At 47.6% G+C, this 121,896-nt stretch overlaps 5 protein-coding genes across 5 annotated transcripts; 2 read left to right on the top strand and 3 right to left on the bottom strand.

The window, feature by feature from the left end:
* The first annotated feature begins 11,103 nt into the window (after window positions 1-11,103).
* Window positions 11,104-17,279, top strand: DERL3 (derlin 3). The gene is made up of 7 exons (XM_006277002.4): window positions 11,104-11,237; window positions 11,342-11,407; window positions 11,559-11,632; window positions 12,063-12,156; window positions 14,879-15,074; window positions 15,624-15,714; window positions 16,585-17,279. The coding sequence occupies exons 1-7, from the start codon at window positions 11,145-11,147 to the stop codon at window positions 16,697-16,699; spliced, it is 729 nt and encodes a 242-aa protein (XP_006277064.2). The 5' UTR covers window positions 11,104-11,144; the 3' UTR covers window positions 16,700-17,279.
* A 1,957-nt stretch (window positions 17,280-19,236) lies between these two features.
* Window positions 19,237-35,213, bottom strand: SMARCB1 (SWI/SNF related, matrix associated, actin dependent regulator of chromatin, subfamily b, member 1). The gene is made up of 10 exons (XM_014593693.3): window positions 35,040-35,213; window positions 33,790-33,901; window positions 33,189-33,218; window positions 31,232-31,361; window positions 28,377-28,514; window positions 27,775-27,902; window positions 26,697-26,863; window positions 26,012-26,202; window positions 20,448-20,579; window positions 19,237-19,614 (listed from the first exon to the last, which is right to left on the bottom strand). The coding sequence occupies exons 1-10, from the start codon at window positions 35,130-35,132 to the stop codon at window positions 19,575-19,577; spliced, it is 1,161 nt and encodes a 386-aa protein (XP_014449179.1). The 5' UTR covers window positions 35,133-35,213; the 3' UTR covers window positions 19,237-19,574.
* Window positions 35,214-36,322: 1,109 nt separating this feature from the next.
* On the bottom strand, window positions 36,323-61,006 carry MMP11 (matrix metallopeptidase 11). The gene is made up of 8 exons (XM_006277009.4): window positions 60,786-61,006; window positions 47,965-48,215; window positions 46,618-46,761; window positions 45,613-45,746; window positions 42,442-42,695; window positions 41,479-41,692; window positions 39,049-39,306; window positions 36,323-37,934 (listed from the first exon to the last, which is right to left on the bottom strand). Exons 1-8 carry the CDS (start codon window positions 60,912-60,914, stop codon window positions 37,801-37,803), a joined length of 1,518 nt encoding a protein of 505 aa, XP_006277071.3. The 5' UTR covers window positions 60,915-61,006; the 3' UTR covers window positions 36,323-37,800.
* A 22,290-nt stretch (window positions 61,007-83,296) lies between these two features.
* CHCHD10 (coiled-coil-helix-coiled-coil-helix domain containing 10) lies at window positions 83,297-86,609 on the top strand. The gene is made up of 4 exons (XM_014593695.3): window positions 83,297-83,409; window positions 83,604-83,817; window positions 85,617-85,764; window positions 86,384-86,609. Exons 1-4 carry the CDS (start codon window positions 83,360-83,362, stop codon window positions 86,401-86,403), a joined length of 432 nt encoding a protein of 143 aa, XP_014449181.1. The 5' UTR covers window positions 83,297-83,359; the 3' UTR covers window positions 86,404-86,609.
* Window positions 86,610-90,561: 3,952 nt separating this feature from the next.
* On the bottom strand, window positions 90,562-96,251 carry C10H22orf15 (chromosome 10 C22orf15 homolog). Its single transcript, XM_006270846.4, has 5 exons — window positions 96,001-96,251; window positions 94,129-94,215; window positions 93,258-93,383; window positions 91,926-92,000; window positions 90,562-91,344 (listed from the first exon to the last, which is right to left on the bottom strand). The coding sequence occupies exons 1-5, from the start codon at window positions 96,023-96,025 to the stop codon at window positions 91,175-91,177; spliced, it is 483 nt and encodes a 160-aa protein (XP_006270908.1). The 5' UTR covers window positions 96,026-96,251; the 3' UTR covers window positions 90,562-91,174.
* Between the last annotated feature and the right edge of the window lie 25,645 nt (window positions 96,252-121,896).

Below are 121,896 nucleotides of genomic sequence, written 5' to 3'. Positions count from 1 at the left end.
TCCTGTCATCATCAAGGTGAAATACGATGCCATTAGCATGGAAGAGTAGTTATTTGGAGAATGAAATAGCAGCTTCTGTGCTTGTAATTATCTAACTGCAGGAGTAAGTAGTAATTCTGCCATTAGGAACATACCTCACTGCAGCAAGAGGCTCTTTGATCCACTGTGCACTGCCACCACTCCTACCTTTTAGAACATTTCTACAAGGAGACAGGATTCCACTGATGAAGTGTAGCTATGTTTCTGGGGGAGGAAGGGTCAGACCACTTTCTATGTTGACCCTACAATGCCTAGCTATTTTGAGTGGCCCAGGTGAAAGATAGTAGAGCAGCAGCAGTTGGCATTAGGCCTGCACGAAGCGGCAAGTATTCGCTTTGGATTCGGCCAATTCAGAGGGACAATGATTTGATTCGGTGATTTGAATCACTGTCTCAATTCGATTCGGTCGATTCGGATACAAAGATTCAGAGATTTGGCCGTAGACTAAATAGGTAGAAGTCCTCAACACGCTGAACACAGCTGCCTCCAGCTGGTAAGTCTGTTGTGGGCAGAGGGGGGAGGGAAGGGGTGTGCGCAGGGGGAGCAAATCAACAACCCACAGTGAGGGAGGGGCTGGGGCAGGGGCTGGGACAGCTGGGGCTAGCCTCCTGGAGCACAGCCCGGCCCAGCCCGCCCAGCGCAGATCCGGGGGCACACGGCTGCTCACATGCCCTCCCAGATTGGCAGCATACAGTGGCGGGACCCCCCCTCCCTGAGTCCCCTGCCCCCCTCGCCCTGGCTGTGCAGCTTGTCCCAGCTGCAGTCCCAATCCCTCCCTCTCTGTGGGGGCATTGATCTGCTTCCCCCCCCATACCCCTTCCATCCCCCCTCTGTCCACCACAACAGACTTGCCAGCTGGAGGCAGCTGTGCCCAGCGTTGTGAGGACTGCTGCCTGTTTAGTCTATGGTTGAATCTCTGAATTGGCGCCGAATCTTTTCTGAGTTGATTCGGAGGCTTCTGATTCGATTTGGACCTTTTAATTGGTCTCCTGATTCAATTCAGATTCAGAGATTCGGCCACCAAATCGAGCCAAATCTCCACCGAATCGAACCGGCTATTGTAGCTTTGCACAGCTCTAGTTGGCATATACTCTGGAGAAACACAACAGTGAATGATTTCATGGGGATATTAAGAACTTTTGATTTTCATTTCTCCTTTTTCTCCAGAGAAAATCTTTGAAAGCTGTTGAAAGGGAAACAGTAACTGGTAAATATGGATTTCTGTTGCAACAATGGCTGGCCAAGTGTCCTATAGGAATGTGACATGCTGTAGCCTTCTCTTCTAACTCTTTATGACATCCACATTAAAAAGAATTGCTTATAAATTAATTGTATTGTACAGGCTGCTGCTCAGTGGATTTTGTTCTGTATGCCTAATCTGCATGTCACTACTGTAGAGACACATGTCTTTGGTACTGAACAAGGCAAATGGCAAAATGTTATTACTGCTATTTGTTCTGCTCTCCTTGTTCCTTGGGCAGAATGAACTTAAATGAGTTCACCATTCCATATACGGTGCGCAGATTCCCTGTTCAATGCAACAGACCTATCTATTCTAGTCTTGATTTTACCAGATGCTGGAGAATCCTTTTTTCCTTTCCCTGAATGATTATCGATCACTTTCTTGAGATTCCTAGGTGTCATTTCAACATTTTTAGTCTTGCAATTGGATTACATATTTCTGAACTGTAAGCACCTGCTAAAAAAAAGCCGAAACTATTTTACTCCTAGCTGAAACAGACCAAACCGAGAGTAAATCAAAATGACAACTATCCTTAATCCTTCTTTAGTTGTATAGACACCAGCCTGACTTAAAATCCTTGCTCTGTATATGAAAGTGAATCTAAAATATTGAATGTGTCACTAACATGGCCCATGGAGCAAATACAATACCAGGCTAATCCTTCATGTTACTTCATTGAAACCAGGAGAGTTATGCCTTAGATTCACTCTGCCTGTTCTATCATGAATGACCATTAAAGAGTTCATTCAGGCTGTAGGAATGGATATATCAGGAGAATTACAAATAAGCAGATCTTATGAATTAACCAGCAGAGGTTTTTGATAGTTTAGGCATTCTTTTGTAGTACTTGGTCATTAAATGGGATTTTCTTTAGAGAAAATGAATCCCCTACTGCTTTACTATTATTCTGGATCCCCACTGCTCCATAATGGGCAGTCAAAGTAAATTTAGTAATCTGTGCTGGTTACATGCCTGCTAGACTTGGTAATAAGACCTAGGTGTGCATCAGATGGCCTTTGCTGGAAAGATTTTTCAAGGCAAGGGCTCACATAATAAAGGAGCTTCTCCTGCAGTACACAGGTAAGTAGCTGGGGCCATAATGCACAGGGTACCAACCTATTTAACAACTAAGTTCACCAAAGACATGAGGCCTAACATGATGGAGTCTGGATCTTTTTGCCAGTGGCAACAAGGCTTCTTCTTCGTCCAACTAACGTTTCTTTGGAACTATTGGAAGAGTGGCCTGACGTTACCTACTGGAGCAAGCAGAAGCGAGCACAGCTGGAAGGAAATGCCTTTAGTTTTCATTTACATCTTAAAAGCAAGGTGTTTTTTCATGGAAATCTAGAAAGACTGTAATACTTCAAGCAATCTGAAGCCTCAAGCCACACACAGTCAGGCTACAGTAAATGCAGCTGCTGAGAAGCTGCCTTGCTTACTTTAACCCCTTATGTGCCGTAGTGCTGCTGTAGTGGTTTAATTTAATCTAGGTATCCTGGAGGAGATGTCAATGGTCCTTTTCTAGCTGAGCCTAGAAGGGGCTGGGGAAGAACTGATCATTTCATACTCCTTGTTACTTCCCCAGACTACTTTGTTCTTGAATACAAGGGGAAGCATATGGACTGCACCAAATTTCAGTCAAGATATAGCATGCCTACAAGACAGGCAGGAAAGTCTGTGGTGTCAGAGTCTAACTATGAGGTCTACCAGCAGCTGCTGTAGGTAACTGTAAACCATATATTGGGATGAACTAACTCTTTTGGAATTTTTGGCACAAAATATTCCATATATTCCTGAGACTGCTGGGACACTACCTCTTCTTAAATATGACTAGTGTGGTACAAGATAGCTGCTTACTTGCTCTCACTTTCAGAGCCCTTAGCAGCTGGCAAATGCCCCTTCACTAACTGTACCACCCGATATGTTGGCAAAGATAGAACCCTTGTATTAGGTAGACTTCTTGCTTAGTTTTCTGTCCTCCTCATGCTTCATCCATGACTGCTGTAAAACACATGCTGCAAAAAAAGGGCTCTATTCATGCATTGTTGATGTTGATAGACATTGACAGTTGGCATCCATAGAAGCTGGACTGTATTATAAAGATTTTATAAGAGAATGGAAATTCTTTAAGAGTGAGGGATTGATTACTGAGGGTGGTGGGGTGCAAGGGGGGATAGATCTCTTGGTGTCTTCAAATCCAAACCAGTGTCTTTCTGGAAAAGATGCTTTATCTAAACCTATTACATTCCATAGAGGGGTAACTGGGTGGAGTGCTGTGGCCTGATTTGTAGGACTTCAGAGAGGATGATCTAATGGTTCCAACTGGACTTTGAACTTTATGAATCTATAAAATAAGGTAAGAAGCTAATTTCCATCTACAGCTAACAGTGAACAAACCATATGGGATTGAATCCAGAGTTTTATTTTTTTCTTTTGCATTAAAAATTGCCTAACCTGCACGATTTATTTTCCTTTGATATTTAGCCATGAAGCTGTTTAGTTAATTATGTATATGAGTTTACAAAACTATTCTCTTTTAATGAAGAGGAAAGAATTTCTGCGTGGCCATTAGACATCTAAAAATAAAAGTGTTAAATGAGGAAGGTGTTTATGATTATAGGGCTTTTCTTTGTAAAGAAGTTATTGATTGCATTAACAACAGTGGGTCACACACTCTGCAGATGTTGACCATAAAATAGGTGGGCAATCTTATCCATCATGGCTCTATGTAATCCATCCCATGCTGACCAAAGCCATGAAGAACATGAAACCACAACTCTGTATAACATTACCCAGACTGCTGTTACCTTGCTAATAATGAGTGGAGGAAGGGTGTGACTCTTTAAGAACATCTATTAAGTGCACAACAGTACTTCCTTGAGTGGTGACCTCTCTCACTCCCAGGTGTGATGGTGGCTGTTGGGGTCTTGTACCATGGGTCAGCCAGTTCTCACTGAAAAACCTGAACTGGGGCACTTGATGTTTTTCATTTGAAGAGGGGGAATGAAAGTAGCTGTACACCCATCTACTAGAGCGGAAGGAACAGCTAGGTTTCAACTTAATTTTTCAACTTAATCTTAAAATGCAGGGGCCATCTGCTGGTACCTGGGACCCACCCTGAACATGGTATGGAAACCAGGAGGTTGGTGCCTCTTATAGACAAAGACACTAGATTGGGGGTACCAAGTACTAAGTATGGTAAATGCTGAGTCAGCTCATTGCTCCATCCTCCAGTCTCTTTCATCACTGATATTTTCACCCTGTGACCCATCAGCATGCTGTGCTGGGCAAGGTGGGAGCTGCTTGCTTTAAACAAATCATCTGTTTATTCTTGAAACAATTAGTGAGGGTAGTTGTATCTTGAAATAGTTACAGAACACACAACAGTTACAATAAAAATAAGTTCCAGATGGGACTTGAGAAGGGTTTGTTTTTGGTAACAAATTAAAATGGATTCCATGTCTTAAAATTCCACTGGCATCTAATGAACAGGAAACATGAATTCCAAGTAATAATTTTCTACAAACAAAAGAGATGAACTCTGAGACAGGCCCATTTGTCTTTGCTCAAGTGCCTCCTTGAGGTTTGCATGTTGTTTATGTCATGCTGAGAGCTAATGGCTTTCTTCTTCCCCCATCTTTGCATTTTCAAACTTTTAGCTATTTTGGTTCTAGCAGAAACTGAGAGAGGAAGCTGATGAACTCCTGCCAAAAGGGTTCACGTACCTGTGACCTCAGTCAGATGCATAGATGTTCCTTAGAATCCACAGCAGAGAGAACATGAAAAATAGCTGCAAGGTGGAAAGGTTTAGGAGCAGGCTGAGGGAAGTAAAGAGCTGGACCTCAACACTGCTGTCCATTTAGAAAAAAATACTATCTCAGACTTTAGGTCTAAATTTAGCCCTAGGGATACATCCCTGGAGATTGACTTCAGTGGACTTGCACTAAGAATTCTTTTGGTTCTTAATTTCTTGGGGCATTTTCTAGCTGGATTTTTTGACTGCAAGAGTTAAAAGTTGTTAAGACCATGGTGTGGCACTGATACCAATGATAAAGTTGTTTCCTACAGAGGTTTGGTTTTAGTTACATGTACAAATGTGGCAAATGAAGGGTGGAGAGGATAAATGTTTGTAGTTAACTTGTCCATCAGCTCCAAGAGACTTAGACATGTCTTTTTCAAGGTCTTCTTAATAATGGATGTGACCTGGTTCTGGCCAGGTTTTGATGGAAACCTGGGTGTTGCTGACCTCTGAGATAAGTGAAATTAGACAGTACACAATGATTCGGCTTCAACAATTGCATCATCCTTGCCTGAAGAGGATGGGCACTCAGTGAATGGAAGGGAAAACTAATTTAAATTACAGCTGATGGGCCACTATTAACTTTTGCCTGAAATCCTCATAGCATTGGTAAGAAAAAGTCACAAGGAGAAAGAGATGAAATTAGCTAAGAAACCCAGAACAGTGTTTCTGTTCCTGTGAGTCTGGTAAACAGTATTTTCTATTTTGATTTTGAAGAAATATTTTTTAATCTCTTTAGCTTTTAAATGGATTTTACAGTTTATAAAAAGAGAGAGAGAGATAAGTGATTGGAAAAGTAGACTTGAGGATCTCCATTGTGCAACTGTATTCATGGGCATGAATGGAAGGGATCACTCCTGACTCCCATATGGGTTAGAGCTGATGGTGATAATAAAAAAGATTAATACTGCATCTGGGTCCCATGCCCCCAAAACACGCAGCCTTCTGCAAATTCAGAAGCAGTCACGCAGTTTAGTAATTGAAAACTGCCTATGAATTCTCCTAGCTCCAAGTTTCAATTCACTTCTCCAGCGCTAGGTGGCAACCTCCTCAGTGTATTTTAGGATGTTTCATGAGAGGTAAAAGAAAAAACCTGTCCTTAACAGAAGACCAGACACTTTTGTCTGCATATAGTGGAAAAAATAAGGTGTGCAAAGAAATCATGTAAGTTAACGTGTCTGTTAAGAGACAATCCTCCGCAAAAATTGGAACTTTGGGTTCATGATGGGCACTAATCATTTTTTAGATATTTACTCTGTTTTGTAGAGTTCTGTGCCCTTTAATTCTTACATCTGGATTATTGATACCAATCACCATGTGAGCAGGCCAAGCTTCTGACTAGGGATATGACAGGGGTTGCCTTATGACCCTCCTACAGCCATTTTGTATCAGTACAGTCTATAGTGGCCTTAGAGTGATCAAAATTTGATCCATTATATTTCAGGGTATCTTCTTGGGCGCTTTAAACAAGATGTCTGGGGCCAGGTGGGCTTTGCCACTTCACTCCAGTATCAGCAAGATGCTGGAATAATAGCAGTGAATAGGGCCTAAGATTGACCTCACTGGAGTCAGTGAGAATTTAATTATAAACTTCACTAAGAACAAGGTCTGGTGGGAAGTGCTCTAGGAGCTGAGATCCTCTTTCTCCACACTCTAGCCCTTAACAGGGACATAACAGCACTTCCCATGAGTTTGGCTTTTCTCACCTGCCAGAGGTCTCATGTCCATCTAAGCTCCCACCAAGAGGGTTGTCTTAACAAAGCAAGTTTAATAAGTGCAGCTGCAATTCAGGGTCCCGAACCACCCTTCCCCCACTCCATTCCTAGGATTCAGTCAACCCCTAGCCACCCTCCAGAGTTAAGACACCCAGACTCCTCACCTCTGTGAGCTGTCAGGCCAGACTGCTCTCAGCACGTCAGCGCCAGGGGCGGTTTGGAACCACAGTGTTTCTGTCTCGCATGTGCCCACTTGTCTTGTCTTTGCTTCCTCCCCCGACATGTTTCTTTAACCTCATGATCCCCTCATCTTCCAGCTGGGTTTTGTTCTTTATCAAAAAGTAATCAGGGATGAGGGGGTGGAAAGGAGACTTCCTCCCCCGCTGATGATTTCATTTGCCATTAACCAAGGATCTAAAAAGAAATCCCAGGGCTCATTAAGAATCTGATGACAGTTCAACCTTCTTATGCAGAAACCTAACACCGAACCCATCATCCCCTCTGTCTGAATCCAGGAGGGTTTCAGTGTTAGCTCTGACTATTGAACCAGGTGGAGAGCTATGGAAAGCATAATCATGCTGATGAGTAAATAGACATCAAGAGGTTTTACTTAGACATTTATCAGATCTTCATTTCAAAGGATGTTTCAAAATATAGTAAATACAGTTTTGCAGGGAGCAGTCTCTCTCTGCTACTGCATCAAGAAATGGGTGCTATCTGTTCCCATCACCTGGGAACAGGGCTGAAGCATATCTTAGAAGTGCCCCATAAACATGAGGCAGACAAGGTTCTTTGGGTAAACACAATATTTTTTATTAGAACAACTTAAGTAGTTGGAAAAATTCTTCTTTGCAAGCTTTTGGGTATAAATACCCTTTGTCAGCCTGAGGAAGCATCTGCAGTTGCTGTGTGCTCCTCCTGGATGGAATGAACAGTAAAGAAGCCAGAGGCTGCTACGCATGCAAGGGAGGCAGTCAGTGAAGATGTAAAACATGAAACAGGATTGTCTCATGTCTGTAGGGCTGTTCTGATTCTTGCAATTCCAATGAATTCTCTCTTTCCCATTTACGCTGACTGCTTTTTTTCCTCCCAGCTTGGTGAAGCTCCTTCTTTCTCTAGGCAAAAGGAGGGGGACTTCAGTAGGACCCAATTAAAAAAATCCCTGTAGTGCTCTATCAAAAGCAAAATCATGTTGTGTCATCCAGTCTTTTATTGCTAACAACATATGTGACCACCTCTGAACAAACGGTTTAGGTGCATTCATCACAAATGTGCTGAAATTCAATATATATCACCTCCCTTCTGTGGCCCAATATTCACTAGAATGCATCACTGTCTAGGAACAAACTGATGTTCTCATGTTGCAGGAGTGACTGCGAGAAACCCCCTAGCTCCTGCACTGCAGGTCCACCTTTATTAATTATGGTGTGTTCACTCCCTCAGGGCTTTTCACGTTTAGTGCAGTGTCCATCTGTAACTGAGCATCCTGTTCAGGAAACTGAAAATGCCTTTCATCTCCTCCATTAATCACCTGGTTGCCTTGTCTTTTCCTCTTATGGGCCTTTCACAGGCCATTACCTGGATACAGGGGGTGAAGTTGTTTGGGTCAGTTCTGCCCTCTCTGCCAAGATGACAAAAATAATGTTAAGAACCAGATATTACACAGCACTTTTCAGTAGAGCCAGCCTCAAAGGTGCTGTGCTACTGCTCTTATATTCAGGGGTAGGGGAAGTCAAAGTTGCTTGATAATTTTACCCATCTTTATAGATTTAAGACTAAGACAATCAACATGTTGGATGACTGAAAATTAGGTGAAGTCTGAAGTTTTACACATCAGCTCTCATCCAAAGAATCTTTGAAAGGGCACGAATCTCTGCAGACAGATCACTCCTGTAAAAAAATAATAAAAGCAAAAAACAGGAAGAAGGTTTAAAACCCAGACAAGCAAAAAACAACTTTACAGTATGGCCCAGAACTATTCTAGTCAGAGATAAAAAGCCTGAAACTTGTAGCTAGGAAAAAATAGATTGCCTAAAAATGAGTAAAATGTAGCCAGAATGACTTGATTCAAACACGTTAGCTAGGCAGGTGGAGATCTGTGACTGCTCATTTTGACTGGTTAAAAACGTTGCATTTCCCATGTATGTTTGTAACCCTGCCTCTCCAAACTCACCTGGATCTCTGGTTTGTCTTATTATGTGTTGTCTTTTACAGTGTAAACTCCTTGATGCAGGACCCAACCTAGTTGTTGCCATTATTTGCTACCACAATATAAAAACTGGTCACTATGATGCCACTTTGGGGGGGCGGGGAGGGGCAGGTTTTTAGGAAAAAAACCTCTCAGAAATTTCAGGAAGCAAAACTTTGAGACGGCCTATAGAAATAGAGCTGCTGGCATTTTATAGATTCCTGAAATGCCAATATGACGGCCAGTTTGGATGTCAGTCACTTCCATAGATCACACAGATGCTACAATTTTGTCCTGCACTGGGGTACTACATAATAGGAATTGTATCTGAGTTCATTTTTAAAGATAAACGTGCTTTAAATTTCTCCTGTGCAGTTCTGTATGCTGTTCAGAGCTAGCTGTCATGTGATGCATTATATTTTGAACTTATTTACGTTGTTGTTTCCAGAAGGGCTTCAGGGTGACGTTTTGCTGGCAGGGGCTGGATCTCCTAGGTGCAACCTGAGCCCTCGGAATAAGGTTGAAGTGCATAGACGTGGGGTTGGCTTTTTGTCTGTGGCACGTCACCCTGAAAGAAGCAGAAATTGCACATGCTTTAACTTGCTGTTTTTGTTCTTGGCTCTCTAAAATACCCAGAGATTTAATAGATGATTAGCCGAGTCCTGTTTTGGAGGATTCTGAGGGTCTTGTGTGTGTCTCAGACCCTCGTGCTTCAGAGACACATGCTCTGCTTCTTTCTCTCCTCTGCATGAAGCCTGTGGTTCTCACCCTTTTTGTACCTGAGGCAGCCCTCAGAAAATGCCAACTCTTAGGTTTTACTTGTTACTTGACTGCAGAAAATTACTAGAGCAATGTTTCTATTGCAAACAACTCAGCAAGACCGTAGCAGGTCAGTATGTTTTTAACCCTAGGAGTTTGTACTTGAAATCTCTGGGCTTATCTTGTGAATCATGTTTGCTTGCCTAGCAGTGCTAAGATTGCACGGCACCCTTGAAAGGGTCTCAGGGCGCCCCAGGCCGCAGTCCCCTGGCTGAGACTCCCCAGTGCACGCGGTCTCTGCATCGCTGCTGCCCAGTTTGTTACCCAAGCATCTCTTGAGGCTGCTTGGGTTAGACGGCGCACCCGGAGGTCTTCCAGAGCCCTTTAAAAAGACCTGTTCATCGAATCCAGCCGCACGGCTGAGCCCCTGTCCCTGCAGCCAGACATCCTATCCCCGCTTGCTCTCCCGCTCCCCCGGCTGCTGCGTCGGGTGCTCTGGGACGACGGCGGGGAGACGCAGGGGTTCCTGTACTAATAACCTCCCTGGAAGGCAATCCCCAGGGATCCCAGTTTTCTCTGATTTAAAAAAAATTCCCAATTTTCGAGTTAAAAAAAGTAACTCCAAATCCACATTTTCCCATGATTTAAATGAAAGGCCACTTGTATAGAGAGATATACATAGAGGTGTTTCATTTTAATCATGGAAAAAGGTGGATTTGGGGTTACTTTTTTTACCTGAAAATTGGGGATTTTTTTAAATCAGAGAAAACCAAGATCGCTGGCGACCAGCAGGCCACAGGGCACACAGGGCTGAGCTGATGACGCCTGCGGCCCAGCGGCGAGGCGCGGGCGGTGGGCGATTGAAGGGGCTTTGACATTCAGGCCTGGAGGGTGCTGCTATACACGGGGCATTACGGTAATTGACAGGTGCGCGGGGGCGTGGCCGGGCGGGCACAAGACACCCGCCCCCTCCCCACCGGGCACTATGCGTGCCACACACCCCGCCCCTGCAGCGCGTGTGCTCCTCCCATTGGGCCGCGCCCTGCTCGCCGATTGGCCGTCTGTTAGAGACACGCGGCTCCCTCTGCGCCCACCACCGCCACAATAATAACCCAATGAAGGCAGCGGAAGCCCCGCACTTCCATTGGCCCGAAGCCTCGTCGCTCTCCGCCTTGCCCCGCCCACGAGTCGCTGAGCTGTCCGCGGTGACTCCTCGCTTGTCCCCGAGAGGCCCTTCCGGGTTGGGGGGCGGGACGCCGCTGCTGATTGGCTGAGCGGTGCGTCCGTCACGGCCAGCTGGCCCGGCAATTGGCGAGTCGCGGCTGGCGCTGTCACGGGCCCGATATGTTAAAGGGGCCGCGGCGGCCCGCCCCCCCACCCTGCAGCCGGTGCGGCGGCGCCATGGCCTACCAGGGCTTCGCGCAGGAGTACATGGGCATCCCGGCCGTGACGCGCGCCTACACCACGGCCTGCGTGCTCACCACCGCCGCCGTGGTAAGGGGGCGCGCGCGGGCGGGCGGGCGCGAGGGGAGGGGAGGGGAGCGGGCTGAGCCGACCCGACCCGACCCGACCCGACCCGACCCATGTGCCTTTTGCAGCAGCTGGAGCTGATCACGCCCTTCCAGCTCTACTTCAACCCCGAGCTCATCTTCCGCCGCTTCCAGGTGAGCGCCACACCCGCCCCTGGTCCGGGTCCGGGTCCGGGTCCCGGTCCCGGTCCGGCCCTGCCCCGCCTGTGCTGGGCGCCCGGCGGGGCGAGGCGGGGCGGGAGGGGCCCAGCTCCAGCTCCAGCTGCCTCTGCCTCTTCTCTTGCAGGTCTGGAGGCTCATCACCAACTTCCTCTTTTTTGGGCCCCTGGGATTCAGTTTCTTTTTCAACATGATTTTTCTGTATCCTTTTGTCTCCGGAGCCGCCCTCCTCCTGCCTCACCTGCCCCGCGGCCAGGCTCCCCCCGCCGGGGAAGGCCCCTCCCCAGGACCCGCTTGCAAGCGGGGCTCACCTGTCCCCGGCGCGGGGGGCTGGGCCGATGACCTGCGAGGTCCGGCCCAGCCCTGGCAGCTGTGACGCTCCTCCAGAGCGGCGGGTGCGGTGGTGAGGGGGGCCATAAGGCCGTGTCGACCAGGTCGCTTGCCGTCTCCCTGCGGACTGGTCATTCGAGGCAAAAGATGGACGGCGGCGCCTGGCTCTGGGGGTGGGCATCTGGCTGGCAGCTCCCTTGGTGAAACTGCTTCCGCGGTGGGCTCGCCGACGGCCGGGCGCGCAGGGCACCCAGCTGTTAATTTCCTATACTGCAACCCCTCCCTTGTCCCCCGCTCCCAGGTACAGGTACTGCCGCATGCTAGAGGAAGGCTCTTTCCGGGGAAGGACGGCAGACTTTGTCTTCATGTTTCTCTTCGGGGGATTTCTCATGACAGTATCCTTTGAGCTGGTGGAGGCCCTCTGGTCCCGGCTCCTCTGAGACTGTATAAATAGGCCACTTGCCCACTTGTTTCTTTCACTCCAAACTCTCCTGAGCTCTCTGGTAGCCTGAGCCCCTGCCCGGAGCCCGGCTTCCCAGAGAGAACAGGGGCCAAAACTCTGACTGCAGACCTTGTGGTCTGAGGCCTGGTGCTACTTCCATCTGACACATGCCCGGCGTGCCTGGGAGGGCTCTTCTGTACTGAGGCTGCAGGCTGTCAGGCTGCCACCAGCAGACAGGCAGCCCTGGTGGCTAACTTCTTTGGCCGTACTGTGCCCCCGAAGGGGCTTGTCTGCGTATCAAGCAAAGGATAAAGGGGGAAACTAATTCCTTGAACCGACCGCAGGAGTGCTGATGTATGTGGCTGGGGATAAAAATGATGCGTGACCCTGGGGGGAGGAAACAAGCAGTTCAGTAGGCTTAGCTTGAAAGAGAGCCATCCCGAGATCATCATTAGGTGAAATCAGTGAGTTCTTGAGCTTCCATCTCAGGGGGGCAGATACTGCACGATAATAGCATGTTAGTCTCTCCAGGCAATTGGCACGTGGGGACTTAGCAGCACTCAAAACAGAGAACACTTAGTATTGAACTCTGAGTGAGTGGCAAAAATGAGGTGCTGTGTGTATGCATGGAGCTGAAAGCAGGTCCTGGCCCTGAATCTAGCAGACTGTGAGAGAAGCTTCTGCAGTACGTGCTTATAACTGCTGTGTGATGGGATACCTGTTATACACAGTCTCTTTCAGCTTTGGAGCCATCTTAAGCACAAGAAATCTGCCTTGAGAAGGGTGGGGACTCTGTTGTCTGGGGCTTGGTGCACCCACCATCGGGAAAGAGATTTCCCACATGATGCCAATTTCCCATAGAGCCGTGCTTATCTTCACAGGCAAATGCTGCCTGAGCAGACACCTCCGCTCTGCTACAGAGGTGTTAAGTGCTTAGTCACTTGCCAACCCTCCTACAAGCTGCAGGGTCTGGCCCATACTTTGAAACAGTTTAAGCTTGGGTTTAAGTCTCAAGTGCAGAAGGGGGATGAGACTGTGTAAAACCTTACTTCTGTAGACCTTTGCTTTAGGGTCACTGGGGAGTCTGAGGTTTGTGGGGACCGGGGGAAGGGCTCCAAGCAGCAGGAGCTTTTGTTTATCCTCTACAAAACCTACTGCAAAAGTGTTGGCTGCTCCTTGGGATCTTGGAGGACTGTTCAGGAAGGTGCAGGCCTGGCTGGCTCCTGGCCATTGCAGTGAGGTACAGAATCTCTCTCTGCCACAGCTGCAATTCAAAGCTGGGGTGCTAGTGGCTAGAGTGAGAGAGCTGTCATCTCACTTCAGGTCCTAGCAGCCAGGAGCCCGTTATATTTTTGGCATGCTTGGCTCAGAGCAAGGACTGGTTTGGTAGGGGAACCAACTCTCTTCCTCCAGCAGCTTGGGAAGGCGGAGGGGGCAGAGTAGAGGGAGGTGGGGGGACACTATTATTTTTGGATTAAACACTGACTGACTCATTGTGAGCCAATGCAGTTAGCTGCTCCTTGCCAGTTTCCCCACAGGTAAAAAGGGAGCAGCTGAATTTAACCATCCCTACAGACTGCTTTGAGATCACTAGATGTGCCAAGTGTCAGCGGTGCTAGAGCTGCTTTGTCAAGGGCAGTGGGTTAGGGCATCAGTGAACAGCTGGCTGCTGTCCCCTTAGGTTGGAGGATGTTGGTCCTCAGGCCGTCTTGCCAGCACAAAGTTTGCATAATCTTGTACTGCAGGAGAGAAAGAGGGCTGTGGCGAGCCACATGGGGCAAGGCTGGATGCATGCTGTGCTGGCTGTGAGGGAATAAACATCACTGTGGGCAGTGGTCTGGACAGGCCAGATGGCTTCTGCAGGGAATAGCAGCTGTGGACACTGCCTGCCAAGAGCAGCAAGGGCCATTCCAGGCAGAGCAGGCACTGAATGATTGCTGGAAAACCTCACTGCCCTCTGCCAGTCTTACAGGAGGCTGGTCAGGGATGAGGGAGGGCTCCATGGCTGTCCCTGTTGCCTGGGTGAGAGGTGCAGGGTGTGGCTAGTAACGTGGGTAGCAGAGTGATCAAGTCACTGGCAGCTAAGACAGACCCTCTTGAGAGATTTGCACACCATCAGGTGCCCAGGCTCCATTGTCTGGAGTCTTCTGCAGCCCTAACCTGACCAATCCCCCCTAATATGTACAGTTGAAGCCCCATAAAGGTGCCTGGGGCAATAAGCCTTCCAGGCTAGGGAAAGCCCTGGCTTTTTTGTAAAGTGCCCAGTACAAGAATACAGCTGCTGCCTCTGCAAAGAGGCTGGTGTCCTCAGCGACCAAAGTGGTTGTGCTGCCAAGGAGAGATGCCTCCCTGCAGTGCTCTCGAGGTACCTGTGGCAGCTGCTCATGGAGTGGCTGAAACGTAAATGGTGCTGTGGGTGTACACTGCTCACCTTCCTGTCCTAGGATGATGGACTGGTGTGAGGATGGCAAGGGGGCCTGATGTGCCTCCAGTTGCCTGGGAAGGGTTTGGAGTTGTGGGCACTGTATTGTACTGAGCTGTCTAGTATCTTCTGGGCCTATTTGTCTCAAAGCTTCCTGCATGTGATGGGCCTTGTGAGTCTGTCCAGTTATCCTGTAGCTCTGGTACATACCATGTGCTGAACCTGCTTTTCTCCTTGACTCCATAGCTCTCAGCTCTTTGGCCTTTTTGCCAGCCTCTTCTTCCTGGGTCAGGCTTTCACCATCATGCTGGTGTACGTGTGGAGCCGCAGGAACCCCTACATCCGCATGAACTTCTTTGGGCTGCTTAACTTCCAGGCCCCCTTCCTGCCCTGGGTTCTGATGGGCTTCTCACTGCTGCTGGGCAATTCCATTATCATTGACCTGCTGGGTAAGAGAAGGGCCCTTCCTGTGTGCATACCGCTGTCTGATGGATCACGCTGAAGCCTTAGTGGGTTGTCTTAGCTGACACAGTGGCCCTGTAATGAGGACCATTGGCTAGCTTGGCTTGTGAATAAGTTGTCACTGGTAAGAGCACCTCTGTGTTGTGCTGATCAACACTGGCAGAGCCTCCAGCTGTCTGCAATTGGCAGCGGTGCCAGCTGGCAGTCCACTTCTGGCTCATAGCTGGTGGGGCCAAGAGAGAAAACAGGCTGCTGCTCCTATCCCGTTCCTGCAGTTCTGCCAGCAGTGCAGTATTCCACTAGTATTGCCCCAACCCCAGTAATGTGTTACCTGCCTGAGACCTCCAGGGAGCAGGCTTTTGGCTTATAAACTGCATGCATATGGCAGTAGGTGACATGGGCTTCTGCCATGGGGTGCACATAGTATCATGGCTGGTGGGAGGAGTGTTTACACGCCGATTCCTCAGATCACAATGAAATTTCTCTCACTGAAGAGGCACACCTGAGGGTCACCCCATGCCTTCCTTTCTCTACAGGAATTGCAGTGGGCCACATTTATTACTTCCTTGAGGACGTCTTTCCCAACCAGCCAGGAGGGAAGAAACTGCTCCTAACACCAGGCTTCCTGTAAGCAGCACTCAAGGTTTTTCCTCCTTTTTGAGCCCTAGTGTGACACCCACCCGCCCATGTCATCTGCAGAGCAGGAGCCAGCTAGTCTGCCTTTTACCTCAGGGGCTGTTCCTGCCACCTGCTCCTGGCAAGACCCAGTATCTGAATGCATGCCTGTGGTCTCAATCCAGGGTGTCGCAGTTGTGGAAAGCGCCATATCTGTGCACCTTGCTGCCTTTGTGCCTGGCTCGTTCCTTTTGTTAGTAGGGGTCAAGCTTTTTTATTTCCTGCAGTGGCCCTTGGCATCCTCTCACGTGCACGTTTTAAGCCAGGGAAGCATTCCTGAGTTCAGTTCTAAGGAAGGTTCCTGGAGCTTGTGAACAGTAAGATGCTTTTGGATGCTGGGGGAGTAGCTAGTGATTTGATTATTTCACTGAGCTAGGGAAGCCCAGGAAGAGAGGGGGTCACAAGCCTCTGTGCTAAGTTGCTGTTTATCTAAGACAGCAAGGGTTGAGCCTGGCCTGGGCAGGTTCCCAGGAGGCTGGGGAGGTTTCTTCCCTGTCAGGCCTTGGTCCAGATGGAAGGAACAGAGCGATCTTGCTAGCTGAGGATAGAGATATAATTTGTTAGGAGCCAACCAGTAACATCCCTGTGATTCTGTAGTCATGCAAATATAGCAAAACCACTACAGGATTAACCCTACTTCTGCCAGGGTAAAGGCAGAACCTGTGGTACAGCTAACCTGTGTTCTCATAGAATTGTTTAGACTTATAAGAGCTGATCCATGCTCTCAAGTGGCAGCCTCCCCCTCCCCTTTGAAGTGCTTACAAGGGATGTATGCCCATGCCCTTGCTCAGCTTGCTCTTCTGGTGGGCCTGTTCTTGCCAGGAGGATGGTATTTGACACCCCTGAAGAGGATCCCAACTACAACCCACTCCCTGAGGACCAGCCAGAAACCCAGCCAGCGGCACAGCAAGAAGAGGACCAGCAGCATCCGCAATAGTGGGGGAAGAAATCCCATGCAACCAGACTTTGCCTCCCCACTGGAGTAATGCTGCACCCTGCGGACAGATCCTGTCTGAAGAATGGCTCCGGCCACCATTGTATTCTGTAACATTTTGCTCTCCATATGGGTAGCCCGTGCTCTCTGTTCTGCGTTGTTTGCTGGATCATGGTGTTTGAACAGATGGAAGAGCATGAACTTGTTTAGGCAGGTGGTGTGAGAGAAGTGGGAGCTGTAGATACGGACAAAAAAGCCACAATAACTCACTCAACCCTGAGTAGGTACCAGCTGGCCTCAGAAGCCCCTTGCTGCTCCTCTAGCTGTTACAGACTTCTTTTTTGACAAGACACCCCCTTCTGTCCAAGGACTTATCTGCCCTCCTTCCCAGGGATGCTGATCCTTCCTCATTTGCTTTCCATCAACATGCTACATTGTGTTACTCATTTCTGGCAAGATATAAGCACTGCCAAGACTGGAGAATCCTAAACATCTCATTCCTTCTGATCTTTCTCCTCCTTCCCTAGCCTTAGACATTTTTTTTGTTCCCAAAGATTCTTTACATTAAAATCTATATTTTTCAGCAGAATGTCTGTTGCTGCCAGGAGACAGCTGTGCCTCAGGTACAGAGACGAATGGGTTTTGATTTATGTCTTTGCACCTTGATTCTTCAGTCTGTGTGTCATACGAAGCATTGGGAATGAATGGGGGAGGGCTTGAGTGCAGCACAAAGAGGAAATTAAGCTAGGGGCCCTGCAGATTGGCTGTAGAGATTACAGGCTTGTTCTGGCCCCATAACTAGGTCTGTCCATCTCCTACTCACTCTCCTCTGGCACTTATTGAATGACAAGGCTGGCCTTGGTTCAGTACAGCAATCAAACTAAGCCTTTATCTACATACAGCAGTTGCCTGTGGGGAGAGAAGACAAGACAGACACATGCAGTTAATTGCATTCCTGGAAGGCACCTGGATATTCTGGCAGTGAGTCTAGAACAGGAATGTGTCCGTAAGTGGAAGGTCTCGCTGTTGTCCCTACCGCAGAGCTGGTGCAGGCTCTCACTGAACCAGAGTGAATTCCCCACTGCAGTCCTGCCTCGAGGCACCTGCCTGAGACTGCTCTGGTTTCAAGTAGGAAGGTGGGGTCTAATTGTCAAACCCAGTAGCTGTCCTGTGTGAAGGGCCTTTCCTGTGGTTTTGCTTGTTGCACTTCCAAACTGCACAAAGGTTCTCAGCGTGGAAGAGCCTTTCCAAGGTGTTCCTCATTTAAACAAGCCCTACAAAATTCAGCAGGAATAAGACCTGGATGGACCTCACTTCCATCCTCAGAGCAGGTCTCTGTTCTTACTTCCTGGAAAGAAGCCTGGGCCAAGGCTACGGCTTATCTCTGGCAATGGAGCAGTTAGGGATTTGCCAAACTGGACTAACGCTGTCAGCTTCCTACAGCTTTAAATATCTGGTGTCATTGGAGCTGTAAGTAACCTTACACACCTCAGCAGTTCAAACAAGTGCTACAGTTACAGGTTTTAAGGCTACAGCAGTTTCACATGCACTTGTCCCCTCAGCTGCAGTTTCACATACTGCTGGCTTGTCCTCCGGTGCTGTGGCTATGAGGGCACCAGCTTTAGGCCTAGTGCCCCAACAGGACTTAGCATTTGCATCTCCCTTCTCCCCATCAAGGATTTTCTGGGCTTTGCCCTTTCACTTCTTGACCTAATTCCACACAAACCCAGTTTTTGGCTGTGGGCAAATGAATCAGGTTCTTTTTTGAATGAAGATTTTATGCCTTAAGAGCAGATGAATAATTTGACTCTTGGGGATGAGTCAGCCTCTACTGGCTGCCCAGCAGCATAGAATCTTAACATGAAAGTATTAAGGGAACTGGAGAACACACACTCTTATGTGCCTTGGGTTAGTTATCAGGCTTAATTTATTTACTACCAGCAAGGACCTGATTGCTCTGGAACCAATCTGATCAGTGAGCAGGGGCAAAGCTTCTTGCTGAAGGAAAAACATAGTTTTAACAACTGACATGCAAATTCCCTTTGTGTCCTTCATGCTCGTTTGTGGGGCTGGGGTTGCCATACTCTCCATAACCTGGGATTCCAGCCATTTAGTCTGAGAAGATCCCACTTCAGAGCTGACCTTGCTCAGAGAGAATTTTACATCTTAAACAGGAGCTGTGACTTGTACCATGGTAACCCAGCAGGCCAGCCAAGTACCCCTCCCTGAAGGTTCAATTTAGCCAGGGCCGGTTTAGACTACTAATGCTCCAGTCTTTCACAATGAAGACTACACTGTCAGGCTTCATTACTTTCATGCTTTACAAGCCTCACTAGTCTCAGCCCAGTCTTACAATACAGGACTAGAATCTATTAGAGCCCTGACAAAAGGGGCCAGTAGAGGAGAGGACTCCACCAGAGCAGCTCTTCAGCATTGCATCCAGTAGCACTAGAGGTACGCCAGGAGCTTACTTAATAACCATGACACCAAGGAACGTGCTTTGGACTCCCATGCACCCACAATACTGAGCTCACACCAGGTGTTACGCATTCCTTTTATTTAAAAAGTTATCCTAACAGTGCATACTGCACCTATACAAAAGATCCTTACACAGTCCACACAGGTACAGGAGGGCTCTGACAGCTGCCACAGGTCTCAGCTGGCTAACGTGCTACCGCAACCTTCTTGGCACATGGCATGAAAGCAAACAGGTGGGGGTAGAAGCCAGCAGTACAATGGACTACTCGGCAAGTGGAATGTGAGTCCCCGCTCCGAGACAAAAAGATGCGAGACGAACCCTTGCCAGTCCCAGTTCCTTCCGGGGAGAGGAGGAGGGATAGAACCTGTAGGATGAGCACCATAGTCATGCTGGGGGAGGTTACCAGGCTGGAGCAGTGTTGGCCAAACGTCTCATACGCCTGTAAGGAGAGAGAGAGGAAAGGGCACAGTAAGTGATGGGGAAAAAATGAGGCTGCAGAAGAAGTGTACCCATCCAGCTCACATAAATACTGAAGGGCAAGATCCTCCATATGCTTATGGGATGTTAGACTCTCTGCTTGCTAATCAGCATCCTAGACTGATGGAGTAATTGGTGTGTACAAAGAGATCCTTTTCCCCACAGCCCCAGGAGGGCTTGGTGTATTTGCCACTGGCAGAATCAAAAGAGGTACTAAGGATGCTACTAGGAGATGCCTTAGCAGACGCACTGTCCAGGGTCCTGTTAGTCTTCTGTCATCTGTATTGCTAACACTTCAGATTTCCCCTCATCTGACTACCCTTAGATTGCTGCTTTGTAGCTCCTTCCCTAAATGGGGCAGAACTGCTCTTGCAACCCACAGTGCTCCCATCTGTGCCAACAAAGAAACAGGCTAATCAGGCTGGAGCCTGCAACATGTCCACTCCTCCTTCAAGCAGCATAAGGGAGGTGTTGGATTCTCTCTCGCTGGCATCACAGCATGGCAAGCTTGGCTATTTTTAAATTCATGCTTTCCTGCAGGAGCAGATCCCAGTGCATGAGGGGGCAGCACTAGGAAAAGCTCACTTCAAGCAGGAGAGGGTTAAATTAACATGTGAAGGCACTTGTGGGTGATGTGATAACAGTTTAATATCCTGAAGTGCGAGAGACCCAACCGCTTCTTCTGGCGCAGGAGTTTGAACTCCTGCCAGTTGGCAGGAAAAGTGAAACATCAAAGCTCTTAAGCTCCAGCCCAGAGCGGGGCCAGAATGAAGCTGCTCGAGCAGGCAGTGGCACCTTGTATTTCTGTCCTGGTCCCTGATCTTCTTCTCCATCTCTGCATCCGTCAGGGTCTCAAGCAGGGGGCACCACTGATCAGCGTCGCCGGTGTTGCGAATGGCGATCTCCACGGTTGGCAGTGGGTTCTCGCTGAAACAGAGAAAGAGATCAGCAAAGCCCACTCTGCACCTCGCTACAGAACCATAAGCCCTTCCACTGTTTGGCCCTGACCCAGACACTGGAGAGAGGCATAAAAGCAGGGAGTGGTATTTTATGGCTCTCAGCCCTGTCTGGGCACTAGCTCCTCAGCCTGCTTGATTCAATCTAGTTCCTGACAGCGCCCCATTGGCAGGCTTCACATGGCGCCTGCAATTCCCTGGAATCCAGCTACTTCAAAGCAAACATCTCCTTTCAGCACTGGCAAGAGGGGATTCTTCAAAGCAGATGGAACAATTCCCTCTCGCTTCACGAAGGGCTGGGGTGGGGGGAGGAGAAATGACTAATGCCAACAATCATCAGACAAGGGCTGCAGCAACAGCCTGGTTTAGTCTCCCTCTGGCCAAGCAACTGACCAGCTCCAACCCTTCCCTTCCCGTCAACGGCTCGTCCTGCAACTGGCTGGTGGAAAGGCTGAGGAAGGGTCACAGCAGCTCTGGGACTTCAGAGCTCTGGGACTTTCAGCAAGTGCTTACGAACAGGGATCACCCAGCTCCTCAGCTGCCAGTGGCAATGCTGAGTGGCCTGGCACACCAAGAGGATCCTGTCCCTTGGCAGCCCCTGCTACCTCCTTCAGTTCAAATGACTGAGCCATGACGACAGCGCGGCCTGCTCACTCTGGCCCACTGTATAGCCACTAGTCATGCTGCCATTTTGTGAGGCTGTGGCCTCAGGCCCGTTTAAACTGGGCACTGTCTGAGCAGTCCCTGCCCCCACCCTGGGCACAAGCAGCGGCACCCAGGCAAGGTCCTGCCGTGTGCTCTCTATTCCTGCGCCTTGCCAGGGGCTTCCTGAACAAAGGCAGCTGGGCTGGAAACACGACAAGGCTCACAGCGCAAACACCTGCCCCAAGTTCCAGCAGCAAGTGCTGCCGCAGGACACGTGCGGGCAAGGCAGCTCTCCTGCAGGTGCAGCTGGCTGCTGGGAGCACATTCCTGTGCCGGGTCAGGCCCACACACTTGGCCAGTCTCAGCCCATGGAGCCACAGGAAGGAGCCAAACTGCTGAATGCTAGGGAAACAGGGCCTGGACACCACTGAAGGCCTCTTGTACCCACTCCCAATGGGTCACAGGTACTTTCACAGTCCCTCTGCCATCTACTCAAGCCATTCACATGAACAGCCCTCTCTCAACTCAGAGCGGGCTGTAGTCCAGAGCCAACTGCTGCCTCCTAGCTGGTGAAGCAGTCTACCCCAGCCCTGTGGTGCCCAGAAGACACTGGTGGAGTTATGAGGTGGGACCAAAGGATTTATGGTTCCAGCACCAATCTTGTGTTGGCTCCTATGTTTTCATGGACTAGCTGAGGCAGAGGGGAGGGGTCTGTAACAACACCCTGGCCTTCCACATGCTTCACTCCAGGGCCAGGGCTGCCAACACGCCAGAGGAAGGACCATGTAGTGCACCAGCTACCACAGGCACTCAGTGGAGTGAGCCACAAAGCTCTGTCCTCTCTCTGCCTGGGTAGCATCGATGCAGACAGCCAGGGAGAGGCCCGAGTGTCTGGGGGCAGACAGAACCAGCTCCCCCAGCACAACAAGGAAGGGCAGAGAACATATTTTAAGGCAGTAGGGGTGGGGACGGGGGTCGGGCACCAGAGAAGTTCCTGGGTCCCATTCCAACCTCACCTCTCTAGCTGCCTGAAAACACAGGCTGGAACAGCTCTGCCTGAGGGCTCCTAGGTCTGTCCTGTTACACTGAGCTTCCAGGCTCTGCTCTTGTTTTGCACAAACAGAGCTGACCAGCAAAAACGGAATCCCACTGGAGGTCACGCAACAAGACAGCTTCACCTCTCCCCCTGATGACTAAGACCCGCGTGATTCCCCCAACTCCGTCTCTGGAGATAAAGGCTGTTGCTTTGATACTGCTGAGGTAGCCCCTTTCCCTACATCCGTGGAATGTCTCTCCTGCAGACACCAACAATGTGGTTTAGGAAATCAGGAACAAATTGACCACAGAACCCAAACAACATTAATCACAGAATCTCAGAAAAACAGGGCTGCGAGGTTTCAAAGCTACTTGAGGAGAAGCGGAAGGAAAGGATGCGGCAACAAAGGAAAACCAGGTTTTAATTAGGGATTTTCCAACAAGGGCTAAGAGTTCAGACACTGATGATTCTTCTGTTCATGGGGCTGCCCATCTCCCTGTTTGCTGTATGGGTTGTCTTCTCTTTGAAGAACGTGCCGTCTACAAACTGGACTCACGATCTATCTGCAAACCCTCTGTAATAGGTCAGGCCAGGCAAGTGTTCTGGGTAGAACAGGCTGACGGTAAACTATTGCCCCTGACTGCCTGAACATGGGCAAGTAGAACCATGCTTGAAATAGGCTAGGATGACTGTAAAGGAGTGATGGTTTTGTACTGGTCAAGCTGCCAATCAACCTGCAAGTGGTTGGCATTCAAACCAGAGCTGCTGGCAGAGCTGGGGGAGAGCAGCTTTCTGTGCCTACTCTAGTACAGCCTGAGCCAAGTGCCAAGAAATGCGGTGCTCCACAGGTATGGGATCTGCTGTTACAGGGAATCGTAGAGCAGCTAAACTGAGCAGAATGGTTCCTTGCCAGTGCAGAAGAGTCCCTGCCCAGTGTGCTGATCGGGCAGTGTGGTCTACCTTACTGTAAGCACTGTCACAAACATGAACTAGGAGGGGAAGCCAGAGAAGGAAGCTTGAGCCCCCAGGTGTGCTCACCCACAGCCACTGGGTTGTTCTCCATCAGTGCTGCAGAAGGGTTTGCTTCCCAGTGAGGCTAGGATTCCCACCTCTTCTACCACAGACAAGGCCAGAAGTACCATTTGCACCAGTGGTTCTCAATCTTTTTGGGCTTGAGGTACTCCTCGCTGGGCTTGAGGCATCCCCCCTATAACTTCTGTGAATTGAGTGGTACCCAATTTCAAAGGCAAAATTACATATTACAGTGCTCACCTCCTTACGCAGGGGCTGGGCAGTAGTGGGGATGGGGGAGGAGGTTCAACCTAGGTTATCTGCTCATCTTCACACCTTGTGGCACCCTTCAAAAGGATCTGGTGGTACCCAAAGTGCCCTGGTTGAGAATTAGTGATCTGCACTGATTCAGTCCCCAACTGCATCAGCAGACATGAGTCAGCCTTCACCAGCTGCAGGTGTGGTAACAAAAGACAAGACATCTGTGGGACAGGCATACAGCCAAGAAATGAGGTTTACTCTTGCTTAAACCCAGAACTCCTCTCAGGAGAGACTATTCTTCAAACTTCAGGTATACCCAGTCCTCTTGCAGCTGATCTTGATAAACATGGAGACTCCTTCCATTTTCTAATACTATATATTGCTTTGGAGAGGACTGCACAATTCCACTGTGAAGTGGAGATGGAGGCTCTGATATAATCTTGAGGGAAACTGAAGTGCCAAGAGGGACACAGGGAGCACTCAGGTGCCTATTTTCCAATGCAGCTGTGGCAACCTGGGACTACAGAACAGCCCACAAGGACTGGGAGGAGCAAAGGACAATGGTACATTGATCAAGACCAGTTCTGTGAAAAGCCTGTGTTGGCTGGCTGGCGCTCTTCAAAACCAGTAAGCTGACCAAAAACCTTTTAGTCCAGAGCAGATGGCAGTAATCACTCACTGAGTCTATCATCGGGTGTAGCACAGAACCAGCAACCGCTCAGAAAGTACCAGGACCTAGTTGTTGTCGTTTGCTCCATTATGAAGCATCTTTCTATGGAGAAGCCTCTTGTGCCAGCAGCAAACCCAGAGGAATGCCTCTTCTCTATTTCTGCACACTCCTGTTTCCCAATGAAGTCCATGTTGGGCCCCCCTCCCTTATAGAAGGGCTGGATGTGGTTCTTTTCCAAGCACTGGGGGATGCTATTCTGACAGCTTGACTTGGCCACACGGAATTATCAAAAAACAAAAGAAAGCACTTCCTTTCCCCCAGCCTCTGCAGAGCCAAGGTGCTGAACTCCGATCTTTCAGTTAATATAATATAATGCGCCAAGATCAAACACCAGACCAAGCCAGAGACCACCTCATAAATACATGTTCAGAACCTGCACACTCAGCAATATAACTCACCACAGGGCCCTTCGTAATACAACTGGAAACTATTATCACCAGAGATGAGTTAGGAATCCTGACAATAAATCAATGTTGAACTTGCTGTATCCCAGCCATGAAAAAGGTTTGGATTCATGACAGCTTCAAGTCTGGCCAGTGAACAGAACTGCAGTTGCTATTTTAGTCTGAGCTTTGTGTCTGAAGAAGATTGTAAGATATCTCAGTTCGTGAGTCAGTCATGGCAGAGGCAACACAAATGTGTGGGAAGCCGAAAGAAACAGCCAGCAGTACCCATTGTAAAAAGAAAGCGTGACTGACAGGTTCGCATCACCTCTAATCACCAAGATGAAACAGAAACCGTTACTGCTTGGGTAACCCAGAATTTGGTCGAATGTCAGCAACACAGCACTTGTATTAGGGGGTATCTGTAGACTGGATGTGGCACGCATATAGGCCAAAACGAGGCTCTCAACCCAAATGGTGCTTTGTGCATTGGCTGGTGTTTAAGGCAACACATTTGCTATTTTTGATAATGCAAAACAGATTCCAGAGCTGATAACAGTCCTGGATTCTGCATGGGCCTGGGGTGCAGCATTCAAAGTCAGGTTTTCCCCAAGTGCTGCCCTGATACAGCTGAGTTGTGCCATGCCAAGCTGGGTCTGCACGTTTCATACAAGTCAGGGTATGCTTGACTTCTCCAAACCGGGCACCACATCTGACATGAATTACATCAGTGAGGACTGCACGGAAACAGCATCTCTCCAAAGCAAGCTTGGCATTTTGGTTCTGCAGAACAAGGTGTCTGCTTCCCAGCCATGCTGTGGCAGCAGCCATTTTAAGCCAGTGAACCATACAAGACAGTGAAGAAAAGAGATGTATCTGTAGGATTTGCAGTGAGGCATTCTAGGAAGCTGCCAACACTGCCTAGGATATGGCCAATGCATAACACTGGCTTTACTGAATGTGCAAGAGCAGATTTGTGTGAAAGAGGTCTTTACTACTTGGGCATGTATCTCCCTCCTGCTTATCCCTCAGCTGATCAGCATCCCTATAGGGACCAGATGTCTCATGAACAGAGGGTTTCACATGCTGAAAAAGAACCCAGGAGTATAAATCAATATCCTGTTACCAAGCAAAAATTACTTGGAGGAACAGAACAGGAGTCAGGGCACAATACATCTGAATAACCTCCACAGCTGATTCCCTATAAAAGATGCTCTCTATTTAACACATTCAACAAGGGTTGCAGAAACGAAGAAAAAGGAGACTTCAGAGCCCCAGACACCTCACCTCCCCAACAGCTCTGTAGAGGCCATATGCCTGATAAGGTTGTTCTGTACCTGAAGGCATAAGTCTTCTGATGCCAGCTCAGCTGTCCTCGAATGCTGTAGGCGATGGTGGTGACAAACTCCCCGCCCAGCCCGAGCTCTGAACACAGCTTCAGTGCAAACTTCTCTGGTGAATTCTCCTTCTCCGACATGTCCCATTCAAACTGGTCTACCAGGGAGATATTCCCTACATGGATATTTAGCTGGACACAATACCAGAGACTAAGTCAGACTCTGCTTCTTAAACCCCCCTTCTTCCCCCACTTTTTTTTTAAATTTATCTCATCAAGGTCACACTCATTTAGAGTGGAAGTAAAGATAACCAAAAGGAAAAGCAATGGGCAAAAAAGATGGTTGTCTGTGCCTCAAACTCCTGTCTTTGGGCTCTTTCCTGCCACAATGTGAGGAGTCCCAGCTCCCCCCTGCACAAGATGCAGCTGTGTTCCTTCCTTTGGGACTGCAGCATTCTGTATATTAAAGGAAACTGAGCTCTTTGTTATCAGTTCCTGGCACGGACCAGCAGCATTCACCAATCTGCCACCAGGGCCCTGACACAAAAGGCTAGAGATAGAATCTAGACACAGGAGTGGGAGGCAGCAACTCCCTGGCTCTCTAAGCCCACATGCTTTTCCTTCCAGCACACCAGACTGCTGCTACAAAGTAATCCAGCTCTGGTCAAGCCTCCCTCCCTTCTTACCTTAATAATAACTCGTTGATCTGACTGGTCCTCTAGGATACTGTCAGTTGGGTAGGACTCAATCTGCTGTCGGATTGCAGAGGCAATGGCAGGGACAAAGGTCAGTGGGTTCAAATCCAGGTCATCACAGAGGATCTCTGAGAACATTTCTGGAGTCATGAGCTTTTCTGAGGGCAATGGAGAAAGAAAACACACATATTCACTTACTTCACTGCAAGCAGTCACCAGTTAGGTGTTTTCCATTTGTTCATTGATTCTAAATCATGACGCCTGTTCTGTACAGAAGGATATTTAACCAGGTTCTCACCTCTCTCTCGTGAAGGGCATTTAGACTGCCATGTTAAACAATGAATGTACTTAAGCAACCATCAACTTCTTGTAGTTGTTCAATGGGAATACTAGCTGCAATCAAGTAAAAAACACCTAGGAATGAGAATAGAGCAGGGGTTTTCAACCTTTTTTAAGGAGTGTACCCCTTCTGGTGGCAGCAGCCAGATGTGGAGCAGGGCAGGGGTGGTGGCTGGATGCAGAGTGGGAGGGAGCTTGCATGCGGCAGTGGCACGGAGTGGTGGATGGTGGCAGTGGCAACTGCGTGCAAGCTCTCCCGGCACCTGCTCCTAGGAGGCATGGGGTGGTGGGTGGCAGCTCAGTCCTGCCCGCCTGCGCAAACCCCCTAGCACCTTTCCAAGTATCCCCAGGGGTACTTGTACCCCTGGTTGGCAACCCCTGGACTAGAGGAATCTATTGTCATGCTTTTGTATGTAGGCCTCTGAAGGCTGGAGGACACTGTCACATCAAGGTGGGCAGTCACTGTGCATGACTCAGGGCAGGGAAAACAGACCCGTTACAAAAGATAGTGTTAGGTTACAAGCATGTTCCCAGTGATAACTACAATCAGCTGCAATGACACGTGGACCGGAAGGGATGTGACGAGAAAATGAGACCCCAATAAAACATGATGCCTTTAAAGCTGTGCCTATGTGCTGCAAGAGTGCACTTTGTGTCTCAAAAGCAACTTTAGAATGGATACTGCCCGCTCCCTTCAAGTGCCTTAGATAAAGCTCAGCCTCCTACTTACCATTCATGTTCCACGTAAATGCATCTCTGAGCTTCTGCCCATCGATCTCCATGTCCAGCCGGATTGGAACTAGAACCTCTGGCTGCGACGCATTCTCATGGATCACTGCTGGGTCATGGTCATCAAAGCTGAACACAAAAGATAACGACACAGAGCATCTGAAACATTGAACTGGCATCCATGGGAAAGGAAAGAATTTAGAGGAGCATTCCCACCCCCCCCACCTTACAATCAGTCTTTATGCAAACTCTGCAACTATGGCTTACAGGCATAGGGCGATAGCAGATGCCTTTGCTTTATGGTTAATAGATGCGTCAATGTGACAATGAATAAATTGAGGAAGTCCTTCCTGGGTTAGTAGGTTTGCCTCCCTCAATGCTTGGGTCAAGCTTTCTCTGAGATAAAACAATCACAACACATTTGCCAGCCACAGAGAAAGTAGGTATGATGTTACTAGAACACATGCACCAAGGCAGGAGGTAGAGTGGGACCACAATTCAGCTTGTTCTAGCATCTGAGGTAACCGACATTGATGCAAGTGTAATTGTTTCAGAGAATACACAGCTCTTCCCTAATGGGGCGTCATGCAGCAAGCGGCTTACCAGAGTGGGAAGGTCCGTTTCTTGTCCCTGCCCATGCGGTTTCTGTTAATGGTGGTTGAGCACGGCACAGCATCGAGGTGATGAGAGCTGTTGGGCAGGGTGGGCACCCACTGGTTATTCCTCTTGGCCTTCTGCTCTCTGAGGAAGGAGACAATAAGTTAAAGTGGCAAACGCTCAAGCACGGAACACCACTATTTATAGCATGCACGTCTACGCAGCTCTACGCCAGTGTGGGGGCTCCCACAGTGGGACTGGGGAAGCTAAATGGTGCATGGTTCCTTTCAGAAATCTCCCTTTGGTAAGGAAGAGAACACTTATCCAGTTAGGGGAGTGATGGTCTAGTGTTCTTGAAAATTAATCTGAGCCAGCTGTAACAGGCATTGCTATACCATCTCAGAAGTTTACTTAGCATATACCTTAGTTCCATTTCACCAGCCAGTTCTTCCTTCTCCCCTTCACCTCTTCATTTCCTCTTGTTTTACTTTGTTTCAGGCACTCACCTATCCCTACCGGTCCCTGCCAGGAATGAACGATCCAAATGACAACTAATGCCACTTGGTCATTCTGTACTGCCTCTTCCCCAAAGTTCTCAAAATTCTTCATAAACTACCCATGACAGACTTAGTCCAATCATGCATGACCCTCCATTTGCAGACAGGAAAACCCAAGCAAAGAAATTTTAAGAGAACTGAGGTCAGGTAGAATTAAGACTAGAAGCTGAAGTCCCACGTCTGTCTCCCACTCTATCTAGGAGAAAATCTCTCTCTTCATCACACCAGGATCATTGCCTACTTCGTCTTCCCTACCGGAAGAGAGATACAGCCATACAACCGATTTTAAATACCAGATTAACATTTGGGTTCTGTTCCTGTATGTGGCAAAAGGACCACTGAGAATATGAAAACAACTTCAGAGTATGGCCAAACGGCACAGAATACATATATTTTGCATATGCCACACATTAGAATTGAGTGAGAATAACCAATGTCACCAAGTATCAGGGTTTTCCAGCTGACCAGATCTGTTCACACAAGCAGACAAATCCTTGCCTATCAACAGATCTCCATGTAATGAAACGTATTACCATTAGCTATGTTGAGCAATGCAAAGCTGCAACAACCCATGCCCGCTACAGGGCCGGGAAGTCCGGGTGAGGGTGATCCCCTGCCCTCCATTAATGCTGACTTCGTGAAGGAACATCTTGAGAAGCTGGATACCTTCAAGTCAGCCGGCCCTGACAATCTTCACCCCAGGGTACTCAAGGAGCTGGCGAGCATCATAGCCCAGCCTCTAGCGCAGATCTTTGAAAACTCTTGGCGCTCTGGTGTAGTGCCCGAAGATTGGAAGAAGGCCAATGTGGTGCCTATCTTCAAGGAAGGGAGGAAAGTGGATCCGGCTAACTATAGGCCCATCAGCCTGACTTCTATCCCGGGGAAGATCTTAGAAAAGTTTATTAAGGAGGCCATCCTTAATGGACTGGCCGACGCCAACATCTTAAGGGATAGCCAGCATGGGTTTGTTGCGGGTAGGTCTTGCTTGACCAATCTCATTTCCTTCTACGACCAGGTGACCTATCACCTGGACAAGGGAGATGAGATTGATGTCATATATCTTGACTTCAAAAAAGCCTTCGATCTGGTGTCCCATGATCGTCTCTTGGAGAAACTGGCCAATTGTCGCCTTGGGTCCCCCACGATCCACTGGCTGGAAAATTGGCTCCGGGGTCGGACCCAGAGGGTAGTAATTGATGGAAGTCACTCATCGTGGTGTCCGGTGACCAGTGGGGTCCCCCAGGGCTCTGTCCTTGGACCCATACTGTTCAACATCTTCATTAATGATGTGGACACTGGAGTCAGAAGCGGACTGGCCAAGTTCGCAGATGACACCAAGTTTTGGGGCAAAGCATCCACACCAGAAGACAGGCGGATGATCCAGGCTGACCTGGACAGGCTCAGCAAGTGGGCGGACGAGAATTTGATGGTGTTCAACGCCGATAAATGCAAGGTTCTCCACCTTGGGAAAAAAAACCTGCAGCATCCTTATAGGCTCGGCAGTGCTATGTTGGCTAGCACTATGGAAGAAAGAGACTTGGGGGTCATCATTGACAAGATCAACATGAGCCTGCAGTGCGATGCTGCGGCTAGTAAAGCGACCAAAATGCTGGCTTGCATCCATAGATGCTTCTCAAGCAAATCCCGGGATGTCATTCTCCCCCTGTACTCGGCCTTAGTGAGGCCGCAGCTGGAGTACTGCGTCCAGTTTTGGGCTCCACAATTCAAAAAGGATGTGGAGAAGCTTGAGAGAGTCCAGAGAAGAGCCACGCGCATGATCAGAGGTCAGGGAAGCAGACCCTACGATGACAGGCTGAGAGCCCTGGGGCTCTTTAGCCTGGAAAAGCGCAGGCTCAGGGGTGATCTGATGGCCACCTACAAGTTTATCAGGGGTGACCACCAGTATCTGGGGGAACGTTTGTTCACCAGAGCGCCCCAAGGGATGACGAGGTCGAATGGTCACAAACTACTACAAGATCGTTTCAGGCTGGACATAAGGAAGAATTTCTTTACTGTCCGAGCTCCCAAGGTCTGGAACAGCCTGCCACCGGAGGTGGTTCAAGCGCCTTCATTGAACACCTTCAAGATGAAACTGGATGCTTATCTTGCTGGGATCCTATGACCCCAGCTGACTTCCTGCCCTTTGGGCGGGGGGCTGGACTCGATGATCTTCCGAGGTCCCTTCCAGCCCTAATGTCTATGAAATCTATGAAAATAACATCTTGGCTTGATGTTAGCTCCAACAGGGTAGGTCAGCTCTTCAGAAGTACTCCCAATGATCTTACCCTCAGCAACAGTCATTACCTGAGGTAGGTGGGAGGCTCTGTGCTGATAGACACTGCCTTATATTTTTCATCATTTCCATCCAAGATCTCTTCCACTTCAGATGCTTTCAAGAGTGTCACACTAGTGGCTAACGTTGTATAACCGTGATCTGTAACCAGAAAGCATGGGAATGGTTAACATGAGAAACACTGTCAAGCAGAAGAGTTGTTCTAATGGGCTTCTCTTGCATTCTGGGGTACTCAACCTTCACTCCTACTGGAAACCTATTTCAGACTCTAGACAGCTGCTGGTAGCTTGGATTCCTCATCTCATCCCTTTAAGAACAGCTCCATTTTAAAGCAGATTTTTGATCCATCACTTGTGTACGCAGTGTATCCCCTTCCTCTCCCTTTCAGCCACTGTGCAACATGGGATACTGGGCAAGATGACCTATAGTCTGCCCCAGTAAATGACAATTCTTATGTTCTTATGCAGGGCACACATGAAACATTCATACTACAGTAATTCCAAATCACTCCAGCTCAACTGTCCTATGCCCTACCCAAGTCCAAGGGACTGCCTCTACTCTAAGAACTTTCATTCTAATTCTGGTGTCAAGTGAGGCAAAACTGTTTCTTTAGTGGGTTATATTATGGCACCCTAACTCAATACCTTGAAGCGACAGGGAGGAGTAGGATGTAGACCCCATGCAAAAACTCTGAATGCTGGTGATTGAACAAAATTTGCGAATGGCAGCAGAACATCTACTCTTTACTTGACTGGGTTTTGCTATGCTAGAACCTGCCTGACAAAAATACTGCTATTTTGCTGCTGGGTAGGGATGAGGATAGATTCCCTCATCTGTCCTTACAAATGTACTTAATTGACCTTATGCTGTAACCTTGCTGTACAGCACTAGGCCTATTGCAAAAGACAGTGGAGACCTCTGCTGTGATATCAGTATATCAAATAAGAGTTCAGAGTGCCAGAATGAAGCTTTTCCACAGCTCAGCTATGAACCCAGTGCTTCTAGAGCAGAAGGCTAAGGCCTATTATTAGAGAATCAAGCACCACTTTTTGTAAGGACAAAAGGAATATCTTGAGCTATTTAATAACAAACCTTAATATTCCTGCAAGAAAATGACTGGAAATGTCCAAGTCCTCATTAAATATTAAATCTAACGTGCATCAGATGAAAATGTCTTTTATCCTGGAGTTCCCACTGTAGATATATAAAAAAAATCTTCTTAATCTGCTTACCTGGGACCACACCTCAGCAACAAGTTAAAGACCACTCTCTTTGTTCCTTCTTTTGAACATAAAATGACTACAGACAGGAAAATGAGCTGACACCTAGCTTTACTCCTGTACCATAAATCCACAAGTGCCATCATGGACTTAAGACCTGATGCTCATGTAGCATCCTTTAATGAGGTGCTTGATTGCTCCCACTGCAGGACAGAGACATCCTAGAAACTAATGAGGCCTGGAGGGCGGGCTAGAAAGGAGACAGAAAGCTAAATGCAGAACAGAGTTCAGAACAATCCCATGCACCAGCATAGGCTGGGGGCTGACTGCCTGGGCAGCAGCTCTGCAGAAAAGGACCTGGGGGTTACAGTGGACAATAAGCTGAATACGAGTCAGCAGTGTGCCCTTGTTGCACACACTAATCAAAAGCATTAGTCAAAGCTAGACTCCACTGCAGACAGGACAAGTGCCTGTAAAAACCAGGTAAAAACGAGAACTGGGAGACTGGTTGGCAGCCCCCCTCATATCTGGAGACAGCCCACAAAACCCACACATAAGTTTGTGAACAAACACAGTCGGTACAACCACTAAGAAAAATACATCCTTCTTCAAGGCAGCAAGAGCCAAAGTAGAGGGCAAACGAGTCCAATGACCCAGAAGAGGCGAATATGCTTGTACAGCAGTAAGGGTCAGAACAGGGATTCGTTGTCCAGCAAAGCTAAGAATAACATAGGCTGATAAGACTTACATCTTCTGGGACTGTGAGACCGCTGTGACTCTATTGGAAAAAAAACAGAAAGCGACAAGTCAGCAGGAAACTCAGAGGAAGGAGACAGAAGCCTGTTATGCTCCAGGCCTGTTGTTTCTATAAGGTTATGTTTCTTTTTTCCAAAAAACCCAAAAAACTCAAGTAGCTTGTTCTCCTTCATGAGAGAAACAAGGAAACAAACTCCTGAGACAACAAAATTTTGACTTTGCTTTGTTCCTATTGGTGCAGTTCTCGCATTACAACAGCTCTAGAAGCTGCGACCATTCACACTGATCTTCCCATCTCACATGGAGAGATCCCAGAGAGGAGACAAATCAGAGGGATATTTTTTTTTTTTTTTCGAACAAGCACCATGACCCTCCTGCCCTGTTATCACAGGAGCAGCGAGCAAGCAGACTAGATTAGATGCTTGCTACAGCAAATGAAATTCACCTGAGAAAAGTCAGAAAAGCCTTAGTCTCCTGGCATTCAACGAGAGCTCCCTCAGGGGTGGGGGGTGATTAGATGGTTTTTGCCCGGTCCCATTCCCAGACACTCCTTTTGTGCATGAGGTGTTAGGACGAGATGCTCGGGGCCTTACCGTGAGAAGATGCGACGATTTTCTTCCTCTCTTCCACAGTGGCCAGCCGCCTCCACAGCGAGGGGTACCGCTTGTACAGGGAGCCCCGGAACATGCGCAGGTAGTTCCCCACCTAGAGCCCAGAGCGTGGAGGTTCGGTCTGGGGGGCACCGCGAGCCAAACGAGGCCCTTCCCCCCCCCCCAAATGGTGGTGGTTGGTGTGGGGGGGGGAGGGGCAGCTCTTTCACCCCCATCCAGCCTTGTTCATCAGGCCCTGAGCCCCGTGGGGCTGGCGGCCTGTCTGCCAGGCCCAGCAGGGGCTGCTGATGGCTCGGAGTGCCCGGAGACCAGGCGCTGTCATGGGGAGTCTCCCCCCTCATCTATCCTCACTCAGGGGTTGGTCGGTCAGGGGCCAAAGTGTTTGTGTACAAGAGAGTGTGTGTGAGCAACATGACCCCTGCCCCAAACGGGGGGTGCGTGTGTGCACCCATCGTGACCCCCTGCCCCAATCAGGGTGTGTGTGTGTGTGTGTGTGTGTGTGCCCATCGTGACCCCCTGCCCCAATCAGTGTGTGTGTGCCCATCGTGACCCCCTGCCCCAATTGAGGGGTGTGCGTGTGTGTGTGCACGCGCGCGCCCATCGTGATCCCCTGCCCCAATCAGGGTGTGTGTGTGTGTGCGCCCATCGTGACCCCCTGCCCCAATCGAGGGGTGTGTGTGTGTGTGTGCACATGCGTGCGCCCATCGTGACCCCCTGCCCCAATCAGGGTGTGTGTGTGTCTGTGCCCATCGTGACCCCCTGCCCCAATCGAGGGGGGTGTGTGTGTGTGCGCATGCGCACGCCCATCGTGATCCCCTGCCCCAATCAGGGGGTGTGTGTGTGTGTGTGTGTGCGTGCCCATCGTGACCCCCTGCCCCAATTGAGGGGTGTGTGTGTGTGTGCACGCGCGCACCCATTGTGATCCCCTGCCCCAAACGGGGGGCGTGTGTGTGTGTACCCATCATCGTGACTCCCTACCCCAATCAGTGTGTGTGCACGCATGTGTGTGCCCCCACCGTGATCCCTTGCCCCAAACTGGGGTGTGTGTGTGTGTGTGTGTGCGCGCGCCCATTGTGACCCCCTGCCCCACTCAGTGTGTGTGTGCGCGCGCCCATCATGACCTCCTGCCCCAATCGGGGGTGTCCAGGCGGTGCCGGGGCGCTCACAGCCCGTCTCCCCCCCACCGCAGGGCGCTTCCCGGCGCGGCCCAGCCCGGCCCGGCGCGGCGGTACCTCGGAGCCGATCATGTAGAACTCGCCGTCCTCCTCCAGCTGGAACTTGACGGGCTTCTGCCCAAACGTCTTGCTGAGCGCCATCATCATCATCGTGGCGGCGGGGACGGGACGGGACGCGGCAGCGGCTCGAGCTGGGCTGGGTAGACTGCGGCCTGCTCCGCGCTCTCAGTGCGCACGCGCCGCCCCGCCCCCTCGGGCCCGCCGGGTGGGCGGGGCGGGGCGGGGCGGGGCGCGCTGTGCGCTTGGCAGCACTCGTCCCCCCAGGCTGGTGCCGTCGGTCCCCGCCGGCTTTCCCAGGCCGAGTCCCGCTGCACGCGGCGTTTGCCTGGCTCGTCTGGCGCCAGCCGGCAGCGGGGGCTGCAGCAGCGCCGAGGGGTCGCTTGGTTGGTGCCGCAGACACCGGGGGCTGGAGGGAGCTCGGGCCGCATCGAGTGCAGCCCCTGCCCGGAGCAGGGCCGTCCCCAGCGGCATCGCCCCAGCCAAAGCTTTGCCGAGCAGGTCCTTAAAAGCCTCCCAGGCTGGAGATCCCACCCGTCTCCGGGCAGCCTGTCCCAGGGCTTCGCCCCCCTCCTCGGCAGGAGTGTTTCCTAATATCCAACCTCAGCTTGCTGCGACTAGAGACCCTTGCTCCTTGTCCTGTCACCTGCCACCGCTGAGGACAGTCTGGCCCCGTCCTCGTGGCAGCCCCCCTGCAGGTGGTTGAAGGCTGCCCTCAAACTTGCTCCGTCTTCTCTTCCGTGACTAAATGAGCCCAGTTCCCTCGGCCTCCTGGTGTGTCGTGTCCCCAGCCCCTCAGCCATTGCCTCTGCCTTCTGCTGGACTCTCCAATTTGTCCACATCCCTTTGGGGGGCTGCAAAACTGGACACAGTCCTCCAGATGTGGCCTCCCCGTGCTGAGTAGAGGGGAATAATTATCTCCCTGGATCTGCTGGCAACGAGCAATTACTAGCAGCTCTGCAGGGGCTCCTCAGGCTTTGCCTGTCCTCAGTGTTTGCTATAGTTTTCCTTCACTTTTTTCTTCAGCACAAGGCCATAGTTTCCTGCCTACATCCTGATCAAAGGCCTCTAAACACTACTGCAGTGATATATATTATTAGGTGAGGATAATTGGTAGCCACAACTGCTGCATTTGATGAAACTGGGTCAACTGAGCATGTTGAGACCTGGTTACAAAAATACCACTTGCGTTTCCAGCTCCGTCACTGCCTAAGACGAGGTCTCGAGTTGGGACCGGTTTTAAAGCTGTTGTTGATGTTGAGAGACTCAGACCAGGCAGAGCATAGAAAAGAGATCACGTTCATTGATACAGCACAGCATATAAATATATACACAGTATATATAAAAAGGGTTTATACACATTTTACAAACATTTACATACAGAAGAAGAACGGCTGTAGAAATGGGTACTGAGAAGACAAAAACCTTGACCTGAAAAATGAATGAGGTAAATTTGTAGTGCTTAGGCAGACCATGCAGGCTAGGGGTGGTACAGGCCATGTAGCCACATCCCTTATTTGCTGTGGGTAGGTTTAAATCCCACTTGTCTCTGCTGACTAGCTCTGAAGGAAAGCTGATACATGGAAAGGATAACTGAGTAGGTCTCAACCCCCTCTGGACTACCCTTCCCAGGACAGTTGGGAAGAGCAGTAATGGGATGTCGTCATGCTACCTGGGACTGTAACAACCAGCAAAAGTTTGTTTTGTTGATTTCTTTTTTAGATCCGTACCAAGCATCAGAAATGATGAGATTGGGAAGCAGATGCAACTGGAATGAACTGGAGAGATGGGGCGAGGGCTAGGAATGGCATGGATGAGAGAGGTAGAAAGGGGGAGGAACAAAAAAGAACAAAATAATCATCGTTTGCACAATGATTTGCAGTGATAGGGAGAGAACAAAGAGCTGAACCGAGACCTGGACATTGGCCAAGTGCAGTTCTGAAATTGGTGGTGAAGTTTCAGACCCTCCGCAGGTCGTGTGGTGATCTAGTGTCCTACTGAGACTCCCAGAGTTAGTAACAATACATGGAGATACAAGGCAGCGTCCAGCACTGAAACCTAGCATCTTTTTTTTTTTCTTAAAAAAGTATGTAGTATTTTCACAAATCCATATAAAATGAAAATACATACTTAAAATGCAATACAAAAACAGAAGTATCACTAGACGTGGAACAAGATGCTGAAATTCAGGAGCCCACCCCGTCCTGTTGAAGTAACCCTGGCAACATGGGCACATATCTGAATTTCTCAACACATAGTCAACTGACTGTTAAAACTCCCAGCCAAGGCTAAGGAAAGGATTATTGATGGAATCTGTTCTCACCAATGCAAACATCAGTAAGCGAAGCCCCGCTGTACACAATGTAAACAAAAGAAATACCAGTGGAATCCCTTTTCTAAGTGGATGGTGTCCAGATAATTATGGAAGCAGACCCCATTCCAAGTTGGCTTCTTGTCTTTAGGATGTCAGTGCCAAAAAACTGTTAGAGCAGCCACTCGACCCTTAATGCAGGCAGCTGGTAGTCATCAAGGCTGCAGTCATCTTTAATGTCTATACCAAGCTGTGAGTACAAACTCCTGGAATCTAAGGTTTCCACCTTAGACTAACAGCTGCCTCAAGCCACTTGTGCCACCTATGGTGTTAAGTGATGAGCACGACAGGAGTGGGGTTTCTTTGTCAGAGTGTGGGACATCTCTTGAGGTGACTGGTGGTGATGTGTGAAGGCAGGAGAAGAATCTGGGGCCATTAGCACCCCTTTCTTCATCGGAAGGAGTTGGAGGAAGGTGTACAGCTGAAGAAGTCCTGGCTGATCTGGCGTGGGTAACCCTCTAGCACTTTCACCTGAACTGGGTCGAACTTCCAGTAATGTCGGCCTCTCAGGAAATAGGCAAAACCTGTGGAAATAGAGTGGTGAAGTGTCAAAGGAGACAGAATATATACTACTGACAAGACCCTTCGTTTTTTTCAGAGGATGAAGAGCCACACCAAAGGCCAGAACACTAAACAGCAAAGGAGGGTGAGCAGAAAGCTGTGCATGTCAGTCGTGTCACCCAGAAATGTTCTTCCCATTGTTTTGCTTCACTAGGTTAGCAAATCAGGCTGCCTTTTTTAAGTGTGGTACCAATAGGGGAGGGAGGTGAGGAGAGAAATACAGCCTGAGTGGGAGATAAGGGCTCAGAATTAGACCTTTACTCGATATGCAAGTAGGTGTAGGATGGTGGTGATGGGAATCTGTTACCACTGAGAGATGCCCTTCCCTTGAGATTCAAGCCACTACTGAGAGTTCAGGCATAATGCTGATTATGAAGGACTCCCTTGGAAGGAAAAGATGTTAGGGTTAATGCATCTCTTGTCAAGTGCTCCCAACATATTTCTGGATAAAGGGTGTGGCATTGCTCTGCCATTTTTTAGCAAAGAACCCCAGTGTGGGGAACCAGATGATAATGACAGTACTTCTCTGCTATTCTGAGCATCCTCCAAAGCAAAGGAAGTGCTGTTCATAATGCTGGTATGCATTTTTTCTTTGTGGAGTGTGTACAGTGTGGAAGTTTTCCTTGTGTTAGTCTGTAACCTCGTTAGATTACTGATTAATACAAGCATTGATCAGTGCATATACAGCTTATATAAACTAAGTCATATAAACTCACGTGACTAAGAGAATGGAGGGCAGTATTGATTTAGAGTCTCTCTAACCAACAAAATATGTCTACATGGTTCTCCTTGCATTTTCTCCCAAAGGATGCTAATATCCAGGAGGCTACAGATGCTTAATTACTTGGTCGTCTGCAAAGTTTATTACAAATGCATCAGTCACATACACACTGGACACTGATTTCACGCTCAGTATACATAGTGTTCATATGTGTGCATTCATGTGTTTCTTTTATGAATGCTAATTTACACATGATCCTTACACTCCAAATCCTGCTGATTCCCTTCCCACTGAAGAGGCAGGACTAGGTGAGAACACACATGCAGGGATATGTGTCTCCTCCTTTCTGTACTCACCAGTCTCATCCTGGAAAGCAGCATCAATCTCCTGAGGGATGCCACGCCAGTCAGCCATTGTGCGGGGGTAGACGTTGTCCACCTGGCGGGCGCTAGGGTTGAAGCGCCAATAATTGCCTCCCTTGAAGAAGTAAATCTTGTTCTTTTCAGTCCCCCACATCAAGGCTGCCTGGACGGGAGAAGTAGAAAGGCCTAGCTCCGTAATAGGTGCAGGGCCAGAGACACGTCTCTCACCATCATAAATCCAGTACTGAGGGCCTGATGAGGAGAAAAAGGAAGAACATGTAAGGGCAGGCATGATTGAAGGGAATGTCCTGTCTAATGTCTGTGCAGTGGGATGTGCCAGCATGTCAGCCCAGTTGAGGGAAAGCTGTCCATGGCAGGGAAACCACTGCCACCACCACCACAGGCCCCTTTGCTGATAGTGATTGGGATGCTGGGCATCAAAGGGACAGGGATAAGAAACACTCATCTCACCCCTACAAAAGGCTGTGGTTGTGTCAAGGGGTGATGTGGAGAGAACTTGCCTACCTGCTGCCTTTCCTTTGCCTCTTTTGAGAATTAAGGGACTACTTCAGTCTCCAGTACTTTCTGTCCACACTGTCACATGGTGCCAACCCCAATGGGGTCAGAGTCCCAAGTGATGAATCTGTGTAACATGAAAATAAGCTTCTCTCTCCCCTTCCAGTTGGTGAAGACTTGGCTGCTGGTTATTGTTCTAAAGTGGCTATTGTGGGCAGGCTGCTCAAAGGAGCATGGTTAGGATTTTGCTCTGTGTGTGCTGAGAGGCATTTAGTACCCACTGCATTATCCCAGCTAGTGTGATGATATAGAGAAGTGGGGAATCAATGACGTATTGTTGCCAGGAATAAACCCCAACTCATCCACACCTTGGTATATTTTATTCTCTCTGCCTATGAACCTGAGGCTGCCAGGTGTGGGGAGAGAAGGAAAATGAACTAAACTGTGACTGATGTGGAAGAGAGAATTCAGAGAGGAGGTGGGTTCCTCATGCCTTCAAGTCTGGCTCTGAAGTCTAAGCCTCAAGCTTGAAGCAAAATGTACATGCACCTGCATATGCAAAAAATGCATAGTGAAGGAAAGAAGAACTATACTGTTGGGCATGTGGTTTTCATTGACATTCTACGGGAGCTAACAAGCAGTAGCCCAAATGAAACAGTGGGAGAATATTTTGAGTCTAGATTACACACGTAATCTCCACAATGACTCGTAGGCATGTAACACCTTCTCAAGTTCTCATTTTAGCAACACTCCACAGCACTGCTGTAGGTAAGAGTCGTCTGCCGGTTGTAGCATAAACCCTTGTCTGCAGGTCAGGTTACAAGTAATATCCACGTACAGAAAGGCTGGCTGCTGAGCCACTTGATGCACTGAGACTCGGTCTGATGAAGCAGAGACCAGGCACATAAAAACGGGCACCGATATAACAATTGCTTTCAGTCTTGTCTCTTAGAAAGGGCATTAAGGCAGTGCCTGCTCTGCCAGATGAAACAGAAAATGATCATTCTTAGTTTCAGGATCATCATGAGCAAACAGTGCATACACCATTGTTTTTGAAAGTCATGGCACCCACTGCAGAATACAGTAGGTCTTGCTCTAGGCAGTGGTGGCAGGAATGACAGCATCTTGTTTGATCTTGAGTTTTCTTCTGGCTGTTGCACTCCAGCCCCCCCCTGGGAATAGGGAAGAAGGATGCAAGCACCCCACCACACTTTCAGTGTTGCCAGGGGTGTGAAGGCTGTGACTCCCTTTGAGAGATCACCCACCATGAGCCCCCATGCACAAACACTCCCGTGATGGCTGGTGCAGAAGTGGGTAGGGCCATGGCCTGACTATTGTTAGGAATTCTAGTAAATCAGGAGCAACTCCATGGAAGCCAGTGGAGTTACATCTGTCAAGATGTAGAGTCAGTGAGAATGCAGAAATGGATAAATAGCTACAAACACTGGGACATAAATGAGCTTGCTAGAACTCTTTTGGTCAATCAGTGAAACTCTTCTGATTTGGAGTAACTGAAACAAGGATATTTGTCAGCTTGTCAGTGCCACTTTATAAAAAGCTGCCTGGTCCACTTCACCAATTTTCATCTAAAAGATGATAGAAAGGAAGAGCTGCCTTCACCCCTCACAGCTCTACTGTACATGATTTCAGGCCTGTTAGGCAGAGCCTTTTACCCAATAACTGCTTGTGTTCTAGAGGAGGAAAATATGGTATCTTGGTGTTATCTAATGTAAAAGCACCCCTTCCCCACAGCTAATGAGAGGGAGATAAAGGGACCATCCTATTAGGACCTTTTCTCAAAGCTGCCAAGAATGTCTGGATCCCCCGAAACCTGTTGAGTCTTGCATTTCCCCATTCTACAGACTCTCATCCTTTCTACTGCTCCAAACTTGCTCTTATCTCGCTTACCTTGGAAGAACCAGATACTTCCTAGAGGATCCTCGAAGGCTGCGTCGACAGAGCTTGGGATCCCCTGCCAGTGGCGGGAAGCCAGGGCGGGGTAGCCAGCTTGCAGCTTTCCCCCCCGGAGCCGCCACACGTAGCGAGACTTGAAAAAGAACAGCTCCCCCCTGATGGTAGAAACGGCGTCGAAATCTGTGTCGCAGGCATCTGGCTGCACAGACTGAGAACACCGCAGGTCGGTCAGGTGTTGGGCATAGTGGGTGTGCCACACCCTGCCTGGTGTCTCAGCAGGGAAGGTTGGAGATACTCTATCATATGCAGTGACTTTCCCCAGCATTATTTAAATCTATCCTGTTCTCCACTGATGAAGTGCTTGGATAAGCATCTTGGGAGTGAGCAGGCAGGAGGAGCTCTTAACAGCAGGAGCTCTTCCTATTTGTGGTGTGACTTACTGCGTTGTCTGTTGAAGGACCTGGATTCCGTGTCTATAAAAGCTGGTTTATTAAAGCAACCAGTCAATAGCCCCGGCTACAGCCAGGTGCTATGTAAGCTTACCCACACAGATCTGCCACTGTGCCCCAACTTGGATCACTGCTGCGCTCCTCAGCTGCCTACTCAGCTCTGTTAATACCTTCCTGCCCTGACCTCTATTGCTCCTGCAGGGAAGGTCTTTGAGATCTCTCCATCAACTTGTTCCAAGCTTGGGTGGTGGCAGGGGACCAACTGCATCCCTCAGACATGCTTTACTTGTCATTTAACCTCAGGCTGCCTGTATAAGAGGAAGCCTCATATAACCAGGCCCCAATGAAGTGAGAATCCTTAATGGGTCCCCTGCTCCCCAGCTCCTCTACCACTGTTGTGGCTGCCCCAGCGCCTTACTAGGGGAGGATTCAGCAGGATGCAGAGAAAGAAACTGATGCTGACTCTGTATTCTCTGGGGTTTTGGTACATGCATTGCTATTCACTCACCTCCTCATTGGTGATCTCATTTGTTTCAATGTCTGGCTGGGGTGGCTCTGCTGTTGGGGTTGGGGTTGGGGCTGGTTCTGGCTCAAGCTTTGGTTTCCCATAGAGGTACTGAATGCCTTGTTTGTCATCCTCGCTCAGGCTCAGTGGGTAGCGGAAGATGTAGAAGGGGGACATCAGTGACTTGGAGACAGCTGTGTGCTGGAGGCCCAGGACATGGCCAAATTCATGAGCAGCCACTTGAAGAAGGTCAGTCCCTGCAAAGGGAGGAGGAGGAGGGTGTTCTTCAGTGTCCAGGAAGGGGGTGAAGCACCCAAGATGGGCAGAGGCCTCTGCTTATGCACTCTGGTGGGCCTGGGAACAGGCAGGCAGAGGGGGAACCTGTTTCTCAGGAAGGTTTCTGTTTCTTTCTTAGATTTCTCAATAGGGTAACAGTTGTCCACAGGAGTCTACTGATGTGCTTCATGGCTTATAGATGGCAAGCATCTCCACAGAGGATTGAATTCAGTAGATCCTGAAACCTCTCTTTAAAAAGGCAGTTCTAGCAAGCCTACAAAGGTTGTTGGTGAAAGGGGTGGGCTGGGTTTTCCTTCCTGAATGTTGTAGCTGCGTGAGGGAGTCAGTGAACGTGCAGCCCGTTTTCTTATACATGTGTGTGTTCACCTGAACATATCAGCTTTTTTCAGTTCTGCCTTCAGTGGGTTGCACATGGCCAGCTACAGGGACGAATGGTCCCAGCTCCCAGGAGAATCTCACACCTGCCGGTGGATGGAGGGTTCTGCTTTTGACACACATGTGGGAGTTTGTCTGGTAGGAAGCAGGTAGAAAGATGCTAATATTGTCTCCAGGTAGATTTAACTTTGCAAGGGAGGCCTCTTTCCTTGATGGTTAAATGCAACATGACAGGTCACATTTAGATCACATCTGCTGTGACAGCTGCAGGGAAGCAGAACTGCAACCTCAGCTGCTATGAAGAAATAGCTCTGAGAATAGCTTGTGCTCAGGATGGCAGCTGCACAGACAGTAGGGGGAGCTTATACATTGCTTTTCAGTAGACTGTAACAAGAACATGACATTAAAGATAAATAAAGGCTCATCTGCTCCTTCCTCACTACACTCAGAGAACTCAGGGAGTAACCTTCAGGTAGGCATAAGGGAATAACTTTCAAGTAAGCATAAACTACTTGAAAGCATCTTTAAAGGGAGAATAAAAATGGGATCCAGGAGACCTCAGGTAGCTCCCAGCTGACCAGTTTCAGGTTCTAAAATTCTAGGAGAGAAGCAAACTAAGTTACAAGGCTTATTTGTTTCTGACCACAGGCATGCACCTGGTTTCAGTCAGAAAGCCTCCACGTTGCAATCTGAGAGGAAAAAGGAGAGTCGGGGTCAGAGTCAACCACAAGAGCTGCTATATTTAGTTCATCCACTACTGCCTATAGGGGAGAGGGTCAGCTCCCAAGGGGTGTGGCCATGTGGTGGAATATTCCATGTAGTAGGAACACCTGCATAGGTCTGGGAGACATGCAGCGTTGGCTTTATCTTTCCATTAGCAGTACAAAGACATGAATACAATTTGCTCAGCGGTGACACCATGAACCTAACCACATTGACGTTAGCTGAGGCTGCAGGATTTCTACGCCAATGGTTTATTAAAAACTTTCAAACAATGCTTTTTAGCTTGGCAGACTCCTCGTACTCTGCTTTCCAGGACTGGCAGACCTGCTGTGCTGTGGTCGGATTTTATGGCAAGCTAAACATCGGCATATCTGAAAAAATCTGTGCTGGGGAAGTGCCATCACATTCATCACAGAGGCAGCAGGGAACCAGCAACCCCCAAGGTCAAATCCTGTTGTTGACCATGACTTGCTCTGAGACACTTGGGCAAATCATTGAAACCTCTCTATGATTCTGTGTCCTTGTTTGCAAAAATGAAGGATGAGATTTCTCTACCTCCCAAAGGGCTTGCAAGGATTAATGAGGGGCTGGCAAGCTCTTTTAGGCTATTAAATGGCGAGGGCATACAAAATGTTCCTGCTAACTATTTCTGAAGCCACATGAGAAAAGGTGGTAAGAACTGGGCTCTGTTACGAGGATGGATACTTTGATTGGCTTCAGTGAGACTAGCATGCAAGGCAATTCTTCATATAGCACACTGAAACCTGGAAAGTGTGGTGACAATTCTGGGTGTTTCCTAGACTGTCCCACTGCAGTTGGCAGGAAGTATCTTGGTAATGTTGCAAAAGGTACTGGGGTGAGTTAGTTGGTACTCTGAGCTGTAGTGAAACTAGAGCTATACACAACAAAAATCAGGACAGTCTCTGCTCCAGGGGGTGTACAAATGAAGGCCTAATCCTGCTTTCAGAGTCAATGGGGAAACTGCCCTGGAGTTCAGTGAGCACAGGACTGGATTTGTGAATGCTAAAACCCTGGCAGAAACGAGACGAGATGGATGCTGAGGCCCAGAAAGAGGTGTTAATTTAGTATTTTTAAAAATCCTTTCTTCATTTCCTTCTCCCTGACTATCATGGAGGGCTGGGGGAGGGGGACAGTGTCTGATGCAGGTTATTTTCTGTAGATCTTGCTGGAGAAGCCAGGCTTTAGGAAATAATGCTGCTGGATCCCAAGATCCTGTAACCTATCTTGTGAGATAGGACATGAAGACATTGGCCTTGCTTTATTATTAGCCCCATGGTTTTTACTTGATCTGGAACTGAGGTCACCCCCTCCCCCATGCCAGCAGGGAGATGTTGTTTATGGCCAGACTATTCCCAGGCCAAATGGCAGATTTGCAGTTGTTCTGTATTGTTTCCCTTTATGGACTGTTTCAAGAAGAGAAGTTTGGGAACGGACTGAGAGAAATGCTCAGGGGACCTGGGACTGATCCCAGCCTACTACATGGGACTGTGACAAAGGAGCTCTTCACCTGGCATCTGTGCCTTAGTTTCCCTTCATTTCTCCTGTTTTATTTCTAGCTGTGGGTGTTCAGGTGACCTGGTGTTAGAACTGGACTTCACTGCAGCTGCAACGTGACAAGAGCCTGTAAGGTACAAGGTTGCAGGGGGCAGGATATGATCCACGTGCTCTGCTGTGCGTGGGGAGCCTGCTGTCACTGCTCCTCTCGGCTCCTTATCAGGAGTCATTGCCCCTCCCAAGTCATCTGCATCAGCAACGTACCCAAGCTGTTCCCAATGGTCCAGGTCTCGTCATAGTCGAAATGGACATCTCCCTCACGATGGGTCTTGGGGAAGAACGCGTGGGCCAGGATCCCTCCTGGCCCATCAAAAGGCAGGTTATCACCATGCCAGTACCTGGAAAGGATGCACATATCCAGGTCAGTTAAGCAGCACTTAAATAAAGCTACAGACCTGAGAAAAGCTGAGGACTAACCACTGAACCCTCAGAATTAAGGCGAAGACTCGTCAAACCATGAGTTAAGTCAGCCTAGGTGAACTGAGGGTAAACAGAGTGGCAGACCACTGGGCACCTGGGCTAAATCCTCAAGGCCTCACCCAGGCCCAGCTCCTGTCGACTGGGGAAGCCCAAGGGAGATGTGAACACTTCGGCAAAGCACAAACATACTGACTGCAACCCGCGTCATCCCTTGAACAGTCTCCACAATCCCTTGCATTAGCTCTGTGCAAACATTCACTGGAGTGAAGATTTGCTCTCATAAATACATTGTAGAAAGTGAATCTCAAGGCCTGGAGCCGAGATTCATTTAACCAAGAAACTATATTTGTTTTGGGGCAAAAGGTTAGGTAGTCTCTCAAGGGGCAGAGATTAAGTAGCTGAAGACAGACAAGGCAAATGCTTTGTGAAAGACCCAACAGCTGAACAAGTGTTGGCATAAATTAATGGGCAAAATGGTTTTCAGTGGCACACGAACTGATAAAATAAAACATCATGACTATTTGTGAGGCAGTGATGTAGAGGGCTCTCAGCCAGGAATCCAGGCCCCATTGTGTGAGGTGCTACACAAGCATGGGACAAAATAATGGCTTGTCCTTGAACAGCCAAGGAGAATGCTTGGGAACAGAAAGCGGGTCTAAATTCAGTGAATAAGTGACAGTTTGCTCAGCTTTCGTGAAGACTTTGAACTCTGGCCCTGTCCTGCTAGGCCCGCTGGAAGAAGGCGACCACCCCCTTCTGGACTAGAGCTTCTTTTCCTTCCATGCTCACCTTGTGAAATCAATGACTATGTCGGCTCGGCCCTCCTGCACTTCAGTGAAGGTCAGCGGCGTCACATCACTCCATACTTTCAAGGCTTCTGCAACTGTGCGTCTCACTTTACTTTTCACCAGTTGCCAAGGGAATCTGATTATCCTAAAAAGCAGCAAGAGTCACCCAATGTCCTGCAGCCATTGCTGAGGTACCAGCACTTCAGGTAGGATCAGTGCGTTCAAGGCAGCAGCTGCAGCAGCTCATGTCATTAGCATTGTGGAAAGAGCTGCTGCTCCTCTGTTAACGTCAAAACATTGTGGGATCAACATCTCATGGCAACCCCCATCCCAGTCAGGAAATGATACCAGATCTCCCCTGTAAATAACTTATCACCACTAGCATCCTTTTCACTGCATTAACTGTCAATGTAGCCACCATTAATGCAAGTGCCACAGTATCCAGTATCATCACAATCACCATTACCCTCCACACTCACTTCATCTAGGAGTCTTTTCTGTATCAGTTTTCTGTCACTTTTCTACAGCCTATAAATCATCTCTTCTCTAGGTCACATTGATCATTCCCCTCAGAAAAAAGTCACCATCCGCTTTCCATTATTACAGGTGATCTATCAAACAACATTGCTTGGCTTGCTGTTGTCCAAACCCAGTAACAGGCCTAATTAACGTACCAGGAAGAGGACTTGAGTCTGGGTCCAGATTGAGTGCTTCGGGCATTGAGTACACTGGGTAGTCTGCATACTGTGTAGAGCACTTACTGACACCTAGCACACAGGGTGCAGTATAACTCTGAGGTGGCCCACGAAATCTCATGCAAGTCGTCTATGAAAGCCTTTGCAGAAGCTTGAGATCCTTTCAAGGGTGCCTTGTGTGCCACACCACCTTAGCACTGCTAGGTGCAAACACGATTCACAGGATAAACCCAGAGATTTCAAATAGGAATCCACAGTATTAAAACCATTCTGACCTGTTTTGGTCTTGCTGAGTTCTTTGCTACAGAAGAATCGCTCTAGTACGTCTCTGTAGTCAAAACGAGTTGAAACTAAGAGTTGGCATTTTCCAAGGGGTGCCTTGAGGCTAAGAAGATTGAGAACTGGTATAGAGGGATAGACACGTTGTGAGTGTGAGTGGGGAAATACACCCTGGTTACACCAGTAAACTGCAACTTTGTCTCTGGGATTAGTGCACCCTGCTTCTTGCATAAGCCCCCCAGCCTTTACAGGCCCATGCTGGTAGAGGCCCAGCCCAGCTCAGCCTCTGTTGCTCAGGAGAGCAGTGAATGGAGAGGTCCCGTAAGAGGGAAGAAGCCACCGAGAACTCTCTTCCTGCTCCAGACCCGTCTTACTTGTAGGTGAGGTCCGTCTTGTCCCAGCGCCCTCCAGACAAGACGAACCGCTTTTGTCGGTTCCGCCCGTTCTGGCCATCTGGTAGGATGGGCACATCGGGCACGCCGCAGCGGGGTGGGTTCCAGTGCGCCGCCTGTCCCTCGGTGTCCTGGGAGAAGCCCTTGGAGGGGACTCCTGACTCCAAGGTGTTAACTGAGGGGGAAACCCAGGGGTTCTGTTCCTTCCAGGTGTGTTGTTTTCGAGCCCCATCCTAGGCAAAAGAGGAGCAGGGCTGTTACGGAAGCACACAGCAAGAGAAATCAAGCCACACGGTGAGACAACTCTTCCTCTCACCTGCACCACAGTGGTCTCTCAGCTATGCCTCCCCACTAGGCCATATGTCCTATCCTGAGCCAACAGCACCTCCCCTGGGAAGCTTGTCCTCCATCCTGTCCAGCCAACACTTGTGTCTGTAGTATGATCCATCTGCTGGGCTCCACTGCTCTCCAGCATAGGAGGGCTGTGGTGCCATGTGAACTACAGCAGCGTCTTGGCCCTGGGATATTATGGTCTACTTTTCCCAGGCAGCTGGTCGGCAGGAAATAGTTTTGCAACTATGGGCGAGAGCCAGACCCTCAAAGCCAGACACAAAAATCTCTGGGCAGTGAATTGCCTCCCGTTTGCTGTTTTTTTGTTTTTTTTTCCAGTTGGCTGCTTGTTGTCATTAACCCCCAGTGCACAGTGCTTGGGGAGTAGTTTAATCAGGCATTTCATTCTCCCTAATGCTGGACATAGACACGTCACAGGCCAAATGCTGTGCTGGGACAGGGAAACGTCTGCACAGCTAAGGGAATTTATGTGCCTGGGGAGCAGGACGTGGGTATGGAGGAAGAGCTGGGGGCCCACAGAGGCTAATTTCCACCCCTTCTTCCTTCATATTATCATCTTCTCTGCAAAACACACCTCATTGCAACTCCTGCTTGGTGCATGGGGAATTAGCGCACTGCCCTGGTGATCTTAATGAAGTGCTCCTAGCTTTGCTCTGGGTTCTCAGCCTAGGGGGCACAACTTTCAGGGAGGGTCACACCAAGTACCTAGGGGTATCAAGAACACTATCACAACCGATGCGGCTAAGCCAGAGAGGGTTCCTTCCCACAGAGCTATTATTACTACATAGGCCAAACCTCTCCCCCAAAACAGCTCAATCAGGATTATGAGTTCCTGCCTTACAGCTGCTACACAGAGAGCTAAAAAGGCAATGTTTCCAACCTGGGGGGAGGAGAGGAACACATTCAGATCCTCATAAGTTTGTGGGCACACTTCAAGGAACTGTTTCCCCCATGGGAGCTCTTCTTTACCAGCACATCCTCATAGTGGCAGAGCCTTTCCAACCCCCTGGTAACAAAGCAACACCCAGCAGACTCCTTTGGAGGGAAGTATCTAAAGTGCCTGTAAGAGCTAAGGGCTGTGCTCGTGTGTGAGAGATGCTTCTAGCCATGTCCCCTGGCCAGGAAGGACAAACAGGGCAAGATGTGGAGTCAGTGAAGCTGCCCATGTGCTGAATGAATAGAGGCCAGTTGAGTGCCCCCTCCCACCTGGGTTCCAGGTTTGGTCCCACATGCTCATTATGTCTCATTCTGTAGCTTGTGGTGACTTGGGGGTTAAAGGAGACCCCTATCCCTCCCCCCACCCAAAGGCTGGCACATTCCAGTCTCCGAGGTGCACTCGCACTCGGACAGAACATCCTCCCAGCATCATACCACCAGGGGCCTTAAGGTCAATTTGGCACAGTGCCAGTTAGTTTCCTATGGGCAGAGCTGCTGTTTAATCCTGACTTGCCATCTCTCTGTTCCAGGACAATAGTTCCATTCATGTGGGCTGTAATGAAGTGTGAAGCCCTTGGCATTAATTCCGCTATCACGGCTAACATCTATGTATCAGCCCTGTGCCTTTGAGCGAGGCTGCAGGGACCAACTCAGGGGTTGGGAGGTCATGCAAGGCACAGGGTAATCACCCACTCTCGCTGCTGTCATTACTCCACTCACTTGTCCTACCCTTTCCCAGCTGGACAGTCCTCAGGCTCAGCAGCCATCACCCACTGCCACCCATGCCTGAGAATCCTTGCAGTGAACTAACCCACCTGCATCCCAGGGCCCTCTGAAAGTTGTAGGAACCTGCGGGAGACCTGGCACCTGCTGAGAACTGCACAGCAATGCTGGATGGATACAGCACCAAGTCTAGACCCTCAAGAGCCACTGATGCTTCCATCTGGGTGGTAACAAAGAGAAGGTGAGGAGCTGTGGGTCTTTCCTTTGTGAGAAGGGGTTGGTATTAAGCCATCCTTTGCTGCTGCTTTTGGGAATACAGGTCTGCAGTGAGAGGTACCCTGACTTCTGTGGGACGGGTCTCCCGACTGTGGCTGTGCTGTTGCTTGGGCTGGGAGCTGCTGATGGCTCCAAGGCACTTGTGAAGAGAGCAGTAGATAAGCCTGGCATCCTGGCTGTCCCCCACCCCCATCCCCCCTGTCTTGGCAAACAGGCTCTAGCATTCAATCAAACCCTTTGCTGAGCACAGAACCGCTGCTGTTTACCCACACTTGTCACCTGAGACAGTCCCAGACTGAAGGGGGCTCGTCTGCACAGGCTGAAAGGCACTCACCTGTGACTCAGGGCAGGACCTGGTACTCCACTGAAACAGGCGGTGATAAATGTGTCTGCATTCCACCTGTTTCAGGGACAGCCCCATGGCAACAGCCAGCATGGGTGAAAGGCGGGGGGAAGGTGGATGGATCCTACATAAGAGCCCTCCCATGGGCACAGGAACCCTCCTTACTGCAGGGCAGTTGGCAGTGCAGTGTGCACCTTCCCAATTCAGGGGCTGTTCCGAGTCACTTCTGCTCCCCTTGCATTGGGTCACTGCAAGCACCCAGAGCCTGTGGCACTTCATGCAATGCTAGTTATACCCTGCCCCTGATGTGTCCCTATACTGCCATGAAGGCTCAGATCAAGGCTCAGGACAAGCATAGTGGCTTCTTAACCTGGCAGGGGAAATACCATGTACCCATGTCCATGAAGGCAGTTTTCCTGAACTGCACCACAGGAGAACTGCTCTTCTGGCGTGGTTCAGTACCCGCTGAGGTGTGGCAGCTTTAAGCCCAGTTTATGGAAATGCTTGTTCTGAGGGCCTTATGGCTAAGGGCAAGCAAAACTCAGGAGCATCCAAACTGCAAGCCCCCAGGCTTGGGCCTGCGAGTAGGATGCCCACCAAAGGATTTAGAAACATCTGAAGCCCCAGGTGTGGGTGGAGGATGTTTGCCAGTAGTAGGGCCACTTATGGTTCTGGACTCTTGGACTGGGAATTAGTTTTGGCTAATTTGGCCTTGGATACAAATTTATTAAAAACAAACCAACCAACCTACCAACCAACCAAACCAAACCAACAACTTCCAGGGAAGGGCATTGCACCTGACTCCAGGTCACCTAGGTGCAAGCTGGTGGAAAATACCTGTACTGCAATGAGCCTCCCACCCCCATTGCTGCAGGTGGGGCTACCTGGGCACAACAGGAAACTCCATAACAATTGCTGGTGTGGACACAGCCAGATGTGCAAAGCTGGAGAGAGAGAAAATCTGACAGACTGGTACCACTCACCAAGGAATTCTCTAGAGACTCTTCTGTCCAGAGACTTGTACCAACTGAACAGGCCTCTGAGTAACTGTACACTCAGCTCCCCCAGAGGCACTCCTGTCTTGGCGAGACAGGCAGCTCCAGTAACATGCCCTCTTTACCAGTGTCAGATCCAAACCCCTGCTGCAACGAGTGGCAGGCAATGTGGGGTAAAAAAGGCTTGCTTTGCCCACCAGAGCTGAGACACAGTGGAAGCCCAAGCTGTTTGCAAGTCTTTTGCAAGCTATAAGGCCAGAATGCTACTGCTTGAGACCTTCCCTCGGCAGATTTGTTTTGGTAAGAAAAGCATTAACCACTTAACAAGGCCAGGCTTCCCTGCCCATCCCCTCCTCTGATCTGGAGGAAGATAAAATTCCAGGGGGCCAAAAGCCTTGCAGCTGGGGAGCAAGAGTTTGTTACTCTGAGAGGCTGGGAACAGAACTGAGCCAGTGACAAGGGAGTGCAGAGCCTCCCCCCTCCACCTCCCTGCCCCCTGGTGCCAAGGGGATATGGGAATTGGCACAGTCTTGGGAAAAGAATGCTTTACATCACTCTCAAGCAATCCTCTCCAGCCAACAGAGCAGGGAGATGAGAACAGACCAGTGCAGCATTGGCTTTTCATAGGGGGAAAAACAAGCAGGGTTCCAGAGAACACCCCTTCTTCCTGCAAACACAGTAGGTGAGGGGCGAGCTCCTCCCAGCCTCGCTCATCCCAGGCATCACCTTACTCCCTGGACACTGCTCAAAGAGGCAGGGACTGCGAGACCCTGACTCATGCCTGCAGGAACATCTTCCTCTGCAATAAACCCCAGTGACCTTGCATGAGAAGGCTGCTACTAGCTGGGAGGAAGGGCAACTCAAAGTCTATCCCACTCAAGGTGGGGAGGAAGGAGTGGCTTTTGAAGGACTCCCACACTAGTGAATGGAAATGAGCAATGGGGGTGAGAGGAACAGTCACCATTTTGGGGTTGACGTCTCTCGGCTAAGGAAAGAAGCAAATAAATTTCCAGTGTGAGGACTTGGAGATTCAAAGGTACATGAGTGAAAGCCCCCAGGGAGAGCTCTGGTGACAGTTTTGGGGACAGGCTGCGATAGTCTGCAAGCAGGATTAGGCAGCACATTTGGCAGGGTCTCCTGTGAGGAAAGAGTGGCTTCCCAGCATATGGCTGTGAAAGTCCAGGCAGGAATGAAAGAAGGAAAAGGTCAGGTCTCAGGGGAGACAAAAACCATAGCAGACATGCAGAGACTGCCTGCTATGTTCTTCCAGGCGCTGCAGGGCTTTGTCGTCACTCGAGCTTTGGTACATCTCAGAGCAGAACAGACTCCACTTTCCAGCCTGCAGAGGCCACCTGAGAAGCAGCCAAGCTCCTCAAGACCCTGCCCTAAGCAGTGGCAGGAGGTTGGGGCATTTCTAGTCTCACAGATTAGAGGCCCAGGGAACTGGTCTCTGGGTGGGTTCCTGTTGGGCAGGGCCCCTCTCTGAAGAGCTGCCTGCGTTCTGGAGCCAGAGCCCGGACAGAGATGGGGGTAGGAGGTGGCAGGCAGAGCAGAAGAGAGCCACAGGCAGAAAGAAGCATCAACCAGCCAGGACACTTTTTGGGTACATAGAACGTGACAAGAGCTGGGCATAGTCTCTTGGTGCTCCCCTGTTTGTCCATTGCCACTTTTCTCAAACTTAAAGGATACTCTTTGGGCCAGGTACCATCATCTTTATGTTCTGTGTTTCTACCCACCTGACACATGGTTTGTGACTGGTGCTCCCAGGAGCTGCCACATGCAATAAATAAATAGTACCCATGACACAACACAGATACCTGTTCCCAGTCAGCCAGTGGCCAGCTACTTGCCTCAGCTCAGGCTAAGGATGGAGGCCTCCCATATTGGTGAGGCTTTGTCCTGCCCTGGAAGGCAGGGACTCAGTAGCATTGTCCCCAGCACCCTGCTACCTATGCTTGTGACTCTGTATTCAAGGTGCAACTCCACGATCCAGCCTTCCACTAGGGACTTGAGAGGTCTCCTGCAGCCTGACTTCCTTGACAGCCCTAGATCCACTTCCAGACATGGGCAGCCCACAAAGGATGCCTAGCCTCTTGGCTCTAGCTTTATTCCTCTGTGCAGAGCTGTCCTTACAGAACTGTAAGGAAGCAACAACTGAGCATGCCCTTAGGTGTATCCAGCCCTTCTGTCATTTCACTCCTCCTAAGCTGGGCTTTGAGGAATAAAGGTTGTTCACTATCAGGGCTACAAGATCTTTGCAGCTTCTTGATCCACTTCCACAAGTCCAGATCGCCTGCTCTCCTGAAACAGAGTCAGTTGGGGATGTGGGAGGTGGAACTATAGCTGCCCTTGGACAGGACAAGGGAAAGCAGAGTGTCCCCAGTGCCAGGGTGAGGAGGAAATCAACAGGAACAGGGAAAGGGAGGGCCTTGCACCAGTCTCAGGCCAACTCCCCTGGTTAACCTAACAGGGAGACTGTAGAAAAAAGGGCTGCTTCAACACAGGTACACATAGAGGGAAACAGGTTCTCAGAGAACACCAGCTCTGACAGGTCTTCTTCATCAGAGGAAGCCACATCCTCACTGATGCAGTGAGACAGTTGAGGCACCAGGCCATGTGGAAGAGATGTGGTCCCAGACAGCATTCAGAGGGGATAATAATACTGACACTTCTCAGCTGGAAGGACTCATGGCTCTGCAAACCAGTCTGACCCCTGCTTGTGTGAACAGGACTCCACTATCTCACTCTGTCCAGTGGGACCTGTCAACAGCTAATGAAAAATGCTGTGTAAAGGAAGCCATGCGAGCCTCCGAAACCTCAGAGCCATTCTTGAGCACCACCTACTGTCTCTCTCTATCTACAGACACCAAGCTTTCCTGTAACAGGACTAGTCCATGTCCTCCTGTGTGCTGGGCTCAAGTGGAAGCTATGAAAAGTCTGAAGTCAGGAGGGTTGAGGTAGGGGAAGATGAGGGAGGCAGGATTGGCTTCTTGTAAGCATTGGCCTGGGTCCCTTTTCTGCTATTCCACATTCTCCCTCGCAATCATCCAGTGCAAGCTCCCTGTGACCAGACTTTGTTTCCGGATTATTTGGTGGCAGTTGTTGTTGCTGGCAACAGAGAAAGAAAATGTTTATTTTTCCTAAGCAACGTGGAACATGAAACACTGAGAAAGGCAAATGTTTATGAGCAGGAATGGAGCAAGACGACACAGGCTGCTGAAAGAGGGAGGGCAAATGAATAAACATCACTGGGTTATTTTCTTTCGCAGACAATTTAATTATGTGACAGTTCAAGGCTTCACACTGTCAGCGGCACCACCCCAGAGCTGTCAGTGCAGGGGAAGCGGCAGCTGACCAGAGGCCAGCGTACTTGCAAGGCGCGAGGCAAATAAACCCTGGGAGGCCTGGCAGTGTTAGATCTCAAGAGCCCCTAGTCTGATGACCTTGGAGTCCCCTTGAGACCAAGGGACCCTCTCTGGGATTCAGCATGTTCCAGCCATAGAAGGGATTTCATATTCCCTTGTGTATTTAAAATGAGTTGGCTATCAGCAAACACCCACCTGGGCAAGGACCATGATCCCTATGCTCTAGGAGGCCTATTCCCCTCAGGATGTGGACTGGGACCTCAAAGGATACAAGCCCACCCAGTACACTGGGATGGGGATAGCCCAACTGTACAAAGACATACAGCCTGCTATAGCCTGGGACTGGGGACCCTGACCTAGGGGAGTATGGTCCTACCTGGGGAAGGGACCAAGATTCCCTGACACGCCCTTCCCAACCCTTTGGTAAGCACCCAAATCTGGAGATCCTCACTCAATGATTTTAAGAGGTTCTTCCGGAAAGACTCAGGTCTCTGTCCCTTTTGTTATGGAAACTCCATGGAGTGCAGCAAGTGTGTCGTACAACCAAGTGAATTAACGCTATGTCTGGTCACATGCACATGTACAAGCATGGAGTGTGGGAGTGTAGGCTGACATGCAGAGACATAAAAGCCCAGCAGCCTTCACATGCAGTGACAGACTGTCAACCCCATGGGCTCTACACAAGCCTGACTATTCCCTCATTTAGTTTGGGCAGAGCAAAGCCCTTTGATGGGTTCTCCAGGGAATCCACCATTTGCCATCTCACGACACCACCTGTCCCATCTGCTCTTCAGTAACCAAAGCAGCGAGGCATGGCTGCAGCATTCAGAATGCGATTGGAATGCTTTGGCTTCAAATCTTCCCTTTAAACTTGAACTGAACCCAAACCAAAGCCTGCAAATGCTCAGCTGATTTTCATGCACTCTTTCATTTCCATGTACTCCTGCTTCCTTGTTTCAGCCAGGCTTGCAGCACAGACAGGCAGGTATCGCAAGAACACAACCCATGGCAATTGCTTTGGCCAGAACCACAATGAGCAGAATCTGAAGAGAGAGCTTGTTCTTGTGAAATTTCCAGTCCCGTCTCTAGAACAATGGGGTATTGCTAAGCCCATAGGATTCAGCTACAATTCTTTGTTGTTCACCATCCTCCCAGGCACATTCCTTAGGCCTATACTGCAGACAGGGGATGATGAGGCATTTCTTTGGACGCTGGCCAATAAAGCCTCCATGGCCAGAAACATGAGGCTGGATGGCCTTATTATTTTTAACCTTCTTAGTACATCTGCAGAGCTATTTCTTATCCACATAAGAATGTAACAGTTAAATCTGTACCTGATTTCCTATGTGCTCTTTGATGCCCTGCAGCAGTGAGTTTCACAAATTAACTACACATTGGTTAAAGACAGTACCACCCTGTATTTTTGTAATTGTGTATTGTCATTTCATGCATTACAGTTGTTCTTCCCTTATAGGACAAGGCAACTAAGAACACTTTATTTCCCTATCCAGGTCTGCCCTGGCCTGGTGACAGATGTGGGCAGCTAAAGGTCAACTTTTTACTTTCTGGCATAGGGCTATAAAGGAAAAAAAAAAAAAAAATCAAGGGAAAAAACCCTCTCATTTCACATGTAGAGATGCACATATTCTGAGTGCTCCTTGTTAAATATAACTAGACTAGTGATTCTCAACTTGTTGGACTCCAGGCACCCCTCAGAAAGTGCCAGTTTTTGGCTTTCACTTGTTTTTTTTTGACTACGGGAGAATATTAGAGCAATTCTGATGCAAAAGAACACAGAAAGCCCACAATAGGTCAGAATGGTTTTGCCACTGTGGATTCCTGTTTGAAATCTCTGGGTTTATCTTGTGAATTACATGGAGGTGTTTGCGCAACTGTGCTAATTTTGAGCAGGAGCCAAACCAGAGTGCCTTGTAACAGAGAATCACTGATCTAGACAGTGGCCTTGGAAAGCTGAGTATAATGGCTGAAGGTAGGGCATTGGGGCCCAGGCGTGAGTGACCTAGAGTGTGGGACACAGCCTCTGAACACACCAGCTTGCTCTCTGATCCCTGCTGTCTCTCGCCCCCACTGTGTCCACTTTGCCAGAGCCCAGGTGCTAACATTAAGCCTTCAGTAACAACAGCTTGTGGCTAGTGCGTGTGTATGAGGAGGAAGGATGGACATTACCAAAACCAAGAGAGAGTAAATGTTTACATGGGCTCTTGATCTGCTGCTGAAGCAGAGGATAAACAGTCTAAAATTACCCTGGACACCCAATTCAATATTTAAAGAATGAAAACAAACAACATAGATCAAATCCTCCATGTAAACGCCGTGTGTGGTGGGGGGCAGAGCCAGAAGAGCCTGACTACTCCCTCTGCTCCTCTCCCTGAGAGCAGTTCATTCCAGGTAGGACCTGCTGGCTTTGGAGAGGAGCAGAGTTTTAGGCAAGGACATACATCAGCCAGCTGAGCATGAGGGCACCCATCCCCCTATGGTCAGTGTCTCAGTAAGGTGCATTGACTTCCATTTCCCCTAGAAGCCTAAACCAGGCCATCTCCAGGAACAACATTTGTGTGTGCAAGGCCCAGAGGATTAAAGAGCTTTGTTCAGGGTGTTTGTGGGAGACACTGGAGACAGCAAAAGCCAAGCTTGACTTTTTGCTTTCTGCAGCTGTTAACAGAGATGAAGCATCCGTTGATCACAGCTCTGAGAACTCCACGGTAACAAACTCCAGCCTTAGAGCACCCTTTACTCCTAATAAACTAATGCTACTTCTATTATCATTATTGTTATGTGCATTACCAAGGTCATGAGCCAAGGCCCGATTGTGCTAGGTGCTGTACAAACACAAAACAAAATGACAAGCCCTGCCCAACATCTTGAATTGGTGCAAAGCTCTGGTGATCAAGGGTTATCAATCCTCAAGCTTCTGATCACCAGCTGGGGTCAGGAGAAAATCCATCAGCCCTCCCTTGCCCCATCATGGTATGGTACTGTATGCAAGCAAAGAACATTTAGGTCATTGCTAACTGCAGAGCCCTTGGGTCCTAGATCAGAGTGCTCACAGGCAGCATCCAACAGTTGATGGCTCAAGTGGTGGCTTTTACCATGGAACTGGGAACTCCAGCCAGGGGGCTCTTCCCTGACCCTCAGCCCCTTTCTCACCCATCCACAGTGAGCAAAAGGTCCAGAGAAAGGACAATGACAACGATTAGTAAGCATGGGGAGAGGCTCCAAACATTCAAGAGATTAGTTTCCACGAGGGAGAAGTATACAGTTGGCTGCATCTGCTTTTTCCCCCCAGACCTGAAGAATGGCACTCTGCATCCAGATCAACTATACAGTTGGTCCAATAAAGTTGTTATCATAGACCCTTGCCTGTCAAATGGTGTAGAGACACTCAGTCCCTAAAGTCTGTGCAGTCCTGTCCTAACGCAAGAAAAAGCACTCACACACATTTCAGTTAAATGGCAACTAAAGTAGAGGAGGGATGTCACCAACCTGCAAATCGTATTTCTCTGAAGGACTAGGTCCATTTACAAGCCTACAATGACAGAAGAGTGGCTAGTGGGGAAAAGTAGCATCTGTCATTTCAGTTTATTTATTTGAGGCATTTGAGAGCAACTTCCGCATGGTCCGTTTCATTACTTGTACTGAATAGATATTTTCTCTGTTGTAGAGAAGATCCTTGTAAACAGTGACAGATCAGGAAAACTCATGGCAGGAAGGGCACGCTATCAGTTACCGAGAGTCAAGAGAAAAGGATTTTGACCAAATGAACTAACCTAAAGAAAAAAATAAATGAAGCCAATGATGTCCCTGTAGAAACTGACTGCTCCCCCTCCCTTACCATGACCAGCAGAATTCCCCGCCTCAAGGAACTCATGAACAAAACGCTCATTAGGATGTAGAAAAAGGATTAGACATTTGTTAGGAATAATACTGACATAATCCAGAGGTATTCTAGCAAGGATAAAAACATATCAGGCGTGTTAGCACTCATGATTCAGAATGCAAGCCAAGAGCTAACTGCTTGGTGTTAAAGAGGAATTTTCCTCCTGGGTGGGTGGCTGTACAGATAACTCCAATGGTAGTGGGGTGCCCTCCTCTAAAGCATCTGATCTGGGCCAATGGCAGAGATAGGTGTCTGGACTGGAGAGTTTGAGTGGTATGGGAATCCCTGTGTCCACCAGGCACTGTCCCACAAAACCTTTTTTAACTCTCCCTATTCTGCTCCAAGGGTGCTGGCCAGCTTGTAAAATCCTCAGTAACCTTTTTCACTTGGCACCTGTGAGGTATCATGGCCAGCAGGGGTCCTAGTCGCAGCCAGGCAAGGAGCTATACAGGGATCTTACTTTGTAGTGTTTGCACACAAATCCAGGGCTGGCACAATCTTCCAACCTAGTGTCCAGCACAGGCTGCCATGGATGACTAGATGCACTGCTGAGCTGTTCAAAAATGGCAACCACTGTGTTCCTGGATGTAGCGAGGTTCGGGGTGACTGGGAACCTCTCTCTCCTCACCCCCACTCGAGTTCATGTCTCTTCAGGAATGCACCATGCTCCATGTTTATAAATTGCTAATTCTGGCTGGGCGGAATAGGGATCAGCCAGGCGCTAAATTTAGCTCCGAGTGAAAAGCTGAGGCTATGCCATGGCTGGGGTGTGTGAAGAAATGCATCCCCATTCAGCAGAGCACTGGGCTGCCCCACCACGGGGGCACAGCTGTGCTGAGGTCAACGACATATTGCTTGGGATAATGAAAGCACTTTGGAGGCCAAGAACGTTTTCACCAAGTTCCAGCCCACGGCAGATTTAACAGCCGAGTTATAAACTTCTCAGATGACAGCATGATAAAAACATCGGCAGAACCCAGCTAATCCCCGCCAGCGCTACCGGGCACAGTTGTGTCGCTATGGTGTGGCGTGCCAGAGAAGCACATGCATATAATAACCCAATTACACACAGGCTCATCCACCGCATAGAGACCTCTCTGTCCTCTCCAATCCCCTGACTTCTCACAGGCCACTGATCCTCTCTGGCATCAGCACCTCCTGCTGCTCCCAGCCCCATCCCAGGTGCGAGGATTTGGCAGGCATGCCTGCAGAGAAAGCCCTGCTGCTTCCCTCCTGCCTGCATGTTTTATTCATCTATTTACTTTTGTATCCCCTTAACACTTGCTTTCATCTGGGAAGTGCCAGCTCAGCATGAGGGTCACATTACCTTTAAAGAGAAGGGAGGAGGGGGGAAACCCCTTGTCATCTTGGAAACAGTAATTACAGTCATCTCTCCCCCCCCCCCCTTTCCTTTTCACCAGCGCTGTTGCTGTTTCGCTCTCCACAAAAGCGCATGGTTTTTAAATGCATCCCCACATGCAAAAAGCCAGCCTGCAGATTCCCCTGCCCAACAAGCCGGGAGGCAGCTGACATCACAGAAAACACCAGCCCTAAAACAAACAGGTCTGCTGGGGGGGGGAACAGGAGCTTCCCCGGCAGAAACCAGAGGGATTTGTAGTTCCCCCCCAGGATGGACAGAAAAAGTTTCCAGAGCTCGTTTCTGGACCAGGGAGGGGCTTTGCTCTAAGGACATGGGAAGTAAGCGCGCAAAAGGCGAGTCCCTCTGGGGGTGGGAAGGAGAAGGGGCCGACAGGAGCAGAGCCCGGGGAACGGGACACCGGTCCCGGGCAGAGGGGCCCGGTGCCTTGTGCCGGGGGAGGGCAGCGAGCTGGGAGCATCCCTCCGAGCGGAGCGGGAGAGGACAGTGTCCGGGAAGGCGAAGGTGGGAGAGAGCAGGGCCCAGCCCTCGTACTCACCAGCGCCTTGTGCCGGCCGGGGCGCGGGGGCGCGGGGGCGCCGAGCAGGCAGGGCAGGGGCAGGAGCAGGGGCAGGAGCAGGGCGGCGAGGAGCGGCGCCGGAGCCATGGTCCCGCCGGGCTCGGGCATGGGGCAGGGGCGTCCCGCGGCCTCTTTTATACTCTCGCTCCTGCCTTTTGTTCTCCCTCCTCGAGCTCCGGTTTATGGGCTGCGGTGACAGCTCCGGCAGCATCACGTGCGGGCGGGCGGGGCGGGGCGGGGGCAGCTCGTGCGGCCCCGCGGCCGCCCGGACACGGCGGCCTTAACCATTTCGGAGCAGGTGCGGGCCCGGCCGGGGGAGCGCGGGGCCGGGGCCGGGGCCGCTCGGCAGGGCCAGGTGTGCACCCACGTGGCCGCCAGCAGCTGCGGGGGTGGCCCCGGGCCCCGCCGGGCATGTTGCTGGTGACTTCAGCGGGGCCCGGGGCACTGCGGTGTCCTGCGGCCCCGGGCTGCCCCTCAGCCCCTCGCCCGCGGAGGGGCAGATAGATGCCTGAAGGCAGGATCGGGGCCGCGGCTGTCAGAGGCGGGAGCTGCTCGTTTGATGGCTTTCCTCAAGCCCTTGCCGCGCTGGCCGCCCCTCGGTCTCACGGCTCCCCAGGCAAGGAGGCTTCTGGCGCGGCCCCTGGGAGCGCATCCCCTCATTGCCATGGTCCCGCTGGGCGAGGCGCCAGCGAGCAGGGCTCTTATCCACCCTGCACTTACCTTGCTGAAGGCCACCCCTTGCTCCTGACTTTATTCCCCCTTTGTGCCACCCATAGTCACCCCCCTCCCCTCTTCCTGTAGGTGTAAGCCGTGGTGTTTCACATCAGGGCAGAGGGGCGGCGTGGGTGAAAGCACCTGGGCCCGTGGAGCAGCCTGCAGGATCGGGGCCTGAGGCACTGCTGAGCCAGGCTGTGCACGTTTGGCCCCCTCACCTCCCACCCATGTGGTCTAGGGCTTCCCGGTGAGGAGGGTCCCCCAGAGGTGAACGTGATATGCCAGGTGCAGTTGCAGTAGAGCTGGACGGAGAAGCAACCAGCCCCTTATCTCCACAATGCATGACTGTGTTTGCTGCCACACCGCGCTGCAAAGTCCTTTCTGTTCAGCTTCTCCCAAACTATGTTTATCCTTGAGTTTCATTAGCTGCCTGTTTATTCCTCCTTCCTGCCACTAAGGAGGATGTTAGTTAGAACTAGACAAGAGCATCGTATCTTATTGGACCTCTTCCCCACTCTGGGTTAATGTGTTGCCTTCTGCTTGGAGTACATTGAATGTGTTGCTGAGTGTGCTGGTGGTGCCCCTTGATGGGCACACTGCATAACTTCAGCAAATCCAGGGAATTAGCTTGGGCTTCTGGCTTTTGTGCTAAGTTTCAGTCCACGTCACGGACAGCTAGAGCTACTCTGCAGGGTAGGGTTTTGTGACAGAACCTATCAAACGCTTTACTAAAATCTTAGCACGCCATAGCCTGCTCACTTTCTGGTGATATTAGATTGAGCCAGGATTGTTCCAGAGCAGGATTAGACACAGCAGCAAAGCCACATAGTCCTGTCTATGCTATAGCTCACCGTGATGCTCCTGCTGCCATCCAGGTCCTCACTTGGTCACTAGCAATGCAGACTCAGTGGGTGAGAGTGGAGGCGTTAGATTATGTTTCTAATGCCTATGACAGACAGCCACATGGGATAATCCCATTGTGGTCATTACTGAGCATGTGCTTATCTTTAAATATAGGAGTTATCCCTGCTGAGTTTCACTGAAGTCAAAAGAGCTACAGAAAGCATCTTTCTGAATCAGGGCACACTGTGGGGTGTTTCTAAAAAAGACCCTCTGTGCAATTGCTAATATATCCCAGCAGAGTTAGAACACAGTCCATTTTGTAGTGTAGACAGGACCTCACCCCTATACCAAGCCAAATTCATGAAGGGGTAAGGTCCTGAAGGGGTGGAATTAATAATGCTGTACATCTGTATGTAAAATACTATTTATTACTTGCTATTAAGTATTATCAGCATTTCTCTTGGGTCATCTTCAGCTACATGCAATATATATCGAGGTTTCCTTCATAAAGTAAAAATTGTGCTTTCCTGTCTCATGTCCCCTCCCCAGGACAGTGGGAGATGGGAGATGTCCTGGGCTTTATCAACAGCCCCTAAGAGTGAACAATGAGTTTAACTACAAATTGTTTCAAGAAATGTATGTGAGTAATAAAGCTTTTTGGTCTGCCTCCATTGGCTGCTGTTAGAGAGTAAAGCTTCTGTGATCTGTTATTATTCATATTTTGTTTTATGTGAAACACATTTAGAATGTAAATACTAAATACGCTTAACAGATGCAAAAAGCAGAAATAAAATTCTGACAATACATACATCCTGTTTTTCATTCCCAAATCCTCCAGCACCACAAGGGACAAGAATTATTCAGACAGGAGAAACAAAGGCAGAGAGGTGAAATAATTTGGCACAATACTATCAGAGTCAAGAGTCAAACTCAGGGCTCCTGACATCACATACAGACCATGGCATCGCAGATACATCCAAAACTGATAACTTTTTAACTGGAAAGATGAGTGCCCTGATATGGAGAACAAGTCTGTCATTTTTGCCTCTAAATTGTAGCTTGCCTTTCTCATGAGGGGTTGAAATTCATCCCTGCATCAGAACATCCCTAAGTGAGTAACTACAGGAGAAGCCAAATGGAGGGATGGAGGGATGGAAGGAGCCAATTGTCAAAGGCTTTAGAGTTCCAGCAGCAGGGCCAAGGCTTCTCTTACTATTTTGGCTCTGGCCATGGTGTAGAAAAATGAGTTTTCCCCTATGTGCAGAGACATTTCTATTTTCTTTTCTGGATTATGTTAGTGGATTGCAGGTAGCAGTCATGGAGGCAGTAAAGAGGGAACTGTGTTGCTTGGCTCTTACCTAAAGATCCATGAGCTTGTCTCACAGGGAGTCCTCCTGACTCTGTCTGAACATCTTTCCTTTCATCGGCTGCTCTCCCTATTCTCTGTGCACTGCTTGTCCAGTCCACACCTTCCCTCTGAAGGAGTTTCCCAAGCTGCTGACGAGACCCTTCCATGTACAGAGACGGAAATCTCTTGCAGTGGTGCAGATCAGTGGCAGTGCAGATGTCCACCTTTAAAAAAGTAAGACCTTTTTTGCATGTTTGAGACATACAGTGATTATATCCAATGTGTTTCTGGTTCAGAGGGGCCCACATTCCTGCACAGATGCAGGAATAAATTATACTGCGTCTTTCATAGTAATTTCTAACTAATGCCAGAATCCACACCAGTGTGACAGCGAGTTACTCTTTACCAGTAAGAAGATGGGCCTTTAAGCAGACAAGGCCTCATTACAGTTGCCAGGGTGCTCCAGTATTGCTACAACAGGACCATGGATGTGTAGGGACGAGGCAGGCCTCAAAAGGAAATTGACTCCTCCACTGATCAGACTGACAGATGGGGTTCAGCAAATTATCTGGGCAATGCATGCAATTCAGCTGTTTGGCCTGATGAGTTTAATCAAGCTGGTGGCAGCTCAGGTCAGTGGCTTGGAGCCACCTGGGTACTAACAGCTTGGTACCAACGCAAAGGGTCTGTCCAGCATTTCCCACGAGGCCTGCTTGTTGTCAAATGGCCAGGAGGCTCGAGAGAGTGCTGCTTCCACTGTTTGCTGCCAGCAGGTTGGCTGAGTCCTCGCAGCCCCTTCTGATCCAGAATCACTGACGTCAGCAATACGGCAACCTCCGCACCTGGCCCCCTGGCTTTGCTACTGTCTTGACATGTTCCTGTCCTAACAAGTTATTGAGTTGCCAGTGTTATCCCGGTCCTCCCACCCAACTCTCTCCTGTGAGTTCTTAAAGGGGTTGGGGTTGTTCATGAGTTCAAGTACTGCAGCGACCGGGTGCTCATCTCTGCCAAGAGAAATCAGATGAGATTTATCTCCCATTTCCTCTCCTCCAAGCTCCAAGAGACCATCTGGCTACTGAGGCGCAACAGTGTGCATATTAATCAGAGCTTGAAGAAGACACAGCCATCTAGATTCACTGCTGGATTCTTCCTGGGCTCTGCGTACAAGCTCTGAGTACAGAGGAGCCATGAATCATAACCACAGCCTCCTTTGTTTAACTGATCTATCTTCCTCTGTACAAGCCTAATGGAGTTCTCACTTGGGATCATCATTACCATATTGTCTTTCTGATACTGCTGAATCAGAGGGGGGTCCTGCCTAGATCCCACATAGATGGGAGAGGGGCCCTGGTATGGCAAAGGCCATGGGAAAGGGGTTTGAGTTTGGAGAAAACCAAGAGCCACTGCACTGTAATATCCACAGTCACTAAACTGTTCAGCTGAGGGCAATATTTTTGTGCTGTGCCTTGCATCATCAGTACTGTCATGTAGTGCACTGTACATGTATTATATGTGCAAGCTCCATGGGGCAAGGACCATGCCTTGTAATTGCCTGTGAACTGCCATGCAACACCTGTGGTGGTATACAAATAAAAATGAGTATGAGCATGGAAGGACTTCTGTAGCGTAAGGCATGATTGGGTGTCTCCATTTCCACTCTGTCATATTCACTTTAGTGGGCTTAAATTAACCAGGGCTTTTTGCAGACAATTTGATGCCATAGACTTCCAGTGAAAAAGATTCAAAGATATTGAGGCAGAAGTGGTAAAAAAGGGAGAGCAGTTTGCTGCACTGTCACCCATCAGCATGACTCAGTTACTGTGCAACTCTGCAAAGAGAGTGAGTCGTCTGTCCCCCTCTATTTAGGGAGGCAGCCGGTGAGTTGGGGGGGGGGGGGGAGGAGGGAGTATAAGCATCTAGGAAAACCCGGGTTTGAGCCTGTTGCAGCAAGGCACATGCAAAATAAATGGTGTTGGCTCAGCATGGTCCTTAGCAGGATGGGAAGCATGTGCACACATGCCAGACTGGAGGATTTCCCTTTTGCCAGATCATGACAGACTTCTCCTGCTCTCTTTCCCCAGCCATTGTACAAGCTCTTCTGGATAATCCCCGTTTGGCTAAAACTTGAGCATGATTCACAGGATTCCAGCCTCTGACTGGATATTTTCCAGGAACGTTTCATCTTTTACCATGTCACATACTGCATCAATGACAACAATGTAGCAGTTACTGTGCTCTGCTGTGAGTCCCAAATTCCAGTCTCATCACATGGGTCTTTGTAGTGACTATTGGCCTGGCCTCTACTGTGTCAACAGGTCCTTAACATCCGACAGTATGTGAAGACAGGCTGTTTCATCCTGTAATGCCATGTGCTTCGTTTGGCTTCATAGTCAGGACTGATCAAGGAAAAGCCTCACCCCCCCCCCATGAGTACACTTTCCAAATGCCAGTCTCTGTCTCCCACCCCTTTCCTCCCTTCACAGGTCTGAGTGAAGGTCTGCTTAGATGGGGCTTAGTAGTAATATGCATAGACAGCTAAAAGCTGTTGAAGGTGACAGACTGGTGTGGCTGCTTCAGAGGATGATGCTTTGAGGGAAGGTGCTCTCAACCCTCTCTGTAATGTGGATGCTGAAGAAGAGAAGGTAGAAGCAGAGAGGATACAGGGCAGGAACCTGTTCTCACACAAGTGGGAGTGGATGCCTCTCCCCTAGTCCAGAGGGCCATGTCACTGATGATGGTGTCAGTCCGAGCAGAATCAGCCCATTACATTTCAGGCAGAAGTTATGTGATAAAATTGGTGGTGGCAGAAAAGTAGAAGCAGGGAAATGATGGCTAATTCATCAAATTAAAATTGATCATCCTGTCTGGAGTCAGAAGCCTTTTCCAGGTCTTGTCGCCTGATAGTGTGACTTTCACAACTTTCCTCTCTGCTGCTGGTTTCAAACTTTGCATTGGGCTCCATGCCCCAGGTGGCAATCTGTTTCCTGGGCAGATGTGGGGTGAGCAGCTCAGGACCTCAGGACAGATATACTTCTGTCCTATGTGCTTCTCTGCATTACCCTATTTCTTGTTCTCTCAGCAGTACCCCATGGATTGATCTTTCCAAGATCGTTCCCCAGTGTGTGAAGATGGGAATGATGCCTTAGATAAGCTGGATCTCTGTACAGCTACACCAACAGCACTGCCTTGGAGCTGGCTGGCACCTCAAAGGAGAGGGTGGCTTTCCCCACAGTGCACAGCCCACTCTTTAGCTTGTGGCTTGCTGCATGGGCAAGGTAAGCTGCAAACTCAGGTGGGCCACGACTGCCCTGCGTTGTCTAATCAGCTCCTTCTCTAGTGCCAGGAGCGGAGTGCGCCTAAACACTGCATAGCTCCATTGACAAACTCTGCCTGCAAGATAAGCCAGCAAAGGAAAACACATTCATCTTCAAGTCTTTTGGCTTGCAATAGAGTTTCATCTTCCGGCACTTTTCTGGCACAAGCTTAGCACACACCACAATTCCCCTCAGGAGCCAGACGCCTGGGAGCCAGTTCTTATTTCTGGCAAGATGCTTTAGCCTGGACTTGTGCTGAGAGAGAAGTTTGTCAGAGGTGGTGTCCAAGGCCCTGTTTGGTACACGCTGGTCTCACTTATAACATAAGAGTCCTTCAGCTGGGCTGAAGCCTGGTGTCAACCAGGCACACACAGGCATCTCTGGAAACCATTGTATTTTACACCTGGGAAGTTCATTTCATGAAATCCATGGTCAGTGGCCCCACAGTTACCTTGTGGCCCTGCAGTCTCCCCAACCAGATGCCGCCAGCACAGTCATTGCTGAGATGCTTTCAAAGCACAGTTTGGTTAGGACCTAAAGAACTGATCTGCAAGAGGGAACCAAAGAGGAAAAGAAGTAGGGAGCGTATGACAAGGTGCATGCTTCAGAGCCTCAGCTCCAGCCTACAGCTCAAGCCTCCAGTAAGAAGATTGCTAGTGCAGTCTTGTAGCACTTTTAACCTGCCGGTTTTCCACAAAAGAAACCTGTGTTGGTGAAACGCCCCCACCCTGCCCTGCCCTGCCCCCTCCCCGCTCTCCGATCCCCTCCGAAGGCAGAGCTTAGAATGGAATGTCTCCTGGGATAGGATTCCTTCTCGCCTCCGGGGAGCTGCCTTAATAAACTCCAGGTCAGGGTGAAAGGGGAGGGGGCGTAGCAGGCTCTGGTAGGCTGTCTTTATGAACACGAGTCACGGTCTGCTAGAAAAGTCCCCGGCTCTCCTCTCACCATACCTCATGTCCCAGAGGTGAGGTAGGGGATTTAGGGGGGCAGGGAACTGGGGCGGTCTTCCTTTGGATTTATAATCTGCACTGCAGTCAAGCTCCCAGCTCATCCTTCCTTTGGAATCTCCTCCAAATCCTCCTTGGCAAAGTTGGCCCGGTTCTCCCTGCAGTGGTGTGGTTGCCTAAGCTCCTTCCCATTCTGCAGTGCAAGGTCTTCCTCACTTCCCCCCCCAGGGCCTGCGTTGGTCTTTCATTAATGGAAGGTACAAAGGCCTTGTGATGTACAGGCCAGACCTGAAATCCAAGGTCATTAATAGAAACTGCTGAAGTGCCCTGGCCTAGTGCCAGGCATCCAAGCCCCGTTCTCATCGGGAAGTTGCTGCACTGATTGATGCCAGGTGGGTAGAAACAGGCAAACTCATCAAGGCTTCCTATGTCATTTCAGTGGTGGGTTGTGTTTTGGTTTAAATGAAGCCACATGAAAGCAGCAGAAACATGAGCCAGTGGGACAAGCAGAAACAGCAGGGAGGGGAGATAAGACTAGAGAAAAGGCAGAAAAACAGGGAGATAATGCACATGTGTTGTGGGGAACTGAGAGCAACCCAGGCAAGGAGAGTGAGGAAGCAGAGAGGGCATTACGCTTTTATGGCTCCCATGCTGTCCTCTATATGCCCATCATGCTGATTTAATTAGCTGGCACAACAGTTCTGCAATGTTGTGCAATGTGCAACTCAACCCCCACCTAAAAATCTTAATGGGAAGAGATAAGCTTTGCAACATCTCCACCAGAATAACCAATCCAGGATCAAGGTCACCAAAAATGTGATGTCACAGCAATAAATTCACCACCCAAGGGATCCAGGGGATCCCTGACCACCTAGTCTACTTCTCAGCCTGTTGGTAAGCTGAACCCCACAGGATGAGCCAACAGTGTGCCCTAGTTGCAAAGAAGGCTAACGGCATACTGGGCTGCAACACTGTTGGAGTGTTGTCAGCAGATCAAGGGAAGTGATTATTCCCCTCTATTGGGCATTGGTAAGACCACATCTGGAGTACTGTGTCCAGTTTTGCACACCCCGCCCAACACACACACACTACAGAAAGGATATGGACAAATTAGAGTCCAGTGTCCAGTGGAGGGCAACAAAAATGTTTCGAGGGCTGGGGCACATGACTTAAGAGAGGCTGAGGGAACTGGTCTTATTGAGTCTGGAGAAGAGAAGGCTGAGGGGGAATTTAATAACAGCCTTCAACTACCTGAAGGGTGGTTACAAAGAGGATGGAGCTAGACTGTTCTCAGTGGTGGCAGATGACAGAACAAGGAGCAATGGTCACAAGTTGCAGCAAGGGAAGTTTAGGTTAGATTATTAGGAAAAACGTTCTCACTAGGAGGCTAGTAAAACACTGGAACAGGCTAGACAGAGAGGTTTTGAAGATCCAGGTAGACAAAGCCTTGACTGGGATGATCTAATTGGGGATAATCCTGCTTTAAGCAAAGGGTTGGACGAGATGACCTCCTGAGGTCCCTTCCAACCCTAATTTTCTATGATTCTATGATATGAGAGTCCTGGGGAATCTCTTTGTATGCACACCTATACAGAAGAGGGAAACTGAGGCAGGCCAAAGATGCTTGTGGAGGGAAGTGACTTCTGTGTTAAGCTTTGGATAAAGAAGAAACTTTTAAGATTTGCACTATACAAAACAATTAAGTTAAGAAGATGAAGCTTAAAAGGATATGAAATGCCTACAGGGACTTTTTTGGAAGTATTACCCTCTGCAGAGCTTTGGTGAGCTCAAGATCCTAGCTAAAGTGCCTGTGAGCTATTCTCCCTGCCTGAGACTCTGGCACATAGCCAGCTCTACACCACTAAGGGGGAAATGGGTGCAATAATTGCTTCCGCAAGAATCAAATCCCGATGCCCTTATTTAGATTTTTATCAGTCCTAAATCATGCAACCCCCTACCTGCCCTTCCTGACTTTCCTCTTCATTGACCACAGTGGATGTCAGCTTGAGTTAAAAATGAACACCACAGTTTTGCCACTTCCATTCACAGTGGGGGGAACAATTCACAGTCCAAGACACCAGCTCTAAGTGATCTTCATAACACGTTATATACTCAGCAAAATTTCAAATGTCCCTTTCCTAGACTGGCAGCTGATCAGCGAGTCTCACAGAGAAACTATGGGGGGAAATCAGCACAGTTCTTTGAACAACAGGTGTAGATCTTGCTCTATTGTGTATCATACTATTGCTGTATAAAATTATTCCATTGGATTAACTAATTTTAATTACAAAAAGTCCCCCTAGCACCACCTGTTAGAGCTATCCATAGTGTCTGTACATGCAGGTCATGGCGAACTCTGAGGCAGAACACTACAGGCCTTCACAAGTCCAAAGGAAAAACTGGTTCTTCCCCACCATTTTGCCTTCTTGTTCCAGAAGCTGGGTTACTGCAATGGGTTTCAGTAGGTTTAACAAATTTTGAATAAGGCCATGGAAAAACCCTGTCAGAAATGCAGTTTTCTCTCTGTAATGCCTCTGGGCTTTGCTGAAAAAAGTTTGATTTTGGGAGGGGTAAGGAGGTCTTCAGAAGAAATAGAGTGCTAATCTGGTCAGTGATAGAATCTTAGAATAAAACACAAATCTGTCTGCTCTGGGAAGCAGTTCTTTTGCCTAAATATGAAACAAAGGTCACATATTTCATTTCAAATCAATCACCAAGGGAAAACAATTTTGAGACTTCAAAATGCGTTTACATGAATGGGTTAAAAGCCCTTTCATTTGCTTTATGAAACGTATTGAAAACTGCATTGTTCATCTGCTGAAACTTCCCAGCTGTTGAGTTTGCCCTAAGGGAAAACCACATCCAAGACATGGCATGTAAAACTTGGGAGCACAAGACTTTGAACGCTGAAATGCTGCTTTCCATTTGCTGCCTTCTTACCCATTGCACTCATTCCTTCTCAGTCATACCCAGTGCCCACCTGTCTGTATCTGCCTGTTTATCATCCCTCCTTCCTTTCTTGGTAGTTTTCTCTTCATTTTTACTAATATCTCTAACTCCTGTCCTTTTACAGTAAAACCCTCAAATAAGATGTGGTCCAGGTAATGGGTAATTTGTGAGTTGAGAAAGTATATTTCACATAATCTGTACTACAACTATCACAGGCCTCCATATTACTATCACCATGCCATCTAATGTCAAAAAAACACCTGCTGCTAAATCACTTCTTTAAGTGATGTGAAAGAAGAAAGCCAAGCTGCCAATGTCTGTGAGATGAAAGAAACCCATGAAGGAAGGGATACTCCCTGCCCCCCTTCCAAATGTGTTCCAATTCCTCTCTTTCTATGGGCACATGTGCATAAAGGAAGGGATTTAAGGCCCATCTACACAAACGGTAACTCAGGAATGTACCTTTCTGTATAACTCCATGTGTAAAAACTCATATTCCAGATTTATTCAGAAATAGCTGCTGTTCCTCAGATTCACACACTAACTTAATCCACATGAGCTCAAGAACACACAAGCCCTAACACTGAAATTTATGGAGAGAAACCAATTTGATAGGGTGGAACAAGTGGGTGTACACAAGAGTAATCCAAAATTGGTCTTTAAAAAGGACAAATTTCAGGGTAAAAATAAGAATTGTATCCTGATCCTGAACTTTGTTAGGCAGTGAAACAGTTTTGCAAGGGAAGTGGTGAAAGCCTCACCATAGACAGTTAGAATCAAAATCAATAGGAACTAGGGTAAAAACCCAAGCAGGATTTTTAAATAGTTGTTCATAGTCAAATAATATGCGGTAGGAGCAACTTTATTTTGGCAGGGTTCTGGAAAGGATGACCAGTTCCATCCAGTTCCATCACTGGGAGTCTATGGATGGGACAAATATGAGTGCAGTCCTAGCGGTGAGCACTGTTGTGTGAGTGTTAAGAGCTGTATGCTAAGGACGTTTTCACATACTCATAATAAACTGTCTTGCAAGTATCCTGGCAGCAGCTCTGCTCCTCAGTACAGGGTTCGTCACTTGTAGCTTCCGGCAGATCCAACTGCCTACAGTCAAGTGAAAACCTTGGCTCCTAATAAACTGAATTAAGGAGTCACACAGACACATCTTAAAGGGATGCTCCTAGCTTGAAATGCAGTCAATCTTAACAGAAAATGGTTTTTCAGTAGTGTGGGGTGTTGCCCCTGTCAACCATTTTGGGTTTTGCCATTGCAATTTTTTGGTTTTGCATATTTTTTCTCTTCTCTACTGTGGGATAAAACACTGTGGTAAACTCTGAAATGTGAACTTCTGCCTTTTTGGGAGGGGTGTATTTAAACTCGCTTAGTGATTGTGTAAACATAGCAGAAGATGCAGGGTAATGGAGAAATGGGTTCTCTAGATGGCAGGAAGAGGAACGAAGTGGATGATGTTTCTGGAAGTTAATTCCACGGGGAAAAGAGAGGCAGAAAGTTAAGAAGGTCGTTCCTCTTTGGAGGTGAAGTTCTTGTCCCAAGAAATGTAAGAGCCCCATCTCTTACCCTTTTGTATCAATCCATCCCAGTTTTGCAATTAACGGAGTATTTTGTTTTTATGGACTTTTCTTTCCTTCTCTCATTGAAAAAAATCAGCTCTGCAAGGACATTTATGCAATAGTTAATTGCCAAACCAGCACAAGCTTAGTGCTTTAATTCCTGCCAGTCACTGAAGCCAGCCAAAGGAGGAGCTTTCATAAGTTATTGAACACACGAACACAGCCCTGGAGCCATCACATAGCTGAGATTTTTTTTTAGGTTGGGCAACCTTCTAATTCTTGTCAATTTTTTAAAACTGCTTTTGCTCCTCAGAGTAGAGGAAGCTAGATACGGGCACTGAAGACAAAATGGGCAATAAACTCTGCCCCTCTGGTTCTTGAGGCAGGCATATCATCACAAGTAAGCGCAGAAATCCAGGTTAGGCTCCTGGAATTGTACACACCTTTTCCACCTCTACTTACAATGATTTTGATTTGACTCAGGCCTTTTTATGGGTCCTTACATCCAAGCTCTACCTTAGCCTTGTAGACTTTTTCAATATCTCATCTCTTCCATCTGGCCTTTCCTCCTAAATCTCAGCCAGGCTTTCACCTTCTTGCATCTCAGCTACTGTAATATCCTTTTCTCTGGTCTTGATTAATATCATCTTGCCCCACTGGTGTCCACCTTGGAGGCTGCAGCAAAGATCATTTTCCTAACTTCTTGCTTTAACCACACACACTTTTTTATGCATCCTGCCAGGGCTTTTCCTTTTCTGTCAATGAAAGCCAAGCTGCTTGTGTCCGATACCAAAGCCCTTCACTGGGTATCTTGAGCTGGCCATTCATTCCCCATTTGGTAGCACAGGGCGATATGTACAGAGGGGGTCTCCAAATGCATGTGAGGATTCATTGATCTCAGGAATTTTTTCTGCAGGGGGCTGAATGGAAACTGATCAGGAAGGGTGGTTGGCACGGGGAGATTCCTGTCTCTACGCCAGTGAAAATTGCAAAGTAAGGGCAAGGGGATGAGAAAAGAATCAAAGAAGGAAAAGAGGCACAGCAGAACAGAGGTATTTACCCTCAGGAGAATCTGCTTAGGGGAACGCTTACTGCAACAGGTAGCTTACAAATAAATAAAGATGTTTCTAATCCCATGTAAATCAAAAGCTGTGTTTTATATATATACCTTACTTGTATTTCTTTAAAACAAGGGTGGCTGTGTTCTCAGACTGCAGTGCCTTGGTTTAGACTAAACTGCTTTTTGAGTAACTATGGGACTGGTGGTAGATGCCCTGGAGACTGAAGTTCTGGATTTAGTCACAGAATAAAGCAGAGCAACACAGGCAGCAGTACCACAAACTACTCATTGCCTTGCCAGTAGGCTTCAGTCTGGATCTGGAACTGTTCCTTACTGTAGAGGGTTGTTGTGAAAATAGACCCATATATACTGTGGTCACTAAGGCTCCTAAAACAGATAATTACTAGGGCTGTGCAAGACTTTAGGCCATGCTTCAGATCTGGAGAAGATTCGGACACTTTGGATGCTGAAGCAGCATGTCCGGATCGAAGCGCTGGCTTCTTTAGGCTTTCTGAAGCAGTTTGGAGAGCTTTGGAGCCGCTTCGGAGATCTGGCCATAGGGTATAATCAGGAATCAATGAAATATCTATAACTTTATTTTTTGTCTGATTTAGATGAAACATGTAGGAATGGTAGCCTCTGCTGAGAGCATGAAGTCTGCCAAGTTTCAAGAAGATAGGTGTAGGGGCTTGGGGGGAACTGCACCCCAGATTCTTGAAAGCAAACCTCATGTTATGTGTATGTGGTACCTACCTACTAGATAACGAGTTAATTAGAAGGGATTAACACCTACAAAACCACAGACTAAGGAGAGGAAATAATCAATACAAACAATCAACTGCCCCAAGACAGAGACAGTCAGTTGCACAAGCACCCATGTCACCAGTTTTGTCTGTCAGCAGCTAGGGGTGCAGGGCCCCAGAACCCGTGCACCGATCTCCTTAACAGCTGGCAGACTTTGTGGCTGCAGTAAGGGCTAGCAGCCCTGCAGCTTTCACCCTGCTGTGCCTTCACACACACAGTGTCACCCATGGCACGAGTTTTGCTTGTCCGCAGCTTGAGGTGCAGTTTCCCCCAACCCCTGCACTTATCTCCTTGAAACTTGGTAGGCTTTGTGGCCTCAGCAGGGGCCACCACCCCTGCAAATTTCATCCAAATCAGACAAAAAACAACAAAGTTATAGATATTTCATTGATTTCCCATTAGACCCTATGGCCGGATCTCTGAGGCGGCTCCGAAGCTTCAGCTTCGGAGCTCCGGATCGGATCCCTGGCATCCGAAGTGGCTGGATCCAAAGCCAAATCGAATAGCTGCCCATTCGCACAGGCCTAATAATTACCATATAGCACATTCATTTCTGGGGCGTTCTGGGATTTGTAACTTGTTATCCAGACAACTGTCCAGTAGGAAGTGAAGCTGCCAACTAATTGTATAACATCCATCAAACAGTAATGAGTTTTGTTTATTACTGGTATGACTGGAACTTCAGCTAATGACCTATGGAAGGAAGTCTGAATATGCATTAACAATCCCCAGCATCAGCCCATCTCCCTGGGAGGTGCTTTTTTACTTTGTAGTGAATTTTAGTTCTCCAGAAAGATGGCTAGCAGTGCTTTGAAACAGCTGTAGTTCAGAAAAGGAATGTTCTCAGCCTACGGAGTTTCCTCCATGCACCTCATTTCTGACCTGTTGTACTCCTTTTATTCCTGTCCTCAGCTTCTGAACAGATAGGAAATACTATTTAATTCCAGGACACATTTTTTTGTGGGGTAAGAAGTAAAAAAAAAAGTGTTTGAAGATTTTAAGATTATATTTTGTACTCTAAAAGTTTTGCATTGTCTGTCAGGCAGTTCTGTGCTGTAGGTACTGAAGTGCAAATTCAAAACTTTTAGAGCTCAGAATGCAACCTGCATAGTCATTTGCCTTTCCTTCTTAGAGCTGGTTGCCTAATAAGAAGGTAGAGGCAATTAGTGGAGACAGAGGAAAAGCCATGTCATCTCATAGCTGAATTTTACAACTACTGAGATGCTATTTGAAGAACTTTGTGGCAGGGGGGTCAGATAAGCAAAAGGAGTTCGTAGGTGTGAAGGAGGTACTCAGGTGGTGGGAAGTGGGGTAGACACAACAAAGTTCCCTTTCTGGTTTCTTTAGCAATGTTTGAAGTTGCAGGTGGCCATGACCAGCTCTGACCCTCTGTTCCTGCAGGTAACAATGTACACAGTATTTGTGATGTGAGCTGAAAAAAACATACTAATTGAGAGATAAGGCACAGGACATTTTAAAAAAAAGCCTGATTAAGAAACACTTCAACATCAGAAGAACTAAGATTCAGAGCACCTTTCAGCTCAGCCCCGGCTGATAAGAACAGGGACCAGCTAATTTGTCACCAGAGGGCGAGTATTCAGTGCCCTATCTGAGAGGAGTTTGTGACTCACCCAGTTCCCAGTGTGCACATTTTTTGGCATTAGCATTTAGTTTGAGGATGTAATGAGCTACAATATCACCAGCTAACCCAGTGTTGTGGTTTGGTGGTAGACTCCTCCTCTGCCACATGGGAGACCTAGGTTTGATTCCCAGACGAGCATGTCACTACAGACTTTGAGAAGTCTGTCTCAAAGGCCTAAACGGGGGGTGGAGGGTCTGGGCAACTTCCACTTCTCTGTGGTCCTGCCTAGGTGTATGTGTCCAAGATCCTGCTGACATCTCAGGTATACACCATGATTCAGGACTGATGGTTGCCTGCTACTCTATATATCACCAACTGGGTTGTGAGGAAAGAAAGCTTGTGTGGTCACTGCTGGGGCAGTGATACATTTCTTAGCATTAAATTCACCTTGGAGATGTTAGAGACAAAACAGCCACCAAACAATGGGCATCTTACAAGAAAAGTGGTCTGACATAGCAGGGCAATAGGGCACTGTCGTTCTCATTCTCAAGCATTACAGATCAGGGCTTTGACAAGTACAAGCTTCCATGCTGATCTGAACCCACTTTGCTCTGAGCCATGGATTTGCCAACAGTTGTGACTCCTTTTGATGAATATCAGACACCAGTTTAAGACCTTATGTACACAATAGAGGTTCCTAAAAGACCCCTGAATGTTTTACTAACTTGCAAGGTATCCAGGTTGTAGCCGTATTGGTCTAGAGGCAAAAGGAATCAAAACTCGTAGAAGAGGTGATATCTTTTATTAGCCCAACTAAATATTTGCAAACACATTCTTTTATTTATTTGCAAGCTTTCAGGCACACCAGGCATAGGAGAAAGCAGAGATTGTAAAAGTTCTCCTAGGTAGAAATGAAAATTCATATATGAGAACCTAGGAGAACTTTTACAATCTCTGTTCTCTCCTATGCCCGATGAAGGGTGTGCACGCCCAAAAGATTGCAAATAAATAAAAATAATTTGTTTGCAAATATCTAGTTAGTTCACTAACTTGCCTGGCTGTTTGCTATTTGGTCTAACCCCGGGCTGCTTCAGACACCTCTCTGCAGACAACTGTAGCTCCTGGGCAAGAAACAACAAAAGCCCTTTGCAAAGATCCTCTCTTAATGGTGCATGCAATGATGGAAAGGGTGGGGGTGGGGGGTGATTTCCAGACAATAGGGTAGGGGGTATGGAACTCCTCTAATTGGCTTCCAGCGGATGCTGTCTCTTTTCACCTTTCTCTGTCACACTTTGAGGCTCCTATACCTGAATAAAGTCAGGATGTCTGCACTGGCTTTGTTTGCACACACTGTCATGAACCTGCAGCTGTGCTTACAGTACCACCATTTTTTTGCCATGGTGAACAAACTCTCTGGAATTTTGTGGTGGAGGTGGTGACGTTTCATACAGACTTTGGTTTTGGTGCCGCCTTTTCATCCCCTCCCACAATAAAAAAGGTTTTGCTTTCAATGGAAATACCTCGATGTCTGTTGCATTTCATTGTCAAAGAGGATGAAGGTGGTTGTGTGGGCTTTGAGATGAAAAGTGGAACACAAATATGCATGGGGCATATTTCATTGTTATTGACCTCTTTGGTGTGTCAGCTCTTCAGCAAGGAGTGGCATCTCATATGCCAGCAGTGGGGTGAAGTTAGGGCAGGAAAGCCGTCCTTCCTCTTCAGAATGGATCTGAAGTAATACCTACTTATCACTTCTGGAAACAATAGCTTAATTTATCACAAAAATTATGGAATTGAGATAGAAACAGATAGAAGTGCCAAAACAGAGAGGAAAAGGGGGAAGATGCTTTCCAGGAGTTTGTCTCTAGCTATTTAGACATACAAAAAACTAGAACTCTTGGTTCCAAAATGATACCTTTTATTAGACTAACTGGAAAATGGCAAGAAAACTGTCCTTTTCTGCAAGCTTTTGGGATCAAAGGTAAGGCCTGTGGGCCATTCTTGTCATTTGTGAGAGCAAGTTGCATGGGCAAGACTAGTTCCTGTGTGTATCCTTTCTCTTGCACTCATGAGCCTCCCATTTTGGTGGGAGGTCACGAAAATTGTTGTGGGGGGAGAGGGAGCGAGGGCTAGTTCCTTGGAAGCGTCAGAATATGAAAGCAGAAAAGCTGATCCCTCTGTTCACTGGAGACTTAATACAAAGTAGGGGGCCTCAGAAGGCCTTTGAGGATACATCTGTTGGAGCAGCTGTGTCATCACTGATTTTAGGACAAAGAACCAGCTGTCATAAGGTTTGTCTACATGGAGACACTAAGTATGATGAGCAGATATCTGTACAATCATACCCTCAGAGTAAGGTAACCAGGTTAGGCCATACCTCACAGAAAACCCTGCCCTTATGCAAACCCATTTTACAATAGCAATACCAGGAAGATTCAGGTGAAACAACTAGCAGTGTGAAGTCAAAGCACACAGGCTAAATTGCATTAAAATCTAGGGAGTTAGTTAATTTGCCATAACTTCCCTGAGTATCACTGCAGAGGAAAGCCCTAGTATGTGCATAGCTCCTGTTGCTGTGAACAGTTTGCTGTCTCTAATAACCTAACAACATCTCTTTGAGGCAAGGCAGTACTGTTACCTTCAATTTATAGGTGAAGACCTAGGTCAAGGAGCGACTATATGACTTGCTCTAGGACTCTTGCCACACATTACTTACGTTGTGCAATTAGCTGGTTAATCACAGAAGACATTTAGACCAGCCACATGTGCAAAGCAATTATCACATCAAACTTACTACTCCGCTATAAAAAAGTCAATCAGCTATAAAGTTAATGCTTAAAAATGTGTAACACCCCCAGTCACCCTCCCCCTCAACACACACAAACCCTATCCCCCCACAAATCCACCTACTCCCCCACACATCCCTACAAACACTCCCACAAACCCCACACCTACACCCACAGTCCCCCACACCTACCCACACACATACATCCCTACAAACATCCCCCACATACACCCACAGCCTACCACAAACCCATACCCACCTATACCCACACCCAGAGCCCCACACACTGCATACCCCCGCAACCCCACCCCCACACAATACACAAGAGTAAGATGTCATTTTGAGATTTTATGCAATCACCTCTATGAACCCGAGGCAAACACATGCAAATCAGGACAAAAATATTTTTTGAAATAAAATGTGTTATTGTAGATGTCTGATTTTTAGTATATAATTTGTTTTTTTTCCAGTCTCAAGATGGCAAACTCCCTTCTGAAAAGGATACTTCTGGGGGCAAGGGGAGGGACTTCTGGTGGCAAAGGTTGAGGGGTTAGGGACAGCACATCTGGTCCCAAGATGGCGCTCAGAGGGCGGGGCACCTGTCAAGGGGCGGAGCTACCCATGCAGGCCTCCACAGCTCACCAAAACTCATTAAGTGGCTTTCCAATAATTGGTCTAGTTCCATCCTCTTTGGAACCCTTTTCAGATAGCTAAAGGCTGCTATTAAATCCCCACTGTTTTCTCTTCTCCAGACTCAGTAAGTCCGGTTTCTTCAGCCTCTTTTCTTAAGTCATGTCTCCCAGCCCCCAAATCATTTTTGTTGCCCTCTGCTTGACTCTCTCCAATTTACCCACATCCTTTCTGAGGGGGGGGCCCAAAACTGAACACAGTACTCTAGATGTGGCCTCACCAGTGCAGAATAGAGGGGAATAATCACTTCCCTTGATCTGCTGACAACACTCGTACCAGAGGAGCCCAGGATGCCGTTAGCTTTCTTTGGAATGAGGACACACTGCTGGCACATATCCAGCTTATTGTCCCTTGTAACCCCCTTGAATTGTGTGAGATATACACTGACTGTGCACTAAATCTGCACATGACAGATTTAGTTCCTTTAGCAACACCCAGGGCAGACCGAGCTGTGCTAGTGACAATGTCAAAAAATGCCTTTATTGGATACAAAAAATTCTTTGTTTTTTGGCATGTTAGAAGAGACAATGTAAAGGTTGCAGCATCCTCTGGTGGGAGGGCAGGACACTTTCACTGTACTAAAGCCTTGGGCTTTTAGCAAAGCTTGCTAAAAGAGATCCGGCAGCACCCTCTAGTGGAGACTGGGCTGCAGATCCATGTCTGCCTGCAGTGCCTTTTGAGACAGAGCTTTTGCTCCTTTATTAGTTAGACATCCAGGGGCACTTTAAGGTATACTGGGGCCCTGGCCAAGCCCAAAATTGGAGACTCCCCTCCCCCCATGGGAGCTGGGCTGCAGGGGATGGGGAGAAGAAGAGGGGCCTCTTCCCCTCCTAGTGCTGGCAGGGGAGGCTGGGTGGACCCTGCTGGGCTGGGGGGCACATGCTTGCCTCTTCTACCTGTTCCCTGGCCCTGCTACGACCAAATGTACACCACACGCGCGCGCACGTAGCAGACAAGGTTCTTTGGGTAAATCTGATATCTTTTATTAGACCAACTGACTAGTTGGAAAAATTTTTCTTAGCAAGCTTTTGGGTTTAAAAACTCTTTGTCAGGCTGAGGAAGGATCTGCAGTTGGTGTGTGCGCTCTTCCTGGATGGAATGAAGAGTAAAGAAGCTAAAGGCTGGTATGCATGCAAGAGAGGCAGTCAATGAAGATGTAAATTGAGGAGTCAGTGGGTGAGAGTCAGTAGGTTTCGTTGAATCAATCCTTAAACCACTTGTCACCCAAAGAGTGAGTTTTATTCAAGACACTACAGATTTCCTATGAAAACTTAAAAACATAGACCACCTTCCCAGCAACGCCCTCCTAGACACCATGGATGTTATCATCTTATATATCAACATCCTACACCAGGACGACATTCAAGCCTGCCTACAAGAGTAAGATGACAACTCTGAGTATAGACCCAAAGATATTACTGACCTTATACACTTCATTCTCACACACAACAACTTCACTTTCAATACACTACACTTCCTCCAGACCATGGGCATAGCTATGGACACCAAAATGGCCCCACAGTATACCAATCTTTTTATAAGCCACCTGGAAGAAGAATTCCTCAAAGACTCCACCATCAAACTCTTGCTATACTTAAGATATATCAATGACATCTTCATCATTTGGACTGAAAACCTGCAATCTCTGATTGAGTTCCACCAGAAATTCAACAATCACCATCCCTCCATCCGACTATTTTTTCAGTACTCCAGCACCAACATTTCCTTTTTAGACATGATGATCAGTATCCAGAATGGTAAAATACAGACCACAGTATGAGACACCCACAGACCAACAAACATATCTGCACAGAACTAGCAATCACCCCAAACACACCAAGAAAGCTATCATATACAGCCTGGCCCTCAGATACCACTGAATTTGCACTGAGAACACCTGGGATCGCCACCTCACAAGTTTTCAAAAGGCTTTCCTGCAACAAGGACACTCCTCCAGAGAGATAGATGCACATTTGAAAGAGCCACCTGCATACGACATGAAGAACTGCAGCAGTACAGAAGGAAAACCCCCATGAATCGCATGCCACTGGTTATGACATATTGCCCCTCCCTTGAAACTATACAGAAAAAGCCTCAAACAATTGCAACCCATACTAGAAGAAGACCCAATTCTTAAAGAGATCTTCCCAGAACCACCCATCCTAGCCTTCAAACAAGCACCAAACCTCACTAATCTCATCACCAGAAGCAAACTTCCTATGGTCCCAAACACACCGAATGGATCCAGACCGTGCCATGACAAGAAATGCAAAAACTGCCAACACATCTCCCCCATGCCCACAATTACTACACCTCACAAGAGAACCATCAGTGTTCCTGGATCTTACAGCTGCACCTCCAGAAATGTTATATATCTCACCCAGTGCACCAAATGCCCCGATGGAAAATACATAGGAGACACCAAAGAACAACTGTGCACCAGAATGAGCGCACACTGGAAATCTATTAAAGACAAGAATACCCAATTACCTGTGTGGCACATTTCTCACAAGAAAACCACTCTTTCCAATCTCTCAGTTTTAATCCTCAAAGGGAATTCACAAAACACTTTTCACAGATGAGCCTATGAACTTCACTTCCTCAACCTCTTGGATACAAAAAATCATGGACTAACTATAGACATTGGATTTATGACACATCATAACCTGCCTGACTTGTGACTCCCCAGGTACCTCTTCACTATTTACCTGCTACATTCATCCTGCTCCCCCCCCAGTCTGTCTCACCCACTGAGTCCTCAATTTACATTTTCACTGGCTGCTTTACTATTCAGTCTGTCCAGGAAGAGCGTGCACACACCAACTGCAGATGCTTCCTCAGCCTGACAGAGGGTTTTTAAACCTGAAAGCTTGCTAAGAAATTAGCAAGTGCAGGCAGTCCTCAGACTTACGACACAATTGGTTCCTGAGAACCGAGTCTTAAGTTGAAACGCTGCAACTCGAAACCGATTTTCCCATAAGAAACAATGTTATAAATGGGGGGTTGGTTCCTGAACCAAGGCCTGATACCCTATTTTCACCAAAAATAACCCAGAACTTTGTACTCAATCTATTACAGATGAGCAATATAGCTACATTAAAGTATTTATATTGTAAATAGCAATCATATTGATTTGGAAGGACTTCTTTGAGGTGACTTGAGTGGACTTTCTGAAGGGCTCCTGGCTGGACTTTCTGAAGGGTTGTTGGCCGGAGTCTTGTCTGTTTTCTTAAAGAAAGCGTCCAAGCAAGCCTTGTAAAGTCGAAACTGACATCAGAAAGTTGAAACAGGGTGTCAATTTATAAACCTTGTAAGTGTCAAAGGTTGCAACTCGAAAGGTGGTAAGTCGAGGGCTGCCTGTATTTAGTTGGTCTAATAAAAGATACTGGATTTACCCAAATAACCTTGTCTTCCCATGTCCTTAGATCCACACGGCCACAACCTCCCCTCCCCCCCTGTACACACACAGGTGCACGCACTCTACTCTCACTGTCTGCACAGACCCCTGCCACACACAGACCCCCCCCCAATTTAATGACAAGGTGGAGATTACAAGTAACGGGGGAGCTGACGAAGGGCCCAGCCGTGTCCGCGCCGCGCCGCGCCCCGCCCCGCCCCGCGCGCACCAGGGCACGGACGCAGCCGCTCCGCCGCTCCCCGCGCGGGACTGGGCAGGGGGGCGGGGCCCGTCTCCCGTAGCAACGGACAGAGCCCGGCGCGGCTTCCGGAAGGTGCTCGAAGGTCAAACGCCAGCCGCAGCGGACACGGGGCTGCGCCGCGCCTGCGCAGAGAGGCCGCCAACTGCTGGCAGTGCTGAAGGCAGCGGCGTCCGCGGCTGGGACTGAGCAGGCGCGCACACGCCGCGCATGCCCAGTGTGGGCCAGCCGCGCGCCACGTGAGGGAGTGACAGTCGGTGAGCTCAAGGAGAGTCGGACTGCGCGGCTCAGCCATGCCGAGGGGCAGCAGGAGCAGGGCCGCGGCCCGGTCGGCCGCACCCAGGTAGGGGCGAGGGGCACGCGTGGGGGCTTGGCAGCTCTCGGTTTCGCCCTGCGTGCAGTGGGTGTCGGGGCGCGGTGGGAGGGCCGGCTCGTGGGTTGCGGAGCTCCCCTGGCAGCTGTGTCTCATGTGACGGTCTTACTCTTTCTATTGTCAACCTCTTTCTTCCCACCCTCTCTCTCTCTTGTACTCGACAGCGCGGCTCCCTCTGCTCAGCCACCCGCTCATGCCCCACCTTCAGCTGTTGGGGCCCCGGCCCAGCCTCAGCAGCCTGGCTTGATGGCCCAGATGGCTACCACTGCTGCGGGGGTTGCTGTAGGGTCCGCGGTGGGCCATGTGGTTGGCAGTGCTCTCACCGGGGCGTTCAGTGGAGATAGCTCTGAGCCAGCAAAACCAGCTAGTACCACCCAGGTAAGGCTGCTTTGATGTTCCTTAGAAAACTATCTTTAGGGATTTGGGGGGGTCTAGGAGGCAGGGGTGGTTGTCTGAGGCTGGGGCAGGTTTTTAAGACCCCAAAAGTGAAACCTCAAGACCTGTTGATGGTCAGGACTCCTCTAATTGTGGGGTGTGTGTAGTGTTTCTGTACCTACCAGGGTAAGCCTAGCGAGAGAGCACATGATATAAAGTACGCTTGGTGGGGAAGGAAAATGCAGCATGGCTTAAGTCCGACAAACACCTCCCCTGCAACGTTGCTGGACTTGAAACGGGGATCTCCTGAACTCCAGCAGAGTGCTGCTTGCAACTTAACGGGATGTCTTTGTTCCTTAGTAGAAATGCTTGTTTCAGACTTTAAAAAAATTAAAATCAAGTGTAGGTATCTTGAAACTAACTTTCCAATTCTGAAAGTTGAACTTGACTTTAAAAAGCCACGTGGTATAAAGCAGTGGAAACTAGCTTGTGTTTTCTGTCCCGTATAGCTGGACAAGGTGACCCTTGGCTTGGCTGTGGTACAAGATCAGTTTCCCTTTTCATTAGGTTTAACAGAGATTCTCTAACTGCTGCTTAATTAAAGCAAATAACCATCCTAAGCCTACAGAGTCCCAGGCATGTTCTCTCTTCTCAGGTTCCTACACTTGTGGGACTGGAATATGCTAGATTTTGGCCCTTGCAGCTTTGAGGAAGGGCAAACAAATGACTGCAGGACCCCATATTTTCCTGAATTGGCCTCAAGTCCAAACCGGAAGGCAAGAGCTCTGATTCTAATCCTGGCCTCGGCAATGCTCTTTCTGGCGTTGTTGAGCTGTTCTGCCTCTATTGTGCCATGTATGAAATGGAAGCTGTGGTAATACTGACATCTTGCTGGTGTGTTGAGGTTGACCTTGTGGAGATGGAAACACACAAGGACTTGGTTTCTTTTAGCTTAGAAGGAATCTCTTCTATGGGTCACGTAGAGTAGAAATCATTAACACACCAAGCTGCACTGTATGACTATTAGATAAAGCAGAATGTGTCCTGAAGATTAGCTAAATCTTAAGGTGCTGGGAAGGCAGGCTGTGATCCTGTTGCTGTATATGTAACCTTGGAATCACCTTTTAAAAGACTTTACCTGCAATGCTGCATACTCTTAAGGATGTATCAGTCCTATTCAGCTATTTCCTCAGTGGCCCATGATGGCTGTTGTTGGAGATGTTGATGCCTAATTTTCTCTGTGAAGCAAGGAGGCGATGACACATTTTACCTCTCCGGAGCCTTTAACAATGCCTTTCTCTTGTAGCAATTAAGTGTTGCAAATAGGGATTATGGCCCACTTGCCCTTGAAATTGAACAAATAAACAGCAGTTCCTGGCCCAGTTAGATGCAAGCTGCAGGACCAAAGTCAAGTAGCTTTAAAATTCCAGCTGTTCCACAGGAACTTGGTGTGACTCAACTTCATGGTAGAGCTGGCATAGGGCTCTGAGCTGTAGGTAACTTAAATTGTTCAGTATTGGTGTTCCTATACAAAGGATATGTTGTCAGAACAGCTTGTATAGAAAGGACAGTGACTATGGTATGGGGAAACATTTGTTGTAGGTGTTACCTTTTGTTTGATTTTTACACTGATGCAGTTTAGGACCAAAACTCTAAAAACCATGCAAGACGAGTCTCAATTCAGAGTTCATGCATGCTTTTGGCAAGCAAATAGAGAAAATACAAGCAGAATATGTTTGCTTGTTGTCTTGGTGGTTCAACTTCCTAAAATGATGGGGTGCTTTTCTTCCTGGTGTTCATAGGAGACACGACAGCCTGCATACCAGCAGCCGCAGTATGGACCTTGCCACTATGAGATGAAGCAGTTCCTGGAATGTGCTACCAATCAGACTGACCTGACCCTGTGTGAGGGCTTCAATGAGGCACTTAAGCAATGCAAATATAACAGTGGTGAGTGTTATTCCAGGCTTGGCCTTGGGGTGTCAAGATGACTGGAAAGAAGTGTTTAGAGGCAGCAGGGTCCCCTGTTTAGGAGGGGCAGGGAAGCTTGGAACAACAGCCTGCCTGTTGTTGCTCTGAAAAAAGGTGATAGTACAGATCTGGAAGAGGCTGCTGTTTCTCTCCCCTCCATAGTGCCCTAGAAGTCTAACGCCTCTGCTGTTCCCACAGCATAATCTTCTCTTACGGGATCAGGGATTTCGGAGAGGGCAGGTGGGATGCCCCAATTCTGATCTGTGGTGAATGCAATGACTGATGTAAATGGTGCCCTTGGGGAACCTCTCCAGGGACGGGATTCCCAACTACATGGCTCCTTTGGAGAGCCTACTGCTTCCTCCAAACATGCCAGCCACTTCCTTTTGTCCCTTATTCATTTGCCAAAGGGAGACTTCCCTGTCCTGGAGCCGTGTATTAAAATAAAATAATTGGTGACGCACAGTCAGAATAGCACTATGTGCTTGCATGTTTCTGCCAGGCATGAGGAACTAGTTCTATTCTTCCTAATGCTGAACTCTGATTTTTTTTTTTTTTTTTTTTTTTTGATCTTGTTTTAACCTTCTCCCACTTGTAGGCGTTGCTTCCCTCTTGTGAAGAAATCCAGCACTAATGAAGGGAAAACAAGAAGCTGCAGTAGAGCCATGAACCAGAGGGGATGGAAAGAAGTGCTTGTCTGACCTGTCAGAGGAGCTCTTAGTACTAGTTTGCTTCTAGACTAGTAGAAAAGGAGAACAACGATTGGCATTCTGTGGGACTTTTGGAATGCAGATATGAAAATAAAAGGGATGCATTTATTTTAATCTGTAACTAGTTTGTATGTTTTTTCTTTTTATTTCAACTTTAGCTTCACTTATGTAAGGGGAAGGGGTGCTCAATTAAGTTACCCAAGCTGCTTTTTACCCCAAGTCTCACCTCTACTTACATGGGATAGAAATTTCCCTTGATTCTTGCACCCTTACAACCACAGCACATGAACTATAACTTGGAAATTAATTTTGCTTGAGTGACTCAGCAAAACCAAGCCAAGGCTAGGCCTAGGCTTCCCTGGGTGCATAGACTGTCCCTATTGTACTATTGTTGCCTTGGAAGGCTAGAGCAGAGATAATCCTGATGATAACCTTGCCCTGCAAGTGCTCCAGCAACCTGGATTCTTGTAAATCTCTGTCCTCTCAGCACACAGACATGAAGAGGGGACACGTGGCATGGAAAGAAAATGACCTGCTCAGTGCATGACTCGTAATACAGCAGTCTGTTCTTATTTTAGATCTTACTGGTTTATGTAACATGCTGAAAGTCATTAGCACTGGATTAAATTCATTGGTATCATCTGCAGCTTCATTCTTACATCAGGGATGAGAGTCCTCATTTGCAACTTAATGAAATACATTAGACAAGCTGGAAACATTGTGCAAAGCCCTGACTTTAGCAGAAGACCAACACCTCCATACTTTGTTGGCTTTGTAATAATTGGTTACCTTGCACAATCAAAGCTAACACGGAAGTAACCACCAGAAGGGTCAGCTGGAGATCTCTTGCTAGCAGCACAGCAGGCAAAGAATAAAAACAAAAAATATTTTTTCTTTATGGAAGCAAAAAGTCCATTTAAATTCAGGCTGTAGTTGCCACAGCTCTCAACTGCTTCTGCTTAATATTAGACAACAGTGTCTCTTCCCATTTCTTGTTTGTGTTCGTGAGGAAGGCACTGAAACTCTTCCACCTTCCCCCTCTGCCTCTCCCCTTCTAGGAGAAAAAAAATGAATTTTGCCTAGAAGGAAGTGGGTATTGTAGATCTCTTCACATTTTAATGATGTTAATGTTTAGCAGTAGTTGGTGTCTCCTGGACTGTGCATGGCCTAGACCATGGGGTGGGCAAAATGAGGGCTGGATGTGGTCTGCCAGGCCATTGCATCTGGCCTGCAGGGCCCCTAAAAATTTAGAAAATATTTATCTGCCCCTGCCTGCCTATCATGTGGCCCTCTGGCTTGCCAAAACTCAGTAAGTGGCCCTCCACCCAAAATAATTGCCTGCCTCTGGCTTAGAGCCAGGTTGTCTTGTGCTATGTCCAGGCAAAGACGGCTAAGGAAAAGCTAGTCGCAAAAGGCAGTGTGTACAACCAGAGAGAGATTCTGATCTTGGCTTCAGCTGTGTTAATTTCAGGTAAGTAAGTGTCAGAGCTATGCCAAATTTTTCCAGTATGAACTAGATCAAAATTGGACTAACAGTTTATATGTGGACTAGACCATCTGTGAAAGAAACTTTCTTGCTGAGTCAAATTACATATGGCAAAATCTCTTGACAAATTTTGTTGTATTAGGGATAGATGTAGCATTCTATAAAATGGGTTTTGTTTTGTTAGTCTGGAAAACATTTTTTTTAGACACTGCTGTGCTTAATCAGGTGCTGTTGGTCTGGTTTATTATAATGATCACAGCTATACAATGGCAACCTGTTCCTGACTGGTGTTGGGGATGTTGAGAGCCTTTTTGCAAAGGCTGTTCATAATACTAATATGCTGTGCAAAAAAGGCATTGAGTTTCCTTTTTTTTTTTTTTGGATCCAACTTGCTCAGTTCATGGGACCTTGCAATAGAGAGAGAGAACATGTCTTGCAGTTTGTTGGGGCCAAGGGGCTGTGGCCAGCAGCCCGGGCACGTGGGCTGGGGAAAAGGTCGGCACGGCGAACTAGAATTGGGCACGGACTTGTAGCGGTTGATTAAAGATTGTTTTACTTACACCGTAGGTGGTTGCGGTGCAGGCAGGAAAACTTCCTTGAGTTGCAGTTACAAAAAAAAACACACACGTGGAGTTTGCTAGGCTCCACTGAAGACACACGAGCGGAGTTTGCTAGGCTCCGCTAAACAAACACGAACAGAGCTCTGGATACTACTCATGAAGTTTGCTAGGCTCCGTGGACCGTCCGAGATGAGAGTCCGAAAGGTGACTCTCCACGAGCACGCAGGGTCGGGTACGTCGAAGGATCGTGCGGCGACGGGGAGAGGCTAGAGGTTGATCAGGCCCCTGTATCCTCCTTTAAGGCACACGCGGAGTTTGTTAGGCTCCACAGCACGCTTAGAGTTCTTCACGAGATAGATGTGAAGTTCTCCTCCTCCAACTTGGGCGGAAACTGCTCAAGCCTCTTATACGGCTAGCAAGCCAATGGCTAGCCACCACGTAGGAATAATTTAGAAACAGCCAATAGCAGGAAACAAATTTACATACGGGTGGCAGGAACTCCTTTGCACCGGGGTTTTCTCTATGCAACTGAGAATTGCACCATGCAAAGAAAGCTCCATGTGGCAGGAAATAATTCTGCAGTGCCGAAGCACACACAAAATCATACCCTTTGGGTCATGACACAGTTGAGTTCAAAAGTCAGGTGGAGTGTCTCCTATATTGTGCATCATCAAGAAATAAGATATATATATATATTTTTTTTTACTAGAATGTAAATGATACTTTGGATTAATTGGGAGAGCCCCCCCCCAACCCCATAATCAATTTTCATAGATTTCATAGACATTAGGGCTGGAAGGGACCTCGGAAGTTCATTGAGTCCAGCCCCCTGCCCAAAGGGCAGGAAGTCAGCTGGGGTCATAGGATCCCAGCAAGATAAGCATCCAGTTTGCTCTTGAAGGTGTTCGATGTAGGCGCTTGAACCACCTCCGGTGGCAGGCTGTTCCAGACCTTTGGGGCTCGGACAGTAAAGAAATTCTTCCTTATGTCCAGCCTGAAACGGTCTTGTAGTAGTTTATGACCATTTGACCTAGTCGTCATCCCTTGGGGTGCTCTGGTGAACAAACGTTCCCCCAGATACTGGTGGTCACCCCTGATAAACTTGTAGGTGGCCATCAGATCACCCCTGAGCCTGCGCTTATCCAGGCTAAAGAGCCCCAGGGGTCTCAGCCCGTCATCGTAGGGTCTGCTTCCCTGACCTCTGATCATGCGCGTGGCTCTTCTCTGGATTCTCTCAAGCTTCTCCACATCCTTTTTGAATTGTGGAGCCCAAAACTGGACGCAGTACTCCAGCTGCGGCCTCACCAAGGCCGAGTACAAGGGGAGAATGACGTCCCGGGATTTGCTTGAGAAGCATCTATGGATGCAAGCCAGCGTTTTGGTCGCTTTACTAGCCACAGCATCGCATTGCAGGCTCATGTTCATCTTGTGGTCAATGATGACCCCCAAGTCTCTTTCTTCCAGAGTGCTAGCCAACATAGCACTGCTGAGCCTATAAGGATACTGCGGGTTTTTCTTCCCAAAATGGAGAACCTTGCATTTATTGGCGTTGAACACCATCAGATTCTCATCTGCCCACTTGCTGAGCCTGCCCAGGTCAGCCTGGATCACCCGCCTGTCTTCTGGTGTGGATGCTTTTCCCCAAAGTTTGGTGTTATCAGCGAACTGGGCCAGTCCGCTTCTGACTCCAGTGTCCACATCATTAATGAAGATGTTGAACAGTATGGGTCCAAGGACAGAGCCTTGGGGGACCCCACTGGTCACAGGACACCATGATGAGTGACTTCCATCAATTACTACCCTCTGGGTCCGACCCCGGAGCCAATTTTCCAGCCAGTGGATCATGGAGGACCCAAGGCGACAATTGGCCAGTTTCTCCAAAAGGTGATCATGGGAAACCAGATCGAAGGCTTTTTTGAAGTCAAGATATATGACATCAATCTCTTCTCCCTTGTCCAGGTGATAGGTCACCTGGTCCTAGAAGGAAATGAGATTGGTCAAGCAAGAATTTTGCTCTCTCTTAGATGTTTACTTGTGACAGCAGCAAAGTAAAACAATGGAGTTGGCACCAAACATTGCATTTTAAGAGTTTGAATTGCTCTGATTTGAAAGAGAAGAGCCGGGTTTCAGATTACAAGAGAAATATGTTGGTTTAGTTTACTGGTTTACATCAGTTCTATGTACTCTCACAGATTGGAAAACCTTTATCTCTTTTTACTGGGGATAGTTAGAATATGCTACTCTTTGTAAAACATGCTTCATTTCAGATTCAATGTCTCTTGTTTCAGTGCATTCTGTAGCAAAGGCTATAGATGTGGCCCCTTCTTGCAGAAGGAACCTGCTCCATCATAATACTAAACGTTTTTGTTTTCTTAGTATTAGCTTCTGTTCCACTGAATGGCAGTTGAGGCTCAAAGTTCAGTGGTTCAGAGGACAGTGTGATGCTGGACACTTTAAGGAGGTTCCAAGGTGTTTCTGGCTGTGATGAGGATGTCGTGTGGGGCTGATGAGCTTTCAGCTCTAACTCTGCAGGCTGACTCTGCTCACCAACAGTACTTCACTTTCTTCCTGCATAGGGTCTCTTCCAAATGCGATGAGACTGCCCCAGCCCTTGTTCCTGCAGGGAACATAGCTTATCTGTGTGTCCCTGGTACAGCAGAGCCCTTCTTACTCTGTGGGGTGCTTCTGAACCTGGCTGGGGAGGCCACAAGCGGTTCCTTGAGGGGTCGAATCTTTCTCTGTATGGAACTCTTCCTCCCGCTGTCTTTCAGCTGAGGGTTCACTGACAACTTGTGCAGTCGTTCTGTGAAGCAGACCAGGAAACACCTGCATTACTTCCTTTTCATTCTCCTCTCCACAAACCAAGGATTCTGCCAGCTAGCCCTCACCCACTGCCTGTAGCTTAAGAGCCTAAGGGCAAGGTATGAAGGCAGAAGTTCCTGAGTTTTCTAATCTCACTTTTGACCCTTTCTCCTCCTCTATTTTGGCATAAAACATTTCCTCCTTTCCTCTCTGTTATCCCACACATGCAGTAGGCTTCATGACTTATCCACCTGCAGGTAGTACATGATTGTCTACAGTAATCAATATAGTATCATTATGGATAGGAAATACTTTCTGATTTACACTAGATGCATTTTGGCTCTTCAGTCCTGCTCTCTCTTTCACTGGAATTCTTGTTTTATTATCCAGAATAATAGCCACTTCTACCCAGATCAGCTGCACTAAACAAAGTGAAGAGCAAATTTTGCAAAAGCTTTGTGAAAGGCAAAAAGTGGTATGATGGCCAAGACAGAGGGACAGGGACTTTCTTGAAAGAAGCTGATGTTCTAAGCCACCCTCTTTGGGTCTCTAGGCTCCCATTCCTGTTATCCCAGTTCTTACCTGGTAGCTCAGGGTGGTATTTTCCCAGGTTTTCCAGCAAGGATTCATAGTAGATAGGTTCAGAATGATCTCCTCCTGCCAACAAGTTGGGATAATCAAATTAGCCTGTTTCTCATCAGAAAGACAGAGATGGGATTAAAGACTCATTAACTGAGACATGCACTAAATAACTCCAAGGAAGTGCTGTCATCTCAGTATGTAATGTTTAAACTGTGGCATCTGGTCTCCAGTTTGGTATATCATGAGATGTACCTGCTACATGGGACTTTTATTTCCCTGCATTAAACTTTGCTGACTGGACTCAAGATTTTTTTTCCTTGTACCTTCTGTCCCTTGGGAATTCCTTACTGGGATGATTTCTGTGGTTTAACTTCGTTCATGAACTCAAATCCCATGGAATAAAGGGATGGAGATCCCTTCTTAATAGGGGCACGTTGCCTGAATGGAGGCACAGCAGCATTGCTGCAGAGGGGCTTGGTTAGTGACTTACAGTAGGCCTGTACAAATATGGAAGTATTTGATTCAGATTTGGATTTGGCTGACAGTGATTCGATTTGGATCACTGTCCTGAATCAATTTGGCTGAATCAGCTTCGGAAGATTCGGTGCTGATTCGGAGAGATTTGGCAATTCAGCCATAGACTATAATGGGGAACCGCTGAAATACCTATAACTTTGTCATTTTTTGGCTGATTTGGATAAAAATTGCAAGGATGGTAGCCCCTTCTGAGGGCATGAGGCCTGCCAAGTTTCAAGGAGGTAGGTGCAGGGATTTTACTGCCAGAGAAAACATAGCTTTCTTTTTAGAAAGTGTGGGGAAAAATACCAAGAACAAATATAAATTGAAAGAAATGGATTGGATAGGGATAAGTACAGGGATTCTAGTTCATAAGCTATATCCAATCCTTTCCAAGAGCAGAAAGTAGCAGGAGACTGACTAGGTAGGAAGCCAAGCCAGTCCAGTACTTTCTAGCCACTGTTGCTCGGGCAGAAGCAGCTCACAAAAGGCACAGAAGCCTGCAGACAGAGGCTTGTATGCTGTTTCTACATCCCACCCCCAGAGCACTGTGATTGGACGGGGACTCAGGGAAAGATCACAGTCACTGGCCAGTTACAGATGTTAGTCTTCCCGCCCCTGCCCCCACCCCCACTCCCCCTCCTTCTTCTCAGTTTCTTTTCCCCTCAAAACTTGCCTTCCGAAACTCTGAATCTTTTTGAATTGATTCAGAGGTTTTCTTTCTTCTTCTGATTCGATGGAGATTCGGCCTTCAAATCGGGCCGAATCTTCTCCGAATCAAACTGCAGACCAAAGCTTTGCAAACCCCTAACTTACGGATTACTCTGATGAGGATATAGCACTGCCTTTCCCGGAGGTATTTACTGGCCAGTTCAGATGCAGGATTTTCCACCTCACTCAGGTTCATCAGGATCCCTGCTTCATCCAGAAGGTCAATGCAATCTGGAGAGAGAGAGACTGAATCAAGGGTGTAGCCATGTTGGTATTCTGGCTTCCTTGCATGCCTACCAGGCTCTGGCTTCTTTACTATTCATTCCATCCAGGAAAAGCACGCACCAACTGCAGGTGCTTCCTCAGCCTGATGAAGGGTTTTTAAACTGGAAAGCTTGCTAAGAAGAAAATGTCCAACTATTTAGTTGGTCTAATAAATAATATCAGATTTACCCAGACTGAATCAAGGAACTTCCATGTACCTGCAGGTGTAAAATTTATACAGATTTAATTCAACACTTTATCTGTGCAGCAAACAACCGTGGCCTGGGGCTGCTTCTGTTTCATAGAGATGCTCAGATTGTGTCCCCTGTGAGTCACTTGCCTGAGAAAGGTGGAATTTAGTTTCTACTTCTTGCATGGGATGCTTATACCAGCACATGCCATGTCAACATTTTTATTTTAAAAGATTAAAAAGCCCAGCAAGTCATTACTGTCTAGTTTGTCTATTGGTTAGTAAAGGACTTGGGACAACACAGGGTGTTATCCTTAGAGTGGGTTCAAGATGGATGGGGCTTTGAGGGAGAGGCCTCTTCAAGTGACAGGATGGAATGACCTCAGCTGCTCACTTTTTTGCTACTTCTTTAATCCCCTTTTGACTCATCTTTCACTCTTCTGCCTGCTCCTCTAAGAGCAGTAAAGGCTGCCCCTCAGCAGGTGCCCTCTGCTTCTGTGTTGGAGGAGGTAGGCCTGGTACCTTCTGGCCTGCACTGGCACTTCCTCTTCAGGTGCGCGGTGAGGTTCAGGATCCGGCAGTGCAAATTGAAAATTGCTTGGCAATCAGCTGTGAAGAAGGGAAAGGGAGTTGAGACAGGCAAACAGTTGCCGCAAGCCCAGGGAGCTGTTCAGCTGAGCATAGAGCAACAGCTGGTAGTTCAAGTATAAAGGAGAGAGAGATATTGTCTGCTGAATTGGAGGATTGGGCAAACACAAGGGAGGGTCATTTTACAGCACAAAGGAATGCACTAGCTGGACCAGGAGCTACAGACATGTGCTTCTCCTTCCTTTGTCCTTGGAGCTCAAAAACACTCCAAACTGGAATGCATCCAAAGTATTTTGGTGGCTTTGGCAGCAGGTTTGCTGCTTCCTAAGAGGCCTATATATTCTTTTGAAATTTATTTTTAAAAAGGGGAAAAATAAAGAAGGAAATTCAGGTCTCTGATCCTCCTTTTCTGCAAACTTATTTCAAGCACAGATGAAATGAGTTTGGGAGCCTCTGCTTAATCACCAGTGGATATATTGTCTTGTAGGCAAATATCATCTTATTTAGTGTGATGGGAAAGGCTCAGGTACATGAATTGCAGGGGTAGTAACACTAGCAGTTCTCTGAGGAGGGGGCCAAGAAATAGGAGGGCAGAAGGAGCCACAGTTTAGGACTCTTTGGTAGAGATAACTGAGGGCTTAACCCTCGCAGAGCTGCAAATTAGTACATTTCCTTAATCTAGAAGATTTTTGGGGGAGCCCCTACAGTGTAGCCTAGCTAGCTGGGGCAGTCTGTAGTAGCTCTCTATAGTGGAAAATTGTCTCTTACTATTACATCCAGTGAACTGTATTACAGTTTGTGGACTCTGGATCCTTGACTTGTGGGTCAAGTTATCAAAGAGTGCGGGGGCAGTGCTTGTATAATACCTGCTCACGATATCCCTGGTGCACAGCAGAGCGTGTCAGCCCTTCATTTTAAAAGCCTTCAAAACATTACACTATCTTAACCTTCATTAAATATCACTTTCTAAAGGTAGCTATTCCCATACCATGCCAGCTACTCAGAACTACAGGCAGGAGGTGCAGTCACCTGGCTGCTGGAGCTCAGGGTTTTGGGTTCTGGCTCACAGAAACATCCCTTGTCTGGAGGTTTAGAGGTATGAAGGGGGGAAACAAGACCAAGGTGTTACTGTAGAAGTTATCAGACATGACACTCACAAAGCTATTGCAAACAGTTGCCCGTTCTACATGGCCACTTTTCTGAAGGTCCAGGGTCACACTTTCAATAGCAGAGACCCCTCCACCCTCCTCAATTGAATAGGGATAGTGAAAAACATGAGACTGTGGTTTTCATATAGTGTTTTTGTTCAATCACTTCCAAATGCTCCACAGCCTGAAAACACAGAACAAAGTCTGCAACGAGCACTGTCTCAGAAGGATGGGAGGAGAGGTCTTTAATGAACAGGTGGGAATGATTGCAATAGACCCCAGTAACAGCCCCACCCATTGTCTTGTCTCAGGTCTAGCTCTACAAATGATATTAGCTATTAGCTAATTTTTAGATATGATACAGTAGTTTTTGTTTCTGTTATATCTCTAGGTTTTTTACAAAGGAGGTTAAATAGCCTCTCCCTTTCACAGCTGGGGAAACTGAAGTGCAGAGAGCTCACGCACATAGCCAGGGGTCTGCTGACTCCTATTCCCTGCCCAGGAGACACACTATCTTCCAAAGAGCGATCTCCCCTGCTAGGAGAAGGCCAAACAGTGGAAATGCTGTAAGGTGGTAAGAGAACTGCACAGTACATGGCAAGAAAAGCCAGCTGAGAGACTGAGCCAGACAGGCAGAGTCAGGGTCCCCCTCACTTACCTCCATATCTCACCGTGAAGAACATGGCCCATACCTTCTTCACAGATCTCTTTGCCAGGATCTGTGCTCTTTTCCGCAGCTCAAACCCTTCACTGATTTAAGGTTGAAGTGATCTGGCTACCTACTGTTTTGGGACAGACTTGCTGGCAGTCTTGATGACAGAGAGCCTGTTGTTAAGACGGGTACAATTCAGTAAGGAGGAGGGGTGTGCAGTCCCCTGGCTCAGGCCCTCATTGGCTTCAACAACCAGATTTCCCAGCAACGGGGAAATAACTCCTGTGGCTTCCCAAGCCTCTCAAAGGAGCTGGGCAGGGGGTGGAGCAAGGTCTGTGCTGAAAGGAACAAACCGAAGCATTTTGTTCCATCGTTTTAGCATCACAGCTGGTTTCAGGGATGAGCAGCCAGGGCTATTGCCTGGGGTCAAAGGGACCCTGCTATGCTAAGTTAGTGCAAGATGTCCGATGTGATGGTAGATGAAGGAAGCAGACCACATCTTTGTGTCTGCTCTCATAAGCACGATCTTGGATCTGTCAGCACTATATATCAGTCTTTGCAGACCACGGCACTGTCCGGTCTGCTCCAGCTCCTGCCTAGGTGACCTGACACTGGAAGCCAGCAGTGCCACAGAACCAGGCTGACTGCAGAAGAAGGATGTCTGGTTTCTCAGCATATCACGAGCACCTTCCTGACTCCACTGTCTTTTTTTACTGATGCCAGTAAATGCCAGTGAAACAGCAATTCCTTCACCAATTAGAGAAGGGGCTGAGCATCTGACTTGGTGCTGAGGGCAGGCTTATTCAGCGGGGCAGGGAGGTCCAAGAGACACTGCACTGCATGAGAACTTAGTGGGGGGGTCTAATCTGAGCTCTGCTACTGTCATGCTGGGTAACCTTGGGCAAATCACTTGGTACCTCAGTGTCTTTATATGCCTAATGAGGATATTCACACTTACATCCGGTGTAAACCGCTTAGAGATCTGTGCATGGAGCATGCTGTATTTGAGCTAGATACTTGTACTGTAAGCTGGGCACATTGGATATATGAATGGCAGGGAGGGTAAATCTGGCAAAGCAAGATGACTACAGAATGGTAGTTAGTGTGTCAGGTTAATATTTCCCCCCCTCCATTTAAAATGGCAATCATTGCCAAATACATAGCAAGTTGCATCTCCCAAGGAATATCCCACCATCATCAAATGCAAACTTCTTCCCAACCGCCTGTGCAGTCCATCGGCAAAGTGTCACCACTCCCATTTTGCTGAAGTGATGCTGAGGCACAGAGTTACTGGCCAGTGGCCACTTAGGGGTCCCATGGGGGAGCACAGATTAGGATGGAGGAGTTCTGCACACAGATCTGGTTAATTAGGACTTCTTGTCAGGTTCTTTTTAATTCTATCTGTTCACTGATTTATTCCTCTTGTCTCAATTTTTTCCTACTGAAATGCTAGTGGCCCCTCACCACCCCTCCCACGGGCCTAGTCATGTCTTGCTGTTACTGTGGTGCTGTTGTCATGGCAACACAATTGGAAGAGATCTGAACTGGAATATTACCCTAGATGCAACATTTTCTGCTGCAAACTGTCTCCATAGAGATGGTTGCTAGGCAAGCCATGAGGTATTCATAGTCTGGTCCCCTGGAGCCTTTTAGACAACATGTTTCTGGCGTCACCCCCTTGCAGGCTCTTGGTCACTGTATATGCAGGCCGATAGGTCTCGACTTTGGGTTTGAAATGTTTTCAGGTCCATGTGTTAGGGGCGGGTTTGGGTATGTTGAGAGTCTGGATGCAAAAACCCATGTTATGGCCAAGTCCGCTTGCTTTCAGACTGAGCATCAGCGATGGTGAAACAGGCAGCGATGGTGGAGATACCTCATCTTGCCAAGCATCCTCTTAGGGGCTATTACAAGCCTCAATATGGTGGGCAGCATGCTTGTAAAACAGGAGTGTTGATTAGGGATATCATAGACCTCCATGACTTATCCTAGGAGCAGGAACAAAGGACAGTTAATTTAAGAGAAGAGACTATATTCATAAAATCGTCTCAACCTCCGACATTAAAATTGAAGGAAATCATGAGCTACAATCACATGTAGCACACTCTGATATCAGCGTCCTCATGAACAACTAATTCACACACGCCCCATAAAAGACACACATTTTTCAGCAATTATAACCTAAAAAGCCTGAATTCTGCCTCTACGTTTGTATTAACATTTTGGTGAATGAGACAACTTCCTCTGGTCACAGTGGTTGTCTCAGATGCAGAAGCATAAATCCCCTGAGCCACCACTGGAAGGTAATATCTGTTTATGGTTAAATGAGAGCCTCACGGGCTATGTACAGATACTCAAAAAGGTCGAGGCAGAATCAATTTAAGTTATGCCATTTTCTCTAAGTGGCTTAATGTAGATTGGTAGTGAGCAGAACACACATTCGCCCTTTGCAGGGGTTGCAAATCTAAGACCAGTTTCCTCCATTTTAAACATAGTCTGTGTGTGCCAGACTTCTGTTCTGTAGTGAGTGTAGACCAGTTTCTGATCACTTATTCTGGTTAAAGTGTAATGCCTGACCCTAGCAACAGACAGCTGCTTGTGGTATGATCTGGGTAGTCATCACAGGCAGAGCAGGACTGGTTCTGCATGGTATTTTAATTTGAGGGAACTGGGAGTGCTTCAAGAAGAGGGATTGGTAACTCTGAAGGAGACATGATTTCCACAGAGTTAGCACCAAAGCCCTTGTTCCAGCATGGCACCAGCAAGCAGTGACCTGTGAGGAGTGCTGGATCTCTGATTGAGGTCTTTAGTACCTGTGCTATTAGACAATCTCCCCAATACTTTTTGTAGGAACAGGATTGCTAATGCCTGAATCAGAGTCAAATTTCAGAGGTTTGTATCCTTGCAGGTGTGCCCTCTTCCTGGCCTGTTCCCTTCTGTTCGTGTCCAGGCTCTGTTGCTCCTAGGCTCTCTTACTGGTGTCTCCCCTCTGTTGTCTGGACTGGCCTCCTGTATCTTTGTCTGCTGCCTGTTCTGACTACTTCACCCATTGCTACCCATTATTCTGCTTGTTAGGCTCTTGCATTTATCAGGCACATTTTAACTGTCCACCCAATGGTTAATATTATGACTTAGTTAACTGCATTGATTTACTGTCTCTTTGGTGAATCTCCTATGCCAGTGTTAGGCAACCAGAATGACGCAGATCAGGTCAGAGGCGGGTAGACAGATGGGTGCTAGGACCTGGCTGCTGCTGCTACTACTTCTCCCCACCACCAAAAAACCCATATCCACAGGCTGGATCCAGTTCGTGGGCCATAGATTCCCAACCTCTGCTCTGTACTGACTGCCTCATTCCTCTTTTCACCTCCTTGCCCACAGGAAGGTCTGGTCTCTACTAGGGCTGCGCGAAATTTCGCCAGCTGTTTCGTTTCGATGCTGTTTTGACTCGTTTCATGCTAGAAACAGTGAAATCGAAATGAAACGAAACGAAATGAAGGGCTTCAAGACAGCCTCAAAGTGAAATGAGGCCAGTCAAAACGTTTTGAAAGTTTTGAAGCTGAAGCTGGGCTTGCCTGCAGGGAAACAGAAAGTAAGGGGAGGGAGGGGGGAGGGGTGGGGAAAGGGCTGCTCTCATGTTGACTGTGTAGCTGGGCAGTGACTGTCATCCTTCCCTGAGGTCCTTTCCAATCCCAGTGCTCTGGGGGAGGGATGGAAAAACTGCATAAAAGGCAGCATTGTTTGAACTGTCTTGCTTTCTGTCACCCATGTCATGAGTTTTGCTTGTTAGCAGCCTGAGGTGCAGTTTCCCAGAAACTCCTGCACCTATCTCCTTGAAACTTGGCAGGCTCCATGCCCTTGGAAGGGGCTACCATCTCTGCACGTTTCATCTGAATCAGGCAAGAACTGACAAAGTTATAGGCAGTTTTGTGGTCCCCCATTATAGTCTATGGGCAAAACAGTGAAACAGTGTTGAAATGAAATGGAACAGTGGTTTCGAAATGAAATGAAACTCAAAACAAAACAGTGTCCCATTGAAACGTCGAAATGGAAGTTGAAACGAAACAGTGCTGTTTCACACAGTCCTAGTCTCTACATTATCTCCCACCCCGCTCAACCTCGGATGCTCGTGGAGGCCTGGCTCTCACTGCTTCCACAGCTCCCCTGAGTGTAGTGACCTTAGCTACAGCATTATCCCATCATGACACTCTTGTCTGCGAAGAAAAGAGGAGAGGGTTAGGTTGGGTTATCACTGTCCAGGCCTGCCAGTTCTGTCCTTCTTCTTATCCCACTTCCTTCTCGTTCATAAGAGTCTCTTCTGTGTAATTTCAGTATCTCTCTCATTTACTTGATAGTGGTAATAAGACTCTCACACTTCATATTGTAAAAGTGTTGCTTCCTAGCTAAGGTAAATGTACAAGAGGCAGCCTGGACCTCCATCTTTACATTTCCTGTGTAGGCTGAGAAAGGCACAACGGTTTGCCATATTTGTGAGTGAGACAACTGGACCAACTCTTGAGGCTGGTGGGGAGGAGATGGGAGGCTGATGAGTGAGATGACCATCAGTGTGGTAGTTGAAGGCATGAACAAGTGACAAGAGACTGAAAAAGGGAGAGGAAGAGTCACGGGTCAAGCCAAGAAAAGCTGGGAAATACTTCCAGGGGAAAATGCCATTTTTAAGAGAGGCGTCCAAAATGCTTGAGGAAAAGGAGAAATCTTGTATTAGACCAACTAGATAGTTGCAAAAAATATATATTAATTTATTTATTGATTGTTAATAGAGGAATCCTATCTGGGAAACAGGTGTTCCCTTTCTGTATGGGGGAAGCAGGAACAGGAACCTTACATTCAGGTAATTGTTCTTTCTTAAAAGGTCAGGGTGCTGGGTTTGCATTGATGTGGGACATGTCTCGTCTGAAGCATATGTCCTCTTCTCTCTGAGACTAGGGGGCAGAACAGGGTCCTAATTAGGTAACTTAGCACACACTTTCACACCACATCTCTGACGGAGGTGAGAGAATCAGACTCTCACATTGGCTGCATCCTCTGGTGTCAATTATTGGTATTTGCAGACTCTGCTAGCAATGTGAGGCTTTGGAGAAGGAGAACACGAGTTAAACATGGCTTCTTCCATTTTGATGATGATGATTTCCTCTTTGCTGGGGGAATTCCTTTCCCTAGGTAAGCAGAGTTATACTATCCAATTATTTTTCTGCCTTAGTCTTTTGGGATGTTGCTCAGTAAAGGAGGTAGATGGGAACCTGCTGTAATGGAGTTGGGGTGGCAGAGATGGGGAAACTGAGAAAGACAAAAATTGTAGCTGGTTCTGCAACAAAGCCACAGAAAAAAACTTCTCTGACCTTTGGACAGGTGCAGAATTCACACAACACATGTGTACGTATCATACGAGTCAAATACTCCCAGGGCTCTGAGGAGCTTAAAACTGAGTTTGAAATGACCTTTTTGGCTTGTTTTTGTCTCTGTTCATTAAGATGGTGTTTTCTTGCTATTCACACATTGTTTGTCTAAATTATTTCTGATGTGCCAATGGAGAGCTTTAAAATGTTGTTTTCTATGCAATTCACACTATACCAAATTCAGATTAGGAATAAAATACTTGCTAAAAAAGAACCTGTGCTGAAATGGATGGCAGCAAGGATGGAAAAAAATGCCAATCTGAGGAATAGCAAACTTACTTTTATTTTGCCTTGTAGCCATAAGAACATTTTTTGTTAATGGCTATCAAAGTGTGTTTTAGTATTCAAATATAACTAATGGTTGTAGAATTAACTGCAATATTAACATGGAATATAGACCAGATCTGGTTTCTTTTAAATGTAAAAAAAATATCCTTTTCTTTTACCAAAAGGAAACAAATTCATTGACTTTAAATATCTTATTCAGTAACATTTTCCTTTGGGGCTCTCCAGAAAGATGAAATTAGTTTTTGGCTTACATAATAATAGATTGAATACTACAATGGATAAGTAAATCTTATCTAAGTAGCCTTCAGCACTTGGGTAAGCTGGTTAATAGCTTGGGGGAGTATTGTATAATAAAATATATTGTATTGATCTCCAGAAATGTAGTAAAGAATGTTTCCAAGTCATTTGACAGTTCCCCTGAGATGAAATATATATTATGGTAGATATACTGTTTATTTTATTATGTCTACTGTATGTATAGATATTATATAGAAAACACAGCTAGCATCAGATACAGGAGGTATTCACAATATACTTCATGATATGAGTAACTCTATGGATAAAATTAAAAATCACTCTGTATACTGTAATGGGATTATGTAACAATGCTAAACTTCCAAAGAACTATTTTTGGGCTACTTGGAGATTAGGTAGAAGTCAGTTTAACTGACTTGTGTTTGTTTATGCTGTGGCTGCTCTGTCGATGAAGAGACATCTGTTCTCGAAGGTGGTCAATCTTTTACTAGAGTTTAAATGAATAAACATAAAAATATTAAGAACAAATAAAATGAATGTAGAGTGAAAGAAGGCCATCCCTTTTACAGTAACAGGGTTCAAAGTTGGTTCAAAGTCTGCTTTTAACTCCTCCTTTTTGTTGAAGGTGTTGGAGCTCTCAGATGCCCTGGACTTGCTCCGATAGTCTCTGTGGCTGAAGGGGAATCTGTCTCCTTTGAATGTCCGTTTCCTGGACCCCCCACTCTCAAAAACACTTTCCACGAGATAATCTGGCTGCATACCCTGAGCCACACAAACCTGTCCAAAAGGATCCTGAGCATTAGGATGACTCGTCCCAACGACAGTGCCCCTGTAACAGTAACTGAAGGTCATTTGAGGGGACAGCTGGATTTTGAAAAGCACATGAGTTTTCTCTCAATCCCTGAGGTACGGGTGAATGACAGCGGTCTGTATTACTGTGAAGTAACGATAGTGCCTCCTCGAATTTATTCAAAAACAAATGCAACTAATCTAATTGTCAAGAGAGGTGAGTTTCTCTTGTGGTCTTTCCAATTCCTTTTTCTCCATTGGGACTCTGCTGTGTGCCCATGAAAAAAATCTTAGCACTCTTGCTTGTTATAAAACAGACAAGCCCTAGGATGCAAGCATCTTTATGACTGGGAAGTTTCTTTACCATATTATCTTGCAGTGGTTGCAGCACCGTGCCTAGACTCCTGGCAGCCCCAGGCGAGCTTTTAGTATCGGGTCACCCTTCACCAGAGATAATGATAATAATAATTAAAAAATTACCATTTTCGGGCCCCCTTTCTGTCTGGGTCTCGGGCAGCTGCCCAGTTCACCCTGCCCATGTCCGGCTCTGAGTGGCTGGAATTTCATATGAAGTATTCTATTTAAATTATTTTGAGTCGCTTGTCTATCACATCCCTTCACTTGAACTTTAAACTGAGCATTACCTCAGATTTAAGGTTTTTCACTTACATTTCACTGTCTGTTCTGCTGTGAAGTTGCAAGTCACTGGAACTGACCTGATGGACAGACTGTCTGAAAGTCCTGACTATATAGATTTCATTTCACAAGTTTGTATTTCTGTGTTTATACATTCTCTCTCTCTCTCTTTCTAAAGAAGGACCATACCTGTTTTACAAATTAACTAGTAAATTATGACCAAGTTTGGAAACTTAAGAAGATATTTCCAGCACTGATAGTTTTAATGGAAGATTGTCCTCTTCCATAGAGCAAAACTATGCTATACATTTTAGGAATTATACTTACTGTTTTTATTTCTCTCTATTTATGAAGATTATTATTATAGTTTAATCTGTTCACAGTCACAGTGTTGCCTAAATTATTATGTGGAACCATAAGCTATTCATAAAGATATCCTACTAATTTGCCAGAACTATACCTGTGTGTTTTTGAAACATAAAAAATCCCATTTAAAAAAAAGTCTATTTGTTAAAATACCTTGAGTTATTTTAAGGGAGAGTTTTAAAATAGTAATCAAATTAAAAAATCAACATTTACTTTGTAATAATAGAATTTAAGCTGTGTTTTACAAGTGAATGACCATATTAATCTAAGCATCAGTATATATTAAAAAAAAAAAAATCTAAAAAAGCCTACTCATTTTTCTGTCTAATACAAGTTTCTCTCACTTTATGCGGTACATGCATACCCGGAGAACTGCGCATAAATCAAATTCGCATTGGGGATGGAGGGAGTGAGGCTGGAGCTAGGGAAGGGGTGTGTGTGTGGCGGGGGCACGGCTCTTGTTGCTACGTGCATCCCAGAACAGCTGTGGGCTGGGGGGCTGCACCAGGCTCTTTCCCGGGGGGGGCGCGTGGCCCCAGATCTGCACACAGGACAAGAGCAGGCTGCCACTGCAGGCTGGGCCTGGCGGTGGCACTGGGCTCTTCCCAGTGCTCGGGGCAGACAGCAGCCTGCTCTTGTCCCACGTACAGGTCTGGAGGCATACCCCCCCTGGGTAGAGCCCGGTGCAGTCCCCCAGCCCGCAGCCCTCCCAGGGTGCGTGTAGCAGTAAGAGCTACATGTGGACATTTCCTCCAAGAATTGGTCCAGTCAGTCCCTTTCTGAACTGGATTAAGCTACCAGCCTGCACAACATCTTGTAGCAATGACTCCCACAAGTTAATTACACACTGCGTGAAATAGAACTTCTTTTTGCTAATTTTAAACCTGCGACTTTACAGTTTCATGTTATATGCCCTAGTTCTAGTGTGAGAGATTGTAATAATAAATCCCTGTTTACTTTCTCTGCACTGTTTGATATTTCGAAACCTCTTTCATGTTCCTCCTCACACATGTCTTTTCCAAGCTGAAAAGTCCTAGCCTATTTAGTCTTCCTTCACACGGAAGCCCCTTCAAACCCATGATCATCCTTGTTGCCCTTCTTTGTACCGTTTTTAGTTCTTCTATATCCTTTTTGAGGTGTGGAGATCAAAAGTGCACATGGTATTCAAAGTATTTTTCTTTTTAGCTGTTTACCAATAGCATTTATTTTCTTTTATAGTCCCTACAAATATTGTGCTGATCTCCCGTACAGTTGCTGGGCTTCTCCTGTTCCTCCTGGCTTTGTGTCTGTGTTTTATATGTAAGTAATTGCAGGTAAAGTACAGCAGAGTCCTGCTTCCCTTGCTAAGTATCATCTTACACCTTACAACCGTGATTTAAATGTTCTTTGTCTCAGGGAGGTACACAGAGAAGTGACTGGTTCAGGGCATCTTTCCTAGATTCAGACAGGGCTTAGTGCTTGTTCTGTCCCTTAAAACCTGTCTGTAACAAATGATAAGGGCTCAAAGCCAAGAACAGGAATGCAAGAAATGTCTTAATGACGAACATATGAACATGGTAATTGAATATAGTTCCCCAGTGTTGTAGGTGATCACAGCATCCTTTCATAGGATGGGCACTGCCAGTGTATGACTAAAGTGGCCATCTTTGATACTTAGCACTGTAGGTCAACAAATCACTGCATTTTATGTCAACAGTACAAGGTCTCACCCAGTGGTTCTTAACTTTTTTAGGCTTGAATCACCATTTGGAAAATGCCAGCTCTTAGTTCTCACTTATTCTTTTACTACAGAAAAATACTAGAATAATTCTTCTGTTGCAAAGATCTCAGAAAGATCATAACATGTCAGAATATTCTTATTACTAAGGATTCTATTTGAAGTCTCTAGTTTTATCTTGGGAATCATGTTTGCACACCTCATGGTGCTAATGCTGCGTGGCATCATTGAAAGGGTTTCAAAGCACCCCAAGGTGCCCCATCATTCTGGTTGAGAATCACTGGTGTAATGTCTTCACTTCCAGATGTAAGGCCAGACACTTCTTTTGAAGCATGGCAGAATTTCCAAAGATATTCAGGCACATGACATGCCTGGATCAAGTGCAGTGCCATGGCCATTTAGCTATATCAACTGAAGTCAACTGAAATTGATTGCAAAGGGTTTTAGACCAGACCCTTATCAGGCACAATACATTTCTGGGAAAAATACAAAAGAAAAAGCCATAAGCAATCAATCTATGAGCAGAGACATTAAGCAGGAATTAATCTTTCCCCGCACATCTGCATTAGAAGTTTGTCTATTATTAGTGTTTCCAAGTTGTTCCATAAGAAATGTATGTCCTTCTGTATTGCATGTTAGTTAGGAACCGAATCCATGCCAAAAATCAAGAAGTTTCCCTGGAAATGTCACAGCTGAATTCTAACACCCCTGCACCTGCTGAGAGAGAACCCCTCACACAGCCTGTCAACGGTGAAATAATCTGTTCACATCTACAGTGAAGCGAGCATGACATAAGTTCTGATTCTATGTTGGAAGGAGAAATGGGCAAATACTGCATTTTCTTTTCTGGTTGGAGGCTAAACCAAAAAATTGGTTAGTAAAAAAATATGGTTTGGGTCAAACCAAATCACAATTTTTTTCATGTTTTTTGGCACAATAGTGACTCCAAATTTTTCATTTGATCAAATATTATACATTTTTGTTTCATTTTTTCCCTTTAGGTTAGTTTTTAATGAAAAATACTGTTTTGAAAGAAAAAAAAGTCCGAACATACCATTTAGAAAATGTCACAGTAAAATGTTTTGGCATTTTCTAAAGGAAATGTTTTCTGACTGATTTGCCCCTGTGTGGATGCCTTGTGCACCAGTCCTGTGTAGAAACTGAGTATGTGAGTCTACTGACTGAGTGGTCGTGCTCAGCCCTATACACATGAGAATCTCTGTTAAGTGATTCTGCATAAGCTAATGTAGAAGATAGGGTTTGTGGTAGGACAAAGAAAGGCTGCAGATGAATCTAGGATACCACACATGTCTGACATGTAGAGGCTGTATCTTCTCTTTCTGCTCATTAACTGAAAGAGAAGCTATTGTAGGTAACCTGTACAGCAGCCCTACACTCTGGCCGCGTTGTTCCTGAATCTCTTGAAGGCTGCCCCTTCTCTGCCCACCTTGGCCTCTTCTTTCCTGGTGCTGAGGTTCATTGCTAAATGAATGACAAAATCACTGGTGCTACTCCGGTCTAACCATACATTCTGCTTGTCCTCAGATGGTGTCTTCTCTGGGATGGAGTCCCCACTCTGAGGATCCAGGGGCCAAGAAGAAGTTCAGAAAAGGGATCAATGGTAGTTCAGGGACAGATGGTCTGTATACTGTAGTTGGGTGCCGCAAACAAATTCCCCGTAATCATATACAACACAAATGTCTCTTGTAAATACCTCTTTTGTTCATTGGTTCAGTTTTGGTGTTTTATAAAACTATGGTTAATAGTTGTCTGAGTGACAGTTGTCAGAGTGGGCATAAGTGAGATATGATTATACCTTTTCCACACGTCCAATATTTCTGTGAAAGGTGGAGTTGACCATCCAAGCCCGCACTGTTTAACATCTTCAGCAGCGACTTAGACGAGGGGGTAGAAAGCACATTGTCCAAGTTTGCTGATGACATTAAGATGTGGGGCGAAGTGGACACACTTGTAGGGAGAAAGAGGCTGCAACTAGATTTAGACAGACTACAAAAGTGGGCAGACGAGAATAGGTGAGGTTCAACGTAGACAAATGCAGGGTGCTGCACCTTGGGAGAAGGAATCTACAGCATTCATACAGGCTGGGGAGTTCCCTTCTTGAAAGCACAGAGGCGGAAAGGGATCTTGGAGTCATTATTGACTCCAAGGTGAACATGAGCCGCCAATGCCAGACGGCAGCCAGCAAGGCCAGCCATACCTTGTCATGCATCCAAAGGTGCATCTCAAGCCAGTCCAGAGAGGTGACACTCCCCCTCTATGTGACTTTGGTCAGGCCGCAGTTGGAGTACTGCATCTAGTACTGGGCGCCGCACTTCAGGAGGGATGTGGCCAGCCTGGAGAGGGTTCAGAGGAGGGCCACCCACTTGGTGAGAGGGCAGCAGGACAGGCCCTACGAGGAGAGACTGAAGGACCTGAACCTGTTCAGCCTTGGCAAGAGGAGGCTGAGGAGGGACCTGGTGGCTGCCTACAAACTCATCAGGGGCGATCAACAGCAAATAGGCAGAGCCCTTTTCTCCCCACCACCACGTGGGGTGACAAGGAACAATTATCATAAGCTGATGGAGAATAGGTTTAGGTTAGAGATCAGAAGGCAATATTTTACAGTTAGGGTGGCCAAAATCTGGAACCAACTTCCCAGGGAAGCGGTCCTTGCCCCTACCTGGGCAAATTCAAGAGGAGGTTGGATGATCACCTGTCTGGGGTCTTGTGAACCCAGCATTCATTCCTGCCTGTGGCAGGGGGTCAGGCTAGATGATCTGTTCAGGTCCCTCCTGACCCTAGCTACTATGAAACTATCTGTTGTTATGAGGAATGTCTTGCAGTGAGAAAGTCCACTGTAGTGACCCAAACAACATCTTATTTCTTCTGGAATTTCCACAGGCAGCAAAAGGCCGGGGCTAGCAGGGATCAACCCCCCCAAAATGCGGGGTAGCGGGCAGGGCTCCAAGACAGGCTGGCCATGGGCTCTGGGTGGCTGCAGCAGGGGAGGGGAGGGGTGCACATGTAGCCAGCATCACTGCCCGGCATGTGGATCACTGGCTGCCCAGCATGGGAGGCAAGTACCAGTTGATTCTATGAAGGGGAAGGGGCCGAGGGGAGCAGGGGAGGGAAGGAAGGGCAGATGGAGACCCCTGTGATGAGGGAAGGAGCAGGGCTGTGATGAATGATCATAACACTGATTGTGCCAGCTCTTCCCACCCTGGGATAAAGCGGGTCTTCATCACAGGTAGTGTGCAAAGCAAGCCCCTCATCAGACAGGCAGTGGCTCTCACCCCCATGCTCCCAGCAGGTCGGATTATACCCACAGGTTCAATAGCTTGTGGTATCCACCAGATGCTGCTACATCTTCATCACAAGCAGTGGTAGCAATTCACCTTCCACGGCGCAAACATCTCAGAAAGAAGGAAACCACAGAGGGCCAGGCCTGTATGCTGGCCTCTTGCCTAAGAGTCAGGCTTGGGAGCCGGTGTGAGGGGGAGACGTGCTAACAGCTTCACCCCCAGTACTTCCTCTGCAGAGCAAGAGTGTGAAAGCTGTACATGACAGATACACAATTACTCTCACCATCTCCCCACCAAAAGAAGCCTCATTTGTTCTCACCCTGCCACATCTGTCTTAATCTGTCATGGCCCCATGTGATACAAAGCCCCAGCTAAACAGATCTACAGACCAAAACAGAGATGGAGATGATATAAGATGCATTTTTTAAAAAGTCTCTTTTTTTCCTTGACTGTGGCTTTATGACCAGGCATTTCTGGGATCAATATTTACAGTAATAAGCAGTAAGATAACTTTGGTATGTACCAGGTTTGTTTGAAGAAGCATTTGCAGCAGGTTGATGGGTTCACATCAGGTATGTGTGCACAAATACGCACAGCAGGTTGGCATGAGGGGATGCTTCTCTCCTGTCTAATCTCACTGGTTATTGCTAACCCCAAGACTATGTCTCACTACAAGAAGAGCCACAGAAAGGCAGAGTCACATTTTGCAGTGTCCCAGGTCGAGTTTATAGTTTTCAGACATTTTTTAACAGCACCTGTTTCCCAGTCATTGCCCATTTCTTCATGGGTCAGAACCAAAGTCCATTGAAGACAACAATAGTTTTTCTGCTCACTGTAATGGGCTTTGGATCTGGTCCTATCAGTTCTTTAGCACTTTTAATATTGGGTCTGAGTGAATCTTTACCAGCTTTGCCAGCTTTGCCATCTGACCTATAGAGACCCCCGTGGGTCTCACATCAGTCAGGAGGCTGAGGCTGACACTCTTGTTCTGTATGTATCAGATTATCCTTCTTCCCACCTGCCACCATTACAGCATAGAAGGGTGTTTAATGGAGCCTCTCCTCCATTAAGGGGAAACACACCAATGCTTTGTCAGTGTATAGAGTGAGGCTGCAGTACAAAGCTGCGTAGTCCACTCTTGGTAAGTGAGAAAGTCCTTGTGGGGGAGCCAGACTAGCCCAGGGGGCTCTGGAGCTCCCTGTAGGCCAGGTAGCTGGCATGGACTGGAGGCTCTGTGCAGGTCAGCAGTGTTGCCAAGTCTGCTTATAGTAAGTAGACTCCTCCTTCGAGTTGGGACTCTGGCATTAGCGATCTAAGACCTAGATGTGGGTCCTTAACTGAATCTCCAACCTTATGAGAATCCTTCCTGCTTCAGTCTCCATCAACATAATCTCCCCAATGTTCATGAAAAGCTCTTCCCTGATTCAGGGCCTACTCATCCCCAGTGAAGCCCATGTAGTTACCCCATCCAGAACCTTGACTCCCCATCCAGATCCTTGACTAGCCAGTGCGCTGTCTGTAGGGGCCTAATCTTAAAGCAATTGTGAACTGAGTAATCTCTATCAAGAAACAATGAAGAGAATGTAGCACCGATGTGTGCGAGCGTGTCCTTAAAACCACTGAAGCGGGCAGCGGGCAACTCCTTTGAATTACTGCTATGAGTGTTCTTGCATCGAACTCTCCAATACCTGATATATAAGCTATGGGGGATGTACATCATCTTGGAATGGGTGCGCCATAGAAACTTTATAGGCATGTAGTATTGCCTGATGGAGTTCATGGCAGAGAAGAGCCAAGAATGGAAAATGTAACTAAAGAGGGTGTTGGAGTTCAGACAGGATTTTTCCTTGTATATTAATGCTGTGACAGACTGTAATGAAAAGACTATATAAAGGATAAAACAGCATCTGGGACAAAATCGTATTTGGGGAAGGATGGTGGAAGAGATTCTACTGGGGTAGTGGTGACAGTTTCCTTTAGACCTCTAGGTTTGACATCTCAGTAAGTTATTAGCGAGATAAATACTACCAGGAATTGTGTCATTATAGGAGACTTTCACTCTCCAGAAATAGACTGGAGAACAAATGCTTTGAAGAATGGTGTGGCCCAGATATTCCTGGATGTCACAGCCGATGAAGTTCTTCAGCAAATAGTCACTGAACCAAGAAAATATGATGCTTGGTACACAATGAGGACATTACTGAATGGCAGGTCATAGAAAATAACCTTGAATATTGTGATCATAAATTGACTCAATTTAAATCAAATGGAAGAATAAACACGAGCAGTTGTGCAACTAAGGTCTTAGATTTTAAGATCACACAGTGAAGAAGTGGATGATCTTGAGGACTGGAGTAAAAGAAATGGGATGAAACTTGATAGTACAAAGTTCAAGGTTGCATGCTTTGGACCTAGTCTCAAGAACCTCTGCTTTAAGATGGAAGCTCATATAAATTGCAAACAATAGAGGCAGAGAACAACCTGGCTTTAGCAGCTGATTAAAGGTTGATATTGTGAAAAAAGGTGTTGTTGGGTGTTACCGGTGTCGTCAATGCTCTTGTCCTCTTTGGCTGTTATTGATGTGCTGTCACTGTTGAAGTCACAGGAACTGCGGTGTCAACAAAGACACAGCCAGGAGATTCCAACATAAAGATTCCTTGTCATAAAGAATGACCACAGGCTTATATCAGTGGCAAAGATTTGGCCAGGTTTATTGTCTAGAAGCACAGACCTAATACATTTTGGCTTAATAAGTACATTAGACCAGGAGTTAAAGCATTTGTACCTGAGACAAGGTAGGGCCCTCGTACACAATGTGCATTGTTAAATACATGTTACGAAATGGCACCAAAACTGCTGTTTCACTAGGTTAGTTGCATGTGAAAATACACGATGACCTTTTTTTATCATGGTAGGTTTCAATTTATTATGGCAACTTAGACCACCTCTGACATGTTCTAGTTTTATCGTGGCCAATTGTTCCACCAGATTTAATTTTATCATGAAACTTTTGTTTTGTGTATTCTCACACACAGCTAAAATCACCATTTTCCCAGTTCTGACATGATTTGTCCACCAGGTGCCACTTGGATTCACTGTGAAATCCATGTAATTTTCAGTTTGTTTGGTAGCATTCTGGTGTAATGCACGCCTTCCCACAGCAGGTGGAAAGGATCAAAACTATTTTGCCTATGGATCAGGCAGATTATCTTCTCAATGTGTGAATCGAGTTAATTAAAATTAATTTTTTGTACTGGAACTGTTTTCTGTTAGTACATGTACTGAACACACAGCTTCAGTAATCTGTGCTGGTGGCATGAAGAGTGGGCATCCTGAAGTATGCCAGGAACCAACTTTATCACCAGATTCCCCCCACCCCCTCCGGTTTCTTAATTAAATTGCCTATAATTAATTCTCTTGCAGGAAAATAATTGGCTTCGCTCAGTGAAACATTATCACTGTCTGCTGTGATCTCTGTTTTTAAGGAGTCATTTCTCCGGTGCTGTTGGTCTTCCTGATTTCACCTCCCCAACTACATATTTATTTCTAGATATGTTTAGATCTCCCCCCCCGCCACACACACACACACACACACACACACACGCACACTTCTTAGGCATGCCATCATTGGAAATATTTATAAATTGTCTGCTCACCAGAACACTTGTACAACCGCACCTCAAATTAAAGCTTTGTAAACTACACACACACAACCTCCACACCTGCCAGCCACAAGGCATTTGCCAGTCCTTGAATTGATTATATGCATACTTAAAGAATGATAATTTATTATAGCCTTTACAGTTTGAATGGAAGCTTATAACCTTGTGTTCTCTATTTCCAATTAATTTTTCCCCTCCCCTTCCCTCTTCTTACATCAGTATGCCCAGTGGTATTTTCCCAAACCTTCCTGGAGGAAAACTCTACACTGTTTTTCTCTGTTCATTCACCCAAGGGTGAAAAATTTGCTTTGCCCAGCAGACAACATTCTCTCTTGGTGTCCGAATTTGGGGCTCTCTGGCCACACACCCAGTCTCCAAGTCATGGTAGGTGAAGTTAGGCACCCCTACTGGTGCACCTGACCCTGGCTGGCTCACAAACAGGTGTTACCCCTGTGGCCTACATCACACTAGCTTCCCTGCACCTCTTCCAATCCTCTCTTGCAACCCACCAGCATCCAAGGGTCTTCTGATTTGCAGCACACACACAACTGGACAGTACCAAAACTTTAATTTATAGAATTTAAGTAACAACAAACAGGCAACAACGGTCATGCAATAATAAACCCACACAAAAAGTCCTCGCATCTAATAACTTGAGGTCATCATTCTTCACTTCTGACCCTCAAAAAAAAAGTGCAAAGCTTGAAGATGCCTCCTTAGTATTAGTGTGCTGTGTGAAAGAAAGAAAGCAAGAAGTTTTGCTTTTTTTCACTCTCGCTTAGGGCATAATTGAGGTTTCCACAATGCTTTAATAAAAAATACCTAATCAATCACTGTTTGGATCTATAGTCTTGTGCTGGGGTCTGTGTTGATGCATTGCACTTCAACAGGCAAGGAACAGCTATGAGGGGACAGGCATTCAGCACTTAGCTGAGTCCTAAAGCTCAACTAAAAATCAGTGGGTTATGACTTGAAATGCACCCCACAACCAGGAACCTTACCTGTGTCTGACAGTGTGCCTCTCAGTATTAGTCTGGAAGCAGCGGCTGGTAGTTGGGGTGTTGAAGTGGTGCAGTGGTGGCAAGGGAGGGTGGGGGGCCATGATCACAGTGGATTCACTATAACCACTGTGGGTGGTGGTAGGACTACCACTCTTTGAATGGCTCTGGGTAGAGGACTGGCTGACCATGTATGCGGCAGTGGGAGATGTATTCTGTTCGAGAGATGGTTTGAGGGAATTAGGTGTTGGGGCCAATAGGCCTAATGGTCCAACCAGCGCTCCTACCTCTGTTTGAAGCTACGGTCTGGGTGGATGGTCGGTTCTTGTGAACATGTTAGTGTATGTTATATGGGCTGTATGCAAATTTATATAGGGTCTCCTGCCCTGCCTTTCTCGAGGGATAATGGCCAGTGATCAGAGACCATTCAATAAAGTCCTTTAAGGTGATAAATATTCTGAGCAAAAGGCACAAAATGTCCAGAAAATACTTTGTGAGAAGACCCCAAGATGACTGTCGCCCTCAATAACACCCACACTCATGATCCGAATTAAGGCACCCCTCCCTGGGTTTCCCACCCAGGCAGAGATGACAGGAGGGGAAGCCAACTCTAACTTGGGCACTAACCTGAATCCTCTCCCCACTTTCCCTGAGGTCTCCCTACCATGCACCCTGGGTTTTGAACAACCCAGGGCTCCCACAGTGCTCCCACAGGTATCATTGGGGTCTGTGAAACTGTAGCCTGTCAAGCAAGTAGCCCATAGCAGTATAGCTCTGCACACTTTGCCACCACTTGGCACCACACAGCGCAAGGGGCTTGCCATTTCAGTGCCAGGGACCCAGATACTTTCATGCCCCCCACTGTATTCCTGTAAGTCTGCCCAGGGTTTGGGCAGCAAGGAGCCTTCCCTGGGGCTTTCCCCATGGTAGCGTCCCGGTTTTTTTGCACCCCAGCACATGACAATGGACTTCACCCACCGCTGCCCAATCTTTCCTTGGGTTCAACTTCAGGGGGCCCTGTGTTCCCCTCCAAGCTCCAGGTGATGGCTGGTCAGGCCATCACCTGGAGCTATCTTGGAAAAGGGAGATCACTGCAAGCACCAAACGCCACTTTGCCCAGTAGCCAACTTTCTTTTTTGATCTTTGAACTTGGGGCTCCCCTAGCCACCCCACAGTTCGCAAGACATGGAAAGCAGAGTTAGGCACCCCTATGGGTACACCCTGCCCTGGCAAGCCAGCAAACCCTTGCCAACACTGGATGTCAGGTCTTTTTGTCTCTCTTCCCAACCTTTTTGCAAGTGCCTCTTTGAAAGCCCAAAACCAGGGTAGTCTCAGTGTTAGGCACTCTTGTTCCCTCACCGACGTAGGGTTTTCTTTGTATGTATTGGTTTTGCCAATTCTGGGAGAGAACCCTAACATGTAGCATTGGGTGCATGTGCTAAGGGAAGGGTAGCTCCTGGTAATTAATCCTTATGGAACGGGCCTTTGGCATACAGGAAAGTAATGCAGGAATGGGGACATGGTTGTAGGAAAAGGGGGTTCTGGGAAGGATAGATAAAGTAACTTGGACATGGACACATAAGTAGAGCTATGTCAAGGTCCCCGACTAAGCCATGGATCAGCACACCCAAAAGCAGCACAGAGTAGGGGCTTGTAACAGGAGCTGGGGAGGATAACGATTGATAGTGATTGACATGTCAATGGTGTACATATTCTCATGCAAATGGACCAGTTTTGCAGCCTTTGGGATCCAGGGATAGCCAGCAGACTTGTCTCTGTGCACTGCTTGCTAAATATAGAGTATGGCTTCCTTATTCCTAATACACTAAGTGAAAAGAACAGGATAATATTGCTGGCCCTAGAAGAGTCACATTGCAGATCTCTGCTTCAGGAAGAGGAAACTATCATGTTTAGTGAACTGGGTTGGTGTCTGTTCAAACTCCTTGCAAACCATATTCAGATGTCTGTCTCAGTGGCTAGAGACATTCAGAATGAGCAGGCACACCTTCTTCCACATTGTGAGTACGATGTCACTGCACATTGAATGCCAGACAACTGTCATGTGGAAACCCATTGCTCCAGAAAGCATGTTGCCGTGGCCATGACGAAACTGGCCATTCCAACAAGCCTGCGCTACGTGGCAAATCAGTTTGGTGTGGCGTTAAGAGGGGTCTGCGAGCTGCTGCAGGAGCTGGCAGCAAACAAATTCATCTGCCTCAGTAACCCCAGGGAGGTGGTGGAAGGATTCAGGGCGATGGGCTTCCCGAACTGCATGGAAGCAATAGATAGCACTCACATTCCTGTCCTGTCACCGTGCCAGAACAACCTGTCATTTGTCAACAGGAAGGGATTTCCTTCACTCATTATTCAAGCTGTAGTGGATCACCGTGGAAGATTTATTTGTGAAAAATGGGGTGAAATTTTCAGTGAGTCTTGGCCCCAAGATTTGAGGGAAGTGAGAGCAGCTGCCAGATCGAGACTGAGCCAAGCAGGGCAAGGAGGGGGGTTAGACATTCCAGCAAACAGTGTTAGGGGAGCTGTGGTGAGAAATTGCCTGGTGGCACACATAATGGCTGCTCAGGTGGGTGAACGTACTCTGTAAAACAGTCAGGCTTTGTGTTTTTGTGTGCCTGCATGGTTTTTTAATTTCATATTTCATATATCTTTGGAATTCAATAAAGTGCTTTTGATAAATGGTTTGGGTACCAAATGGTTGGTTTTGCTTGAAGAGGGGTGTGATCAGGGGTGGGAAAGGAAGAAGACACCCTCAGTGCAGGATGGAGGGGTGCTTGGGTAATGTGGGTGTAGGACATGGGGGATGGGGATGGGGTGCTCAGTCAGGCACCCGAAGGAGAAAGGAATTTTAGGAAAAGCCAGCCTGGGTGGGAAGGGAGGCGATGGACCTGAAGATTGGGGCTGGAGCAGTGGTGGGTGGAAGGTGGGGTTTGGGGACAAGGTGGGGGTGGGGGGGAAACTGTGGGGACTGAAACACACACAGGACCTGAATCAAAAAAATTACCCTACTATCTCTCTAGCCAGCCCAAGTGTCAAGCTGTGATTTCATTAGTAAAAGGTCTTTCCTACAAAGAAAAAAAGGTGTAGGTTGTCACAATGCAGGTGGGTGGTAGAAATCAGTAGTGGCATCAGATTTCAGGACATGATACAGAAAAAAAGTTGCCTGATAAATGCCACAAAACATTGGACATGGAAAGCATGGAAAGGCTACGGTCATCACTGTAATAAGTAAGTCAGGTTGTCATTGAAGGAATTGCAGGCAGGCAGGTTTGGCTAAAACAATTCCTGGACAGGAGGACCAGACCAGACTATGGTTTTGGGAATAGAAAAGGGGTTAATCCTGTATTGAGGTCTGCCTCCAACCAAGAGACAGGTTATCAAAGCAGGGGATCAGAGTAATATGATCTGCAGGAAACCAGAATTGACATGTAAATAGTGTAACTGTGAAAATGCTAATAGGACAATGGCACAGCCAGATTTAACATCTCCCCCCAAACTTAGCAGACAGTGTCCCTGAACCCTGCTGCATGACATGGTTTCACGCACTCCGAGGGGCCTCAGTGAGGCAGACAAGATGATACTCTTCAACGCCCTTGACAGACTGGAGTGGACAACTCAGATGCTGAAAGAGAAGTCTTCTGCTGCTCAACGCAATGTATGAACTGATGAACCTCTTGATGGAATTTCATGAGAGCTGTTCATCTTCGAGGTATACCATGCTGATGGAAGTGCTGGAAGTGTTCAACACATTTGTACAAGAGGAAATATTACATCTGGAGACTATCAGTGACTTATGTCTAAACTTTGAGTAAAACGACGGACAGCAATGGGGAGATGAAAGCATGCCTGATTTGTCAGAATCCTGAAAAAAGGTCTTTGCATGCACAACATCAGCTGGCTTCTGTGGCTGGCTGGTGAGGATAGAGTGAGCTGTCAAAGGACAAAGGAAAAACTTAGGCAGTTTGCAATTTAACTCTCTGAGGATGCACTGATGACTGTATGAATATATATAAAAAAAATCTTTGCTCAGTCAGAGATGGTGATTGCTTTGTTTCCATTTGGGGGTGGTGGGGTTCCCTGGAAATGGGTCTGGTTGAGAGGGCAGGCCCATGACTGACCAAGGGAACGTACATGTTGGCAGGGGAAAAAATGGGTATGCCCAGGAGGAGGAGGATTTGGGGTAGGCTGCGGTAGGCAATGATAACAGTGGGCTGCAGAGCGCAGTAGCTGACTGTCTTAGGTGTTTCCATGGTTTCCCCTTGTGTTCCCATGGTTATAAAGGTGATGATTCCCTAAGGCAAAGCTTGCACCTCCTGAGTGTTGTTACGTTAATGAGGAAGGTAATCACCATTCCTATGTGAGAGACAAGCGTTAAAAAGGACCACGATCCGGCTTGGACTAACAAGTTTTAAAAAAAGCAACCCCCAAAAGTGACTGTTATAAAATTGCTGCTGTGCCCCAAAATTGACCAAGCCAGTATATTTCTTGGGGAGAGCACCCAGAAATGCTTCGCTGATCAGCAGAAAATTTGTGCCAGTAAGAGAATGCCACATGGACCATGGGGTCAAAGCCCCCACATCCCAACGGCTCGACAGGGGAGGGGGCGTATATTGGCCACCGTGCAGGGTGGGGGGGAGGGGTTATTTATGGAACTGCAACCAAAAGCTAACCAGTCTCACCCCATGACCCCAAAACTGACAAAGCCAGGGCATTTCTTGGGGAGAGCACCTGCAAATGCATTCCTGAACAGCAGAAAATTGGGGTGCTGGGAGGAGTCTAACCTAAAGCCCCCTGAAAAAAACTAAATCAATCATAAATTACATTCCTAAACTGCCCCCTGCTGTAATTTAGTAGCAGACTGTCAGGAGAATAAAACTGTTATGAGATGCCCTCTAGTGTTTTTTACTAGTAATCGCACATTAACCAATTATGAGTATTAAACACATTACATGCAAAATAGTAATGGAAAAAATTGTGGTATGTTGCAAGAATGAAATAAACCCAGAGAATATCTTTAGCTAGAAGAAGCCAACATCGTCCCAGAAAGATGAGAGGAAAGGTCTTTAATGAACAGGTGGGAATGACTGCAATAGACCCCAGTATCAGCCCCACCCATTATTTTATCTCAGGTCTAGCTCTACAAATGATATTAGCTGATTTTTAGATATGATAGGATGGGTTTTGTTTTATCTCTAAGTTCTTTACAAAGGAGGTTAAATAGCCTCTGCCTTTCACAGCTGGGGAAACTGAAGTGCAGAGAGCTCATGCACATAGTCGGGGTCTACTGCCTTTCCTATTCCCTGCCCAGGAGACGCACTATCTCCCAGAGAGCAATCTCCCCTGCAAGGAGAAGGCCGAACAGTGGAAATGCTGTAAGGTGGTAAGAGAACTGCACAGTACATGGCAAGAAAAGCCAGCTGAGAGACTGAGCCAGACAGGCAGAGTCAGGGTCCCCCTCACTTACCTCCATATCTCACCGTGAAGAACATGGCCCAGACCTTCACAGATCTCTTTGCCAGGATCTGTGCTCTTTTCCGCAGCTCAAACCCTTCACTGATTTAAGGTTGAAGTGATCTGGCTACCTACTGTTTTGGGACAGACTTGCTGGCAGTCTTGATGACAGAGAGCCTGTTGTTAAGGCGGGTACAATTCAGTAAGGAGGAGGGGTGTGCAGTCCCCTGGCTCAGGCCCTCATTGGCTTCAACAACCAGATTTCCCAGCAACGGGGAAATAACTCCTGTGGCTTCCCAAGCCTCTCAAAGGAGCTGGGCAATAGGGCTGTGCCAAGCTTCGGTCCCTGATTCAATTTGGCAGAGATTTGGCCTGATTTGGTGGCAGAATCTCCGAATCTGAATGGAATCAGATGACCCTTTAATCTCTCCGAAGCGAATTGGAAACCTCCAAATTGATTTGGAGAGATTTGGAAAGATTCAGAGATTCAGACATAGATTCGGAAATACTTGTGGTCCAGTCCTGGGTTCACCGCTTAGCACGTGGAGGGCCCCCCCACACTCCTGTGGGCTGCTCCATGTGCCCCAGCATCACAGCGTTCACAAGCCGCGCTAGTATCTCGAGGTATGTAGAAAAAACATTTAAAGCTATGTCTAAAGCTGTGTCTATGTCCGAATCGCTGATTCTCCAAATCAGTATCAAATCTTCTGATTCGGATTCAGCTGAATTGAATCAGGGACAGTGACCCAAATCAACTAATCTAATCACTGTCCCTGATTCAGGCCAAATCCAAATCCAAATTGAACAGGGCCTGCTTTGCACGCCCCTACTGGGCAGAGAGTGTAGCAAGGTCTGTGCTGAAAGGAACAAGCTGAATCATTTTGTTCCATTGTTTTAGTTTAAGGGATAAGCAACCAGGGCTATTGCCTGGGGTCAAAGAGACCCTGCTAGGCTAAGTTAGTGCAAGATTTCCAATGTGCTGGTAGATGAAAGGAGCAGACCACATTTTTGTCTCTGCTCTCATAAACCTGATGCTGGTTCTGTCGGCACCATATATCAGTCCTAGGTCTTTGCAGTCACGGTATTCCTTACTCACCTTGTTTATTTCCAAGCTGCCAGGACCTTGGTAAGCCATAGCACTGTCCTGTCTGCTCCAGCTCCTGCCTAGGTGACCTAGACACTGGAAGCCAGCAGTGCCACAGAACCAGGCTGACTGCAGAAGAGGGATGTCTTATCTATAACTTATTCTAGCAATAACAAAGGACAGCTAATTTAAGAGAAGAGAATATATCCATAAAATAGCCTCAACCTCAGACATTAAAATTTAAGGAAATCATGAGGTAAGATCACATGTAGCACACTCTGATATCAGTAGCCTCATGAACAACTAATTCATACATGTGTCATAAAAAGCACTCATTTTTCAGCAATTATAACCTAAAAAGCCTAAACTCTGCCTCTACGTTTGTATTAACATTTTAGTGAATGAGACAACTCTCTCTAATCTCAGTGGTTTTTTCAAATGTGTAACCCGGGTGTCCCCAAAGTGTATCCCACCTCACTAATAGAAGGGGAAAGCCAGCAGGCCACATGTACTGCAGGTGGAAACTGAAGTCTACTCACAGTTCCTTCCCACCTATCGTGTCTCAATAGAGGAGGAACAGAAAGTGATGTCTTAACAAGGTAGAAATGTAATATATGTATATAAAAAGGTAGTGAATTAAAGTGAGTATTTACAGGTTACACACACATATAACTAACTATATACATACCTAAATGCAAATGGGTAAGCATAATGGTCCCAAACGGTATGAACAGGTAAGTACAACAATAAATGGCACTCTAAAATACAAGGTGTACAGTTAACAGTTAATAAACACTCAAAAAATGCACAGCATGTATTAAACAATCAATAAACACTCCAAAATATGAGACACGAGAGTTCTCTAGTGGCTCCCCCTCTCTAGGGGGTCTCTTCCTCCTGCCTCTTTATTGAAGTTACCTTCCTCTGAGTGACACTCCCCGGTGGGAGACCCATTGCTGCACTGACTCACATGTCCCAAGGAGCTGGGTGGGACAGTGTTCATAAGCTCCCTGGCCTGGCTAGTGTTTTTCCAAGGGAGGGCTCAGTTCCAGGCCTCAGGGGAGCAGTGTGGCTTGCTCACATGTCCCAGTGGCTCAATCCTTCTCAGGGGGAGTTGCAGGCCTGGGCCACCTTGTGCATGTCCAGGACCAGGCCACCCCATCCCTCCTCCTGCAGGGCCTTACGCCCTGCAATGACGCACCCCGTGGTAGTGCTGGCTCCTGTTCCTGACCTCACGCCATGGTTGGAGACCCGAGCTGCCTTGCTGAGGCTCCCAGGGTCCCGGTCCCTTGCAGACCCTCCATGCAGCGACGCCTGCACTGCACCCCAGCCTTATAGTTTCATAGTAGCTAGGGTCAGGAGGGACCTGAACAGATTATCTAGCCTGACCCCCTGCCATAGGCAGGAATGAATGCTGGGTTCACAAGACCCCAGACAGGCGATTGTCCAACCTCCTCTTGAATATGCCCAGGTAGGGGCAAGGACCACTTCCCTGGGAAGTTGGTTCCAGATTTTGGCCACCCTAACTGTAAAATATTGCCTTCTGATCTCCAACCTAAACCTATTCTCCATCAGCTTATGACCATTGTTCCTCGTTACCCCAGGTGGTGCTGGGGAGAAAAGAGCTCTGTCTATTTGCTGTTGATCCCCCCTGATGAGCTTGTAGGCAGCCACCAGGTCTCCCCTCAGCCTCCTCTTGCTGAGGCTGAACAGGTTCAGGTCCTTCAGTCTCTCCTCATAGGGCCTGTCCTGCTGCCCTCTTGCCAAGTGGGTGGCCCTCCTCTGGACCCTCTCCAGGCTGGCCACATCCCTTCTGAAGTGTAGCACCCAGGACTGGACGCAGTACTCCAACTGTGGCCTGACCAAAGTCGCATAGAGGGGGAGTATCACTTCTCTGGACTGGCTTGAGATGCACCTTTGGATGC

Source organism: Alligator mississippiensis, chromosome 10 (assembly GCF_030867095.1).
Source record: "Alligator mississippiensis isolate rAllMis1 chromosome 10, rAllMis1, whole genome shotgun sequence".
Taxonomy (NCBI): domain Eukaryota; kingdom Metazoa; phylum Chordata; order Crocodylia; family Alligatoridae; genus Alligator; species Alligator mississippiensis.
Note: the sequence above shows the minus strand (reverse complement) of the source record. Positions and strands in the feature narration are given on the sequence as shown.

Excerpts from the sequence above, each read along its gene's own strand:
- CHCHD10 (XM_014593695.3), top strand. The coding sequence starts at position 83,360 with ATGCCGAGGGGCAGCAGGAGCAGGGCCGCGGCCCGGTCGGCCGCACCC. Across the intron at positions 83,818-85,616 it reads AACCAGCTAGTACCACCCAG|GAGACACGACAGCCTGCATA; the intron begins GTAAGGCTGCTT and ends TGGTGTTCATAG. Across the intron at positions 85,765-86,383 it reads GCAATGCAAATATAACAGTG|GCGTTGCTTCCCTCTTGTGA; the intron begins GTGAGTGTTATT and ends TCCCACTTGTAG.
- SMARCB1 (XM_014593693.3), bottom strand. The coding sequence starts at position 35,132 with ATGATGATGATGGCGCTCAGCAAGACGTTTGGGCAGAAGCCCGTCAAG. Across the intron at positions 28,515-31,231 it reads GAGCCTCCCACCTACCTCAG|AGAGCAGAAGGCCAAGAGGA; the intron begins GTAATGACTGTT and ends CTCCTTCCTCAG. Across the intron at positions 26,203-26,696 it reads ATCAACGAGTTATTATTAAG|CTAAATATCCATGTAGGGAA; the intron begins GTAAGAAGGGAG and ends TATTGTGTCCAG.
- C10H22orf15 (XM_006270846.4), bottom strand. The coding sequence starts at position 96,025 with ATGTTCTTCACGGTGAGATATGGAG. Across the intron at positions 94,216-96,000 it reads CTTCACGGTGAGATATGGAG|CTGATTGCCAAGCAATTTTC; the intron begins GTAAGTGAGGGG and ends CCTTCTTCACAG. Across the intron at positions 93,384-94,128 it reads GTGCCAGTGCAGGCCAGAAG|ATTGCATTGACCTTCTGGAT; the intron begins GTACCAGGCCTA and ends CTCTCTCTCCAG.
- DERL3 (XM_006277002.4), top strand. The coding sequence starts at position 11,145 with ATGGCCTACCAGGGCTTCGCGCAGGAGTACATGGGCATCCCGGCCGTG. Across the intron at positions 12,157-14,878 it reads TCGGGGGATTTCTCATGACA|CTCTTTGGCCTTTTTGCCAG; the intron begins GTATCCTTTGAG and ends CATAGCTCTCAG. Across the intron at positions 15,075-15,623 it reads CATTATCATTGACCTGCTGG|GAATTGCAGTGGGCCACATT; the intron begins GTAAGAGAAGGG and ends CTTTCTCTACAG.
- MMP11 (XM_006277009.4), bottom strand. The coding sequence starts at position 60,914 with ATGCCCGAGCCCGGCGGGACCATGGCTCCGGCGCCGCTCCTCGCCGCC. Across the intron at positions 48,216-60,785 it reads CCGGCCGGCACAAGGCGCTG|GATGGGGCTCGAAAACAACA; the intron begins GTGAGTACGAGG and ends TCTTTTGCCTAG. Across the intron at positions 37,935-39,048 it reads TGCTTTCCAGGATGAGACTG|GTTTTGCCTATTTCCTGAGA; the intron begins GTGAGTACAGAA and ends CTATTTCCACAG.